Source organism: Macaca thibetana, chromosome 4 (genome assembly GCF_024542745.1).
Source record: "Macaca thibetana thibetana isolate TM-01 chromosome 4, ASM2454274v1, whole genome shotgun sequence".
Lineage (NCBI taxonomy): Eukaryota > Metazoa > Chordata > Mammalia > Primates > Cercopithecidae > Macaca > Macaca thibetana.
In genome coordinates this window covers 50381289-50525467 of record NC_065581.1, presented here as the reverse complement: position 1 = coordinate 50525467, position 144179 = coordinate 50381289, and the positions used below count along the sequence as shown (strand labels likewise).

The window sequence follows — 144179 nt, the reverse complement described above, 5'->3', positions numbered from 1 at the left end:
CGGGGGGAGCTAGGTTTATCATGCAGATGAAGCCTCCAAGTAGCAGGCTTTAGAGAGAATAGACTGCAAATGTTTCTTATCAGACTTAAGGTCTGCATTAATGTTAACGCTAGAGACGTATAATGAGGCATGTTCGATCCCCGCTTCCCACCATGGCCTGACACAGTCATTCAGGTAAAACTTCAGAGTGCCCTAGCCAAGGATAGAATCCCTTCAGATGATTATGGAGAACCTTTGAATTTTACTACTGGTTTACAGTTCACTATTTAAGTTATAACCAATGCAATAAATAAAGGAAAAAAAATAAAGATATAGAGATTAAAAAGGCAGAAACTGCCTTAATTTGAAAATTAAAATGATATTGTAGAAAACCTGAAGGAACCAACAGAAAAGCTACTAGAACTAGTAAGTTTAGTGAGGTCACATGATTTAAAAGGAGACAGTGTATCTTACTGATGGAGAAACAGAATAAGAATTACAGTGGAATTCTCATTAGAAACCATGCAAGCCATGCAAGCAAAAGAAAAAATCAAGATAATGATAAAGAGGATCACAGTTTTTACTACTGTATGCCAGGGGAGGGGGCAACAAATATACATCGGAACTGATTTAAAGATTTGTGACACAGAACACGGCAGGACTCTGTATCTTTAACTCTTACTCTATATCAAGAACCAAACTTCACTCATCACTTTTGTTGATAAGATCTATAATGATGGTATTGTACAGCTGAAACTAAATATGAGAAAATAATGATTTCAAAGAAGCTTTGTGCTACATACGTGGGCATTATCTCAGTAAGAGCCTTCTGATCCAAAGAGCTTTCAATGCACAGAAAACAATATTCATCAAAATAAGAGTATATATCTTTCCACATGCATAAAATATATCTGGTACTGTTCCAGCAGTGAATCCATACAGATCTGCAGCAACCTCAATTCTTGCCTCCTCAGAAGAAATAATTTGGCCAATAGGACATAAGGCAGAAAGAGAGACCAAGGCAAGTTTTAGAGCAGGAATGAAAGTTTATTCAAAATCTTTACAGCAGGAATGAAAGGAAGTAAAGTACACTTGGAAGAAGGTCAAGCAGGCAACTTGAGAGATCAAGTGCAAGGTTTTGTCAGAAGTGTGTGAACCAGAGCAACTCCATCTTAAATAGGGACTATGTAAAATGAGGCTCAGACCTACTGGGCTGCATTCCCAGATGGTTAAGGCATTCTAAGTCACAGGATAAGATAGTAGGTCAGCACAAGACACAGGTCATAAAGATCTTGCTCATAAAACAGGTTGCAGTAAAGAAGTCAGCTAAAACCCACCAAAACCAAGATGGTGACAAGAGTGACCTCTGGTTGTCCTCACCGCTACACTCCCACCAGCACCATGACAGTTTACAAATGCCATGGCAACATCAGGAAGTTACCCTATATGGTCTAAAAAGATGAGGCATGAATAATCAACCCTTTGTTTAGCATATATTCAAGAAATGACCATAAAAATGGGCAACCAGCAGCCCTCATGGCTGCTCTGTCTATGGAGTAGCCATTCTTTTTTCTTTTACTTTCCTAATAAACTTGCTTTCACTTACTCTATAGACTCACCCTGAATTCTTTCTTCTGTGAGATCCAAGAACCCTCTCTTGTGGTCTGGATCAGGACCCCTTTCCTGTAACATCTTTCCAGTGACCATGAAGAGATAATACTGGGGAGACTCCCAACCCAAAGGAAACAGACTGCAGCACTGATTGGCTGACTTTAGGTAAGTGGGGTGCATATACCCAGGTAAAGAATGGGATTGGGTTAGAGGCCCACTTAGGGGAGTTAGAGTCTCTCCTAAGACAAAGTAGGCTAAAAGGCTCCTCTTGATAAAAGTAAGGGTGTTTGACTGAATTTGGGTTCAAGGCCCAACTTAGGAAGGTCAGAGTCATTCCTAAGATGTAAGGGGTTAGAGGCCACTCTCAGTAAAGTCCCTTTTGCTAAAAACAGATTTGGCACTACGGAATGTTAACCGCCATTCTCTTTGGATTAATCTGCCTTGCACTCTTTGGTGACAGCTGTGGGTGGCAGAATTAGGCATGTAAAGGATCACGGGACATGGGGAACATTTTTCCTCCATAAACGGGGAAACTTGATTGCCAATGGGAGTACTCGAAAAGATCCCTTCTTGACTGACAAGCAGCCACCTGAACTTTTGATTCAGTGCCAGCTGCAATGGGTAGGTCTTTCTCTGGCCTCCCTGAGCCCCTCACTTTCCCCACCCTGCTGCAAGCAATGCTTTTCTCCCTTCCCCTTCCTTTCTCTCTCTGTGCAAACCTGTTGAATGAATGGTAAAAATTAGTGTTTATTTTCTCTGTAAAGTTTTGATTAATGGGAAAAAGGATTTGCGAGGCTAGTCTTAAACTATAACAAATCTGGTATGCTTTGTGTGTCTTTTTGCATTGTTCTGTCATAAAAGAGTGGTACCTTAGGATAGAATGTGGGCTTAGGACTCCCATAAGCCCACTGTTCAAGATGACCCAGCAAACCGGTCAGTTACAAACTTTGCTGCAAGTCCGTAAAAAAAACAGAAACCTGGATGAGGTTTCTATCTTGTCTTGTATGTTCTTGGAAGCGTGACCTTGTAATCATGTGGCAGTACTTTCTCTTGGTCTCTGCCATCACAATGGCAGCCTAGGTTCAGGGTTCAATTCCTGGCTTAGGGAATGAGTTATCTTATTCTGTCTATGTATTTATATATGTTGTGTGTGTGATATAAAAGAGCTTTAATTAATTGGTTTAATAATAAGAGCTCAAATAGAATATTTTGTCAGAAAAGTATAAAGTGTAATATATTTTATTTATTTCATGTGACTTAAGTAATCTTTGGGAAATAAAGACAGTTTTAAACATTATTGGTAAAATAAAAATATCTTCAAAATGTAAACATTTGGTCTAAATTATACAAGTTAGATATTAGGTTTTCTTTAAGGTCATGAACTGCTTCTTCAACTCTCAAAAAATTTTCAATTTATTTTGGAGCATTAGATTCTATATAAAGCCTGGGGACATGTGGCCGGGCGCAGGGGCTCATGCCTGTAATCCCAGCACTTTGGGAGGCCGAGGCAGGCAGATCATGACATTGGGAGATCAAGACCATTCCAGCTAACATGATGAAACCCCATCTCTAATAATAATACAAAAAATTAGTTGGGCATGGTGGCAGGTGCCTGTACTCCCTCTACTCGGGAGGCTGAGGCAGGATAATTGCTTGAACCTGTGAGGTGGAGGTTGCAGTGAGCCAAGATCACGCCACTGCATTCCAGTCTGGGCAACAGAGTGAGACTCTGTCTCAAAAAAAAAAAAAAAAAAAAAAAGGCCTGGGCACATGTTAAATTAGCCATGTCTCCTATTTATGTAAACAAGGTTATAAAGAAAAGAGATTTCATATAAGAAAAGATCTTGTATGGTAAATTCTTGTCCTAAAGTAAAATAACTAGTTGTTTAAAAAGACAGATGTTTAGGACAAGTCAGAAAGCCCAAGCACTTCATAGATGGTCTGGGTATGTCATGAAAGAATTTATAAAATGGAATTTGTGCAAGAAATGTGCAATTTAGAGGTGATTAGGCCTCTTAAATGCTTCATAAAATGCCACTATGACACTTAACTGTACAACTTGCCTACTTTACAGCTAGGTAAAGCCTGAGACATGTGGAGTTAGACACTGGAAAAAGTCAGACCTTATCTGCACTTCTATCTGGGTCCTAGGCTCTACACTTAGTACATAATTAAAATCCTGAACTTACCAAGGTTTTCACCAAAAGTAAATGTTGCTAAGAGTTAACATTGTAACATGTAATTGATACTACTGAATAAACAATTTTACATGCAAGGTGTATAAAGAAAGTAAAATGTGTTTTCAGTTTAAAAAAATTATAAGAAGTCATGGGAATGTGACTTTTTTGCCTAAAGGGTAAAAGATTGTTTGAGTTCGGATGAAGCTGAAGTTTTAAGCAAGTTGTGAAAGGTTTGTGAAAAATTAATTGTAAAAGAAATTTTATGTGTGAATATATTGACTAAAGTTAAAGGGGTATCATTTCAGTTTTTCTAAAAATTAAGCATTGGAATAAAAGCACAACAAGCTTTTCTTAGAGCACTGATCTACTATTTAACAAAAATTTGTAAACAGTTATGAAAGGTTTAAGAGACTATTACCTTATGGTCAGACATTAAAATTGGATAGATTTGTCTATAAGCTTTTATTAAAAATTGGATTTAACATTAATAGCACACTAACATAGAAGTGAAATTTGGCTTATTTGATATAAAAGTCATACGGGAAGCACTGTCAAATATGAAATGATGTTGGCTTTCTTTGGGCTGTATTTGTATAAATATGTTACTGGTATGTGTTCCAAAATCATAAAAATCTCCTATAATTTTGATGTGACTTAGTGTATGTTATTAGTAATTGTTACATAAAATCATTGTATACCACAAAGATAACCAAATTTCTTTGTCAATCATGTTTTTGACTGTGGCTGCCCTAAAACATTTTGTCATCCACAGACAATTATTGTCTTGTTTTAACCCTCTTTAAAAGGTGGTTTTATAATCAACTATAGGACTTTCACAGGTGCTAAATGCAGGTTTTCTGATATCTTTGGAAATTGTGACATTAGAGTAGAGGGAAAAACTTTCAGGACTCTCATGAAGAGCTGAAATATTTATGACTATTTTTCAGAACAGGAGTTAACTGCATGGACTAAACCAAAAAAGTCTGAAGTAATCTTTTTGACTGTGCTTAAAATGTTGCTAATCCTTTTTGTTTTTCAGAGTCTAGAAAATTTTATTTTAAGCTATTTACAACTTTTAACAACTAGGTAAAGTATGCTTTTGTAAACAAAATCAGGAACACATTTGTTTCTCTCTATTGATTTATCCAGAATTTGAAAATGGTTTGTGGGTATTCTTAACTTATGGCAATGTAGTTATTTGCGTAAGTGTAGTAAGAATCGGTTTTCTTTTGCAACAGGACACAATTGGAGAAATTATTTTATCAAGGCTTTGACTGGAATGGTGTGCTTTCCTTTAAGGAATCAAACTTGACTAGTAAAGCCAATAAAAGCCCCTTCAGAAAACTGACTTCATACTTTGTCTACACAGTCCCTCTACAGGGTTCCTTGCCTTTGGTCAGTAAACAATGTCACTTCCTGACAGGCCTAAGAGCCCCAGATTGTCTTGAAACCTCAAGAGTAGAGGAACTGTTAGGTATTTGAGGGTAAAAAACACATGGCTGTGCTTGGCTTTGAAAAAGCCTTATCTGAGATTCCGTTTATGAAGCACAGTTCCATTAAAGCCAATTTTTTTAAAAAGCTTATATGAAAAATAATTATTCTTGCTACACTTTAGAGAAAGAATCCAGCCAAGCATAATAAAGCAAATCAGTTTTACCATGATTTGTCCTTTGTAAAAATGAGAAACTGGAGAAAGAATTATATTTCAAGAACTATGGTGTACCTGCTGTGAGATTCTAGTCTCATCAGTTGTTTTGAGTTTTTTTCTGCAATTTAGAGTAACCCTGCTTATTCCTGTGAACCAACCAGCAATCTCTGGCTGCTGCTTAGAAGAAAATGAAGGAATCGATAATGTAAAAATCTGAACCAATATTCTAGTTCTGGACACACTGGAATCAGCTAGTGACCCCATATCAGCTTGGTTTCAACAGTTGCCCAGTTCATGGAAAGTCTTCTAATGTAGTTACCTTAGGACAATTTTGCTTATTTTGCTTTACTGTTTTAAAATATCTCACTGTTGTGCTCTTTGTGTAGGAATAGAGGATAAACTTACTCAACCTTTTTTTAAATCTTCCAGATATCACCTTTTGTTGAAACTCAAGAGTTATGAATGGCCTTCATCATGTTAATGCATTCTGACTGAACTCCTCTGTACCCTGAACACAAGAGACCCTTATAGTTACACAGAAATATCTTTGCCCCATTCAGCCTGGAGAAGTTAAAGAAGATGAATCTTCATCCTGCTGCAGCTGTTAGGATTAAGGGTTCTCTTATAAAAGGGAGAGGAGAAATGTCAGAGGAATGTGAACCAGAGCAACTCCATCTTAAACAGGGGCTGTGTAAAATGAGGCTGAGACCTCCTGGGTTGCATTTCTAGACAGTTAAGGCATTCTAAGTAAAAGGATAAGATAGGAGTTTGGCACAAAATACAGGTCATAAAGACTTTGCTTGTAAAACAGTTTGCAGTAAACGAGTCATCTAAAACTCACCAAAACCGAGATGGCAACAAGAGTGACCTCTGGTCGTCCTCACTGCTACACTTCCACCAGGGCTGTGACAGTTTACAAATGCCATGACAATGTCACGAAGTTACCCTATATGGTCTACAAAGGGGAGGCATGAAAAATCCACTCTTTGTTTAGTATATAATCAAGAAATAACCATAAAAATTGGCAATCAGCAGCCCTTGGGGTTGCTCTGTCTATGGAATAGCTAATCTTTCCTGTAAAAATTTGACCTTTTGACTTGAGGTTTTATATGTTGGCATACTTCCAGGATCTTGCATTATTCTTCCCCGACTCTTCCCCTGGATTAGGCCATCTGCATGTGTAGTAGTCTGCTAGCACTTGGGAGTGGCCTCATACACAGTGTGTTTACTGGAGTCATACACAAGCTCACTTGAGAAATATTTTCCATATCAATACAGTGTTCCTAGAAGAAGTGTTTCCACTTGTTTTAGTCCTAGAAAGTCCTTTGGTTCTCGGCCTCTAGGCCTTATTCTCCTGCTTCATTTCTCCACTGAAAGATGTGATCTCCATAAATCTTTATGGGAGGTGGAGCAATCGATGGTCTTTCTTCCGTAAATGCTTTATTACTGGCGTGGGGATCACAGACCTCTTGCCTTGCTCTATCTAGTGAAGGAAGGATAGCTCCTTGATGGCCAGGGGAGGCATCTTCACCTGGAACTGGCTGGAACCCTTGTCACATGATCATCTAAAGCTTAATGGTCTCTAGGCAAGAGAAAATGAATTGGGTTAAAGATTTAATGTTAACTTCATGGGGTGGATACCTATTCTGTCAGCAATGTTTGTTATGGAAACTTGCAGGAGGAAAAAACAAAACCTGGTCTTTTCTAGGATCTATGTGTTTCCTTAAAGTCTTAGCACAAGCGACTCTGTTTTGGTTTGGTTTGGTCTTTTGGGGCCTAGTGCATGAAATCAGTCCAAAACAATGGCCTCCTATGCTTTTGCATAAAAATTAAATTCCCCCCCTTTTGATCAGGTTCTCACTCAGGTGAGAGTGTGACCAAAACTTAGGGCCTTAGCGCCACTCTTGGTTCCCATTATTTCGGGTTTCTGGTCTCATCACATCATTCATAGGTTATGGAGTCCTCCTGGTCACACATTTCTTTCAGCTCTTGTCATTCAAAAGTTGAAGAGAGACGATTTGACATTCTAGCAATGGCTGCATGCAAGCATTTAAAACCTTTGAGAGAATACAGTGTACCAGGGAAACTAGTATTATGACTATCGGGAGGATAATACCAAGAGTTTGTTCCCCTTCCCGAGTCCAAGTGATCTCATGGGGAACATCACACACTGGGGCCTAACACGGGGAGGGGGGAGGGGGGAGGAATTGCATTGGGAGTTATACCTGATGTAAATGACGAGTTGATGGGTGCTGACGAGTTGATTGGTGCAGCACACCAACATGGCACAAGTATACATATGTAACAAACCTGCACATTATGCACATGTACCCTAGAACTTAAAGTATAATAATAATAATAATAATAATAATAATAAAGAGTTTGGAGTATGCTCTTTACCCAGGTTACCCATAAACCAAACCACCTAAAATTAAATAGATCAAAAAATGAGCTAAAGAGTCTGCTTACTTAACTAAGCAATTTCTTCATTTATCCTCTACAGCTAAATCTCTAAAATCTTCATTGGATGTATTTCTCCATAGGCCACAAGTGCCAGCAGCTGCACAGATACTTCTCTATTCAGCCAATTCTATCATAATTTTCACAAGAGAATTTAAAGTCTGGTATTTAACTGTAGCTTGTACAGTAGAATCGGCTATGGAGCCTACCATGAGGAACACATTTCTAATTATTGCTTCTTTTACTCCAAACCATAGAAAAAGGAACTAACAAATGATGCCCTTGTAGAAAAGTGAAGGACTCCTGGCAATGTTCTTAGAAGTACCTGTACTGTTCCTTTCAGTAATGGAGATCTGCTTTCCATGTGCTCTCCAAGACATGTAGTCACAAAACTTACAATTACTCTATTCCGGATTTGCCCTTCATACAAAATCTATCAACATTTTTAAAAAATCTCTTCATATTCCACCCTTTTGTCCCATTTCTACTACTACAAAATTAATCTGGGGAATTGTCACCACACTTATTTTTCCTGCCATTAATTTGTCAGCTCTGCAAATCACCCCATGAAGTGAGATCAGGTGGCTTTTATGAAATAGTATTTTGATTAAATAATTTCCCAACCCTCCAAAACGTCAATGAAATTACTTTCCTATGTTATACAGAAAAGCAAATCTCCTTAGACTTCTATACAAAGTTTCCCCAACCTTTTCAACAGTCTATCTTCCTGTCTTCAATATGCCTCATGATATAATGATTTATCTGCTTTTGCTCTTCCAACTCTTTCTCCCTTCAAATCAAGCCATATGCATTATTTAACAACAGTTCAGATGTCAAAACTTTCCTAGGTTTTACCCAGATCCTATCAACTCACCGAACTCTCAATTACTGTATATATTTTTGGTTGCCCTACTTAGCATTAAACTACAAATGCCTAATAGTATTCTTTACTTATTCATATACATACTCCTTTCTCTCATAGTACTGAGTCTTAGAAGAAAGAGATTTTATGTCCTTTTTTCTGTATTTTCTAAGAATCTATGTCAGGTCAATATTTAGTCATTTAACAAATATTTACAAACTACCACCTATATTTGGTATTGTGCTAGGTTTTGGAGATACAACAATAATCAAGAGAGACATAGCCAATTTCTGAAATTCCTGTTCACCAACAATATCTGGCACCACAGCACTCAAGTTGCTCTCATTCTGATATCATCAATGTGAAGATGGGAACAAGTAATAATTACAGGAATGACTCTTCTCCAAAAATGAAAAATAAGATATTCATAGTAGACGATAGACTATTATAGAGCTGAGAATGAATTGTTTGGCACTAGAAAGAACAAATAAGTAGGCAGAGATTTTGTGCATATAGGTTTTTGAAATGTCCAATTAATAACTTAGGCAAGATATGGCGAAAACATGAACATACAAGTGAGGGACAGATTGAGGACTAGATTTCATAAATATTTAGAAAGGCAAACTGTCAGGAATGAACTTTGATTGGATGTAGATATAGGAGTTAAGCAGTCTAAATTCCTAATTTTTTTGTCAGTGCTGCATGAACTGAAATAAGCAGCAACAGAAAACTAAAACAATGTCTGTGCTGATCCCTTGAAATTACACTGTAACACTGCCAATGGAAAATGGCACTGAGCACCAAGTCTGTTATAGTTTCAGTTGTGCCCAAGTGAGTCTCCAGAGTTGGTGAAGTCTCAAGCTTCTTATTGTGCGGCTTACAGAGAACCAAGGTATGACGGATATTAATCCTTGGTTTGACATCTTTTGATCCAACCTTCTTCCTCTAGGTCATAAGCTAATTCACTCCTTTTCAGTTTGAAAACAACGGTGAATAGAAGAAAATGCACCTATTACTCATCCGCCTTCTGAGAGACGCAACATGTCTTTAACCAATGCTTGATACATCTGTTAAACTTGGAGCCAGTAGCCTTGGCTCAGGAATTCTGAGTATTTTCATAAGAGTTGTTCCTGTTACTCTTCGTGAATTTTCTCACCATAAAACTGTTGCCAACGGGGGAAGAGGGGCAAGAACATGCAGTGTTTATGAGAGAGCCTGAAACTGACAACCTGTATAACCGGAGTGCGCGATTGGCATGATACTGGCAGCGCATTGCAAACTTAAGCACCTGTGGACTCCTAATTCTCTCTTTAAATTGAATTACATTAATTCAGGCATTCTTGTCTGAATGCGAACACTTCCTTTTTCAAGCCACCCACTGGGCAATCCGAATCCTTATATGACCTCCCTCCTCCTCCTAGTACGGCGCAGGTATGCAAACAGACATTTTCTTTCTTTTTCTTTTTTTTTTTTTTTTATTATTATTATACTTTAAGTTCTAGGGTACATGTGCATAACATGCAGGTTTATTACATATGTATACTTGTGCCATGTTGCTGTGCTTCACCCATCAACTCGTCAGCACCCATCAACTCGTCATTTACATCAGGTATAACTCCCAATGCAATCCCTCCTCCCTCCCCCCTCCCCATAATAGGCCCCGGTGTGTGATGTTCCCCTTCCCGAGTCCAAGTGATCTCATTGTTCAGTTCCCACCTATGAGTGAGAACATGCGGTGTTTGGTTTTCTGTTCTTGTGATAGTTTGCTAAGAATGATGGTTTCCAGCTGCATCCATGTCCCTACAAAGGACACAAACTCATCCTTTTTTATGGCTGCATAGTATTCCATGGTGTATATGTGCCACATTTTCTTAATCCAGTCTGTCACTGATGGACAAAAAGAGAACTCTGCTTTTCCCAAGGGAAAACAGGCAGGGTTTTCTCCGTAGTGGGGGCGGGGAGGCGATAGGAGGAGAGCAGCCCACGTAGGCGGGTAGCCGCGATGAAAGCATAAAGCCCGGAGACGTCGCCCACACGCGGCGCCTGGCAAGTGCACAATCGCGGTGAGAGGGGCGCGCGGCAGCCGCCAACGCTCCGGCCCAACTGCCGGAAGGTCTGTGCTCTGGAGCCAGGGTAAATATAAGACCCAGACTGGAGACTAGAAATGGCTAGGGATGGGGAGGTGTGGTGAAGCACAGGGGAAAGAACCATCGTTAAGGTGAGGGGGCTTCTGATCCTCCTTCGCTCCTCTGCCGGCACCTGGAGGGCACATCGCTGATGTCCGGCAGACTGAGAGTTCAATTTTGTTGCTTAGCACCGACCTGCCATAACTTTCAACATGGTTCTCTATGATTAGTCTATTGAAACTCTTTACCTACCTTAAAAGATAAATCATTCTAAGTACAAAAGACCCATTGAATCATAGTAGAAGCCTGAAGCCATCTCTAAATCTGCTTTTTAGGAAGTCAGATTAAGACTCTTAGTTTCTAATAGATGTTTTGAATGTACAGGTATTAGAAACTGTAATAACAATTAGAATTGGGGTTATTGACTCTGCTGGACTTTATATCATCCATTGGCTTCCAGAATTAAAAAAAAAAAAAAAAAATGAAGAGATAAAGCTGTTACCCCCAAATCCACATAGTTAATACTTACCATGTGGGACACTGCTTATGGAAATGATCTTTTAAAGAATGGATTGAAGTCCTAGATAAGGGGATGGTAGTCTTGAAAATAGGTTGCAATTTTCCAAGCAAGTTAGCCAACTAGTAGTTACTGAACTTCAAGAAGTCCACTTCTTTGTTAGTGTTTGAAGGAAATATCAGGACGTTGAAATACAATCTGACCTCAGAAGGACAATATGGTCTTAACGGTGAGATCAAATAAATACAGTAAAGTATCAGAAACAATACTAAACAATTGAGTCAAAATTTAAGTTTGTGACAAAGATTATAGACACCATCTGTAAGGGTATTTTTCACATCTTTATTTTAAATATTTTGTAAATATTTTGTTTCCTTGTTCTAGGGCTATAAAATTATACATCATGGCCCTCCTAAAGACACTCTAGGAAAACCATGTCATCCTGATCTTAAAACACCTGCAAGAAAGAGCACAGTACTTCACCATTAGTAAGTAGCAAGGAAAAAAAATGGTAGCCAACTTTTCAACTATATATCAATGTGGGTTTAAAGAAATAAAATGTAATTATATGGAATAGAAAAAAATATTTTTACTTGAATGTACTATCACCAACAGTGACATTGCTTTCATTGATGCAATGGAGATGATTATAGGTTAGATGGTTGAGAGTATGGGAGAGAAGAGCAAAGAGAAGAATAGAGCGAAGAGAAGAATATGGCATCATGGCCTATTATACAATTCTGGGTCATCAGATGCAAACAATGGGTGATTGAGCTATACAGAAATCTTCAGGCTTCTGTGTATTGCTTTCAATGAACTGATGAGGACACAGCAACCCAGATGTTAGAGCATTTTCCTAAACTTAGCCAGAAGGTCTCTAATAGAACCAGGCCTTGAACATATGAATCTCGAATTAGATTATACTGATTTTTTTTTTGTCCTATAACACCTGGAAGGAAAAACATGTCTCTTAAACCATTCGAAATTAGCAATTCAATCAAACAGCATATGTTTACAGAAAGATCTTATGTGCTCAGCAATCTAGCAGGCATTGCAAAGGATAATGAAAACATGGATAATTTCCATTTATTTATGTTATATGCATAATGTGTTTATTGTATTAGAGGTGTTACATACATTGTCCCTTCCAGTCTTCAAAGCAAAAACCTGTGATATAAAAATCTACATTTTACTTAAGAAAAAAACTGAAGTTTGGCATAGATTTCCCAGACCTGATGGTTTCCAAAGACTGCACCTGTAACCAATAAGGCACAGGTAGTTGATAACTAGAAAGTAAAAATCATAGACAGCTGAACTATAAGAGTTCAACTATAAGGCAGAATCCTGGTAACCTTCACAGTAATTAACCTGTCTTGGGTTGTCAGTATAGAAATACCAGTCCAAAAAGGCCACATCCAGATTATAGTGTGCCTAAGGAGAAGGGAGGACTGATTAGAAAGGGAGAGCATGATTTACTTACTCATGTTAAAAACTATGTGGGAAACAAATAATGTCAAAAGCATTATCAGACAACTGGCAAGGAAGTTTGAGGCTACTGGTATGAAAAATACTATTTCAGAACTTTGTTGACTTAGATTTATTTAACAAAACCAGAGTTTGCCAAAACAGGAATATGTGTAATATATATGCTGCTCTAAACCTTCCACCTTCTTTCTTTCTAAAGATAAAGCAGATATTTCATCCTGCTCAGAGAACCAACAGTAAGTGATAATTCACTGATTTTAATGTGAATATTTTATCATGCCAATCATTTTTATGTTGTCAAGGGTAAAATGATTAGTGAGTTTGCCCATTATTTTATTTTTTGTTTTTTGTTTGTTTTAGAGACAGGGACTCTTTCTGTCACCCAGGCTGGAATGAAGTGCTGTGATCATAGTTCACGGCTGCATCGAACTCCTGGGCTCAAGTGATCATCCCACCTCAGCCTCCTGAGTAGCTAGGAATACAGGCACTTGCCACCATGCCCAGCTCATTATGTTTTGTTTTTGTTTGTTTGTTTGGTTTTAGTAGATGTGAGGTCTCACTATGTTTTCCAGGCTAATCTTGAAATCCTGGGCTCAAATTATGTGCTGTCACCTCAGTCTCCCAAAATGTTAGGATTGCAGGAATGAGCCACTGTGCCTGGCCTATCCATGATTTTCAAAACTTTGATAAATTTGTATTGAGAATGACCTCAAGTTAATTTTATTCTTTTACAGTTAAGAAGGTAAATTATAGCAGTATCATATCCCCAAAAATTTGATATATAAAAATTTTTTACATTTTTTTCTAAAAATAAGTAATGGAATTAATTCTTATGTTTGTGACTTTAAACAATTATACTAGAACTACCTTTAATAGGAAAATGGAAAAATATGGCTGTTTAATAATATCATATAAGCTGGCATATTAATGATTTTACTATTAACATACACAGTTATGTATTAAGAAGGGAATTATTAAAGTAAAAATAGAGGGTCTCCATTGTGCTGCAACAATGTCTGCCTTTTCCCAATTAAAACTGTGTCTCTTTCAATGAGTCAATGTCTCTTTCAAAGTCATTGACTTTGAAGTCCTAATTGAATGAAGACTAATTTCTGACATTACCTATGCATTGGCATAGGTTAATTAACTGTCCTAAGCCTTAATTACATCATCCATACAATATAAATAGTAATACCCAGTAAGGTATGGGAGTGAAATTGTACATCATTTTCCACAAACCATCAATAAATTGTTCATCCCTCATCCCTTTTTTGCATACCATTGAGGATAAAGGCAATGGATGGAACAAGTATCAATGATACACTATTTACAGTAAGTGAAGCCTCAGAAGTATCACAGATAAATTGTTTGGAATTTTCTTTCCTTCCAAGAATTTGGGAGTGCCAATCCCACACACATGAAACAAATCTAGGGAGCATAACTCTAATTTACAAAGTAAACCATTTATATGTCTAATGACAGAAAGGTGAGTGTTTCTGAAACTAAGTGGTCTTGTTGCTTCATCTGAAGGATGTAGGACTTTTTGACATATTGAGAAAGGACAACATGGGTAACAAAATGCTGAGTATCTTTTTAGGAGATAATGAAAATATGAAACAATCTTCGTACCAAATAATGGATTGAGTAAACTTGAATAAGCTATATTTTCAATGCATTAATTGTATTTTTTCTATACAGAGAAATTTGAAAATATTCACAAGTATAAGGAAGAAAATAGATGTAACTTCTAGTTACTCCATTAGGGAAATAACAACTAATAAAGTATTTGTACAGCCATATCTGTGTAATCACAACCTCGTCATCTTAATTAGAGTCTGGTATAAATAGAAGGACAAACCGTTATACTTTTCATGTAGAATAGCAAATTGAGAGATGGTACATATTAAAAATAAACTTTTCTCCAAAAATTGAGATGAAGAATGAATGTCAGTACTATAATGAACTATTCAGGAATCTGTTTTCTTTTTGATGGCATAAGGGTAGCAGAAGTAGGCAGAACGAAGGGAGTATGCCTCTACCTTTTATAGATGTACCTCAAGGGCATCAGTAGAGTTCTTCAGCTTATTTTTTTATTGTCACCATCAGAGACAAGGTTGGCCTCATTATGATTCTACTGGTACTATACGGCAATTCTTCTTTTGTTCCATTCTTAACGAATCTGGGAATCACAGTTCCTTTGAAATAATCAAGATTATATTGGTATTCTCCCTCTTAGAAGTTTTTAAACTACTTATTTCAATGCAGACTTTTGTTTTTCTTGACTTAGTTTTCAGCAATGGCTTTACTACCGGTGTTGTTTCTGGTTATGGTGCTGCTTCCATCTTTACCTGCACAAGGAAAGGTAAGGTTAAAATGGAAAATCTTTTCAGAGCTATCCAGCAACTTTGTGGTATGGCAGGCTATTTTGAAAGTAAAGGAGGGTGAGAGAGTTTGGTATGTCAGAGTTTCCACTGGTTCTCTCAGAGTTCTCAGACCACTTAACACAATTATTCAGATGAAAGGCCAAGGCTATGCTGTATGTGTTCCGCATGTGTGTGCTAGCCACCAGTCACATGTGACTACTGAACACATGATATGATGTTTGAACAGGCAAGATGTACTCTGATGGTAAGAAACTCACCAGATTTCAAACATTTAGAACAAAGAAAGAAGAAAATATCTCATTTTTTTATATTGCCTCCATGATGAAATGATAATATTTTAGATATTCAGTTAAATAATATATTAGGTTCTTAGGGTGGTTGCAACAAATTACCACAAGCTAAGTGGCTTATAACAGCAAAAACTTTTTCTCTCACAGTTATGGAGGCCAGAAATCTAAAATAAAATTATCTACTGGGCTTAGCTCCCTCTGGAGGATCTAAGAGGGAGGGATCTGTTCCATGCCTTTCCCCAGCTTCTGGTGGCTTCTCCCACTGCTTGGCATTCCTTGGCTTGTGGCTGCATCACTCCAATCTCTGCCTCCATCTTTACATTATCTTATCCTCTCTGTGTGTCTTTTATAGAGGCACTTGTCATTACATTCAGGGACAACTGGATAATCAAGGATTATCTCATCCTGAGATCCTTAACTTAATTACATCTGCAAAGACTTTTTCCAAATAAGATCACATTCACAGTTTCTGAGCATAAGGACATGGGCATATCTTTTTGGAGACTACCACCTAACTCATTACAAATAAAATATATTATTTAAATTAATATCACTTAAAAATTAAAATGGCATATCATGTTGAAATTATTTTTCTAATAAACATCACTGGTCTGTGGGGTTAGAAAGCTGATGATAGTTCTCTTACCCCAATCTATTTTCTGATTTCCTTAATTTTATTTCTTTTTAATGAGATCCCCTTACAAAATTAATAATATACTTATACAATATTAAATTAGCACAACTTCTCCACTATGTTAGCACATTTAATTTTTATAGTTAGGGTATAAGAATAATTAGATTTTTATTTTTAATTAAGAAAACAAAAACATTTAATTTTTATAGTTAGGGTATGAGAATAATTAGATTTATATTTTTAATTAAGAAAACAAAAACGCCGACTCTAAAGATCTTAGTGGTTTGTTTAGTAGTGATAATAGAGTTAGTATGTGAAGGGCCAAGAGGATTTTGAATTCAGATCCTAGAGTTATTTCTAATATGCTACTTTGTTGAATTGACTCTATAATATGGTCAGCAATCTTCAATGATAAAATGTGCAGTGTTCACCTACAGTGTGTATCTCCTAGCCAGGAAGCCTCTGAAACAGCTTTGGCATTGCTGTTTGTTGTCACATCTTCCATTAACTCCGTGCACACTAGACTCACTAGGACTTTTCAGACTGGAGGACTCTGACACTCAGTTCAAACTTCATTTGGCATTCAGAAATATAGTCATTGTATCAATGTGCAGGTAATTTATTCATCACCTACGACCTCATTCAAATAATTTGCTGTTCTTTTCATTTCTTTCGCCGAAAGATTTTCTTTCATACCCCTTTCCAATCCCCTTTAACCTCTCTGGCTCATCTCCTGGTCTTCATTTATAAAATTATTAAAAAGTGAGATGTCATTTTGTTTTGGCACCACTAAATGTTTGAAATCAGATGCTCTGTAAACACTCTGCCCAGTATGATTTTCTGATGTTTTCAAGATGCCTAGAAAACTCTATTCATCTTTCAAAACCCCAGAATCACATTTTATGAAGCTTTCCCTGACTTCAAAGAAGAATTGATCCCTCCTTCTTCTCTATCCTATAGATCCCTAAGATCAGTTTTGTTATCATGTGTATTGTAATTTTTACTTATGTCACGTCACCTATTCAATGTAAACTCTTTAAGGATAGATACCATATTTATTTTATTCTCAATATGTTTAATGTTTCTAGTCAGGTAATAGCTTTATTAACACATTTAAAAATACATCTCTTTTTCAGTACAATTTTATCTACAAAGCAAGAAGGTGTGAGAAGCAGGAAATAATTTAGAAATTAATTTTTTATGTGTTTTGAAATGAAACCACCATAACCAGATTTTTTTAGATCAAGAGGAAATATCCAGGGATGTTATTTTATGCTTTGATGTGATGCAGAAATCTGCTTCTACTGATACTTTATATGCACATCTTTTCTAACTTATGAGTCAGTAACTTTGCCATATTTATTGGTACAATGGCATCCGCTATCAGTCCCTGTTGTTAGGAACATAAAAGCAGGAAAGAGAAATTCACATATAGTAGATAATGGCAATAATGTGCTCAGACCTATGGTATAAGAATTGTGAGAGCCTTAAGGGAACTCAGTATGGGAGGAGAGGAGGATAACTTATTGCAAGGTGTCAGAAAAAATCTATAAGGGGCCCTATTCCTTTTAGAATTATACTTCAAAATCTTGCTCATACCTATATAACATCATACTCCTGTGTAAATCTAGGTCATCAAATTGCTTGGACCTTGATCCAGCAATTTTCAGACCCTATTCCACCTCCAGGCTTAGCAGGCCCCGTACCACACACACAGACAAATATACAACCACAAAGATAAACCAAACATATTAGGGCCCAATTTCATACTTTATCAGTTATGTTTCTGTTACTAAAAGGAACAAAGTCAGCTACAGATAGATTTGATCCCTCCAAATTGCTTTAAATTGATTTTTTAGTATTACAAAGTTATCTTTTATGCAACCCATAAAATTTGCTACATAATAAGTATAATGGTTTTATTATAGTACTGAATGCAGACATGCACTTCAACTGGGCCTAAACATTTTTCCTTAAAGGCAGATACCATGTCAAGGAAAACTGCCCCATAAAATTTAGGATGAATCATGAGCTCCAGCTTTACCCTACCTTGCAGCCTGATCAAATGTGAATGAATATATCTCAAGGTTTTTAATTTGCATGCTTGTAGTTATAAAATATTATTATTCATATGTCTATATAAATCATATTAAAAGTTCCCTTGCTGGGAGAAATGGCAGATAGGAGGCATGACTAACTTGCTGTTGTCACTTGGATAAACAGAACAATATGTGGATAAACAGAACAATATGTGGAGATTCACATCATGAACTTTTGCGTCAAGAACCACTGCAGGGGCATGGCAGGAAAACTGAAAGAACTCACAGACCCTTTGAAAGAAGTGGCTTGCCACTACAAACTCTGTCAGTTCACTGAAACACTGTGAGTGCCCAAAGTGTGAGGGAAGAAAGTCTGCCTCTAAACACACATCCTCACTGAGGAAGCTGAAAATCCAGATCATGGGAGAAGGATTTAACCTTACTTAAAGCTGAAACGAATTTAGAGAGCCATGCAAAATAAAAAAGAAGAAGCAGCAGTGAGAAGAGCCCTGTAGGCAATCCCAGTCCCCACAGAAGCCCAGGGAAGCCATTTCTGACTTTATCTCACAGAGATCCTCAAGGAGGGAAGCCAGTGGAATTAGGGAGGAGACTTCCAGCTGAACTTTGTAATAATTTTGACCAAGTACAAATTTTTCTGGGCAGATCTGGGATTGTGAATGGGAAGTACAGATATGAGTACAGAAGCTGCAGCAGGTGGGAAGTGGGGAAAGGCCTGAAAGCCCTGCTTACTGTCTCCTTGGGGAGGCTTGTAGCCTGGACCAAGATCTCAGCCTTGCACAACAGAGGCCTGGATATAAATTCAGCTCTATTGGCCGTTGAGGGAGCACAGCAGGGGTGAGACTGGCCTTGCTGGCTGAGTAGGAGCTTAGTGAAGCCTGTCACTGCTGGCTTTCCACTCCTTCCCTGGTGACCTGTATGAAGCAGCAGAGGCAGCCATAGCCCCCTTGGAACATAACTCCTTTGGCCTGAGAACCACACACCCATCTTCCACAGTGGGTGCAGGAAGCCCCCACCAAGGAGAGTCGGAGTTCAGGTATGCCTAATCCTGCCCACACATGATGGTCTTTCTCTACCTAACCTGGTAGCCAAAGACAAAAGACATAAACTCATGGGAGCTCTATGGCCCTGTCCATCACCTGAAAAACCTGAATACTTATCCAGGAGACCTTAGGGCAAACTTGTATCCCCCCATACTACCACAGCTTATGCTGTCTTGAAACCAACTCAGGCTGTTACAGCAACTCATAACAGAACAACTCTACTCCAAGGAAGGAGAAAACAACGGTTAATTCCACTGCCTATAACAATCCCGGCTAACCAGAGGTCCTGAAACTGTCCACATGACAACTTCACTATTAGCATAACCAACATTCAAGAAAACCAGTGCACTAAACAAAACTACAACCAAGGACTCTCAGAGTCCACTTCACTCCCCTGCTACCTCCACTGCAGCAGGTGTCAGTGCCTGTGGCTGAGAGACCTGAAGATGGATCACATCACAGGATTCTCTGAGGGCACTCTCCAGTACCAGCCTGGAGTCCAGTAGCTCTGATGGGTGGCTAGACCCAGAAGAACAATAACAATCACTACAGTCTGGCTCTCAGGAAGCCCCATCTCTAGGGGAGGGGGGAGAGTACCACATCAAGGGTTCGAGGCAAGAGTACCTGAACAGCAGCCCTTGAGCCACAGACCCTTCCTTGGACATAGTCTACCTGATGAGAAGGAACCAGAAAAACAATTCTGGTAATATGACAAAACAGTGTTCTATAACATCCCCCAAAAGATCATACTAGCTCACCAGAAATGGATTGAAACCAAGAAGAAATCTCTGAATTGCTGGAAAAAGAATTCAGAAGGTTAATTATTAAGCTTCTCAAGGAGGAACCAGAGAAAGGTGAAAACCAACTCAAAGAAATTTAAAAAGTAATGCAAGTATGAACGAAAAAATTTCCAGAAAAATAAATATCAGAAATAAAAAACAATCACAACTCCTGGAAATGAAACACACTTAGAGAAATGCAAAAAATACTGGAAAGTTTCAACAACAGAATGTAACAAGTGGAAGAAAGAATTTCAGAGCTTCAAGATATGGCTTTTGAATTCTAACAAAGACAAAAAAAATGATAAAAAGAAAATGAACAAAGCCTCCAAGAAGTTTTGGGATTATGTTAAGTGACCAAAGCTAAGAATAATTGATGTTCCTGGGGAAGAAGAGAAATCTAAAAGTTTGGAAAACTTATTTGAGGGAAATAATTGAGGAAAACTTTCCTGGCCTCGCTGGAGACCTACACATTCAAATACAAGAAGCTCAAAGAACTCCTAGGAAATTCGTCATAAAAAGATCATGACCTGCGCACATATTCATCAGGTTATCTGAAGTCAAGATCAAGAAAAGAATATTAAGAGCTGTGAGGCAAAAGCATCAGGTAACCTACAAAGGAAAATCTACCAGATTAACTGCAGATTTCTCTGCAGAAACCCTATAAGCCAGAACAGATTGGGGTCCTATCTTTAGCTATCAATGTACATAAATCAGTGGTACTGCTATACACCAACAGCGACCAAGATGAGCATCAAATCAAGAACTCAATACCTTTTACAACAGCTGAAAAAACAATAAAATACTTAGGAGCATACCTAACCAAGGAGGTGAAAGACCTCTACAAGAAATCTCCGGAACACTGCTGAAAGAAATTATAAATGACACAAACAAATGGAAACACATCCCATGCTCATGGATGGATAAAATCAACATTGTAAAAATGACCATACTGCCAAAAGCAATCTACAAATTCAATGCAATTCCCATCAAAATACCATCATCATTTTTCACAGAACTAGAAAATACAATCCTAAAATTGTTATGGAGCCAAAAAAGAGCCTGCATAGACAAAGCAAAACAAAACAAAAATAACAAGCCTGGAAGGATCACATAACCCCACTTCAAACTATACTACAAGGCTATAGTCACCAAAACAGCATGGTACTGTATAAAAATAGGCACATAAACCAGTGGAACAGAGTAGAGAACTCAGAAATAAGGTCAAATACTTACAGCCAACTGACCTTAAACAAAGCAAACAGAAGCATAAAGTGGGAAAAGGACACCTTATTCAACAAATGGTGGTGGGATAATTGGCAAGATCCATGTAGAAGAATGAAACTGAATCTTCATCTCTCACCTTATACAAAAATCAACTCAAGATGGATCAAATACTTAACAAACCATGTAAACTCTAGAAGATAACATCAGAAAAACTCTTTTAGACATTGACTTAGGCAAATGTCTAAGACCAAGGCAAATGTCTTATGACCAAGAACCCAAAAGCAAATGCAACAAAAACAAAGATAAAAACATGGAACTTAATTAAACTAAAAAGCTTCTGCACGGCAAAACAAATAATCAGCAGAGTAAACAGAAACCCCAGAGAATGGGAGAAAATCTTCGCAAACTATTTATCCAACTAAGGACTAATATCCAGAATCTACAAGGAACTCAAACAAAAAAAAAAAAAAAAAAAAAAAAATCCCATCAAAAAGTGGGCTAAGGGCATGAGTGGACAATTCTCAAAATGAAATAGAAAAATGGCTGACCAACATATGGAAAGCTGCTTACATCATTAATTATATGCTTAACATTATTAATTATTAGAGAAATGCAAATCGAAACCACAATGAGGCTAACACCTTATCTCTAAAAGAATGGCCATAATTTAATTTAAAAAATAATAGATATTGGTGTGGATATGGAAAAGGGAACACTTTTATACTGCTTGTGGGAATGTAAGCTATTACAAGCACTACGGAAAACAGTATAGAAATTCCTTAAAGAACTAAATGTAAATCTACCATTTGGTCCAGCAATTTCACTACTGAGTATCTACTCAGAGGAAAAGAACTCATTATATGAAAAAAAGACACCTGCACACTCATGTTTATAGCAGTACAATTCACAATTGCAAAAATATGGAACCAGCCTGAATGCCCATTAATCAATGAGTGGATAAAGAAAATGTGACATATATGTATATATATTATATATAATATATAATGTATACGTATATACATATCGTGTGTGTGTGTGTGTGTATATATATATACACACCATGTAATACTGCTCAACCATAAAAAGAAATGAAATAATGGCATTTGCAGCAACCTGGATGGAGTTGGAGACCATTATTCTAAGTGACGTAACTCAGGAATGGAAAAACCAAACATGATATGTCCTCGCTAATAAGTGGGAGCTAAGCTATGAGGATGCACAGGCATAAGAATGATACAATGAGGCCAGGCGCGGTGGCTCACACCTGTAACCCCAGCACTTTGGGAGTCCTATACAGGCGGATCATGAGGTCAGGAGATCGAGACCGTCCTGGCTAACATGGTGAAACCCTATCTCTACTAAAAATACAAAAAATTAGCTGGGTGTAGTGGCGGGCACCTGTAGTCCCAGCTACTCGGGAGGCTGAGACTGGAGAATGGCGTGAACCCGGGAGGCGGAGCTTGCAGTGAGCTGAGATGGCGCCATTGCACTCCAGCCTGGGGGACGGAGCAAGACTCCTTCTCAAAAATAATAATAATAATAATGATACAATGGACTTTGGGGACTTGGGAGAAAGGGTGGGAGGGGGGCGTGGAATAAAAGACTACACGTTGGATACAGTGGACACTGCTTGGGTGATGGGTGCACCAAAATCTCAGGAATCACCAGTAAAGAACTTATTCGTGCAACCTTTTACCACCTGTTCCCTCAAAACTGTTTTTTGAAAAGTTCCCTTGAAACAGAAATCGGCATTTGTGGCCTCCGAGGGGTTTTTAGTTTGTCATGCCATGAGTTACTCACAATTCCCAAAGCTTCAATCTACTACTTTCCTATTTAAACATTTCAATCTACTACTTTACTATTTAAAAGTTATATCTTCAACTCAGATTTAGTGACAATGCTTAACAACTAATGTTGACTTTTAATATTTAAATATTTGTAATATTTAATATATGTACATGATAACTAAATATTTTGCACTTTTTAAAGTGACCTTTGTTTTCTTGCATTAACTTATTCACTATTATATGAAATTTACAACATTGTTAAATAATAATTCTAATTTTATTTTCTTTTAGGATCCCGCTTTTACTGCTTTGTTAACCACCCACGGGCAAGTGCAAAGGGAGATTGTAAATAAACACAATGAACTAAGGAAAGGAGTCTCTCCACCTGCCAGTAACATGCTAAAGATGGTAAGAGGCAGTGATGTAACGAGATGGGTGTGAACCAGCTGTGGCAGGAGCAGACGGCTGGCCACTGGCATCTCTTACGAACTTTGTGGTTTACAAAGTTGTGTCTTTTTTTTTTTTTTTTTTTTTTTTTTTACAATGGTTAAAAAAAACCGTCAATTATACAGGGTTATTAAATTTGGAAGGCAGAATTGGAAGTCAAATATTCAGGCATCCACTGTTAAATCATTACACTTTTTGTTCATTTTCTTTTCCGGTTTAAAATCAAGAAATCCCCTTTCCTTCAGGGTGTCAGCTGTTGTGAGTAAAAGCCCACTTCCCAGGGCACAGTCCCTGAAAGACACGTATCTCTGATACGAAAGCAATGGCCTACATGTGAAAACAAATGGAATTGGAAATAACGTTGGCCAGCTTATTACTATTAAAATATAATGAGGATATTTCACCTGCTTATCAGTATTTACACTAGCATCATTAATAAATATCCTAGGTATGGCTGCTTTGCTATCATAAATAATCACATATTATTGTCTTATTTTGCCTTTTAGATATATTACCTATGGACTACCCTTCATGTGTAAACTGGCACCAGAACAGATAAAAACACTTAAATATATTTTAATAACAGTAGTATTAGAGAATACATCTACAGAAATTTTAAACTATTTACAAATCAGATTATAAAGTGTATGTTTCATTGTGGCTGAATCATTAAGTGTATTTTGTTTTCTTGTGACGTTTAGGAATGGAGCAATGAGGTAACAGCGAATGCCCAAAGGTGGGCAAACAAGTGCACTTTACAGCACAGTGATCCAGAGGACCGCAAAACCAGTATGTAAATTAGTAAATATTTGTTGAATAAATAAATGAATAAAACAATAATAGAGCATTGTAGGATGCTCTATAATAAGAAGACTTTGAAAATAAATGTTATTTATACTGCTGTCTTTTTGAAGTCAAAGTATCTGTATAGAGAGGGATATTTACAGTAAGAACAATGTTGTGGTTTTTTATTGTGTACATTATGCAAATAATTTTGCTTCTTGCAACCAGTTCATGAATACAGCAGATTTTATATCATCTTTATTTTTGTAAGTGTAAGGATTAGAAAAGCCAGAATTTGAAAGAAAAGTGACTCACCCAAGAACATAATCTGAAACAGAGTCGTACTAGAAATTTTTAACCAAGCTTTCTGATTTCTAACCCACTGCCCTTTTTGTTAATTTATGTAGCTGTCGGATGTTTTGAAATCTATTCTTTTGTATCCATAAAATATATTGAACTTATGATGAATTATTCCTTTTTTGATCTAAAGTGGATAAAAGTGGATAAAGTGGATTTAAATTTATCATATTCAAAATTTCTATAAAAATGAATATTTTTGAATATGTTATTTAAAAAATTTTTAATATGAGGCAATCAAGTATTTTGTGTGGACTGGATACCTACAATGCACAGAATGCTACATTTGAGTTTTAAAAAGACTTATCAAGGATTATAAAATCTAGTAAATGCCCAAATAACTTACAAAGTGTTTCTGGGCTGTAAGGCACTTCTTGACAAACTCACAAGGATTTCAACTTGTGATATCTGATTTCCTGGTTAAGAGAAAATCCATAAATTTTGAAAACTGTTATCCTTCCTGGTGTCAGTTTTCTCTTTCTTGGGACTCTTAAAAACAGCCTATAAAGTCTTTTTTTCAGATTTCACACAAAGTCATATACATTTATTTAGGGTCCTATATTTGAAAAATCTCTGTTGAGGGTTACTAGAGCAAAAGACAAAATGTAAGAATTGGTCACTGCCTTTAGCAAGCTTACCATATAAAGCTGGGAACACTCAAGGCATACACATGGAAAATTTAGCATGCAAGGAGTTTTAAAGAGCAGAGTGTTAGCCTACTCAAAGTTTTATGTGGTCAGGCCAGCCTCAGTGTGTTAGGCAGTTCAGTGTTCTTATCGGCTTTATAGCTGATAAGGAACTGAAGCACTCCTTTATGTATTAATCAACAGTTAGCATCTGCTGGACCCTGGGTTTGAAAGGCAACATCTTTGTGTTTATGTAGTCAATTTCTTTTACCATTGCATGTTTATTACCTTGCTCATGAATGATCTGCCCCTTAGGTACAAAATGTGGCGAGAATCTCTATATGTCAAGTGACCCTACTTCCTGGTCAGCTGCAATCCAAAGCTGGTATGACGAGAGCCTAGATTTTGTCTATGGTGTAGGACCAAAGAGTCCCAATGCAGTTGTTGGACATTATACTCAGGTAAGAAGAATGCATGAAAATACCTATGTCACAAATGTTCTAATAGGAAAGCTTCTCCAAATTATGACCACTGCAATGTTCAATTTAGGAGAACAGTCCGAGTGGGAAGAATACAGTCTTGGAATTTGGCTGCTGTAGAGCTGTCATTTTTGTCCATTGTCAGCCAAACTCTTAGTAGGAAAGCATACTCTGTATTGCTCCTACATTATAAATTTCAAAGTGATGAATGTACATGAAAATTAAATATTTTTAAAATTTATGACTTTGGTTCAATAATTTAAATATTTGTATGGTATATGTCTATAAACTAAAACTAACATTTTTCAGTTTTATATTTGCTACTATTTCTTTATATATTTTTCCTCTTCTCTAATGTACTTTTGTATATTTATTCCATTGTTAATTTGCAGCTTGTTTGGTACTCGACTTACCAGGTAGGCTGTGGAATTGCCTATTGTCCCAATCAAGATGCTCTAAAATACTTCTATGTTTGCCAATATTGTCCTGCGTAAGTAGACTGTTTAGCATTTAATGGCAATAATTCTACCTGTAATTTATTTTTTAATAGTTCTCATATCTTAAACCAGAATGAAAACGTATCTCAATAAAGGGGAGGGGATAAATGTTTGGAAATGTTTTTTAAGGTTGAGACACTTTCAACTTCCCAGAGGAGAACAACTTCTCAGTTTCAGTTATAAAAACTGAATCATTCCTCATCAACAGAATAATGTCTTTTCTTTCAGTTGGCTTTCCCTCAGCTTAGGGTTACTCTATGAGCATGTGTAATATATATTTCTCTAGAATTAGTATCATCACGTCTTGCTAATTTCATACTTTAGGAGTATAGATGCTTCGGGGTGCTGGTGAGATTGCAAATGGAAGATGGATTGTGATTTTGGCCCTTTCTGCTCCAATATTCCTACTTCTGCTTATGTAAAACACACACACACACACACACTCACTCACAATTACCATTACAAATGGTTCATTTATTTGGATTTCAGTGGCCTTTCAGGACATCTTTATTTCAGAATACAGAAAGGATAACATCTTAAGTCTCTGATTCTCAGAATTGTTCACAGAAAGCTCTTTAACTATCTTGTAAAGTTTGATTTGTAGCAGTAAACGTGCTCCTTCATTAAACAATACGTTTAGAGTTATCCACAATAAATCCTATGGATATTTTAAGGAGATATTCACGATATGTTAATTTAAAATTTAATGTTTGAAATTCTTTACCACTGGAGGCTGCGGTGGGGGACACAACTACAGGATTTGTTTCGAGACTGTAGATAACGAAGATGATATAGGGTTCCGGTTTGAGAAGTATAACCTCCCAAGTCATTTTCCTTCAAGTACCTATTAGGATTTAAGTAGAGAGAATTGAAAGGCCCTAGGAGGATGTATCCACACTCACTGACTGGCCCTCAGAAGGGAGGCATCCGCAGCCAGGTATCAGAAGTGACAGTTGGAATAGATCATGAGGGAAGTCAAGGGAACTAGAACTTTTAAAATCCTTTTGTATCTGTTTCACAATTTTCCAAGAGCTCATACACATACAGCTATATTCTAGGCAAAGAGACTGAGATTTAGCTGCACTTCCTTGGGTCCTTAGCCCACTTGGTCTATTGAGATTTCGACTCCTACATATTTTTTAATGAATTTAATGGCCAATAGAATAATGATCATCATTAACTTATGGTTAGTCATTGCAAAACTATTATATCCTGGATATCAGTATTTATCAAAACTTTTCTGTAATTTTTTTCTTTTTTTTTTTTTTTTTTTTACTTTAAGTTGTGGGATGACAAAAACTAATATTCTGTTTTGGTAAATGTAAAAATCTCATACATGCCACCTCTAGAAACTCACAAACCTTCCTAAGCACACTCCTACAAACACACCACTAACTACTGAAAAATCTCAACCTCCATCTGGAAGAAAAAAATACTCTGGAGGTATATTTTTCATAGTTTCTGTTAGAGACACTATGGGTTTTTTCAAATGGAAAATGCTGTTTTAACATTGCATATTAATTTCCTGCTACAACCTGGTACTCCTAGGATCTTGTCCTTTCCCTCTACAAGATATGTTTTGTCCCTTATTGGCACCTTGGGATACACTGCCTTAGTAATTTGACTAAATATACTGGGAGATAAAGATAGTGTCGCCACACTGAATATACTCTGAAAATTTCAGACCCTTTTCATCAAATTTAGTTACCCAGCCTGTGAAATTATGGTCAAGAAGATATGTCCATGTGTGAAGCGTTTTCTTAATTTGGGTTGTTATCTGAAATACTCATTGGGAATTGTAATTTTTCAGTTTTGTTAACATACTAAAAACACTGAATAATTATTTATGTATATTTGATGATTGATACTGCCCTTAGAGTATAAACAGTAAAGTGAAAAATATTTGACATGTATTTCAAATTTCAGTGGCAATAATGTGAGTAGAAAGAATACCCCTTACCAACAAGGAACACCTTGTGCCAGTTGCCCTGATAACTGTGACCAAGGACTATGCAGTAAGTTTGAAGTGATTAGCTTGCTATTATTTATTATATAATTGATATTTTCTTTTCTTTATATAATTTAACAAAACTCCTAAAGTAATGAATTGAAATAACATATTTATGAAAAAACCCCAAAAATATTCAACAAAGTATGCTTAAAAAAACATTTTACACACTGGAGGAGCTACATATTATTTGTAATGAAAAGCATATTGCCCTATGTAACATAATGGAGTATTTATCATCAATGTGTTTTTGTGGCTCTGCAGAGCCCATTAATATTAACCATACACCGTTTGGTAAATAGTTCAATTATCAAAGTTCATTTAACTGTACCAAAAGTGGTATTTTAAAAGAATCAAAATGTATAAATCTAAGGTGTGAGACCAAATTATGGCTCAGTCTAGACAGGCACGCCAAATATTACTGTTTATTTGTGCTAATGTGTTTGTCATGCTGATTTCCTCACTTCTTTTTTATAGTGTAATTAGGATCATAGTGTTTGCCTTAATAAATGATTACTTGCCCTATAATTTCATAATTGTTTTGTGTATATTTTTATGACAAAACTCTATCTATATACAATATTGGCTCATAGGACCTGTGCACATATTTTTGCAAAAGGAGAAAATGAAATACATATCATATATCTCATTTAATAAATTGCCATGAATAGAAGTAAAAATAGCTGCTGGCTTTCTGTAGTTGGGATACTTTTATTAAAATTATTATGAATGATAAAGTTGACACAATCACTGAAACTTTTACCTCTTCAATGCACTCACCTTTACTAAGTATTTTTTCTGACCCAGTTATATAGCTGTATTTCCGAATATTAATGATACCAAAGCTATAAATCAGGCAGAGGTGGGCAGATAACAAGGTCAGGAGTTCGAGACTAGCCTGGCTAACATGGTGAAACCCCGTCTCTACTAAAAAGACAAAAATTAGCCGGGTGTAGTGGTGGGCGCCTGTAGTCCCAGCTACTTGGGAGGCTGACGCAGGAGAATCGCTTGAACCTGGGAGGTGGAGATTGCAGTGAGCTGAGATCAGCCACTGCACTCCAGCCTGGGCAACAGAGCGAGACTCTGTCTCAATAAATAAATAAATAAAAGAGAAAAATAGTTGAATACTTATACATTTGCTGAATGTAGTTTGCTAACAAGTCTGGAATTCATCTGTCATAGTATCAGCTGGTATCAGCTGCTGTGACCATGGGATTACCTGCATCACCCCTCTCATAAACCCTAGGTAACACAGAGTGGAGAGAGACACTGTCCACTTGGGGGAAGAAGGAAGTGTGTGGGGTACTCTGCCTTGGATTTAGTACTGGGCCTGCCACAACAAAATACATACCAGGAAGAAACCCACAGCTCCTAAATCCAGATTGGTATGCATAGAAAGAGCCTCTAGACCCACCACAGCACCAAAAAGGAATCTGCTGCCCCAGTGGGGCAGTCTCAAGTCTCAGTACCACTGGTCAACTAAAATGGCCTCAGACCCAAAATGAATTGTAGTAGCTGGAAAGTCATAACAGCTGCTGGCCTTGGGCAAGCCCTAGTTCTGTCCTGGTCCGAGAGTCCATGGACTTCAGATGCATCAAAGCACAGTGACAGCTGTGGCATCCAGGGAATTGTCCATGTTACCCTTCTCCTAACCAAGTTTGCAGCAAATCTGGGTTTAGAACATCATCTAATAATGAAATAACTGCCATCTTAGGAGACTCATTAGTCTCCTTTAAATTCTTGGAAGGCCTTCTGAAGAAGAACAGGTACAAACAAGTCCAGACTGAAAAGACTAGAATAATTAATTCTTTAGTGCCTAGATACTGAGATAGTAATCCACAAGTTTCAAGAACATTCAAGAAAATATGACTTCATCAAAAGAACTAAGTAAAGCACCAGTGACCAACCCTCGAAAGATGGAAATGTGTAGTCTTTAAGGTAAGGAATTCAAAATAGCTGTTTGTAGGAAGCCCAATAAACTTCAATAAAACACAGAGAAACAATTTAGAAATTTATCAGAGAAATTTGAAAACGAGATTGACATTAAAAACAAACAAACAAACAAACAAAAAAACCCACAAATCCTGAAGCTGAAAAATATGATAAATAAACTGAAAAAACATTAGATGGTCTCAACAGCAGAATTCATTAAGCAGAAGAATCAGTGAGCTTGAAGACAGGCTATATGAAAATACAGAGGAGAAAAAGAGAAGGAAAAAGAATGAACTTTCTTCACTGATCTACAAGATCAATAAGACAGCATCAAAAGAGCAAATGTAAGAATCATTGGGATTCTAGAGGTAATAAAGAATGAGAAAGGGGTAGCAACCTTATTGAAAGAAACAACAAACAGAAAACATTCCAAACCTGCAGAAAGATAGAAATAGCCAGTAAAGAAAGGCCAAAGTTTATTAATCAGATTCAACCCAAATAAGACTACCCCTTGGCATATAATTATAAAATTCTCAAGGGTCAAGGAAAAAAGAGAATTCTAAAAGCAACAAGAGAAAATAAGCAAATAACATGTAACAGAGTTTCAATACACCTATCAGAAGACTTCTCAGTAGAAACCTTACAGACCAGAAGGAAGAGGGACAATTTACACAAGTGCTAAAAAATGATTTTAAAAAACCTACGTAAAATATTGCACCCAACAAAACTATTCTTCAGACATAAAAGAGAAATAAGGACTCCCAGACAAATTCTGGAGGAATTCATTATTACAAAATCTGTCTTAAAAGAAGTGCTAGGCTGGGTGTGGTGACTCATGCCTGTAATCCCAGCACTTTGGGAGGCTAAGATGGGCGGATCACGAGGTCAGGAGATGAAGACCATCCTGGCTAACACGGTGAAACCCCCTCTCTACTAAAAATATAAAAAATTAGCCAGGTGTGGTGGCAGGCACCTGTAGTCCCAATTACTAGGGAGGCTGAGGCAGGAGAGTGGCGTGAACCTGGGAGGCGGAGCTTGCAGTGAGCTGAGATCGTGCCACTGCACTCCAGCCTGGGCAACAGAGCTAGACTCCATCTAAAAAAAGAAAAAAAAAATGCTGAAGGGAGTTCTTCTATCTAAAAGAAAAGAATGCTAAAGTGTAACATGAAATATCTAAAGATATACAACTCACTAGCTGAAGTAAGCATACAGAAAAATTTAGAGTATTCTAATATTGTAATTGTGGTATTTAAACCACTCATATCTTTACCATGAAGACTAAAACAGCAAAACTGTTAAAATAATAACTATAACTTAAGGTATAAATTGAGACATTCAAAAGTCAAAAAATATCATGGGTATATGAAGTTAAAATGTAAAATTTTTGTTTCTTTTCTTTGTGATCAAAGTTGTCATCATTAGTTTAAAATAATTTGTTATAACTATAAGAACTTTTGTAAGCCTCATGGTAGCCACAAAGAAAAATCCTATAATATACACACTGAATATACACTAAAAATAAAAGGCAATTGATGAAAACATACGACCAGAAAAACTCACTTAACAACAAAGGAAGGCAGCAAGAGAGAAAGAAAAGATTACTAAACAACCAGAGAATGCGTAACGAAATGGAATTAGTAAAATTCTTACCTATCAATAATAACCTTGAATGTAAATGGACTTAATTTTCTAATTAAAAAACACAGAACAGATGAATGGATTAAAAAAAACAAGACCCAGATGTGCTTCATACAATAAAAAACTCATTTCCCCTGTAAAGACATGCATAGAGTGAAAGTAAAGAGATGAAAAAAGATATTCCCTGCAAATAGAAACCAAAAAAGAGAAAGTAGCTATAAGGCCATTATTTAATGATAAAGGGGTCAATGTGTTAGGAAGATATGATAATTATAAACACATATACACCCAACATCAGAACACCTAGCTATATAAAGCAAATATTAATAGACTTAAAGAAAAACACAGATAACCATTTAATAATAATAGGGGAATTCAACACCTCACTTTTAGCAATGGACAGATTATTCAGACAGAAAATCAACAAAGAAACATTTGAGTTAAACAGCTTTCCGGACCAAATGAACCTAACAGACATTTACAGAACTTTCCATTTGGTAGCTACACAATTCACATTGTTTTCATCAGCACACAGGATATTCTCCAGAGAGAACACATAGACCAGGAAACAACTCTTAAATTTTTAAAAAATGGAAATCATGTTAAGTATCTTTTCTAACTACAATGCAATAAAACTAGAAATCAGTAACAAGAGGAACTTTGAAAACAATACAAAAACATGGAAATTAAACAAGATGCTCCTGAATGACCAATGGGTCAATTAAGTAATTTTTAAAAATTAAAAAATTTTCCAAATGAATAAAAATAGAAACACATCATATCAAAAAGTATGGGATACAGCCAAAACAGCATTGAGGGAAAGTTTACAGCATGAAACTACTACATCAAAAAGTAGAAAGGTTTCAAATAAGCACCCTAATAAATGATGCACCTCAAGGAACCAGAAAAGCAAGAGCAATCCACACCCAAACTTAGTAAAAGGAAAGAAATAATAAAGATCAGAGAAGAATAAACAAAATTGAGGCAAAAAATATAAAAATATAAAAGATCAAAGAAACAAAAGGTTAGTTTTTTGAAAAGATAAAGAAAATTGACAGATCATTAGCTGGACTAAGAAAAAGAGAGGAAAAAAACTAAAATATAAAATCAGAAGTGAAAAGCAGACATCACAATCGGTGCTATAGAAATGTAAAAGAAATGTAAAAGACCATTAGAGACTATAATGAACAACCAAGAAATTGGAAAACCTAGAGGAAATGGATAAATTTATGGATACATACAACCTACCCAAGACTGAACCAAGAAGAAACAGAAAACTTGATTAGACCAATAATAAATAATGAAATTGATTCCATAATAAGTCTCACAACAATGAAAAGTTCAGGACAAGATGACTTCGTTGCTGAATTCTACCAAACTTTTAAAGAGCAAACACCAATTCTTCTTGAACTATTCAAAACATTTGATGGGGGTGGGGAAATTCTTCTGAACTCATTTACAATGCCAGCATTATCCTGATACAAAAACCAGACAAGGGCACAACAAAAACGAATGAATATAGATGCAAAAATCCTCAATAAATACTGTACTAGTAAAACAAATTCAACAACACGCAACAAAGATTATATGGCATGATCAAGTGGGATTTATCTCATATATACAAAGATGTTTGGACAAAATACACCACCTTAACAGAATGAAAGACAAAACCTATGATCCTCTCAATAGACACACACACACACACACACACAAAAGCATTTGGTGAAATTTGATAAAATTCAATATCTCTTCATGATAAAAACTAGAAACCAACTAGGCATGGAAGGAACATATCTCACCACAATAAAGGCCATATATGACAAGCCCACAGCTAATATCTTACTAAAAGGTAAAATGTTAAAAACTTTTCTTCTAAGATCAGGAACAAGACAAGGATGCCCACTCTCACCAATCTTATTCAACATAGTATTGAAAGTTCCAGCCAGAGCAATTAGACAAAAGAAAAAAATAAAAGGCATCCAAATTGTAAAGAAGGAAGTCAAATTTTCCCTGTTTGCTAATGACGTAATCTTATATTTAGAAAAACAAAGAACTCCCACCACACAAAAAACAAACAAACAAACAAAACTCTTAGAACTCATAAACTCAGGAAAGTTGCAGGATACAAAACCCAAATAGAAAAACCAGTTATGTTTCTATACACCAACAATGAACTATCTCAAAAAGAAAGCAAGAAAACAACTACATTTACAAATGCTACAAAATGAATAAGTAAATACCTAGGAATAAATTTAACAAAGGAAATAAAATATTTCATAGGAAAAACTATAAAACACTGATGAAAGAAATTGAAGACTACACAGAAAAAAATGAAATACATACTATGTTCATGGACTGGAAGAATCAATATTGTTAATAATGATCAAACTACCCAAAGCAATTTACAGATTGAATTCAATCTCTATCAAAACATTCATGCCATTTTTCACAGAAATAGAGAAAACAATCCTAAAATTCATACAGAATCACAAAAGACCCTGAATAGCCAAAGCAATTTTGAGGAAAAAGACAGAGCTGGAGGCTCTGGCTTCAAAATATACTACAAAGCTATGATAACCAAAACAGCGTAGTATTGGCATAAAAACAATAATGTATACCAATGAAACAGAGAACCTAAAGATAAATTAACACATTTATAACCTATTGATTTTTGACAAAGGCACCAAGAACATACACTGGGGTAAGGACTGTCTCTTCAGTAAATGATGTTGGGAAAACTGGATATCCATATGCAGAAGAATGAAACTAGACCCCTATCTCTCACCATATACAAAAATAAACTCAAAATGGATTCAAGATTTAAATGTACAACCTGTAACCATGAACTACTTGAAGGAAGCAATGGGAAAATCCTTTGGGACATTAATCTGGGCAAAGATTTTATGGAGAAGACCTCCAAAGCACAGGCTGCAAAAGCAAAAATAGACACATTAAATTATTATCAAGCTGAAAAGCTTCTGTGCAACAAAAGAAACAGCTGATAATGTGAAGAGACAATCTGAAAAATGAAAGAAAATATTTACAAACTGTTCATCTGACAAGGGATTAATATCCAGAATATTCAAAGACCTCAGCAACTCAGTAGGAAAAAAACACATTAAAAAGTGAGCAAAGGGCTGGGTGCGGTGGCTCACGCCTGTAATCCCAGCACTTTGGGAGGCCGAGGTGGGCGGATCACGAGGTTGGGAGATCAAGACCATCCTGGCTAACTAAACCCGTCTCTACTAAAAATACAAAAAGAAAAAATAAAAAAATTAGCCTGGCATGGGCAACAGAGCGAGTCTCCATCTCAAAAAAAAAAAAAAAAAAAAAGAAAGAAAGAAAAAAGAAAGAGAGGAAAGTACATGAATAGACATTTCTCAAAATAATACAACAAATGGCCAAAAAGTATTTGAATAAAATGGTCAACATCCCTAATCATCAGCAAAATGCAAAAAACTACAATGAGATTTCATCTCACCTAGGTTAGAATGGCTATTATCAGAAAGACAGAAAATCAAATGCTGGCAAAGATGCAAAGGAACTTTTATCACTGTGGCTGGAAGTGCAAATTAGTACAGTCATTATAAGGAACATTATGGAAATTCCTCAAAAAAAAAAAAAAGAAATTACTATATGACCCAGCAATCCCACTACTGAGATACCTCCAAATGAAAGATCAATGTGGCAAAGAGATGTTTGCACTCCTACAAATACTGCACGATTTCACTAATATGTGGAATCTAAAAAGGTTAATTCAATAGAAGTAGAAAGTAAAATAGTGATTGTCAGTGGCTGGAAAGGGTAGGCGGGGGTGGAAAGGGGTGGAGAGGGGTCAACAAGTGCACAGTTGCAGACAGGAAGAATAAGTTTGGTATTCTATTACATAATAGAGTGACAATAGCTAATAATAATTATGTCTCAAGAGAGCTAGAAGGATTTTGATTGTTATCACCAAGAAATGATAACTAACTTATTAGAAAGAAATGTGTTTAAAGTGATAAATGTGCTAAATACCCTGATTTGCTCATGATGTAATGTATACATGTATCAAAACATCACACTGTACCCAATAAATATATGCAATTATTATGTACCAATTACATATTTTAAAATTAAACTTTTTGACAAACATATGCCTTTACTACAGGACTAGCAAAATGAGTTTAAAAAATGGACAGGTTTGAGAGACAGAAAGTAGAATAGTCAGTCAATGTTTATCCCCTGTGCTGGGTGAGTGCTGGCCAAAAGAAGAAATGAAAGAGTTCAAGTTGATTCCAGTTCCTGGCTTAAATTACTGAGTAATTGGAGTGTCATACCCCTTAGATTGTGGGAGTGATGCCGGGAGATCACTCCTGAGAATTCTCAGCCTTTTAGCAAATACAAGGAGTTTAATTTGAGTTTTATTGAGTTTGAGGTCCCCGGGGAACATCCAAGTAGAAACATCAAAAGGAAAAGGGCATATTGTCCTTGTTTTATACTTTTATCCACCCATAAAGATTATTAACTCAAAAAAAGCATTGGAGTGTAATGCCAGGCTGCCCAATATTATGATATGATGGAAACAGTCCCTATCAACATGTGCTACTAATCACACTTTGAACGCTTGAAATGTGGCTAATAAGATTAAGAAACTAAAATTTTAATTTTAATTTAAATACCTATGTGTAGCTAATGGTTCCCATATTTGGCTATGCAGGCATAGAAAGATTTAGTTACATTCATATTATTTTGCTTGCTGAGGGGGAAAAGTAGGTCAATTTATTTTAGAAACATATCACTAAATGTAGAATTTAAACAGTGATAGATTTATCAGTGAGCTCAACTAAGACACCTCATATGTCCCTTAAGACGTGAAAGACCCATTATAGTGTAAGTGATGCTAACTTGTTTGCTCCCTCCTACCCCCTCCCCACGCACTTTGAATGTATGGTTTTGCTGTTACTGAGGAAAATGATAATGACATAATTAATCTGTTTTTGTTACAGCCAATAGTTGCCAGTATCAAGATCTCCTAAGTAACTGTGATTCCTTGAAGAAAACAGCTGGCTGTGAACATCAGTTGCTCAAGGAAAAGTGCAAGGCTACTTGCCTATGTGAGAACAAAATTTACTGATTTGCCTAGTGAGCGTTGTGCAGGACTACATGGATAAGGGCTGCATCATTTAATTGACACATACCAGGGGAAATTGTATGTATGTTAGTTACAAATTTGATTTCAAAGAGCAATGCATCTTCTCCTAGATTCAAAGAGCAACGCATCTTCTCCCGGATCATCACAGAAATCACTTTCAGGCAATGATTTACAAAAGTAGCATGGTATATGACGACAACTGCGAACTCTGACATAAATTTAGTGCTTTATAATGAACTGAATCAGATTGAGGATTTTGAAAACTGTATAACCGTAGGATTTAGGTCACTAGGCCTTTGGATCAAAATGGTGAGTTACATATAACCTGAAACATGCTGAAGAAGAAGACTGTAACATCATTGCCATTCCTACTACCTGAGTTTTTACCTGCATAAACAATAAATTCAAAGCTTTACATCTGCATTTGTCTTATGACCTTTCTTTTAAACAAAAGTAATCAGCTTTTCAAACAAAGAACTTTTCTAGCAACCATATGATATGATTCTTATGCAATATTTTATACCATTCGTAATTAACTCCAGCTAGATTCATCTGAGATAAATGATAAAACAAGGCAACATTTTCAAAATAGTTGTCTATAAAGTTAAATTTTAACAAAAAACGAATCAGTTCTACTCTTACTTGCTTTCTCCTTTCTGATATTTTGATCTCCCTACTGGTTTAGTTGATTTTTTTTAAGCCAACAAAAAGAGGACATAATTCAACCAAATATACAAATATAGCTTTCCAAGAAAACAAACAAGTGGAATAATCAGTATTAGATTGATAACAACAGGGTAAAGTAAGCCCATTTTATAGATGAGAAAACATATACTAAAACTCTTTTTAAAAGTGAAAAAGTTATTGAAAATCAGAAAGTAGATCTGGCCAGACAGATGGTGAAATAGCATGAGCTACTAATGCCTCCAGGATTAAACAGATTATCGGAATCATCCTATAGCCATTAAGGAAACTGAATTAATAATCTTAAAGCTTCCAAAAAAGGGAATTTCTAGGCCCCCAAATGGTTTCACCACATGATTCTGCCAAATACTTAAAAGAATAATTAATAGCAATTTTACAGTTTCTTCCAGAAAATTAAATGGGAGAAAATACTTCTTAATTCAGTCTTTGAGACCAGTATTATTTTGGTACTAAAGCTAATGACATTTCAACAGAAAAAATACATAGAGATCTATTGCCATCATGTGCATAGATGGAAAAATTTTAAACGAACATTTAGTAAATGTTTCAGCAATATAGTAAAAGGAAAATATACCCTGACCCAGACTTGAAACAAATTACTAGAATCAATCAAAAATTAAACTGTGTCTGGAAGATAAATTGCCTATTACAGAGTATATTCACTGTATATATAGCTCCCCCTGAATTTCTTTGGAAATTGATTTTTCCACAAGGTTAGCATTTCTTCATCCTAATCTTAATAATCCAAGTGTCTCATAAACTATGTTTAAAAATATTTAAGCCTATTTTAGGGGAGAAAAGGAATATTTATTTTTGTAACTGCAAGAGCACTGAGGTACAGTGACAATGTGGGAGATAAGCAAACAGAATATTCCACTTGAGTGGTTCTCATATGAAGCACTCCATTATTGAGGTGGCATTTGAAAACTTTTAAATACAAAGTTTTCTTTAGAATTTTAAGATTAGAGTTAGCTTTGTGGGTGGAAGATCTGATCTGGTCCTTAACAGAAGTGACTAAAAAATAACCTTTATAAATTATTTTGGGTAGTAGGAAAATCTTTGCTAGTCTCATAGCATTCTTAAAATGTATCTAACTCTAGTGACTGGTTAAAACAAAACAAAACAAAACAAAACAAAAAACCCTCCATACTAGAATCTTTAAAATTTAATTGCTAATTAAGAGTTACACTCAAAACACTTTTTCTCCCACTAAACTGAACAGTTGTTTTAGTAACGTGTGTTTTGTCTTACATGATCTAATATGTATCACTGAGCTTACCTTCATTCTACAATAATAATAGCAAATTTTTAGATACTGTATAGTTAATTTTTCAAAATGTTAATGATGATGATTTTAAAATATAGTTTTTTAACCCATGAAAATGTCCAAATCTAAACTAAAATGTCTTCAGAAATACCCCAAATACCCACAAACATTTGACTTTAGAGATTTTGCTGAATCTTTTCCAAAATGAACATTTTCAGGGAACATTATGTTATCATTGCTAACTCAAGTTCCTCCTTCATTTGGTCACATATTAACTATTCATCTGTGCTTCCTTCTACATTCATGCACCCATAATTCAATGATTTCTGACATTTGATCGTGCCTCAGCCTATTTATTTTCATACTTCCTTGCTTTTGTTTATCTTAGTTTTTCTTACTCAATCTGGTCAGAATTGTATTTAATTTTAATTTCAGTCCAATGTTTCATATGAAATTACTCTTTCCTCTTGGATCACACAGGATTTGTTTTGGTTTCTTGTTTTGGTTTCTTTTGTGAAAACCTGCTTTCTCTATTAAATATTATGTTATCCCATACCTGTGACTATTTATACCTATGGCTTGTAGTGCATGCACACTGTGGTGTGCGTGTGGTAGGCTATCATTCAACATTTATCACATGAATACAAATGTCTTTATCATCAATTCTGTTCTCAATCAGGTATTGACTAAATAGGAGACAAGATACATAAGGGTACAGAATATTAAGAATAACTTTTTTGATAAGCAAACAATATAAATTTTACATTAAGAAAATTCATAACTACGTTTCCAAATGCAAATTCTCTTTAAATTGCTGACTAGTATTTATTAATTCCAATAAAGCAGATATAGAAATTTTAAAGATAGAAGATGCTCTTATAAACAGCTGAGAATTTTTTTAATATACTCATTTTTGTCTTCTGCTTTGAACACCCTCACACGGTCCTCTAACTTGGTTTCTCTCTGGAAAGAGTGATGTGGAAGAGGGTGAATTTATCACCTTTTCCTTCTCTTTTTTTTTTAATTAATTAATTAATTAATTATTATTATTATTATACTTATATAAGTTCTAGGGTACATGTGCATAACGTGCAGGTTTGTTACATATGTATACTTGTGCCATGTTGGTGTGCTGCACCCATCAACTCGTCAGCACCCATCAACTTGTCATTCACATCAGGTATAACTCCCAATGCAATCCCTCCCCCCTCCCCCTCCCCATGATAGGCCCCGGTGTGTGATGTCCCCCTTCCCGAGTCCAAGTGATCTCATTGTTCAGTTCCCACCTATGAGTGAGAACATGCGGTGTTTGGTTTTCTGTTCTTGTGATAGTTTGCTGAGAATGATGGTTTCTAGCTGCATCCATGTCCCTACAAAGGACACAAACTCATCCTTTTTTATGGCTGCATAGTATTCCATGGTGTATATGTGCCACATTTTCTTAATCCAGTCTGTCACTGATGGACATTTGGGTTGATTCCAAGTCTTTGCTATTGTGAATAGTGCTGCAATAAACATACGTGTGCATGTGTCTTTATAGCAGCATGATTTAGAATCCTTTGGGTATATACCCAGTAATGGGATGGTTGGGTCATATGGTACTTCTAGTTCTAGATCCTTGAGGAATCGCCATACTGTTTTCCATATTGGTTGAACTAGTTTACAATCCCACCAACAGTGTAAAAGTGTTCCTATTTCTCCACATCCTCTCCAGCACCTGTTGTTTCCTGACTTTTTAATGATCGCCATTCTAACTGGTGTGAGATGGTATCTCATTGTGGTTTTGATTTGCATTTCTCTGATGGCCAGTGATGATGAGCATTTTTTCATGTGTCTGTTGGCTGTATGAATGTCTTCTTTTGAGAAATGTCTGTTCATATCCTTTGCCCACTTTTTGATGGGGCTGTTTGTTTTTTTCTTGTAAATTTGTTTGAGTTCTTTGTAGGTTCTGGATATTAGCCCTTTGTCAGATGAGTAGATTGCAAAAATTTTCTCCCATTCTGTAGGTTGCCTGTTCACTCTCATGGTAGTTTCTTTGGCTGTGCAGAAGCTCTTTAGTTTAATGAGATCCCATTTGTCAATTTTGGCTTTTGCTGCCGTTGCTCTTGGTGTTTTAGACATGAAGTCTTTGCCCATGCCTATGTCCTGAATGGTACTACCTAGGTTTTCCTCTAGGGTTTTTATGGTATTAGGTCTAACATTTAAGTCTCTAATCCACCTTGAATTAATTTTCGTATAAGGAGTAAGGAAAAGATCCAGTTTCAGCTTTCTACTTATGGCTAGCCAATTTTCCCAGCACCATTTATTAAATAGGGAATCCTTTCCCCATTTCTTGTTTCTCTCAGGTTTGTCAAAGATCAGATGGCTGTAGATGTGTGGTATTATTTCTGAGGACTCTGTTCTGTTCCATTGGTCTATATCTCTGTTTTGGTACCAGTACCATGCTGCTTTGGTTACTGTAGCCTTGTAGTATAGTTTGAAGTCAGGTAGTGTGATGCCTCCAGCTTTGTTCTTTTGACTTAGGATTGTCTTGGAGATGCGGGCTCTTTTTTGGTTCCATATGAACTTTAAAGCAGTTTTTTCCAATTCTGTGAAGAAACTCATTGGTAGCTTGAAGGGGACGGCATTGAATCTATAAATTACCTTGGGCATTATGGCCATTTTCATGATATTGATTCTTCCTATCCATGAGCATGGTATGTTCTTCCATTTGTTTGTGTCCTCTTTTATTTCACTGAGCAGTGGTTTGTAGTTCTCCTTGAAGAGGTCCTTTACATCCCTTGTAAGTTGGATTCCTAGGTATTTTATTCTCTTTGAAGCAATTGTGAATGGAAATTCATTCATCATTTGGCTCTCTGTTTGTCTGTTACTGGTGTATACAAATGCTTGTGATTTTTGCACATTAATTTTGTATCCTGAGACTTTGCTGAAGTTGCTTTCCAGCTTAAGGAGACTTTGGGCTGAGACAATGGGGTTTTCTAAATATACAATCATGTCATCTGCAAAGAGGGACAATTTGACTTCTTCTTTTCCTAACTGAATACCCTTGATTTCTTTCTCTTGCCTGATTGCCCTAGCCAGAACTTCCAACACTATGTTGAATAGGAGTGGTAAGAGAGGGCATCCCTGTCTTGTGCCAGTTTTCAAAGGGAATTTTTCCAGTTTTTGCCCATTCAGTATGATATTGGCTGTGGGTTTGTCATAAATAGCTCTTATTATTTTGAGGTACGTTCCATCAATACCGAATTTATTGAGCGTTTTTCGCATGAAGGGCTGTTGAATTTTGTCAAAAGCCTTTTCTGCATTTATTGAGATAATCATGTGGTTCTTGTCTTTGGTTCTGTTTATATGCTGGATTATGTTTATTGATTTGCGAATGTTGAACCAGCGTTGCATCCCAGGGATGAAGCCCACTTGATCATGGTGGATAAGCTTTTTGATGTGCTGCTGAATCCGGTTTGCCAGTATTTTATTGAGGATTTTTGCATCGATGTTCATCAGGGATATTGGTCTAAAATTCTCTTTTTTTGTTGTGTCTCTGCCAGGCTTTGGTATCAAGATGATGTTGGCCTCATAAAATGAGTTAGGGAGGATTCCCTCTTTTTCTATTGATTGGAATAGTTTCAGAAGGAATGGTACCAGCTCCTCCTTGTACCTCTGGTAGAATTCAGCTGTGAATCCATCTGGTCCTGGACTTTTTTTGGTTGGTAGGCTATTAATTATTGCCTCATTTTCAGAGCCTGCTATTGGTCTATTCAGGGATTCAACTTCTTCCTGGTTTAGTCTTGGAAGAGTGTAAGTGTCCAGGAAATTATCCATTTCTTCTAGATTTTCTAGTTTATTTGTGTAGAGTTGTTTATAGTATTCTCTGATGGTAGTTTGTATTTCTGTGGGGTCAGTGGTGATATCCTCTTTATCATTTTTTTATTGCGTCTATTTGATTCTTCTCTCTTTTCTTCTTTATTAATCTTGCTAGCGGTCTGTCAATTTTGTTGATCTTTTCAAAAAACCAACTCCTGGATTCATTGATTTTTTGGAGGGTTTTTTGTGTCTCTATCTCCTTCAGTTCTGCTCTGATCTTAGTTATTTCTTGCCTTCTGCTAGCTTTCGAATGTGTTTCCTCTTGCTTCTCTAGTTCTTTTAATTGTGATGTTAGAGTGTCAATTTTAGATCTTTCCTGCTTTCTCTTGTGGGCATTTAGTGCTATAAATTTCCCTCTACACACTGCTTTAAATGTGTCCCAGAGATTCTGGTATGTTGTATCTTTGTTCTCATTGGTTTCAAAGAACATCTTTATTTCTGCCTTCATTTCGTTCTGTACCCAGTAGTCATTCAGGAGCAGGTTGTTCAGTTTCCATGTAGTTGAGCGGTTTTGATTGAGTTTCTTAGTCCTGAGTTCTAGTTTGATTGCACTGTGGTCTGAGAGACAGTTTGTTACAATTTCTATTCTTGTACATTTGCTGAGGAGTGCTTTACTTCCAATTATGTGGTCAATTTTGGAATAAGTGCGATGTGGTGCTGAGAAGAATGTATATTCTGTTGATTTGGGGTGGAGAGTTCCATAGATGTCTATTAGGTCTGCTTGCTGCAGAGATGAGTTCAATTCCTGGATATCCTTGTTTACTTTCTGTCTCATTGATCTGTCTAATGTCAACAGTGGAGTGTTGAAGTCTCCCATTATTATTGTATGGGAGTCTAAGTCTCTTTGTAAGTCTCTACGGACTTGCTTTGTGAATCTGGGTGCTCCTGTATTGGGTGCATATATATTTAGGATAGTTAGCTCTTCCTGTTGAATTGATCCCTTTACCATTATGTAATGGCCTTCTTTGTCTCTTTTGATCTTTGATGGTTTAAAGTCTGTTTTATCAGAGACTAGTATTGCAACCCCTGCTTTTTTTGTTCTCCATTTTCTTGGTAAATCTTCCTCCATCCCTTTATTTTGAGCCTATGTATGTCTCTGCATGTGAGATGGGTCTCCTGAATACAGCAGACTGATGGGTCTTGACTCTTTATCCAGTTTGCCAGTCTGTGTCTTTTAATTGGAGCATTTAGTCCATTTACATTTAAGGTTAATATTGTTATGTGTGAACTTGATCCTGCCATTATGATATTAACTGGTTATTTTGCTCGTTAGTTGATGCAGTTTCTTCCTAGCCTCGACGGTCTTTACATTTTGGCATGTTTTTGCAATGGCTGGTACCAGTTGTTCCTTTCCATGTTGAGTGCTTCCTTCAGGGTCTCTTGTAAGGCAGGCCTAGTGGTGACAAAATCTCTAAGCATTTGCTTATCTGTAAAGGATTTTATTTCTCCTTCACTTATGAAACTTAGTTTGGCTGGATATGAAATTCTGGGTTTAAAATTCTTTTCTTAAGAATGTTGAATATTGGCCCCCACTCTCTTCTGGCTTGTAGAGTTTCTGCTGAGAGATCTGCTGTTAGTCTGATGGGCTTCCCTTTGTGGGTAACCTGACCTTTCTCTCTGGCTGCCCTTAAGATTTTTTCCTTCATTTCAACTTTGGTGAATCTGGCAATTATGTGTCTTGGAGTTACTCTTCTCGAGGAATACCTTTGTGGTGTTGTCTGTATTTCCTGGATTTGAATGTTGGCCTGCCCTACTAGATTGGGGAAGTTCTCCTGAATGATATCCTGAAGAGTGTTTTCCAACTTGGTTCCATTTTTCCCCCTCACTTTCAGGCACCCCAATCAGACGTAGATTTGGTCTTTTTACATAATCCCATACTTCTTGCAGGCTTTGTTCATTTCTTTTTCTTCTTTTTTCTTTTGGTTTCTCTTCTCGCTTCATTTCATTCATTTGATCCTCAATTGCTGATACTCTTTCTTCCAGTTGATCGAGTTGGTTACTGAAGCTTGTGCATTTGTCACTTATTTCTCGTGTCATGGTTTTCATCTCTTTCATTTCGTTTATGACCTTCTCTGCATTAATTACTCTAGCCATCAATTCTTCCACTTTTTTTTCAAGTTTTTTTAGTTTCTTTGCACTGGGTACGTAATTCCTCCTTTAGCTCTGAGAAGTTTGATGGACTGAAGCCTTCTTCTCTCATCTCGTCAAAGTCATTCTCCGTCCAGCTTTGATCCGTTGCTGGCGATGAGCTGCGCTCCTTTGCTGGGGGAGATGCACTCTTATTTTTTGAATTTCCAGCTTTTCTGCCCTGCTTTTTCCCCATATTTGTGGTTTTATCTGCCTCTGGTCTTTGATGGTGGTGACATACTGATGGGGTTTTGGTGTAGGTGTCCTTCCTGTTTGATAGTTTTCCTTCTAACAGTCAGGACCCTCAGCTGTAGGTCTGTTGGAGATTGCCTGAGGTCCACTCCAGACCCTGTTTGCCTGCGTATCAGCAGCAGAGGCTGCAGAAGATAGAATATTTCTGAACAGCGAGTGTACCTGTCTGATTCTTGCTTTGGAAGCTTCCTCTCAGGGGTGTACTCCACCCTGTGAAGTGTGGGGTGTCAGACTGCCCCTAGTGGGGGATGTCTCCCAGTTAGGCTACTCAGGGGTCAGGGACCCACTTGAGCAGACAGTCTGTCCCTTCTCAGATCTCAACCTCCATGTTGGGAGATCCACTGCTCTCTTCAAAGCTGTCAGACAGAGTCGTTTGCGTCTGCAGAGGTTTCTGCTGCTTTTGTTGTTGTTTAGCTGTGCCCTGTCCCCAGAGGTGGAGTCTACAGAGACAGGCAGGTTTCCTTGAGCTGCTGTGAGCTCCACCCAGTTCGAGGTTCCCAGAGGCTTTGTTTACCTACTTAAGCCTCAGCAATGGCGGGCGCCCCTCCCCCAGCCTCGCTGCTGTCTTGCGGTTAGATCGTAGACTGCTGTGCTAGCAATGAGGGAGGCTCCATGGGCGTGGGACCCTCCCGGCCAGGTGTGGGATATAATCTCCTGGTGTGCCCGTTTGCTTTAAGCACAGTATTGGGGTGGGAGTTACCCGATTTTCCAGATGTTGTGTGTCTCAGTTCCCCTGGCTAGGAAAAGGGATTCCCTTCCCCCTTGCGCTTCCCAGGTGAGGTGATGCCTCACCCTCCTTCAGCTCTTGCTGGTCGGGCTGCAGCAGCTGACCAGCACCAATTGTCTGGCACTCCCTAGTGAGATGAACCCAGTACCTCAGTTGAAAATGCAGAAATCACCGGTCTTCTGTGTCACTCGCGCTGGGAGTTGGAGACTGCAGCTGTTCCTATTCGGCCATCTTGCTCCGCCCCCCATCACCTTTTTCTTAAAAATGATGAGGAAAGGGGGATTCTGATTAGAACTTAGATTGACCCATACTATCTAAGAATGTGATAAGTTCCTCCATTTGCTCAGAGTATACTTCATGTTCTTAGAAAACATTTGACAATATTTTAATGTTTTCCCATGTACATTTTGTTCCTTTTTTTTAAAAATTATTCCTAAATATGTAAAAGTTGTGAAATAAATTTTTAATGATTAAAGGATTATTGCTATTATTTTTTAAAAAGAAAATTTTATACCTATTTTGTATCTAGTCATCTCATTAATTAGTTTTAGTAATATTTTGAGCTGTTTAGATAATCTGTTATTTAAAATACCACTTGGCACATAATGAATGATTAATAAACAATGTTATTATCATCCAAGACTGTGCTATATTCCAGTAAAATAGATTTATAACTCAGTGCCATTTTATAGCATTAAATGCATATAAGCAAGGAAATAATAAAAACATAAGTAATTACAGCCCAATATGATAAATACCATACTAGAGGTATATATTAATTTGATTTTCACTGGGATGTTTTGATGTCTGTAATATAATTTTAAATATTCTAGTATAAAAGGGGCTGTCTAAATACATGTGTTGGTTTTAAATTATGCTTTAGGAATAGTCATTTTCTTTCATAAGAAATTCATAATCCAGGTTGGGCGCAGTGGCTCAGAGCTGTAATCCCAGCACTTTGGGAGTCCAAGGAGGGCAGATCACCTGAGGTCAGGAGTTCAAGACCAGCCTGATCAACATGGTGAATCCTCATCTCTACTATAAATACAAAAATTAGCTGGGCGTCATGACAGGTGCCTGTAGTCCCAGCTACTTGGAAGTAGGCTGAGGCAGGAGAATCGCTTAAACCTGGGAGGTGGAGGTGGCAGTGAGCTGAGACGACGCCATTGCACTCCAGCCTTGGCAACAAGAGTAAAACTCAGTCTCAAAAAAAAAAAGAAAAAGAAAGAAAAAAAGAAAGGAAAAGAAAGAGAAAATCATAATCCAGGGTGTACAGCTAATGTTTACTCAAACTATAAAGCTAATGTAACTGCTACAAATATGTCAACTAATAATACCTTAATCAATATGAGACTTTTTAAATGAAAATAATGAGATTCGAAAATGAATTTTTATGAAAATAATGTAATGTAAAGCAGTCGTTTTGGAAAGGGGCTCTCAACATAGACATTAATGGTATTCAAAATATTCTACAAAATTTAGAGGCAATCCCCACTCAATAGGTAATGTTGACAGAGTAAGATCTGTTTTCATAATATTTTCTCATCACAATATAATGGCTTTTTGGCCTGTTGCTTAAAGCCCAATTAGTTACCAGCTAGGTTGCTAGTAAATGCTCAGTGAATCATTTGTGGCAGATAATGGTTTAATGCATTCTCCTAATTAAAAGTATTTTTATTTTGATTTTATTTGTATTTATATTCTGTATATTTCCCAGTTGATTAGCCTTAAAAAATAAAAATAAAAAAGAAACATCCTTATCTTAAAGCCTTCTAGTATTAACAGAAGAAGCACTGCATAACACAAAAACAAATATGCTTTTCTAAATACAAGGAAAACTGAATCTTGTTCAAGCTTTTCTCCAACTGTAAATATGCATGTCACTTAATTTTTCAGAACCATAGTTTTGTTAATTTGTTTTAAAGATGTAAAATTAAAAGTGAAAAGTAAGACTTTGCTTAAGACTCATCCATTGCAGGTTGACCTCCCAGAAATAGGACTAATCCCTTTCAAAGCTCCATGGCAACAAGCTATGGCCCAGTGATTGAGACAGTTTCTCAAAACTTGAACATCAGTCCCTGAGCATATCAAAGGAAGGACTGGTATTTCCCCAGTCATGAACACAGGTGTGCCTAATACTGTTACTTGTTACGCCATATGACTTTAACCATCTGGCTTAGATCCCAGGCCTCTGCCACATCAGGGGAGGGGTAACTGTCCCCCAAGCCTGCCCCAAACCAGAAAGCAGAGGTACCACAATGGAACTGAAGCAAGGTTCATTTCACTTCTGAATCCCAGCCCCTGAGTACATGAGAGGAGAAATCCATGTTGTGTGATCGTGAAACCAAAAGGCTCCAGGGCTCAAGGATAGAAATCTCAAACAGTCTAATGTCTGAACCTACTGTATCTCTTCACACTGACCTAAATGGTAATGGACAACAGATTAACCATCTGACCCCGCCTCTGTGAATTTTCCCCAGTAATCACTACTCCAGCAGTTCTGGCATGCGTACTGTGTGGTCATTTGCACTTGTTTGCATGACAAGAGTTTTGTACTAGAACACCACCTTTCAAGATTCTAAGAATGAAAAATTTCTGCATAGAAAATTTAGAAGCTCAACGTGATGCTTCCAGTGATGTCAAAGATCAGGAAGATTTAGATCATATTACTCCCGGCAGAAAGTGATGTAAGAAAAAGAAATTATTAGTAGCTTCAGAATGATTCATGCTTTATCAATGTTTATACTAAATATGCTAGTTCACATTTATTTATTGAATATGCTAATACATTAATTCAACGTATTTCACTTAATAGTTTATACATTGCATTTTTTGTTAAGTATAAGATTAAAATTAAAATTTTAGGCTTTAATTTAGACAGTACTGATAATTGTATTTAAAAATTAAAGGTTTTTATTGGTATTCTCATCTGAAACCAGAGAGGGAAATTTGGCAGTATCTAACAAAGCTGCATATGCATTTATCCTTTAATCTACCAGTCCTTTAGAAATGATCATTAATTCACTTCTAGCAATTGCATATTGTTGTTCCAAGAATTTGGAAATATATATGTTCAAGATTATTTATTATAATATTATTTGTATTGGAAATAATCTATACATACACAAAATTTGGTTAAACAAACTATAACGCATCCACACAATTGATTATTGTGCAGCTTTTAAAATTAATAATGATATTTATGAGCTGATCTGGACTTATCTTAAGGATATATTACTAAATGAAAGACAGCAAAGTGCAAAGCATTTTTATAGTATTCTACCTTTTGTATTAAAAAATGATAAATACAAAAAATATGTAGCTTCACATTTTTGCAAAATGTGCATACAACATAGAGTATACTAGAAAGTAATGAGACTAGTATACCGTAGGTGGCTGAGAATGGGGTGGGCTGGATGAAGGATGACAATGGTGTAAGAAAAAATGGTTGGGAGGAGTGATACTTCTCTGGGTATTCCTCTTTGTATAGGTTCAGCTTGTGAATTATATTAATGTCTTACATACTCATTCAAATAAAGTATAATTAATATAATTAAGAGGTGGGGGAAAGTCCGAAAATGGGATAGAAACAAAAAACAAACTATATTTCAAATAAATAATCACAATAGAAAGTGAGGGGAAAAAAGAGCCGACCTAACGAATATTATAATGCCATATTCCTTCTAGGTAAAGATAAAAACTGCAAACAAATGTTTGACTCCAATTAATAAAGTTGTGTTTATTTTTACCATAGACACACGAGTTAATAGTTCTGAAACTGACTATATATTTTATGACTGAACAAATGAATAAATACATTATGAATAATGAGAACCAGGTTTCTCACTTTTGGAGAAGGGATTCAAACATATGAGAAAAGAGAATGTGGGAGTAAACCCTGTGGTGTTCTATTGAAATTGGTGGTATCAGTATGAATTTATGGTTTTTAATATAGAGAGATAAACAGAGCTGTCAGGGAAATACCAATGAACAAAGTGAATCCCTGCCTTCATCAGCTGATAATTTTAGAAGTAGGAAATAAGGACATAGACACTCCCAGTCACTACAGAGGCAACCTTTCCTTATGATCATAAAAACGATTCATAAAATGATACAATGTAACACCAAAGGGCGGAAATGCTGTCAGGACTTTCAAATGGAACACGGTGTGACTTTAAGTTAGAGGAAATTTCAGGAAACACCATTTCATGCTACTCATAAGAAGTGTCCATCTTTATCACTGCAGCATTGGTGGCCGGTGGCAAAGGCAGTGGGGGCTGATGAGGCAATGGCAGCCATTGGAGGCATCTGTGGAGCCCAAAAGAGAAACTCATTTGTGAGACCTGGAACTACTGGCAGTGTGCTCACCAACCACGGATCAAAAATAGTAGGGAAAAAAAAATACTATACAGATGTTTGCATATGTATTGAACATGCACAGACTTTTTTTCTTGTCATTATTCCCTAAAAAATACAATGTAACAACTATTTTTATAGGATTTAAATTGTATCTGGTATTATAAGTAATCTAGAGATGTTTTAAAGTATGTAGGAGGCTGTGTGTAGGTCATAGCAAATGCTACACCATTTTATATAAAGGACTTCAGCTGCAGTGGAGTTTGGTATCTTCAAAGGGTCCTAGAACAAATTCCCCATTGCTACTGAAGGATGATTATATTCATTTTTGCACTTTATCCTCCCAGTATTCCTTTCTCTGCATTTTACAGATGAGGAAACAAGGATAGGAAGATTAAATACTTTGCCCAGATACAATCAGCTGATGAACATCAAAGCATGGACTCAATACAGATATAGTAGCACTCAAAGTCTTACACTTTTAAGCACTACCACAATTCTGTTTCCTGATGAAAACTAAAATTAACTCATAGCTTGAATTAAAATATATTCAAACTGAACATTTAATTTGAAAAGAAATAGTTCCTTTATATAAAGCCTGTAGGTAGATTACTTGTTCTATATTCATGCAAATGTGTTCACTTTTGACAATGTGACATTTAAAACCTTTAGTTCAATGGTAGTCAGGCTTAGAATATGTCTTCATAAATTATATAGTGACTTAGTCCTATTAACTTCTGTGTGTATATATATATGTATATAAAAATATATATATAGAAAAAATATATATATATAGAAAAATATATATATATATTTGGAAACGGAGTCTCACTCTGCCGCCCAGGCTGGAGTGCAGTGGCATGTTCTCGGCTCACTGTAACCTCCACCCACTGAGTTCAAGTGATTCTCCTGCCTCAGCCTCCCGAGTAGTTGGGATTACAGGTGCCTGCCCCTGCACCCGGCTAATTTTTGTATTTTTAATAGAGATGGGGTTTCACCATCTTGGCTATGCTGGTCTTGAACTCCTGACCTCGTGATCCACCCGCCTTGGCCTCCCAAAGTGCTGGGATTACAGGCGTGAGCCACTGTGCCCAACTGTTTCTATTATATTAAAAACCCATAATTATAAAAATGGTGACAAAAAATAGATTAAACCTTGAAGCGTCCTGATTGGAGGGAACATGAAGGAGCCCTTTAGAGTGCTATTTACATAGGTATGTACATGTGTAGAAATTAAATGAGCTATGCAATTAAGATTTTGTGTGCTATATTGTATACACTCAATTTATTTATTTATTTATTTTATTTACTTATTTTGAGATGGAGTTTTGCTCTTGTTGCCCAGACTGGAGGGTAATGGCACGATCTCAGCTCACTACAACCTCTGCCTCCCAGATTCAAGCGATTGTCCCAGCCATTAGGACATCCCACAGAGTCAACTGGGACACCAATTCCGTAGCATACAACAGAAATGAGTAGCTATGATCATTTTGAGGAGTCAGGGACATTCTTACGCTTGCTTTGTTTTTGGCACTGTGGAATATTAAAAGGCCACCTAACCCCTTTTGCAGGTGAAAAACCTTGAAAGGAGGAATTCAAATGAGAAAGTATCAACTTGATGCTGCTCCTGCTTGTTGTACAGTGATAAGAAGCATGTATGCAAAGTCTAGCTTTAATGCTAAAACACATTAGTGCATCAGGCTAGAGATTCTGCTCTTACCTCCTTCAATTTAAATCCTGATGCTATCTTCCCTTTGAAAACTGGCACAGGAAAAGGGAAGCCCTCTCTCACCACTCCTATTCAACATAGTGTTGGAAGTTCTGGCTAGGGCAATCAGGTAGGAGAAAGAAATAGAGTATTCAATTAGGAAAAGAGGAAGTTAAATTGTCCCTGTTTGCAGATGACATGATTGTATATTTAGAAAATCCCATTGTCTCAGCCCAAAATCTCCTTAAGCTGACAAGCAACTTCAGCAAAGTCTCAGGATACAAAGTCAATGTGCAAAAATCACAAGCATTTCTATACATCTATAACAGACAGAGAGCCAAATCTTGAGTGAACTCCCATTCACAATTGCTTCAAAGAGAATAACATACCTAGGAATCCAACTTACAAGGGATGTGAAGGACCTCTTCAAGGAGAACTACAAACCACTGCTCAACGAAATAAAAGAGGACACAAACAAATGGAAGAACATTCCATGCTCATGGATAGGAAGAATCAATATCATGAAAATGGTCATACTGCCCAAGGTAATTTATAGATTCAGTGCCATCCCCATCAAGCTACCAATGATTTTCTTCACAGAATTGGAAAAAACTAAAGTTCATATGGAACCAAAAAGGAGGCTGCATTGCCAAGACAATCCTAAGCCAAAAGAACAAAGCTGGAGGCATCATGCTACCTGACTTCAAACTATACTACAAAGCTACAGTAACCAAAGCAGCATGGTACTGGTACCAAAACAAATATATAGAAAAATGGAACAGATCAGAGCCCTCAGAAATAATACCACAATCTACAATCATCGATCTTTGACAAACCTGCCATAAACAAGAAATGGGGAAAGGATTCCCCATTTAATAAATGGTGCTAGGAAAACCGGCTAGCCATATATAGAAAGTGGAAACTGGATCCCTTCCTTACACCTTATACAAAAATTAATTCAAGATGGATTAAAGACTTAAATGTTAGACCTAAAACCATAAAAACCCTAGAAGAAAACCTAGGCAATACCATTCGGGACATAGGCATTGGCAAGGGCTTCATGTCTAAAACACCAAAAGCAATGGCAACAAAAGCCAAAATTGACAAATGGGATCTAATTAAACTAAAGAACTTCTGCACAGCAAAAGAAACTACCATCAGAGTGAACAGAGAACCTACAGAATGGGAGAAAATTTTTACAATCTACCCATCTGACAAAGAGCTAATATCCAGAATCTACAAAAATGTAAACAAATTTACAAGAAAAAAATCAAACAGCCCCATCAAAAAGTGGGCAAAGGATATGAACAGACACTTCTCAAAAAAAGACATTTATGCAGCCAACAGACACATGAAAAAATGCTCATCACCACTGGCCATCAGAGAAATGCAAATCAAAACCACAATGGGATACCATCTCAAACCAGTTAGAATGGCAATCATTAAAAAGTCAGGAAACAACAGGTGCTGGAGAAGATGTGGAGAAATAGGAACACTTTAACACCATTGGTGGGACTGTAAACTAGTTCAACCATTGTGGAAGACTGTGTGGCGATTCCTCAAGGATCTAGAACTAGAAATACCATTTGAAAAAGCCATCCCATTACTGGGTATATACCCAAATAATTATAAATCATGCTGCTATAAAGACATCTGCACATGTATGTTTATTGTGGCACTATTCACAACAGCAAAGACTTGGAACCAACCCAAATGCCCATCAATGGTAGACTGGATTAAGAAAATGTGGCACATATACACTACGGAATACTATGCAGCCATAAAAAAGGATGAGTTCATGTCCTTTATAGGGAAATGGACGAAGCTGGAAACGATCATTCTGAGCAAACTATCGCAAGGACAGAAAACCAAACACGGCATGTTCTCACTCATAGGTGGGAACTGAACAATGAGAACACTTGGACACGGGGTGGGGAACATCACACACGGGGGCCTGTCATGGGGTGGGGGGGAGGGGTAGCATTAGGAGACATACCTAATGTAAATGATGAGTTAATGGGTATAGCACACCAACATGGCACATGTATATATATATGTAACAAGCCTGCACATTGTGCACATGTACCCTAGAACTTAAAGTATAATAAAAAAAAAAAAGAAGAAGAAGAAGTTCATGTGTGAAAATAAGAACAGTGAGGGCTCGGACTCAGACAAGTGGGAGAAACAACCTACTTGCCCTGAGGATGTAAATGTAATGATGGAGGGAAGGATGACTATTTTGCTTATTCATCTAATTTTACCTAACCTGGACAAATATTAACTCAAATTTTTTAAAATTCTGTATTTCATGTGTTTTAAATAAAAATACAGTGTTTTCAAAAAAAAAAAAAAAATCCTGATGCTATCACATTTACATTCTCTGCAATTACAAATATCCCAATCCCGCAGGAGAAATAGAAAGCCAGGGAGTCGGGGGGAACTAGTTAAGGAATGAGACAGCAAGTTGTGCTGGATGTAAATAACTTTGTTTTGTCTCCACTGTTCAGATTCGAAAATAATAAATCTATCAGAACTCTTTTCTGGGAAAGGGTAATAAGATGGAAATTTTTACTCCCACATTTTTTAGAAAAACCATACGCTGTAGAAAAGCGATTGGAGTTTATTTAAGCCTCTAGAGTTGGAATGGCATTTCTTGGAATCTGGACCCATGCTGAAATGGGGACACAACACTGCTCATGTGAGCTAGGCATGCCTTATCAACGCAATCAGGTTATATAAGCTATTTGGAGTAATGGATGATTTTTCCCTTGTGCCCACTAAAGTGCTTAGCACCCTGTAGATCCATACTGATGTTCAGGAAATACTTGTGTTGAATTGTTTCTGAACACCTCCCTAGTATTCTGTTTTAGGTATTATTTTTGTTTTTTAAATTCTGAATGCAGTGTTTTGGGTGTACTCACCCTGCAAGTATGTTATCTCAGAGCTTAGAAGTCCTTCTGAGGTTCCATGGCCCTTCACTCTGAGAGACAGAAACACTGAAACTCCAACAGAAGAGGTTGCAGAGATCATTAGTAGGAGTTACAAGTCTAACATTGATCCTAAACCCAGTTTCTCTAACTCCAGTTTCAGTGATCATACCAAGAACTTACTATTGAATACCATTATTTCTTACGTATCCACTATAATCATATCTGCCTTCATTACCTATTTCCTTATGAAGTTCCAGTCCTTTAAAAGATTGTCTTTTGGGCTTTCCCTATACTTCCTTAAGTATATATTTATTCATTATTAAGCTTAGTGTGTGTTTAGCCAGTCCTCTGTTTAGTATCCTGCACCCAGTACTCCGCTTGGCATTAGCTATTGAGTAATAATTTAATGAATAGATACATCAGGAAATAAAGAATGAAAACAACAATAATTCCCACAGGACTATATTTTGTAGGACTGACATTAAAAGAAGTTATTCATATTGCCAAAGAAATCCTTAACGTATTTCCTGCTAAAAGTGCTTGTGAAAGAACACTACCTGCTCTTCAATCTACCAAAAACAAAGAAGAGAATAGTTGTCATCTGTGCTCTTTTGGTAAACATGAAACATCAGGTCTATGGGAGGAAGGAATAAGAGCCAACTTCCCTTTGATTTTTTTTTTTTTTTTTTTTTTTTTTTTTTTTTTTTTTTTTTTGAGACGGAGTCTCGCTCTGTCACCCAGGCTGGAGTGCAGTGGCCGGATCTCAGCTCACTGCAAGCTCCGCCTCCCGGGTTCACGCCATTCTCCTGCCTCAGCCTCCCGAGTAGCTGGGACTACAGGCGCCTGCCACCTCGCCCGGCTAAGTTTTTGTATTTTTAGTAGAGACGGGGTTTCACTGTGTTAGCCAGGATGGTCTCGATCTCCTGACCTCGTGATCCGCCCGTCTCGGCCTCCCAAAGTGCTGGGATTACAGGCTTGAGCCACCTCGCCCGGCCCCCCTTTGAAACATAATAATTACAAGGAATCATAAAAGTTTAGTTGAATGCCATGTTCTCACTCAATACAGTGTTTTTTATTTCAATATAGTAAGTTGATATCCTAAATGCTTGGTGCATGTAAATTTGAAAGACAAAGTAGAAATATCTAAAATCTTAATTGAAAGAACATACCACAATACATTTGATCAACAAGAATGAAACCATCCCCAAGATAACTTTGTAAAATTAAGACACTCTTGCATGATACCACTACACCAGTGGTGCTGCCAAAGTTGAATAAGGAAAAAAATAAAGCTCACCTAAGCTTGCAGCACAATCAGCACTAATCATTAAGCCAGTTTGCCCTTTGGTCCTCTTCCTTGTGGCTGGTCACTGCTTACTACCCCAGTATAAGGTAACCCTTGTCACAAGACTCTTTGTTCCTTTTCTGCTCCACAGATAAAATCTAAGGCATTGTGAGATGATAAGCTTTGCTTTTGAATTTATTTTTTAGGTTCCACATACCAACAAAACTAGTGATGCCAGCTGCTCTGAAGGACCTGGCAAGAAGCTGACTCATGGAGGAATGCAGTTTCTACATCCTGATGATTACATCTCCCTTAACCTGACCAATCAACAATCCAAATTTTTCATCTTCTTATCCTCCACAATCCCCTTAAAGGCTTGAGATTTCCTCTCATTTCCTAGGTCAAAGACCTTGTGATTATTAAACTCATTCTCGGCTGTAAACCCTGCTGCTTCAGTGTATTGGTCCATTGCTGCACAATGAGCATACAAACCTGGCAGTCCTGTAACAAAAACACAGAAATTAAAAGGCAACTATGGACATTGATACACAAAATTTATATTTATAATTGAACAGAGACTGGAGAACCAGCAGATTATGCCTAGCTCTGGCAAACAAAATATAGTCTTTCATTTAAAAATATATTGAATATGTATTGACACTCTAATATGTCTTGTAAATGCTGATTAGACTTCATAGAAGATACTGGTCTCAATATATTAAAACAATGTGGGTAGATTTTATGTTATCTTCTAAAATGGAGATCTCCATTTACTGGAGGTGATATTACTAACAGGGATGCAAATTCAGTTTATGATCTTTATTGGCAACTTGAAGTGATGAGCTAGGGTGCTGACTTACCAAATATTCTATTGAACTGCAGCTGTCAGGGATAACAATCTTAAAGTCAAGGTTAACAGGGCAGAGTCAGCAGTTTGGAAGGCCAAACTGGGAGGATCACTTGAGCCCACGATTTCAAGACAAGTCTGGGTAACATAGTGATACCTCATCTCTACTAAGAACAATAATAATAATAAAATTAACCAAGCATGATGGTGGACAGCTACAGCCCCAGCTACTCAGGAGGCTGAGATGGGAGGATCACTTGAGCCTGGAAAGTCAAGGCTGCAGTGAGCCGAGATCATGCCACTGCACTCCAGCCTGGGTAACAAAGCAAGACCCTGTCTCTAAAAAAAAGAAAAAAAGAAAAAGAAAAAGACTTTGATTTTGGTATATTTTCAGGTCACTGAGTCAAGGTGATAAAGTAGGTGAAAAACTAAATTAATTTGTTTTGTTTGTTGGAAAAAAGTAGGCACTAGCCCAGTTCTGCCTCCTGTGATATCACATGAATAAATAAAAAGCTCTAGAGAATAACGATCTATATCTGTTTCCATTATGTGAATTCACACATCATATAATATAATCGCTTAACTCTCTGAGTCGTAGTTTTCTAAGTGAGAAAATAAAAATTCCTGCCCCATTACTTCAGAATCTTGTAATGTCACAACATTATGTTTCTGAACATTTTGTGATGGTAAACACTGTGCAAACATTAGACATCATTATTATACTGCTTAGACTACATGAAGATATTATTTTCTAATGAAGGCATTATTTTCTAATGTATGATTACATTGGAAGTTTTTAATAAAATATGACTTAAGGGAAAATACTTGAAAACCATGACCTATTACAAATTCTTGAAACACCAAGGGAAAAGATTGGTTTTGTAGGAATCTGAGAGCCATCTGCAAATCTCATTAAATTGTAATCCCTGTCTACTCATTATGATTGTGTTATCTCCACAAATTCAGTTCATCATGTACACTGCTACCAAACTATTCTTCCTGGCTCATACTTATTATGTGTTTCTCTTCTGCTTAAAAATCCTCCAAAACATTATCTTTCCTATAGAATAAAGCATTTAACTGGAAATATTATGATCGTTCATAAATTGTCTATAAACCCTATTCCCAACCTTTTCCCCTTCCCAATAGTTCCCAATGCAACAATTTGGGAGTCTATACTAGTCCTTTCTCACACTTTTATAAAGAAGTAACCAAGACTGGGTAATTTACAAAGAAAAGAGATTTAATTGACTCAAAGTTCCTCATGGTTGGAAAGGGCTCAGAAAACGTACAATCATTGCAGAATGGGAGACAGGTTCCTTCTTCACAAAGTGCCAGCGGAGAGTGAGAGCATGCAGGGAAAACTGCCATTTATTAAATCATCAGCTCTCATGGTAATTCACCCACTATCATGTAAACAGCAAAGGGGAAGCTGCTCCATAATCCAATCACTTCCCTTCCTCGACACCTGGGAATTACAGGTTCTCCTCTCAACACAATGGGATTACAATTCTAGATGAGATTTGGGTGGGAGCACAGAACAAAACCATATCAGAGCCCCTGTCAGATAGCATAGTAAGAATAAGTAGTTTCTTCTTGCTGTAGTACTCCAGGTTTTTCTGCTTTATCTCTGAAAGGAACGATATGATGTTCTATTTTCCTTTTGATGTCACCAATACCTAGAACATAACTTGCTTTTAATACATGTCTGCCGAATCCAAGATCTGTAATAGATAGCCTATAAATGTGAATTTTAATCTTACCCATCACAGTGTCCAATTTCAAAATATCTTCTTTAATGTAAGCTCCTAATTAACTACATAGATATATTAATGCTCTTTTGTTGTAAAACTCAGAAAACTTAATTCCAAATGACTTAAACAAAGCAGGAGCTTTTTCTGACTTCATATGACTAAAAAGTCCCAAAGTGGGCACACTGTTGGAGCCAAAAGTTTTCAACATCATCAAGTCACCAGATTCCCTTCCCTGTGGTCCTATTGATTCTGTCTTCCTCCATATATTAGATTTACCTGAACATTATGTTATAATCTTATTTAAAAACATGTAATTTTAAACATGAAACAAAGAGCAAGATATTTGACTTTTCAGTGAGTGGATTTTTACACAACAGCATGGCATGAAAAAAACAGATTTAATATCATCTCCCAGCCTCCGTAGGCCAGACTTCAAAGAAATAAGATCTTTAACTCAAGGGTGAAGCAATATAGCCTTTCAACACTTTAGACAGGGCACGAAACTGACGGCAGAGAACCATATAGGTTAGTGAATATGTTCAACATTCTACTGATTCTGAGAAACTGAGGTGTTCCTGTCTAGTTAAAGGACAAAAAGAAAGGTCACCAATCCATGTTAACTGATCTAAAAGGACAGGCATGGGATTGAGTATCCTACTGCCTCAGACTTCCTAGAAAACACAACCATGGCGCCATGGGAGACAAGAAGCAATGGACTTCTTTCTTCTATGAGACTAATTATTACATATAGTCACAGCTCTTACAAATAATGACCTAGCATTAATAAACCAGGTCATCCATGAAAATGTGATCCCTCCATTTTTAAAATTATATTTTTAGTAATTGCATTACATTTTAAACAGTATTCACCCTTACGTTATTATTATATTCTAATAAGTAGGTCAGCCTTCATTTAATACAAAACCTAATGATTTCAAGTAGTTAAGGGGACACTTTGGTGATCCAAGAGACGGTGTTTTCAACAGAAGTTGTATATACAAGCAAGGCCAAGACACACAAAACGTTTTTGTTTTTTCTTTTTTTTAATTTTATTGCACTTTAAATTCTAGGGTACATGTGCACAACATGCAGCTTTGTTACATAGGTATACATGTGCCATGTTGGTGTGCTGCACCCATCAACTCATCATTTACATAAGGTATTTCTCCTAATGCTATCCCTCCACCACCCCCACCCTCCCAACTGGCCCTAATGTGGAATGTTCCCCTCCCTGTGTCCATGTGTTCCCATTGTTCAACTCCCACCTATGAGTGAGAACATGCAGTATCTGGTTTTCTATCTTTGTGATAGTTTGCTCAGAATGATGGTTTCCAGCTTCATCCATGTCCCTGCAAAGAACATGAACTCATCCTTTTTTATGGTGGCATAGTATTCCATGGTGTATATGTGCCACATTTTCTTAATCCAGTCTATCATTGATGGACATTTGGACTGGTTCCAAGTCTTTGCTACTGTGAACAGTGCCACAATGAACATACATGTACTTGCGTCTTTATTGTAGAATGATTTAGAATCCTTTGGGTATATGCCCAGTAATGGGATTGCTGGGTCGAATGGCATTTCTAGTTCTAGATCCTTGCAGAATCGCCACACTGTCTTCCACAATGGTTGAACTAATTGACACTCCCACCAACAGTGTAAAAGTGTTCCTATTTCTCCACATCCTCTCCAGTACCTGTTGTTTCCTGACTTTTTAATGATCACCATTCTAACTGGTGTGGGATGGTATCTCATTGTGGTTTTGATTTGCATTTCTCTGATGAGCAGTGATGATGAGCATTTTTGCATATGTCTGCTGGCCATGTAAATGTCTGCTTTTGAAAAGTGTCTGTTCATATCCTTTGCCACTTTTTGATGGGGTTGTTTGGTTTTTGTTTTTGTTTTTGTTTTTCTTGTCAACTTGTTTAAGTTCTTTGTAGATTCTGGATATTAGCCATTTGTTAGATGGGTAGATTGCAAAAAGTTTCTCCCATTCTGTAGGTTGCCTGTTCACGCTGATGATAGTTTCTTTGGCTGTGCAGAAGCTCTTTAGTTTAATTAGATCCCACCTGTCAATTTTGGCTTTTGTTGCCATTGCTTTTGGTGTTTTAGTCATGAAGTCTTTGCCCACGCCTATGTCCTGAATGGTATTGCCTAGGTTTTCTTCTTGAGTTTTTATGGTGTTAGGTCTTACATTTAAGTCTTTAATCCATTTGAGTTAATTTTTCTATATGGTGTAAGACAGGGATCCACTTTCAGCATTCTATATATAGCTAGCTGGTTTTCCCAACACCATTTATTAATTAGGGAATCCTTTCCCCATTTCTTGTTTTTGTCAGGTTTGCCAAAGCTCTGATGGTTGTAGATGTGTGGAGTTATTTCTGAGGGCTCTGTTCTATTCCATTGGTCTATATATTTGTTTTGGTATCAGTACCATGCTGTTTTTGTTACTATAGCCTTGTGGTATAGTTTGAAGTCAGATAGCATGATGCCTCCAGCTTTGTTCTTTTTGCTTAGGACTGTCTTGGCAATGTGGGCTCTTTTTTGGTTTCATATGAACTTCAAAGTAGTTTTTCCAATTCTGTGAAGAAAGTCATTGGTACCTTGATGGGGATGGCATTGAATCTATAAATTACCTTGGGCAGTATGGCCATTTTCACGATATTGATTCTTCCTATCCATGAGCATGGAATGTTCTTCCATTTGTTTGTGTCTTCTTTTATTTTGTTGAGCAGTGGTTTGTAGTTCTCCTTGAAGAGGTCCTTCACATCACATCCCTTGTAAGTTGGATTCCTAGGTATTTTATTCTCTTTGAAGCAATTGTGAATGGGAGTTCACTCATGATTTGGCTCTCTGTTTATCTATTATTGATGTATAGGAATGCTTGTGATTTTTGCACATTGATTTTGCATCCTGAGACTTTGCTGAAGTTGCTTATCAGGTTAAGGAGATTTTGGGCTGAGATGATGGGATTTTCTAAATATAAAATCATGTCATCTGTAAACAGGGACAATTTGACTTCTTCTTTTACTAATTGAATACCCTTTATTTCATTCTCTTGCCTGATTGCTCTAGCCAGAACTTCCAACACTATGTTGAACAGGAGTGGTGAGAGGCGGCATCCTTGTCTTGTGCCAGTTCTCAAAGGGAATGCTTCCAGTTTTTGCCCATTCAGTATGATATTGGCTGTGGGTTTGTCATAAATAGCTCTTACTATTTTGAGATACATTCCATCAATACCTAGTTTATTGAGAGTTTTTAACATGAAAAGCTGTTGAATTTTGTTGAAGGCCTTTTCTGCATCTATTGAGATAATCATGTGGTTTTTGTCTTTGGTTCTGTTTATGTGATGGATTACATTTATTAATTTGAGTGTGTTAAACCAGCCTTGCATCCCAGGGATGAAACCAACCTGATCGTGGTGGATAAGCTTTTTGATATGGTGCTAGATTCAGTTTGCCAGTATTTTATTGAGGATTTTTGCATTGATATTCATCAGGGATATTGGCCTAAAATTCTCTTTTTGTTGTTGTTGTGTCTCTACCAGGCTTTGGTATCAGGATGATGCTAGCCTAATAAAATGAGTTAGGGAGGATTCCCTCTTTTTCTGTTGATTGAAATAGTTTCAGAAGGAATGGTACCAGCTCCTCTTTGTACCTTTGGTAGAATTCGACTGTGAATGTTAAGAATTTATAAGTAAACAAAACACACATAAATCCTTGTCCTTGTGGATTTGGAGTTGGAGGGAGATAGACAATTAAGAGGAAAAATTCAGGAAAATACATGATTCATGGTAATAAGCCACAAGGAGAAAAATTGAACAGGTAAGGGAGATAAGGGATACCTGTGGTCTGAGAGGAAGTTACAGTATCAGGATATCCTGGGAAGTCCTCACTGCAAAGATAACATTTGAAGAAAAAGCTGAAGGGGGATAAGGCAATGAGCCACGTGGAACTCCTTGGAAGAAAGCTACAGGGAAAGAACAGCAAGGGCAAAATACTCAGGTAGGAGAGTGTCCACAGTTCAAAGCAAGGAGGCTGGTGTGGCCAGAATAGAGTAAGCAAGGTGGAAAATAGTGGGAGATCAGAGAACTCGAGGGGGGAAGGCAAATCATGTAAAACCTTGAGGGCCATTTGTAAGGACTTTGGCTTGGTTTCACAGTGAAATGGACGCCATTGGAGGGATTCAACAGAGGAATGACATAATATAATTGATGTTTTCATAGGATTATTCTAGTATTATAAGATTGGGCTATGTTCAGGCAAGAGCTGAAATAAGGAGACAAGAAAATATGGTAAATATTATAGACAAGAGATGAAAGTACCTAGGACAAAGTAGTTGCTGTGCAATAATTAGAAAGTGTAAGATTCTGAATATGTCTTGAATGGAGGCTTATCAGGATTTGCAGATGGATCTGATGTAGAATGTAAGAGGAAAAAGAAAAATCAAGGTTACATTTAAGATTTTTGGACCGAGCAACTAGAATCGGGGGATTGCTATTTCATGATGGAGAAGACTAGAGGAGAATTAAAGAATAGGACACAGGGACATTCATAAAAGATTGCAGATCTTGATTTAGTCCAGGTGAGTTGTACAACTTTGCATCCCAATTGAGGGAAATTTAACCTATGAAATCAATTGTGTTAAATTTATTGTTGTATATCCCATGTTAAGGGTTTAGGAATTTGCAATCTTCCCTACAAGGAGATATAAAAGATGATTGGGGTTGGAAGTCTCTAGGCTTTGCACAGAATCAAATTATATTCATAATAAGAAACAGAGACATGCCTCACAACTCCTCTGTGTCTCAGTTTCTTCACACTTAAACAGAGGGGTTTGGGTTTCAGAATTAACGTAATAATCACAGGCTGTTCTGATCATGTGCTAAGGTGAACACAACTGATTTCAAACAATATTATCCAGACTAACCTTTGAAGTAATAATCATTACTGGGCAATATGATGAAGAAGGAGCTGTTTATATACAACTTTTCAAACCAGTATTCTCTGTGCCCTTTTTACAACTGTGTATAAAACCCTTTCTCTCTGGTATTTGACTACTAGGGCTTTTGTGTTGTAAGAGATCAAATACAAAATTTCTTTACTACATAACCTAATATTCTCAATAAAGGATCCAAAAATACTCACAGTAACATTTTAGACACTGTGTTCTCTCCCAGGTTTATTTGCATTTTTCTTCTTCTTTTCCTCCTCCTTTTTTAATGTCACTAAACATTAATTGAACCCATGCTGTAAGGTAGACACTGTGGTGTGTACTGTAGACATGAAGATAAATGAGATAGACATATTAATAGTGCCTGCTCTTAGGCTGTTCCTGTATTATAAAAGAGATGAACATATTGTCAGCTAATAATAACAAAATGTGAGTGAGGGAAAGGGACAGGGAAGAGAGAATTCTTTTTTTTTTTTTAATTTTAAGTTTGAATGTATATTTTGAAATAAAAATGGAACATAAAAAATTTGTACAAAATTGTCACACAGGAACACACTTTAAGATACCATTACATGCTATGTGTATTTAGAAAAGTTACACATCTAGTAAGAAAAAAAACAAACTGTCATTGACAAATGCAAGTTCATTTTTTTAATTATTATTATTATACTTTAAGTTCTAGGGTACATGTGCATAACGTTCAGGTGTGTTACATATGTATACTTGTGCCATGTTGGTGTGCTGCACCCATCAATTCATCAGCACCCATCAAACAAACAACCCCATCAAAAAGTGGGCAAAGGATATGAACAGACATTTCTCAAAAGAAGACATTTTTTGAGCAACAGGAAATCTCCCGTGAAATGTCAGACTGAAAGCCAGTGAGACTCGGTGAGTGACGGCTCAGCACCTTCTGAGGCCTGGAGCTTGCCTCCCAGGCTGGGTGCTCAGCTCTGGTCTGTGGCTGGATGCCATCTAGAGTCCTATATGCCATGGTCTTTTTCTTTCGGTAAACAGTATAAAACATACTATTTTCCTTTGATTGTAAACTTCAACAGAAAATAACACGCTTAAGAATTGTGCTACAAAGAGTATTATGATTTTTATTGTAACTCACCACATTTAGAACATTTCCACTTCACAAGTTTCTGATTTGCTTCACTTTCTTACTTGGCAATGGTGCCCTGGCAGCATCGTCCACACACACCCGTGTGTATGGAGAAGTGGGCTGCAGGCCCTTCCTGAAACCATGGTCCATGGCTCTGCCTTCACGGAACAGGCCGAGTCATGTCTCTGCTCAAGATCAAACCATCTGTTCTCAAATTAGAGGCAGCTCAGCCCATCCATGTATTGCTTTCCTTATATTCCACTTTATATTATTTAAGTTGTATTTTCATATGTTCCTATAGAATTTATTCACATTACCTGGCTAATAATCAATAGTTTGGGCTTTTTATATAACAGCTCTTCAGATATATTGCTGGTATGTGAACCTCAATCGATCTGCGTAGGGACAAATCAGAAGGTATTTATGCTGGTAGATCAGCTGCATTGCAGCACCTTACAGTTAAAAGTCCACCCCTCTACGAATGTTATGTTTTAGCCTTAAAAGAGTTAAGTTTGCTCACACTTCCTCTCACATAAAATACTTAGTTTCTTTCTCAATATTAAATATTATTATAATTTTTTTTACAACAGAAGTGTTCAGGACAGACATCACAAAACCATAATCCCAGATAAATGGTCCAAAAATGCGGTTAGGTCATCTTTGTATATCAATACTAAAAAAAAGGTTTGAGCCTTTGACCATGCCCATAGATGCCTAAGTTCTTCCACATCTTCATTTCTATAGTTTGACAAAACTAGAATACACAGTCTTAAGTGGGGGGAATATCATAAAAATTCATTACTTCAGTGTTTAACTTTTTCACGATTACTTGAAAATTCATAGCACAGCATCACTGTAACTTGCTAATCATGAAAGCTGTAAATTAATAATCATTGCCTCTCATAATGACTGCACCAGTGTCCATTTTTATTTATTCCTAATTTAATTCAATTGCAACTACCTGGCTGTAAGTTTGAGGTAGCTTCACAGTGGTTCCACCTGATGGAAGGAGTATGACTTAAAGTACCCTCTGCGGCATGAGACTAGGTCAAAATGAGAGGGAAATACAGTACCAAATATACCGTCTTCTCACCTGGCATACAAACTAAAAACAACCACCAACCAACCATTTCTTTAGTGATAAAAATACAGTTCTTTTGTGAGCATGGAAACAATACATGGAATCTATTTCTTTGCATGAAAAGTAGCATCAAGGGAAAAGGACTCAAATTCTGTTGCCACCTTTCGGTTAACCCGGGTAAGAATGTGCATAAATTCAAGCTTGTCGGCGTACTGTTTCAGCATGGCATAAAGTGACTGGATGAACCAGGAGTCATCCTTTGAATTTCGCCAAGAATAATAACCAGGTGCTGTGGAGTATGCATACAAGAAGTCGGCCTCCACTGGTATTTTACGGCACGCCATGTCATCTCAACACCACTGTCTGTCTCAATGCCACAGTCCAGTTCTGTACCACAGCAGGCCTGAATAATGAAAAGTTTGGGTTTTCCAGTTAGACTTCTACAACAATCCCCTCTGAAAAAGCTTGTTATTTTTTTCAGGTCAACAGGTCCATTTGTTCCAAAACTTATTCCTTCTTCACTATGGCTCAGAAGCACACAAACAAAACTGCGCCTTTTGCTGTGATCTTCTCTAGAAACATTGCGCATCAATTCCACAATTTCTTCACATGTAAGATCGTTTTTATTCCTGACTTCATATTTCAAGTTTATGAATGTTTCCCTGAGGTTTGCTGCATCAACATCTGTACCAGACCGAGATCCCATTCCAGTGCTTTTATGAAAATTCTTATTATTAATTATTATACATAAACCCATCTCAGGATAATCCATTTTATAACTGTCGTCCAGGGATATTCCAGAGTCCACTGATTTGCTTCCATGTATGATCTTTGGTTCCAAACTTTTAATGGATTTTGAATCCACTGAGTTTTCAGTGTTCTCCGTGGATACCTTTATTAACTTCCACAACCGCCTTGCAGCAGCAGCCACCCGCTACGATCCGCGTCTGCCAAGAGAATTCTTAGAAATACAGAAAGGAGCAACCATGAGAACAGCAAGAATTCACAAAGAAATCAACATTTAATATTGAACGATGTGAGGCAGCTTATTTACCAGGAAATGAAAGATCTATGTGTGTCTTAGAGAGTGAAGGTAACATTACCATAGGAGGGAAAAGCATGAGCAAATATTTGAAGAACGACAAGTATTTTGTTGCAGTCAGACCTTAGATTATGAGGCCAGATATCAAACTTAAAAGATTGTAAGTAGATTTGCATGGCATGCTGAGTAATTTTTGTATGTCTTACAGACAGTAGGGAACAAGTAAAAGTCATTTACATACTGTATTTTTATAAGCATACCAGGAAGTAGAATGGGAGACGAACAGATTTGAAGAAACTGACAGGAAGCTATTGCACAAGTTTAGGTAAGAGGCAGTAGTAAATGGTGCTATTTAAGAAATATCCTTACAGTAGAACAATGTGCTGTGACCTGAGGATGAGGGAGAAAGAAAAAAGACAGAGCAAAGATGATTCAGAATTCTAACTTGGGAGAATAGGCGGAATGGGATGCCATCAGCTGTGACTGGGAATATGCAGAAGAAGCTGGTCTGAGACAGAAAATTGGTGACTTTGATTTTAGATACCCTAGGTTTTAACTGTCTGCAGAATATTCAGTAGTTAATTAGACAAAAGACTCTGGGCCTCAAAAGAAATGGCAGAACAGGAAATTTAGGTTTTTACATTAAAACCACAGAAGTAGATAAAGTGTGCCTGTAGAGAGGAGAAGGGAAAATGTTGAAATGATAAGGAACTACAAGTTTCTCTTTTTCTAAATGGAAAAGAATGCAGTTCTTTGTAAAAATTCACACTACACAAAAGTCATAATCTAACCATCTACCTTTCCATCTCACTCAGATATAATTCCATTCTTCATAAACAACGATGACTCAGTACCCATGTTTAATTAATTTTTTCTCGGATTGTGGAAGAAAAGACCCCTTACTAACAAGAAATTTGAGGTTCTAGAAACTGGAACCAAAAGTAAAGATAAACTCCAGTTTCAAGTGCCCCAGAAGTCTGAGTTTTATAAAATAGGAAGCTATTTCCCCTGCCCACCACTAATACAGAATTATTAATAATAAGTTCTGAGGGGCATCAAAAACAGAAAGAGATCATTTCTCTAACTGCATATGAAAAAAAGAATAACACATAGCTTCCTAGATATAAATATGAATTCAGACATTAGAAAGCTGTATTAATTTTTGCCAAACTTGTGGGAAAACGTTAGGCAGCAAAAATCTTACTTTTCAAGAGTTGTCATAATTGCTTTTACCTCTGAGGCAAACTTGTCTGATAGTGGTCATGCCCTGCAAGGTCCTAGATGATGAAACCCCACCTAAATCTCTGACCTCAGCTCCTAACATCCTTCCTTGGTTACCCTCTGCAGCCTAGTTTGTCCTCTTTGTGTTGCTCTAACATGACAATTTCTTTACTGTTTTAGGACATGTTATTTCCACTACCAGAAATACCTTTCCCCAAATATATGCATGTTAGCCTGCTCAAATGTTAATAATCTCCTCAGACTTTCCTTGATACATTCTCTCTCTCACAGGTACATAACATACACACACATACACACACTCATACACTCCCTCACTCTCTTGCCCCTTACCCTTATGTCACTATTATTGCAAAATTCTGTTATAAAATGTTTGTTTGTTGTGTTTCTTGCCCACAAAACTGTAAGTGGCAATAGCATGAGGATAGCATCTTTGTCTTAATTCACTGTTGTATCCCCAGCCCCTTGGCTCATAACACAGGCTCACTGGAGAAGTTTTTGAAAGAATGAATGAAGAAATGAATGATAATTTATTGCATTTTAAACCTCAAATCTCCCTCCATGACTTTGTATGCACTATGGAAAAAATAGGTTTACATTTGTACAAAAATTAACAAAAACAGTTCTCGCCTCATTTTGCCTCTAACTTGTAGAATTTAGATACGTTCAACAATGAGCCCCAGTCTAAGTGAAGACAGACTTGGATATACAACTTTTGCATATACTCCTATGACAAAATACTTAAAATGCAAACTCACTGAAAAGTGAAATGGAACTCTCATTTGTTTTTTGTTACTGTGTATTTTCTTAATTAATAAATCCTAAAACTACCATATTGTATATAAGTCGGTGAATATTTTTAATATTAAGGAGGTGTCTTTACACTGAAAATGGTGGTGATCAGCTAATGATTAGTACTTTTAGAATCTATACAATGAAACCATACTAATATACACTCAGTTGCTGAGCTAACTTGCCTTTTCACATGATTTGGTTTTCTTGTTTGTATTCTTTCAACATTAATACAGCTAAAAATGCTATGCTGATCAATTTTTGGTTTAGTTGTTTGTTTTCAATAAGAGTAGTCATGACATCTATATATAACTAAATTAATTTAAATACATCTCAGTTTTCATTATTGATACATCAGTCCAATATTAATTCTGGTTCTCCAAGTATATTAATATATATTATAGCCTCATGTGTTTTCTTGAGACCACTAAAAATGTGTAATGGGAAAAGTAATGAAAATTACCATCCCCTGACAACTTATTTTATGACAATCACAATAGAACATCTCCCAAATTTTTTTATTTTTATAATGTAAGTATTTTCAGTTTAAAAAATGATAAAACTCAAAAAAGTTATCTAACTTGTCCAAGTTTTTCAAAACTGGTAAATTCCCAAATTGATATCTTAAGAGTGTTAACTTAAGAAGGCTTGGCCGGGCGCGGTGGCTCAAGCCTGTAATCCCAGCACTTTGGGAGGCCGAGACGGGTGGATCACGAGGTCAGGAGATCGAGACCATCCTGGCGAACACAGTGAAACCCCGTCTCTACTAAAACTACAAAAAAAACTAGCCGGGCGAGGTGGTGGGCGCCTGTAGTCCCAGCTACTTGGGAGGCTGAGGCAGGAGAATGGCGGGAACCCGGGAGGCAGAGCTTGCAGTGAGCTGAGATCCGGCCATTGCACTCCAGCCTGGGCGACAGAGCGAGACTCCGTCTCAAAAAAAAAAAAAAAAAAAAAAAAAAAAAAGAAGGCAAGGCTTACCTCTTTATATAATTATCATGATTTGTCAGGAGAGAAAATTGAGGCACAAATTAGAGAAATTACTTACATGAAATGACAAGAAGGGTCAGTAATAAAACGAACCGACATTTGCTTTTCTCCTGTGGATTTCAAATCTGTATGCATATGTGTTCAAAAATGTCATGCTCATCTTCCTCATATGGGACATAAACTTTAAATAATTTTTCTGATAATCTTCCTGTGTAAATGCTATAACACCACATTTATAAGATGACTGTGTTGAATATGCCTCCTGTGTCACAGGAAGAGTAAAAGGTAACAAGAACTCATAGAATTTAGCTTCATCTGAGTATCATTCTAAAACTCAGAGCTAACCTGCCCCATCAGAAAGCATTCTCGCGCCATCCTCAGAGATTTCAGAAAATAAAAGAGGAAAGTTAACATTTGTAGGGCAGGAGATTTTTTACTTGGACTTTTTTTTTTTTTTTTTTTTTTTAGAATGGTCTACAAAGGGGCAGAATGATTGTCTATTACTTGAATGTTCTTAAACTAAAGTGTCTCCCAGACAATTTTATGTGTTACCACATTAGTCTGCCCCATGTTTATACTCTAAGAAATATTTTTCCAAAAGCAGCCTGAGATAGAAGAGATTAGGAAAAGATAAAACTCTTCCTAGTCCCAGGATGTGCAAAGCCATACCTTTTTACCTCACACGGTCTCAGCAGAGGTTTCAGAACCATCAACTGTTTCTCCCTATCTCCCCAGCCAAATAGGCGGCGACAACAGAAACAGGCATGATGTACCTGCAATCTTTGCTCCTGTGTCATTACTGTTGTAAACAGTAGGAGGACAGAAAGTTCTTGTACATTGGAGTAAAAAAAGATGCAATTACAATTGAGCCAATGTAATCAACTGTGATTTTTAAAAAAACCTAGTAAGGTTTGGAAAGAATTCAATGTTAATTAATTTTTTTTATTCTAAATGCAGTTTCAAATAAAGAATCTCATATGCTATATATACACAATTGCAGAAACAGAAAATGACCAACTCATGCTAACTTTCCAGAGAAGCTCAAGGAATTTTTGCTTCATTCGTAAAGACAACATGAATAGCATTTTTATAAATGATGGACACTAACATCAGAATCAAACCAAGGATGGTATTAGTTGAAAACTTCATAAATTTATTATTTAAATAATCCTGGTGGTAACACATGGAGGTTTGGAGATTAATATAAAATCTATTTTCTTCAAATTGTACATTTAATTTTAAGCACTATTTCATTTTCTCTCCTAGGAAGATAATTAAAAGGCATATTATTCTCAATGGGTAAAATTAAAGTCCTTAACTGACTCTTTAAATTTATAAATAGTAAAATACTCCTTTGGAGTATACATTAAAATTAAAATTTTATAGCCAATCTTATGGCCAAACACAATTCTCTCAACTAAACAAAGAACCTTGGAGAAAAAGAGAAAATAATGTTTTTAAGGCCAAAAAACCCAAAAATATTTTGCTGAGAATGATGGTTTCCAGTTTCATCCATGTCCCTGCAAAGGTCATAAACTCATTCTTTTTTATGGCTGCATAGTATTCCATGGTGTATATGTGCCACATTTTCTTTATCCAGTCTATCATTGATGGGCATTTGGGTTAGTTCCATGTCTTTGCTATTGTGAACAGTGCCGCAATAAACTTACTTGTGCAAGTGTCTTTATAGTAGAATGATTAATAATCCTTTGGGTATATACCCAGTAGTGGGATTGCTGGGTCAAATGGTATTTCTGGTTCTAGATCCTTGAGAATCGCCACACTGTCTTCCACAATGGTTGAACTAATTTACACTCCCGCCAACAGTGTAAAAGCATTTCTATTTCTCCAGATCAGAAAACCAAACACTGCACGTTCTCACTCATAAGTGGGAGTTGAACAGTCAGAACACATGGACACAGGGAGGTAAACATCACACACTGGGGCCTGTTGGTGGTTGGGGGGCTAGGGCAGGGATAGCATTGGGAGAAATACCTAATGTAAATGACAGGTTGACGGGTGCAGTAAACCACCATGGCATGTGTATACCTATGTAACAAACCTGCACGTTCTGCACGTGTATCCCAGAACTTAAAGTACAATTTAAAAAAATTACAGAGAGGCTGATATATTTTAAAGAGTTAATTATAATTTCTATTACTTTTTTAAATAACAAATACACTTGTATGGGTCATGTACAATCTTTAAAATAAAATTAAATGTCATTTTAAAAGAAGTTGCATTTCATATTTTCAGAGCTTAGCAACATTTCTCTCTTAACAGTTCATTGAATGTTTTGATACAGTATTTGTAGAGTAAAATGCACAGTACAGTAATTATATAGAAAAAAAGACTTTTTAAAATGATAATCTACTCCACTTTAAAATTCCATTATTATAATGTCCCAAAACACTTTATTTGGTTAAATGTAATCATTTGCTGTGCAAACTATGCCTCTCTTGTTTTTTAAAGAAAGAAAATTGCAGGCAGGCAGTAAAAAGGGATGGAGGGAGCGAAGGAAGAAAGAGAGGAAATAACTTAAAAAAACACAAACGCAGTGAGAAAATAGCAATACTAGGCACTTCTTTGTACTGGAATGGAAACATGTTCTGAAATGAGTTGTCGGAATTATATGACACGTGTGAGTGATGAATGATAAAAACCATTCCAATAGGATTCTTAAAACTGTCAAGTTTAGAATGCCACCAGAATTTTTTTTTTAAGTATGAAAGCCATCTTGATGCAAAATTCAAATTGCAAGACTTCTTTTTTTATGTTTTTAAGTTTCACAATCCCTTGCTCCACTGCTGGTGACAGTTTTTCCTAATGTGAGACAGTGGTTTGTCGAAAATTTTTATTTTCTTCAGAAAAAAATTCTAAACTGAAGGAACTAAGTGACACCAGCAGCCTGCTTCCGTGGTATTATCTGGACTTTTGAAATAAAGGAGCCATTAATGGAAGCTCTGACAGGTGATAGAAACAGAGCAGTCATTAACAAAAACTTTGTCCAGAGGGTAACAGGGGGTGCTTTATTTTGCAGCCTCAAACAGTACTATTATGAGAAAAATGTACTAAATTAATTATTGATAAAATGCTGTGTTAAGGGAGTATTTTAAGCTCTACTTGTGATCAGAAGATACCTCCAGCTATTTTGAAGGTATGTGGAGCAAATTGCTGGCGGGGGCAGGGGGAGCAGGTTTAAAGTTGTGGTAAATTATACAGAACATGAAATTTGCCATTTTAATCATTCGTAGATGTATGGTTCAGTAGCATCAAGTACATTTGCATTGTTGTGCAGCCACCACCATCATCCATTTCCAGAACTTTCTCGACTCCCCAAACTGAAACATTGTAGTCATTAAACAATAACTCCTCATTCCTCCTTCCCTCCAACTCCTGGCCACCACCCATTTTCTGTCTGTAAGGTTTGACTACTCCAGATACCACATCTAAATGGAATCATATACATACAAAATTGTCCTTTTGCATCTGGCTTATTTCATTCAGCATAGTGTCCTCCAAGTTCATCCACATTGTAGTATGTGTCAGGATTTCATTCCTTTTTAAAGTTATATAATATTCCATTGTATATAATACCACATCTGCTTATCCACTCATCCATCAATAGATATTTGGGTTGTTTCCACTTTTTGGCTGTTGTAAATAGCGCAGCTAGGAACATCTGTGTGAGAATATGTGTTTTAATTCCTGCTTTTATTTCTTTTGAGTACATACTCACAGTGGGATTGCTGCATCATGTTACAATTTCATGTTTAATTTTTAAAGAACTATCATATTAAACATATCAACATTCCATTTTTGATTGTTTATTTTCCAAAGTGGCTGCACCATTTTACATTCCCACCAGTAATGTGCAAGTGTTCTAATTTTCCCACTTCCTTACCCACGCTTCGTATTTTCTGGGTTTTTGTTTGTTTGTTTCATTTTGTTTTGATAAGAGCTACCTTAAAGGGTATGAAGTGGTATCTCATTGTCGTTTTGATCTGCATTTACTTAATCATTAGTGTTGTTGAGCATCTTTTCATGTGCTTATTGGTCATCTGTATGTCTAAAATCCTATTTCTCAACTGGGTTGCTTGGGATTTTTTTGTAGATTTGTAAGAGTTCTTTATATATTCTAGAGATTAACTCTTTATCAGCTATGAGTTGTAAATATTTTTTTCTCATTCCACAGGAAAAAAAATCTGATAGTGTTCTCTGATAGACACAAATTTTTATGAAATACAATTTATCTATGTTTTGTCGTCGTTGCCTGTGCTTTTGGTGCAATCCAAAAATATATATATCATAGCCAAATCTAATGTCATGAAACTTTCCCCTGTTTTCTTTGAAGTTTTACCATTGCAGCTCTTGTATTTAGTTAGTTTGTTTTATATGGTGTTACATTTTAATTTTATATAGGGGTAAGGGTTCAACTTCATTATTTCACATGTGAGTATCTAGTTTTCCCAATATCATTTGTTGAAAGATTGCCCTTATCCCATTAAATGGTCTTGGCACCCTTGTTGGAAATCATTTGCCCATCTGTGTGAGAGCTTATTCCTCAACTCTCTCTTCTTTTCCTTTGGTCTATATGTCTGTCATGATGCCAGTACCACCTTGTTTTGATTACTGTAGCTTTGTAAGTTTTGAATCAGGAAATATGATGCCTTCAACTTTGTTCTTTTTGAAGACTGTTTTGACTATTCAGAGTACCTTGAGATTTTACATGAATTTTAGGATGAATTTTTCTATTTCTGCCACAAACATCATTGAGATTTTCATAGGGATTGTGCTGAATCTATAGATCACTTTGGGTATTATTGACACCTCAAAAATACTGTTGGCCAATCCATAAATACTGATATTGTGAAGTGAATTCACTATGCACTTGTAACCAACTTGTCTGAGTCCAGTGAGACAGAACACTCATACACATAACAAGTTACATAAGGCAGGCTTATTATTACTTACAAATAGGCAGGAAGGGACAACAGAAGCCTAGGATTCATTACAACCCAGCCTCCAAGGCTCAGGAAAGCCACCTAGGGTAAGATGGAATCTTGTCAGAACATAATCCTTTTGTACCACAGCTGAGAGGCCCAGGAGAGTAGTTCATCTCTGGCTTTAAACTCTAAGGGTAATAGAATTTGCGAGGCTAAAACATTGAAGGACATCCTGTTTCTAGAGGAGGCTAGCACAGGGCCTGTACTATTCCAGTCACTTCCTCCTCTATTCGTGTGTTGCATCCCAGTACATTCTACAGTTATTCTTGAGAACTACAAGTGAGAATAGTGGAAGAACTGGGTTGGTTCAAGGCTGCCTGGAGAAGTTTCCTGTGGATATCTTTCCATTTATTTACACCTTCTTTAATTTTTTTCAGAATTGTTTTGTAATTTTCAGTATACAGTCTTTTGACTTCTTGGCTAAGTTTATTCCTGAGTATTCTTTTCGATACCATTGAAATGGAATTGTTTTCTTAATTTCCTTTTGGTATTGTTCCTTTTTGGTGTGTATGAATTTAATTGAATTTTTGCATGTTAATTTTGTGTCTTGAAAGTTTACTGAACTTATTTGTTAGTTCTATCAGGTTTTATTATGTGTGTGTTGTATTTTTAGGGTGCTCCACATGTAAGACGATGTCACCTTATTATATAATTTTATTCTTCCTTCCAATTTAGATGCCTTTTATTTATTTTTCTTGTCTAACTTCTCTGATTAGGTCTTCCAATACTATGTTGAGTAGAAGTGGCAAGGGTGGGCAACTTTGCATTTTTCCTGATGTCAGGAAAAAAGCTTTCATTTTCTCCTCACTGAGTATGATGTTAACTCTAAGCTTTTCATATATAGCCTTTGTTATGCTGAAGTAGTTTCCTTCTATTCTTAGATTTTTAAATTTTTAAATACAAGGGAATTAAATTTTGTCAAATGCTTTTTTAAATGAATAACAATATTTACTTGTTGTCTTCATTTTGGTTATGGTTCATATTACACTGATTAGTTTTAGTATGTTGAACTATTGTTGCAGTCCAGGAATGAATCCCACTTGGTCATGCTGTATAATCCTTTGACGTGAATTTAGTGTGCTAGTATTTTGTGCAGATTTTTGCATCAATATTTATAGATGTGTTGCTCTGTAGTTTGTTTTCCTGATGTGTCTTTTTTTGCTTTAGAATCAGGGTAATTCTTTTTAGATAATTATTTTAGTAGCAGCTCTTTCTTATAATGTTTGTAATAAAATGTTTGAATGTATATAATAATATATATATAAGTAATTATATAAGTAGTTTTCTTCTTTTTTTTTTTTTCCAGACAAGGTCTCACTCTCTCAGCCAGGCTGGAGTCCAGTAGCACTATCTTGGCTCACTGCAAACTCCACCTCCCAGGCTAAAGTCATCCTCCCACCTCAGCCTCCCAAGTAGCTGGGACTACAGGTATGTACCACCACGCCTGGCTAATTCTTGTGTTTTTTCTAGAGATGTGGTCTTGCCATGGTGCCCAGGCTGGTCTTGAACTCCTGAGCTCAAGTGATACGACCACCTCAGCCTTCCAAAGTGTAGGGATTACAGGCATGAACCACTGCACCTAGCAGTGGTATTATTTTCTAAATTTATTTCATTTTATTATATTTAGATAGCTAACACAAACTAACCATGGAAATTGTAAGGGAACTGACAATATGATTTAATGCCCAAAGATGTGGGACCCTTACTGCTGACTTAATTCTCTAGAAATGGCCAAATTTCCAAATGCCTAATCAGATATAGTTGTAGGTAAAACAATTAAATTAATAAAGTTTACTTTATATCTTCTCTCTCTCTCTCTCTCTCTCTCTCTCTCTCATCTCTTAACAAAAAAAAATCCTTCTCCTTTTCAGAGGCTCTCTCATCTGCTTTGTCTCAATCAGTTACCTGGGAGCCTCAGGGTTCCAGTCCCACATCTGCTAGGTCCCTAAGAACTTGTTGGGAAATTGTTGGCTGTATCATCCTTCCCAGAGATATTTTTTACAGTCTTTGTGTTGGCAAAGAACATGAACAGGCACTTCTCAAAAAAAGACATACAAGCAGCCAACAAGCATACGAAAAAATGCTCAACATTACTAGTCATTCTAGAAATGCAAATCAAAACTACAATGAGATACCATCTCACACCAGTCAAAATGACCTTTATTTTAAAAGTCTAAAAATAACAGATATTGTTGAGGTTGCAGAGAAAAGGAAAAGTGTATACATTGTTGGTGGGAATGCAAATTAGTTCAGCCACTATGGATAGCAGTTTAGGATTTCTCAAAGAACTGAAAATAGAATTACCATTCCAGCCAGCAATCCCATTACTGAGTATATATTCTGTATATGTGGGATTGCTGGGTATATACCTAAAGTAAAATAAATTGTTATACCAAAAAGACACCTGCATGCATATGCTTATTGCAGCACTCATCATAATAGCAAAGACACGGAATCAACCCAGGTGTCTATCAATGGTGTTACACATGTGCTATACAATTCTATGCAGACATAAAAAAAGAATGAAATAATGTCCCTTGCACCAACATGGGTGCAGCTAGAGGCCATTATCCAAGGCAAATTAATACAGAGACAAAACCAAATACTGCATGTTTTCACTTATAAGTGGGAGCTAAACATTAGGTACAGGTGAACATAAAGACAGAAACAATAGACAATGTGGGACAATAGATATTCTGGGAAATATTGTAAATAATTCACGGAGTGACAGAAACGAAGAAACAGAAAAAGAATCTTTATAAATCTCAAATGCACAGAAAGTTATTTCCACCTAAAAATACTTTTTGGCAATTCATGAAGATAAGAGAAATATTAAAGGTTTTGTTGTTAATTTCTATCATTAACTTTATTAAATTTTATAGACTTTCTTTTCAACTCTGTTGTATTTTGGATAGCGTCTTTTTGTTTCCTAATCTCTCATTAATTTCATTTTTTCTACTATCATTACCACATGGATATTTATTGAACACATACTATGTCACAATAATGTTGAAGAGTTGTGTGGATTATCTAGTGACAAATAGGTTTGGCATCTTTGGTGAAAAATCTTACAATCAAGTTATGGTATACATTAACACAAGAAGACATGAAGGTTGGGGTGTGCAAGTGACAATTATAGTAATCCTTTTCTGAACCCGTGATTTTTTTATGCATTTAAAATTATAAAAATATGATATTTTGTTGTAAATTATTTTACTATGTCAATTGACTGTCAGTGGGTTAATACCATGTGAAAAATAACATATTGGTAAGTAAAAAGAAAACTATCTTTGTAAAGTTTTATTTCTAAAGAACATGAGCAGAATTTTTTTCATTTGAGAACTGAAATACTGGAAAAAACTTTCCCAAACGCCCACACTATCAAATTTAGTTAAGAATGAACATGTTTAAAATATAATCTGGATGATATTTGCCTTTTCTCATAATCTAGAAGGTAAAAATTGTTCAACAAAGAGAAATGTTTATAAATTTCCTGCAGTTGCCTCCAAAAATTGTGCATGTAAAAATATTTTGCTATACAGCTAAAAGTAAAGGGCTTATCATTTTAACCCAATAAAAGTTCTAGCTGTTTTCAGGGAAATAGTATCATAGGAATGTGAAGAGAGTATTTAGGGTGTCCTCTTGAGACTTTTTGATAATTCTTAAAATTAAAATAACCTGCTAGAGATAGTCTCCAGTTTTTGACATTTTACCACAACCTGTTTCAGAATTATAATAATTCAACCTCTTAATTTGAAAGATAAAAATTTAAAGTTCAGGGTTGCTGACTCTAAAATATCACACAGCCAGACAGTATCAGTGCTGAAACTCAAATCTAAATGTTCCAGTTCAGAACTTTTCTCATTATACCCATCTATCTTCTGCACATTTAGAACTGATATTCATCTTCATTAGTATACAGGCTTAAGGAGGAGAAAATTGCACATTGATAGCAAATTGATAATTGAAATGTACACATTGATAGTATACTTATCATTAATTTTTCAAAAATGTCAAAGATCATAAAGGAAGATTCTGCTTTATACATAATCTATCTCTTTGCTGCTGAGCGTTTGAAGACTCTTTAGAGAAAGTCTTCAGTGCTGTCAACAGAAGATAACGTATTAGCCTGTGATCTGAATGATGTTTAAAATATTCTCTCCAATAGTATGCCATTTGAAGTATCTTTTTAATTTAAGCAGGAAGTGTAGGCAACTACAATTTTTAGAGGAAGTAATTTCTTTTTTAACCTAGTTTACTGTTATTTCAGCTGTTTCAATTCAGCTTAGCAAATATTCATTGAGTGCATATTTTATAAGAATTCCAAAGATGAACATGACACAATTTTAGATCACAAATTTATCAGCAGCTAAGAAACAATTATATATATAAATATATATAATATATATGTGCATACATATGATGACATCAGTCTTTCTGATCTCTTCTGAGAATAATACAAATTTTAATGAGTTTTAAAATATGGAAATAGGTAATAGAATTATTTTAAGCTCTAATAGGGTAAATATTGGCGGCTGTAAGCCACGTAAGCTAAAGCTCTTTGAATCCTCACTAATTTTAAAAAGTATGAAAAGGTTCTGAAACCAAAAAGTTTGAAAACCACTGCCTTAAGGCATTCATCATGCGTAAGAAAGTAACCTCATTTTTATGCATCTAAGATAGGAGAATAGAGAAAATAGTCCCTCTAATTTTCTGTCTTCTTCCAGAAACACAGGCATACAGTGCCATAGTTTGCCAGTATGGAGAATACAATTTATTTCAAAAAACTTTCTAGCACATGGCTAATGTTCAAGAAATATATTCAGGAAAAATATATTGACTTGGAAAACAAATTAAAGTAAGAAAACAAAACCTAGATGAGAAAGAACGAGTACTTCAGAACTTCTAAAAATCCAAAACACATCCAGGTGGATTTATCGCTGCAAATTACATATAAATAAAATAGCTCTTGTGGTTGAGGGAGAAGCCATGGGAGGATGTAGGCATACTGAGATCTGAATGTACTGTTCAAGTAGCTATCAACCTTGAGTACGACTAAAGATTATGTGAGGAATTTGTTTAAAATTCATGTTTGTCATCTTCAGAAATGTTGATTATGTAAGATCTAAGAATCTGTTCAGAAATGTTGATTATGTAAGATCTAGGAATATGTACTTCAACAGGCATCCTGAATGTTGCTGATGTGGGTTCTCTATAGACTATACTTTGGGAAACACTGTACTATACTCAGCAAAATTGAGATAATAGCTTAATAAGCTCATGAGACTCAAATGCTGAAAAAAAAGTTATAAGTTGTGAAGGATTATTACTTTTAGTGTTTGTATCTAAGAAGAGGTAAGTACTAGACTGACATCAAAATGATCATCATCATCATCAGTGTATTTCTCATTAGAGAAGAATAATGAAATGAATTGTTTGTGAGGGCATATGTGGGGTTAAACTGAGTGATGGAGGCTCTGCGTGGAGAAAGGCTACTGTCGCTACTTGTTCCTGGGAGATGACAAATAGGTCATTCTGGGAGAGGTGCAAAATAATTGCAATTATTAAAAACAGGTTTCTTCCCCTCTTTTGAGGATGTCTCTATTCCATCTGCTACTATGTGTGGTCTCTGTTCTTCGTTACTCTATGCAACAGGTAGGATCCAAGAATATAACACAGAAAAACACATTGAAATTGTCTCTTCACAAAGTCCCTTGAAGGGGTGGGAAGCCCCTATAAATGTTTTGTCATCTCCTAATTCTTACAGCACACTTTATTAATCTGTGAGGAGAAATAAGAAGAAAGATATTGAGAAAGAAAGGATGAAAATGTACAAATTTATATTTTAAAATAGCAAGCAAAATACATATGGCGTATATATACACAAAATATATGCAACACATATATATACAGAGTACTATAAATCTAGTTCAATCTAGTAGTATAGATTTAAATCTAGTACCGTACTTTAATACTAGATTTTAAACCGAGAATTCAAAAATTCTGCCTGAAAGGAATAATTTTACATCCCTGGCTTTCTGCCTCCTTTCTAGCAATAATATGCCTATCTAATTATTTGATAACTTAAAATTATCAATTTTATAAAATGTGGAATATATACCAAATGGAATATTATTCAGTTTAAAGTACTCCTGCCATTTGTGACAACATGAATCAATGTGGAGGACATTATGTTAAGTTAAAAAAGTCAGACACAGAAAGAGAATTAGTGGATAATTTCACTTACATGTGGAATCTAAAATAGTCAACGCCACAGAAGCAGACAGTAGAATGGTGGTTGCCAAGGGAAAGAAGGAGGAAAAATCTGGGAGATGTTGTTTTAAGGTACAAAGTATCAGTTAAGCAAAATAAGTAAGTTCTGGAGATCTAATGTATAGCATGGTAACTACAATTGACCACTCTGTGTTGTGTGCTTGAAATTTGCTAAGAGAGTGGACTAAGTATTCTCACTACAAAAGAAAAAGAAGAAGAAGAAAGAGATTGGACGTGGTGAAGAGAGACAGAGAGAAAGAAGAAAGATAGAAAAGAAAAAAGAAAAGAAAAGAGAAAAGGGAAGGGAAAGGAAGTGAAAGAGTTGGAAGGAAGGAAGGAAGGAAGGAAGGAAGGAAGGAAGGAAGGAAGGAAGGAAGGAAGGAAGGAAGGAAGGAAGGAAGGAAAGGAAGGAAGGAAGGAAGGGAGGAAGGAAGAAAGTAAGGAAGATTATTTTTAGAGAATAGATTATCTAAAAATGTATTGAATCATGATAACCTAAACTTATTATTTTGTGAAGATTTAATGGCTCTTGATTTTAAAACCAAAGCTGGGCACAGATATAACTGAGTATCCCAAAATCTTATAATATTTTTAAATACAGCCATTTACCTACTGCTTTACTCTATCAAGAGCTTGGGACTATCTTATAACTTTCAAAGCCTACAAGAATAGTAATATTGAATAAAATACAGAGAATGCTAAATTTAGAGTCAGAAGTCTTTGCTCTTTCAATTATCCATCACAATTTTCCCTTTTGAAGTAAGAGTCAGTAAAATTCCCTGCACAGAACTGCACAAGAGAAAAGGAAAACTACAAAGTGATTTTAAAATGAAAGGCATATTTTGTACTAAAGGGCACTGACAAACTTTCAGGAGTACTGCGATAAGTGCTGGTCTTCTTCCTTCTTTCACGGTAACAAAAAACTCTTTCAGTGTAGGAATGACAGTGCTATTCTATAAATACTGATTAATTTGAGGGCTGTGAATGATTGTAGCTAGAGCTAGATTAAGGACAAAATGTCTTCTGCCTAAACAAATAGAATTGCATTTCATGGTACTCAGGATACAATGGTTATGCAAACATTTCCTGTATATTTGGTTCCAGAATAAAAGATGGTCAAAAGGAAAGGGGTGCATAAAAGAGTGTGCACTTTCTGTCCAAACACATGTTCTCTGAGTGCAGAGCCATTCAAAATCAAAGTGGTAATATAGCATCATGATTATGGGAAGAGGCTCCAGAGACAATTCAATGAGCTCAAATTCTAATTCCAACATTTACTAGCACTGTGACTTAGGTCAAGTTCCTCAGTTTCTTGGGCCTTGAGATTCTTTATTTAAGAAAAGAGAGTAAAATAATGCCTATTGTATCAAGTGGTTATGAGGATTCAGTGAGAGAATACAGGAAGAGTGCTTATCAGCTAACAGAGTTATAAGTGCTCAATAAATTATCATATTATTCTTAAACTTTAATCTCACATGGCACTGGTTGTCATTTCACCTTGAAAAACAGTTTCCTCAGGTAACCTTTTATGAATGGGCAGTGTTCCAAGGCATCTACAGTCTGTAGTTTTGCTACAAGGGGGAGTGTTTTTAATAATCAATGTTATTAAATAATTATTCATCAGTGGTATTTAAAAGTCTCTGAAAACCAGATCTGAGACAATCTTGCATCAAAGCAAGTTCTATGAGTCATATCTGAATAGACAAAATATAGAGAAAATTGTCATATTTGAATAGACAAAATAGAGATAAAATTATGAAGATTATTAAGTCAAGAACTACTTACCCTACATGCTCTGTTTCAGAGGTTTTTATGCCAAAGTTCATGGGAAAGTTACTCTGAAAGATTCATGAATCCTTTGATAGTGTATGCAAAATATTGCAGAAATGAATATTTGACAATTTCTCATGAAAAGCAATAAAACTTTTCATTAGATTCTCAAAAGTCTCTACGGCACAAAAAAAGGTTAAAAAATCTCTGGCCTAGCCTAGTTTTACAAATTTTCCCACCTGTGTCTGGACTGGTGTAAGCAATAGTGTTGAGAAATGTAAAAGTGTTTTAGCATTCCTTGGAATGCTATACTTACTATCTAGTTCAACGTGAGCAAGATAAATGCATAACACATATTCTGCTTCTCAAAGTCTTTAAACTGATTTGGAACACTAAATATATATGCAAAATAATAAACAATATCAAGTGGTTATGATTAAATGTTAAAATTGAAGAAAAATATAAAAGGGGTAAGGGTGTAGTAGGTCATTGAAGGGAATGGGGAATGGAGCACAGCCATCCCTTGGTGTCTATGGGGATTTGTTCCAGGACCCCCTCAGACACCAAAGTTTGCAGATGCTCAAGTTCTTATGTAAAATAACCTAGTATTTGTATATAACCTGTACACATCCTCCCGTAAACTTTAAATGATTGCTAGATTGCTTGTAATATCTAATACAATGCTTACACCTCATTTCATTTGCATAGATTCAATATGGAATTGTTTTCTTAATATTTTCAAATCCACAAATGCCGAACCCACAGATACAGAGAACAGACTGTAATTAGAAAAGATATTGCAGAGGATAAAAATTGAGTGGGGACAATGATAAATGGATGGAAGATAGTTTTTTAAGAGGACAGTGATGGCCCTCTTAGACAGTAAAAGTAAAGATTTAAATCCAAAACAAAAGTCACGGAAAAAAGAAGTGGCTCTGGCCTAGCTTTATTGTGAACAGCATACTTAAGAAGGTATGTGTAATGATTTGACTAGGTAGAGAAGATCTAGATTTTGAGGAGCTCATTGTTACACTTAATAATTTTTGGCTTAAAGTGTTAAGGAGCAGAAGATGCTGAACACAAGACTTGTAAAGGGAAAAAATAGTATTTAAAAGAATAGAACATGGTTGGACTGTGAAGAACAAACAATTATTCCTGAGAGAGGGGAAGTCTGGAGTAAGTTAAGAGAGTAGCAGTTTTCAGGAGTGTTCATAATTTATACAGTATATAATGTATAATGCAATACATTTCTGTATTTCTGTAAGGGTTGGACATCTCAAGCTGCTACATCAGCTCAGAATATAGTAGATACATATAGCATGGCAAACAGTTCACCAGATGAAAGACAAGTTGATTGTAAGTCATAGCAGTCTCCAAGGCACTGTATGTTGCAGATCACTAGCAATACCTTGAAAAAAGGCCTTTTTGGAGGAGGATGTGTAACTCTCCATTGATTTCACACACATCCAGGAGTCAAGCAATACCAAAAAAGCCTTGTCCCAACATTTGATATCATTCAGAGTAGTAAAAGAACATTACTGTTTTGTCTATGAATATTATGTGACATTATCCAAAAGTCGCCTTGCCTTCCCTCTTAAGTCCCCCGCCTTGACAGAAATCAGCTTTCAGAAGATAAAGTTATCATGTATTCAAAAGTTTAAAAACAACGATGAAACTAAGGCTTTAAACCATCTCTTTTTTTCCTCAACTTCAAATGTTTTAATAACTTCATTCATCTCTTTCTCCTACCTTGCTTACTTTGAGTAATAGACCACTGTCTTGCACCTTTTCAAAGATTATTCTCTACTTTTATTTCTTGACCAATCAGTATTTTGGCATGACTCTTAATGCACACAAAAGTTTAAATTGGGAAGTAGAATTACCCAAGTAGAGAAAAATTTAATTCATGTTTTAAGCAATTAAGGCACAGTTATTAATTCGTTAAATAGTCTTACTGGGCTTTATATTAAATTAAGACCTTGCTTTCCATTTCACTATAAAAGATGGGGGGCAGTAGGCAGGAAAGATATTACCATAACTTTTCTGTATGTGTATGTGTGTGTGTATATATGGAGATATATATATATATATACTCTTAATAATAGCACATTCTGAAAGGCCTTACTATGTGCTAGGTTCTGTGCTAAGAACTTTAAATGCATTTTCTTGTGTGCACAATGCTAGATGCATCAGTCACATGCACTGTCTCACATGTAATAGCCTTTTAACGGCACAATAAGTTGAAAACTATTATTATTTTCATTTCAGAGATGAGGACAGATTAAATATTGTGCCCATAGATACTGAGCTAATAAGAGACGTAATCTAGATTTGAACCTGGAGTCCAACACCAATGGCTAACTGATATGCAAATCTCTCCTTACAATTCTTGTCTTTTAACAGGGTGATTCACCTTCTGTTCAAAGTTAACCTGTGTTCTGAGCCCCAACCCTCCTCTCTCCTGGAGTTTACTTCATCCATTATCTATCCTTTCTCCACTCTCTTTGATATCTCCAACTTTACTGGTTTCTTTCCAACAGAATAAAGGTAATAACTGTCCATTAAGTTAAAAATGAAAGATCTAATTCACTGATTTCCATAAAGCTCCATTATAGGTAGCACCTTGGGAACACTTGTATTACAAAGCAATACAGAGGATAGAGGAATCATTCTGTGCCCACCCTGACATCTGCTCCTCTGCTTTCATCACTAACAGTGGCATGGGCTGAGCAAAGCACCTAGTGGGAATTGCTATACCTGGTGAAGCAGCACTGGTGCTGCCATGCCTGGAGGAAGATGCTGGCATCAGGAAAGACAACAGGGCTTGGTAGAGAAAAGCAAAGTAGTAACATGATGGAAGACCAACAGAAACTATTAGGGACTTCTGTACTCAGCAGGGGATTGGGAACCACCAGGTAGAAACTGTTGTCCTAGAAGAACAGCAAGAAAGGTGACAGTATTCAGGGGAGTATCCCTTAATAGCTGTAACTAACAAGAGTCATGGGTTTGCAATATCCCCTGGGGCACTATAACCACAGCAGAAACTACAAGGTGATTACAAAGGAAGAAAATTATTGCGTCTGAGCGAGAACACAGGTGAAGTAACAGCAACACTCAGAAACTACAGGACCCAGTAGAGCCACTACCATTCTATCATGTGAAGCAGAATAGTGACTACTGCTGGCAAAATTTTCTTCATCACTGTAGGTGAGACACCACCCAGAAGGTCCTCAAAATTCTTGGGAGAGAATGTATAATATAAAAAAAATTACTGTTTTTATAAAATAACAAAACATTAATCCTTAATAAAATAGTTCATGATAGAGAAACTTTTCAAGGAAGCTGATACACTAGAAGAATTTATTTCCTAGTATGACTCTACATGTCTTAATTTAAAATTGTGTCTGATTTGTACAGTAAATCCTAAGATGAAAAAAGTTTTGTTGTAGGATTTCCCAAATTGTAGATGCTTCTTCTGTCTGGAAAAGACCCATTTCAGCAAGGGAGCCCTGAGAAGTATTCCATGCTCTTTATTTTGAAGACGAGGACAGGAAAACTATGAAACTGGGTAGCTGCCATGTTAATTTCCTAGGGCTGCTGTAACAAAGTACCACAAACTGAGTGGCTTAAAACGACAGAATTTACTCTCTCACAAGTCTAAAGACCAGAATCCAAAACCGAAGTATAGCAGGATAGTTTCTTCTGGAGGCTGTGGGGAGAGAAACCATTCATGCTTATCTCCTAACTTCTGGTGACGGCTCTTCTTGGCATTCCTTGGTTTGTAGCTGCTTCACTCTGGTTTCTGCCTGCATACTTCACCTTGCTGTCTGTCTACCCTCTGTGTGTGTTTCCTCTGTTTCTTCGAATCTCTCTCTTTTTAGAAGGACACCAGTTATTGGATTTAGGCCTACCCCAATTCAATATTACCTTATCTTAATTTGATTACATCTGCAAAAACCCTATTTCCAAATGAGGTCATTCTCACAGGTACTGGGGGTTAGGACTTCAACCTATCTTAAGGGGTGGAGACAGAGGCACAATGTAACCCACAACAGCTGGTTTTCCTTCTTCTTTTCCTCCCTCTCTCTCTCTTTTTCCCCTGTCTTTTTCTCTTTTTTTTTTTCTTTCTTTCTTTCTTACTTGTTACTGAAACCAATTTTTCTCCCATAATCCCTGCCTCCCAATGCCGCTATCTCTCTGTTAGCTGGGCTTGTGGGTAAAAACAGTAAGTCACAGATTATAATTATGTTGATCCTTTCAACTGGTTCAGTAAATTGAGTTAGGTGGAGTAAATTTTGAGTAAATTGCTGGTTTGTTTAATTAGCCAATTTAGGCAAAAAGGTCAATACAGTTGTAGATATAAACAAATATAATTTTAAAGTAATAATGTATTTACTTTTTTAATAGTTATCTAAAACAATAAATTTGATGTTCTTTAACTTTTAAGTTTTCTGATAGCTTGGATGAATTAACTAAACTGGGTAGGAACCAGACACAATCAGAGGATGAAGAATCTTGATGTTTCCATTCTAATTTTCTCTTATTGTTGTTGTTAGGAAACAAAACAATATATTTAGCCTCTTATTTTCAACTTAAATTGAGGATAACTGTAGACCTTGATGGGGAAAAGGTAAACTCATAAATAACTATTTGCTAGTTATAGATCTGATAAATGGACTTTTAAGATATTAATCAATGGTACATATAAGCAAGAGCAGTCTTTCTTTAGTAAATCTATGCTCACTGATTTTTATTTAACTTACAAATTGTCCAGAAACATTTCATTTTTCCACGTGGCCCTTGTATTTCTTTTCCAAGTAGTTGGCCCTCTCTTTCATAGTAGCTAAAAGCCAGATATAGAGATTTATTTGCTTAAAATTAAAAAAAATGCCTTATATTTTGCTGATATCCCATTTGCCTAAATAACAGCCAAATTCATTGTTGTATTAGTGATGATTCAGTCACATTGTGACTTGTAACTGAAGGGGTCTGTCATAAATGTATTCATTAACTTAAAACAATCTGTTTTCTCCAAGTTCAAGAAACACAATATGTTGTGTATCCACAAGCCTAAATATGAAAGAGTAACTTCCTGTGTTTGCCTATGGGGATAATAGGTACACTGTTAAATGAGATGATGAATCAAGGTGTACTGCAAGCCATGGAGCTGTTCCAAAGTTAGGCACATTCCTGGGCTAAAGAAGGCACATAAAGATCTTTAAGTATTTTTATGTGACTTCACAATTTTGGTTCCAAGGCCTTTCATTTTTGCCACGAATGAGAAATAAAACGTCCTTTTGAGTTAGAGTTTGCAAAAATTTTAGCTTATTTTTATATCCCTACTGGTTCCTCTAACATATCAATGTTTTTAAATGTTTATAGTGTCTTCATTACTATAAAAATAATGCATATAAGTTTAAGAAAATTTGAAAATATAAAAATATAAGAATCACATTTATGATTATCCATAATCCTGCCACCCAGAAATTATAATCAAATTGATCACTGGTACGATTTTCACCCTATGATTAGACCCCATCCTACAGATTGTGGGAACCAGAGCAAATCAACCAGCGTGTTGACTTCTTTCATTCAAATATTTGGATAAAATCTGGTTTATAATAACAGTACAAGGAAGCATTAAATGGACCACAAAAACTCTAAAGGAAGTGATCTTTCCAAGCAAAAGGTAGAGGAAGCATAATGGACAAATTAATATCAGTTTTTCACATAAAATCTGAGGTTTCCTTTCTGTAGTTGAGAAGTTGGGTTTGAGTCAGATAAAAGGGAAAGAGTCTTAAGCTGATGCATTGTGTCGGCAGAAGCCACTGTAAATTGACAGACTGTTCTAGCCATAAGAATAATCCAATGCCAATTTGAAAGGGAGTCTGTAGAAATTCAATCAAAACCAGAAATTACAGTTATTACACCTGGATAATACCTACTAATTTGCTTTTCCTACATGCAAAATGATTGCAAAACAAAATTACTGAATTAAAAAAACTTTTTAAAAACATTAATAGACAAAATTTTTTATTTAGCTTAACATGACTTCTTTTCTCCAGAAATGTGTGTTTATAGATAAACAATCTCTTGATTCTGACTTGCAAAAACACCCTAAATTCAACCTCTCTGAATTTGTTATGGAGAGGCAATATCATATACTGTAGATTTTTTTTTTCCAATACAGAGGAAGTCCTCAATAAATGTTTTGAGTGAATAGTGAGATTACAGAGGGTACAGAGACGATACTGAATCACCAATATTCTTAGTTACAAACTACAGAAACCAAATCTCTGTGGAGAAAATGGCGTTTGTTGGGAGGGTACCAGGAAGCTCACAAAATCAACTTCAGCCTTGAAACCCAAAGTCACGAAACAAGTCCCACCAAAGCAAGCTGATGTCACAGGCTAATAATACCATAAGAATATTCTAGTTTACAAAAATGCCACTACTGCTGTCACAAACATCCCCCAAGTTTTCAATTCCCATGCATTCTTCATTAACTGCCTTTGAAATTCTCTAAGTTCTAGACATGAGAATCCAACTAACCAAGCTAAAGTCATAGATTTTAACCTGGCAAATGGCTGGAGGCGAGGATTGGAAATATCTGCCCCAATGAGAGACTCAACAGTAGGAAACAAGGCTCTTATTTTAAAATTCCTTCAAAATAGAAAGAGTCTTGAATGTGGGTAGCCAAAAATGACAAAATAAAAGTAATATTGCACTTACTGTGTCCCTACTGTGTCTCAGGCTTTCTTTGTAATTTTGTACTCAGTAACATTATGATCCTTATTGTGACTTCATTATGACTCTGCAAAGTCATTATTATTCGCATGTTTTAGAGAACGAAACCAATTACAGAATTTGTGACTTGCACAGATTCACACATCAAGTCAACACTGTAGTTAGGATAGGGAAATAGGAAGTCTGGGTTCGAGGTCTGAGGCTCTAAGCATTGATTTATACTGAAGGCTCCAAAATACTCCTAAACGTCTCCCTTCCCTGCTTGTTATAATCCCTGAAGTTTCAGCATGCAATTTCTATTTAGGTTGTAATCCTCTAATAAAAACCTTTATTGATGTTCTATCAAAATATCAATACATGTGACCCATCTATGCCATGAAATATGTTTACCATCTTTAAAACTAAAAAGGTAAAACTGATATACCAAGACATGTGGTGAAGTTTTTAAAGTATTATATTATAATGTTGATATTATAAAATCAGAAATATGTATATGAGAACATATTTATGTATAAATGTATAGAAGGAGATCAGAAAGATGAATATCAAACTCTTGCCAGCAGCGTAAGAGTGAATGAGTGGACATTCATACTTTACGTTGTTCTGTATGGTATGAATAATTAAAAAAAAACTTTAGATTTTATCATCTAAAAACTATAAATATATGTAAATATAGATCTATAGATCTATGTAATTATTTATATTTCTATTAAGAGAAGCACTTTTTCTAGGATATAAGTAATATCTGAAAGACAGTAGAAGAGCATTAAAACCAATTTAGTCGAAGAAAAAGAATGACACAGTTTTAGAGTCAGACTGACTGACTTTCATTTTAATGTGGATACTGGAATTTTCTAAATGGCATTAGACTTCAACAGTCATTTCATGTCTTAGTTTTCTCATTTGTATAATGACAATAGGAGAAAAAAATTAAAAACCCTATTTTGCTGCACTGTTTTAAGGATTGTAGTTAGCATGGGTAAAGAGCCTTGCAGGTATAAGGTGCCAGTAGATGTTAAAAATGCCACCAAATGCTTACTCTGAAGACACATCTGTGTCTAAGGCTCAGCAAGCTGAGGCATGCTGATAAAATACAGTGGGGAATGAGACCAAGTTCTGGAAGAAAAAAAAAGAAATAAAGATCTGTCATATTTTCTGGGAAGTCCTTCCATTCTAACCTTATCTTTGAAAAGCAGCTTGCTCAAGGCCGTGTCTGGTTTATGTGACTTCCCCTTCACTTAAGCTGTGTACTCCCATGGGCCCAACTGCCAGGACACTAATCAGGCGGGATCTCTCTGGAACCCACACGTAGGTTTCTGTCCCCTTGCTCTCCTTCTCTACCACTTTCTCTTTCTCTAGCTCCTCTTTCTCTTTTGTTCTTTATTTTATTTTGTGTAGTGGTTACCACAGTCATTTATTATTAGTAAAATTAGGAATATATGTTTGGGACATAATCCTCTCTTGCCAAGGCTGTGGAGAGAGAATATTTCAAAATTAAAACTCTTCTCTACCTTGACCAAGTAATCAAGATTTATGTCACCAATGGTAATGCATATTTATATCAAGTACCCCCTGATATGATGTGATGACAAGGGCATTCCACCTCTGTAATTGTCAACCCAAAAATGTATAACCCCAGTCCAATTATGAGAAAATATCAGCAAACCCCACCTGAAGAATATTCTACAATATATCTGACTAGTATTCTTCAAAAGAGTCAAGATTATGAAAGACAAGGAAAGACTGAGGAACTGTCATAAAATATAGGAGACTAAGAAATTGTGGTGACTAAATGCAGTGTAGGACCCAGGATTGGACTCTGGAACAGAAAAATTATTCTAGTGAAAAGTCTGGTGTTTAGTTAATAGTATTATAACAATGTTAATATCTTGATTTTTGTCATTATACTATGATTATGTTAGATGTTAACATAGAGGAAAGTGAACATAGGGCAATAAGAGACTCTCTGTTATCTTTGCAACTCATCTGTAAATCTAAAATTATTCAAAATAAAACATTTAAAAATGTTGTCTGATTGCTAATGTTTTGTTTCTTTGTTGGTTTTGTTGTTGTTCGTGTTGTTTATTTGGTTGGCTTTTGAGACAGAGTCTCATTCTGTTGCCCAGGTTGGAGTGCAGTGGCATAATCACAGCTGACTGCAGCCTCCACCTCCCATGCCCAAGTGGTCCTCACCTCAGCCTCCTAAGTAACTGAGACCACAAGTGTGTGCCACCACTCTTTTGTTTTATTCTGTATTTTTGTAGAGATAGGGTCTCAACTATGTCGCCCAGTCTGGTCTTGAACTCCTGGGCTCAAGCAATCTTCTCACCTCATCCTCTCAAAGCGTTTGGATTATGGAGTGAGCCACCGTGCCTGGCTTGATTCCTAATGTTGATGAGCTATAACCATTTTGATGACTTTATTGCCTAAATAGTATTTCTTCATTTTCACAGTTCATTGTACTTATACAATGGCTTTAATTTTAATCCAAAACACTGTCCCATCTATTATCACCATATTTCTCTTTAATAACTTAGATTTTTCATCTCTTTAAAGTATATAAATTGCCTTTATATACACTCTCTCACCAAATCTTACAACAATTGCTTCAGGTGGACAAAGCAAGAATCCTCACTGCCACATTAAGGATGAGAAAAACAGTGACAAAGACAGTTTCAGAGATTCACTTTATGGTATATGAGTTAGTGACAATCTTAAGGAGAATGTGGTTTGGTGCAATTCAACAATTCTTTTTTTAAAAAGAGCAAAGAATCTGAACAGACAGTTCATCAAGAAAGATATACTATACAAATGGACAAAAGCACACAAAAGATGCTTGACATCATTAGTTTGTCAGGGAAATGAAGATCAAAAGCACAAGAACACATCACTTTACACCCACCAGGATAACTAGAATTAAAATAAAAACTCAATAATATTGGTGAGGATGTGAAGAAATCAGAACAGTCATACACTTCTGGTGAGAAGATAAAGAGAAAAGTTACTTTTGAAAATTGTTGGCAATTCTTCAAATGATAAATTGTCAAGTTACCATAGGATCCAGCAATTCTACTTAATATATATTCAAGAAAAATGAAGACACATGTCTACAACAAAAACTTATACATTAATGTTTCTATCAGCGTTATTTATAATAGCCAAAAGTTGAAAATAATCCTAATGTTTGCCGAGAAAATGATGAATAGACAAATGTGTTATAGCCATATAATGAAATATTATTTGGCCGTGAAAAGTAATGAAGTACTGATAGGTGCTACAAATGGATAGACCTTGAAAACATTATGCTAAGTAAAACACACCTATCACAAAAGACCTCATACTATATGATTCCACTCATATGATAGTCCAGAATAGGGGACTCCATAGAGAAAGGGTAGATTTGTGGTGGCTTAGGGCTAGGAAAAGGGTGTAGGAATTGCTAAAGAATATGGTGTTTTTTGAGGTGACGAAAATGTCTAAAATTGACTGTGGTAATAGCAAAGACATGGAATCAACCTAGATGCCCATAAATGGTGGACTGCATAAAGAAAATGTGGTACATATACACCATGAAATACCACACAGCCATAAAAAGAAATAAAATCATGTCCTTTGCAGCAACATGGATGCAGTTGGAGGCCATTATCCTAAGTGAACTAATACAGGAACCAAAAACCAAATACCACATGTTCTCACTTGTTAAGTGGAAGCTAAATATTGAGTACACATGGATACAAGGAAGGGAACAATAGACGCCAAGATCTGTTTGAGGGTGGAGTGTGGGAGGAGGGTGAGGACTGAAAACCTACCTATCAAGTACTTTGCTGATTACCTGGGTGACAAAAGTATCTGTACACCAAACCCCCGTGACATGCAATTTATCCATGTAAAAAACCTGAACATGTACCCCTTGAACCTAAAACAAATGTTGGAAAAAAAAATAAGATGACAAATGGGCAAAATCTACAAACACATAATTCATAAAAGAAATACGGATGCCTAATAAATACATGAGAATTTTTTTAAATGTACTGTGGTGATGGTTAAACATATCTGTGGATGTACCAAAAACCATTGAATTGTATGCTTCAAATGGGTGAAATGTATGATGTGTGAATTATATCTCAATAAAATTGTTTTGAAAAATGTAAAATTATAACATTATTTTCCACAATGAGTCAAATCAGAAATAAAAATAAGTGAATAAAACAGTTGGCTTTCCTCATGATGCTCAAATCTAATGGATGAAATAATAAATAATTGTGTGAAAACTGTGGTCTAGACATTCTAATTCTTAAACCAGGAATTTTTTTTACATGTAATATAAATCATCCAGCTAAGAAGTCAGGCAATTATCCCCATTTTCAAAGCAGGAAAGCAACACATATGCTCCATAGAAGATCCATTTCTTTTTTTTTCTTTTCTTTTTTTTTTTTTTTTTTTTTGAGACGGAGTCTGGCTCTGTCACCCAGGCTGGAATGCAGTGGCGCGATCTCGATTCACTGAAATCTCCACCTCCTGAGTTCAAGCAATTCTCCTGCCTCAGCCTCCCGAGTAGCTGGGATTACAGGCGTGAGCCAACACACCCAGTTAATTTGTGTATTTTTAGTAGAGACAGGGTTTCACCATGTTGGCCAGAATGGTCTTGATCTCGTCGCCATCTCCTGACCACGTGATCCGCCCACCTCGGCCTCCCAAAGTGCTGGGATTACTGCATTGACCCACCACGCCCGGCCCATTTCTTCAGTTCAACAATACCAGACCAAGATGAAAGAAGAGAGAAGGAAATATTAGCCATGTACTTAATGAAACATTACCTTCAGCCACAATCCTGACACTTTCAAGGCTCTGTTCATCCCTGCTACAGATAAGATGTCTCGTTCTGAAAATTCTGGAAGTGTCAATAGTGAAGAGTAACCCACAAAAAAGGGGACGCCTTTATAGAATGTAAACTCTAGCTCAACACTTACACATGGTGAAGATCATATTTGAAAACACTTTGTGCCTGATCTTTGGTTGATGACATTTGTCCATTTAATATGCATGTGGAGGTAGAGTGAATCGCTTTCCCTCGGAAAAACTACATATATATGTACATACAATTATATATAATCATATATAATTACATTTAAATATGTAACATATGTTATATGTAATATACATAAGTTATTGTAACATATGTTACATATATAAATATGTAACATATGTTATATATAATATACATATGTATATATAACAGTCCCCAACAGAAAAGAGATGTAGTTTCAATATTCTCAATTTTAAAAGCACATACATATATTTTTTCTTAGTCTGCAAAGTTTGAAATTCATATCAATTTTAGGATTCTGTAATTAAGCCTAAGTTTGGGAATATCTATTGAATATCTAAATGGAGATACACAAAGGTTTTCTGTGATCTAGATCTCTCCTAGTTGAGAAAAAAGTGTTCCAAGTAGAAAAGTTGATATCGTCATTTGATAGCACATTTCAAGCTAAAGTAAAATAAAAAACTGCAAACAGAAAATAGTTCTAAAATTTTTTATTCCCTTTTTATGTTTCAGAAGTTTCTTTGATATTGTCAGCACCTTGAGACCAGTGTGAGCATGTTATCTCACATAGAAAAACAGTATGGAGTATATGAGATATCTTGGTGCAAGCAATTATGTAGCCATATAAATAAATAATAAATGGTTATAAAAAGAAAAACAATATGGTATAGCAGAAAGAAGTACAATTTAGGAAATTGGGCAAACCTGTATTCATTCTGGCTCTGCTATCTACCTGCTGTGCAACTTTGAACAAGTTGCTGAAACTCTCTGAGCCTTAAGTTTATCATCCGTCCGTAGAGTTCTCTTTTAACTTGGAGAAGTTAGTTTTGTTGTCTTTGCTAAAGATCATTTCAGAGGCGCTGTAGCTCTTCTTCTGCAAAGTTAATCACAGGAAAGGTGAAAAATCAACTTGTCTAAAGAATACAGGGGCCTCCTAGGAAGATTTTGACTGATATTCTTCAACGTCTCCCTGGAATTCAGAAGTAACACAATTCATTGACATAAACTGATATGTCCGTGAGAATTACCAGGGGCAAGAAATGATAGGAAGCCTCCTGAGACCGAAGAAAAAGCGAAATAAAGCTGTTGGCTATAGTTAAAACAGGTGTGTTTAAACTGGGGTTCTATAAATGTAATTCAGATGGTCCATATATTTAAATAGGGAAACAAGAATACATTTAACTGAAATTTAATATTTTTTCTATTGTGAATATAGAAAATAAACAACAGCATCATTAATAATATTGATAACTGTCACTAATAGACATCACAGATATCTCAAAATATTATTTATACTCATTACTCCAACTTGGAAACTATTAGACATGCCACTAGATGTTATTTCATTCATTACAGAGAAGCACCTATATCAGATAGTTGGCTATTGGTTCTTCTTTTACATTACAGTATTTGGTCAGTGTATTTCACTATGACTGGCTTCCTTGGTAATCCTATGTATTTTATTTTGTGCATTTAAAATATATTTTGATATGAGATTCAGAGGCTTGTGCCAAAAGTGTCCATAGCACAAAAATGTTAAACATTCCTAGTTTAAGACAAGTTCCAAAGCCTTGGGCAGCTGCTTTGGAAATGCTGGTGCTGATTTGTCTGGTCCTGTAACCCTGCTCAGTTCCAGTGTTCTGTGAAATAATGCTGAGTGCCACCAGGTAGCTGGAAAGAAAGCCCTTCGTGAGGGCACAGGGCCATCCACCATAGACCCAAGAAAGTGCAAAGAGCCTTTGTGGAAAGAAAGACCTTTTTTGCACCACATACCCTATGGCAGCAAGAAATGTTTGTGTCTGCTCCCCACTTGGGAAGGAAGACAAGTTAGACTGGCCATCCTGTTAGACTAAATAAAACCCAAGGTCTCTTTTTAGAAGGAAAACATGAAAGAAGCACCAAAAGAGAGTCACTGGACCTCATACCAGTACGGCAGTTGGGTGCTTGGGTAGCTACATATGTAAACCAATGGAGCAAGTTATGCATGCAAAGAATAAAAATATATCAAATTGCAGGCCAGGCGCAGTGTCTCATGCCTGTAATCCCAGCACTTTGGGAGGCCAAGGTGGGCGAATCACCTGAGATCAGGAGTTTGAGACCAGACTGACTCACATGGTGAAACCCCGCCTCTGCTAAAAATACAGATATTAGCTGGGCATGGTGGTGCACACCTGTAATCCCAGCTACTTGGGAGGCTGAGGCAGAAGAATCGCTTGAACCCGGTAGGTGGAGGTTGCAGTGAGCTGAGATCGTGCCATTGCACTCCAGCCTGGGTAACAGAGCAAGACTCCGTCTCAAAATAATAATAATAATATATGCGTGTGTGTGTGTGTGTGTGTAAAAATGCAGTGGGACTAAACAAGGTGGGTAAATAGCCACCTACCACAGTGTCCAGAACAGAAAATGCTAAAAATATTTTAGTACCTTCATCTTCCTAAATACTTCCCACCCTCCCACCACTATTACAGATACACAAAGGTAGAGACAAAGAGACAATTTAAAACAGTGGTGGTCCTCTTTCAATTATTCTTTGCTATTAAAAATAAGCAAACTCAAATTAAAATTCCCAACAATAACAATTAGCTACATTTTACATATATTCAGAAAATAAGATAAAGGAATTATGTTTATTTCCTAAAGTCGCACAGCAAGTTGAAGATCAGTCTGAGATCCCACTGGCTCCTGCATTAACCCAAGAATACTTCATTTGTATCTGTGTATTTAGCTGGGAACTTGAAGGTTCATTGGCATGGTGTGTGTTTTATTTTGTTTGGTTTGGTTTGTACAAAAACATGGCTTATCTATTCATGATTCTTTCCGATTTTACCTCATTTACTGAAGGCACTAGAAGAAAGCCATCCTGCAGTTTCATAGGCAGACAAGGCAACAGATAAACCATTTCCACTTTAGGACACCCACACCCTCAGCCTATTGCCTTTGTGATTCAGAACTGTCAGGAGAGAGATTTCTAAAATGCTGTTGAAATCTTCAGGTTCACACTACCATGTGTTGGTCTGCCAGGAATTTGACCCTCCCAAGTTTTATGACTTGAGCTTGATCCTCCTTTTTGTTCCAGGCACAGAGAACCTGATGATAAGCCCTCATCGATGGAAGTAATGAGACAGTAGACAGCAGTATGAAAGCTACTGTCAGGATTCTACATATTTACAATTTAAAATGAAATGTATTAAAGTTATTCCTCTCTCCCTTCCTCACACCGCTGACCTGCCTGCTGAGTGTTTCTCCCTTCAAGTCTGCCTTTAATTCAATTCACTCAAATGATGTTTATCAATTATATATTGTGCTAGACATGGTATTATTCACTCTAGATAACAAATGAGGTGCAAAAGAGACACAGCCCCTGTCCTGGAGCTAACAGGCCAGTAAGGGAAACGGCCATTCTTAAAAATTATATGTAAATACAAACACTACATAAATATAGCACACACAGCCAACTGTACTAAATGCAAAGACCACAATTCAATGAGAGATAATAGTGGAAACCTGGTTTAAGGTAGGAGATCAAGGAAAGTTTTTCTGAGGAAGTATCATTTTATCTGAAAACTGAAGAATGATGGATGATGTATACAGGATAGGGGGCAGAGAATATGTGCAAAGATTTCCAATCAGAAAGAGAAGCTTATGTGAAGAGCTGAACAAGAGAAATATTTTCCCGATGGTACATGATGCAGCTTATTTCAATGCAAATGTCTACATTCAGAAGAAGGCAACAAATCTGAATTCCTCAGAGTTAAACAGACTGAAGTCAAATCCTAGCACAGTCCCATTACCTACATGAGTAGAATCGTCTACTCCCCATGTGTTGAGTGGTTGCTGAGCTGCTGCAAATGTCCCAGAGAAAGAGAGTTGCCATCGGTCTTGGGTTAATATATTGTGTCACTTTTTGTTAAAGAGTTTAAAACAACTGATTTATGATATTGTTTAGATGTTCTTGCAATTTATAATTTGATACTTGGTTTTCACAAGTTTATGTATAGTTTATTAACATATATACTTTTCATTTAGGGTTTGTTGGAGTTCTCATGAACACTTTTTAGGCTACTGCAAAACCAAAAATTAAAGTGTGAGATGTACACAAGTATTTTCATAGCTAAGAATGTGAACCCACTCCTCTTGTACTATCCTGTAAGGAACAACGGAAATAGTCATTTTTCAAAGTATTTGTATATTTATCAAATTTCAGAGATCATTTAGTCCTAATATATCATGTTCTACTGTGAAAAATCATACCAGAAATACCAAAAAAATATTGCTGCTTTGTTTTACACACATTTGTTATAATGTAGACTTTGTCTTGGCAGTCATTTGCACTCTCTCTTCAAATTCTACATAGAATCTTTTGGAAATTGTATTTCATGAAAGAAATTTCATTTAACTGGTAGCTCTTAGTTCTCAAAAATAGGTTTATTCTGCTATGAGAACAATTCCAAAGTGGAGACAAGAATTCTTCCACCCATATGGTAGTTTTGAAATGCTTAGCATCTTATTTACAATTGACTATCTATCAGTATGCTAGATTAGTTATGTTCCTGTTTAAGTTTACTCTCTTCCTATTTAAGACTAAAACATATATCACAACTCATTTGTTTACTTCTATATTTACACTTGTGTAAACCAGAGTAAGGAGTCAAGAAAAACTTCATAAATACACAAAACTGCTCCTTACAGTCCTATATATTCCCCATTGCTCATGGATAATATTTAACATCTAGCATCCTTAGTATTGAATGTGAGGGTCTTTACAACACAGCCCCCTCCATTACAACATTATCTCTGCCACTTCCTCATTTTCTCCTCATCTCTTTTATATTCCAGCTTTGCCTGACTAATTGCCATTTCCAAAACATGCCACGTTCTTCCAAGCTTTGTACCATTCTCTCTATCTGTTTTACTTGCAAACCCCTATTTATTTTTTAGTTCTCATATCCGTATTATTTTATATACTACTGTTCTTGGGCTAAGGCAAAAAATGTCACTGCCTTATTTATGTTTTATAATACTTTTATAACCACTATTATATCACATATTTGTTTTTATATAATCATTCACTTATGTTTATGTTTTCCCAGCTAGATTCTTAATTTTCTCAAGAATAGACCAATTCTATATTTTGCTTTAGATTCGTGCCTTCTACAAAGCCTTCCACGATGTTTGGCATACAATAAGCCCTCAAAAAATGTCTACTGAATTAAGTTAAACATGATTCTAGAGGCCTGTGCAATAGATCATTGGCATCATCCAGCTTCTCACAATTTCATTGCATATTCTTCAAATCAACACTTAGAATGACAATTAGATTACACAGCATAATTTTCCCCAATGGGTGGGGCATTTTAACCAGTCTTGCCCATTTTTTTTTCTTGTGATGTCATGGGGGTGCCTTGAACATGCAGTCGAATTCCACACACAGAGCAGTCCTTTGTTCTTATCAACATCTCACAGCCTGTGAAGCTCTCAGTGTGCCTCTGTCCTTTGCCACAAACATGAGGCTCAAATTCCCTCTCATGGCCATAGTCCTGGAAATTGCCATGATTGTTTTATTTGCATTATTTGTTGAGTATGAAATGGACCAGACTACTCCCCAGCAGCTCAACATCACCACCTCAACAGACATGGGCAAATTCCTTGAGTTATATCCTCGTGAGTAGGCAATTTACTACTTACTATACATTTTTGGGTTCTTCAGTTTCTCAGAATGTGAAACAATTGACTACTATAAACCCTTGAGCTCCTTGTAGAATTACATGATGGTTATGAGTGCTAAGATATTACATGCTTGTGCTGTGACATCTGGTCTTCTTCTCTGTGATTAAGGTGTTTGGTTAGAACTTTTTCCTATGAAAATATCAGAACAAGAAGCTGAAAATTAAAATAACTTATTCTTTTTGTATTGCTTATTTACTGCTAACTGACCTTTTTTCCTTCAGTTGGTCACTAGTTCTGCAAAGAAAAGTATCACACTTCCTTTGCATTCCCCACTGAAAGCGCCAAGGGTAACTTTCGAGGAGAGAGAGTGCTAAGAAAATGAAATTATAAGAAGGGAACCCTAGATTTCATGTGAAGACCCTAAGGAATAAGAAGGGGTATTTAGCATGATGTAGGAAGTTAATGGAGTTTTAATCAAAAAGGTGTACTCAGAGTTTTACAATATTCTGAAAGGAAGTCGGTTTGTTCCTTTGAGATGAAAAGAAATGTGTGAATACTTAACATATTTTAAAAACAACATCCTTCCTTTGGAATGATGACTAAGCAAAGAGAGAAATTTAGTTTCAAGTTTGGAAGGGTAGGCTGTAAAATAGGTAATATAACAATGATAACTACCATTTACTGAGTCCTTATTATAAACCAACACATCCATTACCTCATTAACCAAGAAGGGAGACAGTAGTAGGTAACTATCATATAGACTATTTACTTTTCTTAAGTAAGGTTAAAACAATCTAAAAAAAATAAAAATTATTTAAAATGGTATAATGTTTATTAGACTTCATAGCATACGTCTAAGCTTTTTAAAAAAACAATTTGACACTCTTTTTTTTATTCCTACTTTTTATAGGGAATTAATGTAATGGGGGTATTCCCATGTAGAAATAATGGCCTAGAGTTGCTAAGTGACATAACAAAAATATAAAATTGAAAGTTAAGGACAGAATTAGGATAATAAGACAGAGAAAACTAGACTCCAAGTCTAGTTGTCTTTACACTGCATAGATGTCCAAGAGGGTTCTTGATTAAATTAAGTTTTATAATTTGCAAGTTAGAGAATAAAACAGAAAAATATTCTGTTCAACTATGTATGCTTTTGTATATTTCATTCATTCATCCATTTATTCATTTAGTAAATATTTTATTAAGCACTAAGCATGTGCTACAGCAAATTTATTCAAAAATAAAACAAATATGATTATTTTATTCTAAGACTCCACTATCTAATACACTTGTAAACAAAGAGATGAAATACAATGTTAAAAATGCCAAAAATATGATCTAAGATTAATATAGTTTAAAAAAAGTTATCTTAAGACTTTAAGAGCTTAATAATTGCGTCATTGAAGCTGAACTTTCTGAGTTTCAGCATCAAATCTCCTAGGTAAAACTTCAGTTCACAACTTGAGATCAAGACCAGGTTGAAGGAAAGTCACTAAACATGGTCATTTTTCAGTAACCTAGCAATAGATGAGTAAATTTTGGACATCTGGTGTGCAGCATAATTGATGATAGTTAACAATACTGTATGGATACTTGTAATTTCCTGAGAGGATATAGCTTCAATTCAATCTGATCATCCCCCGTCCCCCCCACACACACAGGTATACACACACACACACACACACACAAACACATACAGGTATACACACACAATGGTAACAACGTAGAGGTGATAAATGTGTTAACTAGCTTGACTGTAGTGATCATTTCACAAAGTATACGGATATCAAAATATCAAGTTGTATGCCTCAAATGTATATAATTTTATATGTCAATTATATCTCAATAAATCTTTTTAAAAATATAGTTTAGTAGTCATATCACTCTTCTACACCACTTGTAAAAACATGAAAATTTTTTGATTTTATGATTCATGAAGAAAATGTTTATTAAACTACCAATTCTTGCAAGCAATCTTCAGTCTCTTAAGTTTGTAGGCACTAGGTAGTGAATAAAACAAACAAAATGGGATTCCATTGTGTATATATGCCACATTATTTATAATCTATTCATCAACTGATGGATACTTAGGTTGATTCCGTATCTTGGCTATTGTGAATCGTGCTGCAATAAACATAAGAGTGCAAACATATCTTTCATTTTCTTTGGAAATATCCCTAGTAGTGAAATTGCTGGTTCATGTGATAGTTCTATTTTTAGTTTTTTGAGAAACTTCCATATTGTTTACATTATAATATACATTCCCACCAACAGTGTGTAAGAATTTCCTTTTCTCTGCATGGAGGTAGAGAGTAGAATGATGATTACTATAGATTGGGAAGGGCGTTGGAACAGGGAAAATGATGAAGAAAGTTTGGTTAATGGTTACAAATATAAAGTTAGATAAAAGGAATAAGTTCTAGTGTATATAGTACATTAAGGTGACTGTAGTTAACAATAATATATTGTATATTTTGAGATAACTAGAAGAGAAGATTTGAAATGTTTCCTATACAAAGAAATGATACATGTTCAAGGTGATGGATATCCTGAATAACATGACTTGCTTATTACAATTCATACGCATTTATCAAAATACCATCCACATATATCACACAGATGTGTATAAATATTATGTATCAATTTTAAATAGAAAAGAAAATGAAAAAAAAGACAAAATGGGCAAAGTACATGTCCTCAGGAAGTTTACATTCCATGGGGGAAGGCAGACAAGGAGATGTGCGACCAGACACATCTGAATGTCTAAATGTATACCATATATTTAGATGGTTAAAAAAAAAAATGTCATGGCTGTAAATGAAGCAAGATTAGAGACATAAATGCATTTGGACAAGAGATGTTTTTTTAGCCTCTCTCCACCAGGGTTATGTGAGAGAACAAAATCCTAATAACTCAAGGCATCCACTGCCTGCAATTAATTAACTTGTCTCCTATGCACCTAGAATGCCACAAAGTGGAATTTTACATGAAAGGTAGCCTTCATTCATTCAAAATGCTGTCCATAGCCCAGTCTATACACAATTAAAAGTTCTCTCTTCAGTAAGGGTGGGTCTCAAGACTCAAAATTCTGGAAAGTTCTCATCTTCCAGTTCAGTTATATTATTCCTGCTTAAAATCGTTTGTAGAGTAGACTGAGAAAGTACATGACTGAGGTGTTATATACATATATATAATATATATTTTATATATATATATGTATTTCCCTACATTTCAAACAATTGACTTACACAAAGTTTATGTAATGGTATAAGTTAATGGAGAACAGATTGTTTATATTCATTAATAGAAAATAATGTTCAAGTCAAATGAGTATTTTGGGTGCCTACCTAGTTCCATGCCCAGTGCCAGTGCAGGGATTCAAGCATAGAAAAGGTTCGTTTCCTCCCCCAAGAAGTTCACAGTACGTTATGATAGTTCTCAATTGCAGTGTGGTAAAAGATTTGAGTATTTCAAAAATAAATGAAGTTGTATATTAATCTACATTTTAAGTAAACTACAGAAAATACAAATTTATTCTCATCACTTGTATTCTGTTATGCTTTTTGAATGGGAGAGAAGGGAATTATGTTACAGAACCCTTGGATTTGCACACAGCCCTAAGCACTCTGAAACTATGTTATGTACCTGAATATCATGTTTCATGCCGTGAATAACCTCTGAGATACTCATCTGATAAACTAGCTATACTCCATGGTTTTTGGCTTCCATAGCACCTATCAAAGTGCTGGTCACCCTGTTGAGTCAAATAATTTAAAAAGCACTGAAGTTTGACTGTGTCTGTCAGCTACTCCTTGCTAACATGTAGATGGACTAGAGAAAATTAAGGTTAAAGAGAAAGCTCTCTGGGGACTGTTTACTTTTTTTTTAGAATTCCACAGATGCTAGGTATTTAATATCTAGGGGACATTAAAATCATGTTAATGATCGTTTTATACTCCGTGGCATTAAAAATCCTTTAGTTTATCTTATACTTTGATTGACTCATTTACTCATGTGTCACTCTGTAATACTGTTATATTGTTCATTTGAAAAATATTGATTCACTGACTTATACATATCTTCCAAATGTTGACATATTTCCATATATAACATTAAAAAAAGAATATCTGTTAATATCATCAACAATCTCTCTAGAAAAGTCTTGCCAAGTATCAGGAAGTTGATAAGCTTGTCATAGCAGAAACACATTTTCTGAAATTCTAATTGTTTAAAAATTGAGAATATATCACAGCTATAAATACTGTCAGTTCTTTAAATTGGGATGATAGCCTCATTTCATGCATTTTTCAGAAAATATCTGCCAGATACTCAAGTCTGAGAAGCAGCAATGTATGTGTCAGTCTTTCTTTCAAGAAACAATGGAATCTTATTAAAATGTTTCTTGTTCAATTAGCAACTCATCAATCACAAAAGTGCTTTTTTTCTGAGATACCATCACATTTCAGTAGTGCTTTACATATATTTGTATTTCACCAGGCTGATTCATACGTATTAAAAAGTCATGTCATACACAAAAGGCAAATATGATCCTGGAATTGTAATGAAAATAGTTTTAACTTCTCAGACTCCCTGGAAGTTAGTCTGCAGGACACCCAGATATCTGTGGATCACACTTTGGGAACCACCGAAGACAGAGGTGAACTGGCAAAGGATCTACATATCACTTGAAATCACCAAAAAATTCAGCAAATCTTCATGTTACAAATGAAGGTAGCTGATTTGTGCTGTGTAAACCATTCCTAGGAAATGGTTTGCTGCTGTTTTGTTACCTGGAATTGTCATGAAAACTGAATTAATATACTGTCCATAATATATGACCTAACATAAAATACTAGTCTCTAGCAAAACCGATATGGTGCCTTTGAATTGAACAGTTTTGCCTATTTAAAAGACCTGGAAGCCATGGGCACAAATAGTACTAAGACCTTGGATTTGAAATATCGTTCCCCACTCCGAGACTCATTGGAGAAATTGCTGGTTCCAGGTTGGGGCAAAGAAAGCACAAGGTAACCCATGTGCTTAAAGATTAACAGGGCCATGTGAAAAGGACGCAGGATCCTGCTTGAAGGGGCATCAACAGGCCAAATTAGGAATACATAGAGTGTTAAAATAATAACGACATAATGGTAATAGAAATTCAAAGAAGGAAAAAGGGATTCCATAAGCCCATAGAAATAGTGCACAAAAAGGAAAAAGAGGAGAAGGAGGAAGCTCTTCTTTTTTTTTTTTTTTTTTTTTTTTTTTTGAGATGGAGTCTCGCTCTGTCGCCCAGGCTGGAGTGCAGTGGCGCGATCTCGGCTCACTGCAAGCTCCGCCTCCCGGGTTCACACCATTCTCCTGCCTCAGCCTCCCGAGTAGCTGGGACTACAGGCGCCCACAACCGCGCCCGGCTAATTTTTTGTATTTTTAGTAGAGACGGGGTTTCACCGTGGTCTCGATCTCCTGACCTTGTGATCCGCCCGCCTCGGCCTCCCAAAGTGCTGGGATTACAGGCGTGAGCCACCGCGCCCGGCCAAGAAGCTCTTCTTTACGGAAGAAAACTAATTAATACAAAAGGAGAATAGACATAGAAAATTGCAATTTTGAAGTTACCAGTGTAATAATCCATTTCAGCAATGTTCATCATGGAATCTAAAATCACTGGGTGAAAAGTTATTGGACAGCATGGCAATCACATGGTCTGAAAGCATCACCCAGAGATTACTTGATATTTACAGGGTTAAAGTTACATTTATAATGGAGAGATCTGGCAACACAGTCTTAACCAAGTGGTCAAACCTACCATTATCAGTAATAGGAAAAACAAATTATGTGCTTCCTGGTGTGATCTAGTGGGAAGTACACAATACCATCTGTATAATATCTCGCCAAAAATGTTTAGTCTGATTCTCATCATGGTGAAACAATCAAACAAATCCAAATTGTAGGGCATTCTACATAAAAAATGAAATAATACCAGCAATGAAAAGCACGTAAGAGAACTGCTCTAAATCAAAGGCATCTAAAGACATATGACAAAGAAAATGTATGAAACTTGAGTGAATAATTAATCCAGAAATTTTATAAAAAGACAGTCTGGGGATAGTTGGAGTAATCTGAATATAATTTTATATTAGATCATGTTATTATATCGATGTTGGCATTTTTTGGATGTGATGCTGATATTATGGTATTTAGAATGTCCTTTTACTTAGGAGATGTACACACACACAAACACAGAAAGCAAGTGTGAAAATATTAACTGATAAATCTGAGTGAATAGTATATAAGTGTTTATTGTATTCTCTTTTCTAAATATTTGAAATATGTAAAAATAACATATTTAGAGGGAGGAAGGAAGATACTGCCCTAAGGATACTATTCTCTCAAAAAAAGATGAGTTTAGAATACAACCCACTGGTTCAAAAGACTGGAACTCACTAAGGCCAAAAAGCTATATGTATAGCAAACTACCTTGCCAGCCTTGAGCCACTAAAAAGCAGAACAGAATGAAACAAGAAAGCTAACCAAACTTTAAATGGAAAATGAACTTTGTGATTTTCACCAGTTAGTCTATAAGCAAAATTTTTCTGAATAAGACCAATATAGTGCCAATTAGATGAATTTGCAATGGCCCTCACTGGTAATCTATTTATTTATGAATAACTGAGGCAATTCCTAAAAAGTTACAAGTGGCAGACTTTCTGTTGAGTTCTCTGAGACAAGCCACCCAATGACTCCTATCTTAAGGGTTGCATTCACTTTCTCCTGCAAAAGTGTCTAACTGGCAGTGGTCCATCAAGTCTATTTAAATAACTGATAAATGAGGACACAGAGCAACAAAGCAGACAAACAAATGAAATAAAACAAGAGGGATATGCACAACGTGGCAACTGTGTCCAGTAACACTCAGAGAATGATTCTTAAAAGGTATCTAGAAGATTTTCAGGTAAAGGAGTATTGGGGCTGGGCTCATGCCTGCACTTTGGGAGGCTGAAGCAAGAAGATCACTTGGGCCCAGGAGTTTGAGATCAGCATGGAAAACATAGTGAGATCCTGTCGCTACAAAACATAAAATAAAAAATTAGCTGAGTCAGGTAGCGTGCACCTGTAATCCCAGACACTCAGGAGGCTGAGGCAGGAGGAGGTCAAGGCTTCAGTGAGTTATGTTCACATCACTGCACTCCAGCCTGGGCAACAGAGCAAGACTCTCCCTCTCTCTCTCTCTCTCTCTCTCACACACACACACACACACACACACACACACAAAGTGTTGGGTGTGGGATGGAGTGGACATCATTCCAAGCAGCTGGCATATATACATACATACATACATACATACATATATATACACACACACACACACATACATATATATATATATATATATGAAATAGAAAGAAGGGAGAGTTTTGTTTCATTTGGGTGGTAGAGAGTGAGTTAGAATAATCAGTTATATTTTAACATGTTGAGTTATTAAGTGATATAGTTTGGCTGTGTCCCCAACCAAATTTCATCTTGAATTGTAGTTCCCAAAATTCCCACATATTGTGGGAGGGACCCAGTGGGAGGTAATTGAATCATGAGGGCAAGTCTTTTCTGTGCTGTTCTTGTGATAGTAAGTCTCACAAGATCTGATGGTTTTATAAATGGGAGTTCTCCTACACTAGCTCTCTCACCTATCACTATGTAAGACATGAGTTTGCTCTTCATTCACCTTCCACCATGATTGTGAGGCCTCCCCAGTCATGTGGAACTGTGAGTCAATTAAACCTCTTTCCTTTATAAATTACCCAGTCTCAGGTATATTTTTATTAGCAGTGTGAGAACAGATTAATGCAGTAAATTGGTACGGGTAGAGTGGGATGCTGCTGTAAAGATACCCAAAAATGTGAAAGCAACTTTGGAACTGGGTAACAAGCAGAGGTTGAAACAATTTGGAGGGGTCAGAGGAAGACAGGAAGATGTGGGAAAGTTTGGAACTTCCTTGAGACTTGTTAAACGGCTTAGACCAAAATGATGATAGTGAGATGGGGAACTTGTTGGGAACTGGAGTAAAGGTCACTCTTGCTATACAAAGAGGCTGGCATAGTTTTGCCCCTGCCCTAAAGATCTGTGGAACGTGAGAAAGATGATTTAGGGTATCTGGTGGAAGAAATTTCTTAGCAGTAAAGCATTTGAGAGATGACAGAGCATAAAAGTTTAGAAAATTTTCAGCTTGCTGATGCAGTAGAAAAGAAAAACCCATTTTCTGGGAAGAAATTTAATCCAGCTGCAGAAATTTACATTAAGTAATCAGGAGTCAAACGTTCCCTCATCACCGAGATGAGGGGAAAATGTCTCCAGGGCATGTTAGAGACCTTCACGGCCATCCCTTCCATCACAGGCCAGGAGGACTAGGAGGGAAAAATGGTTTCATGGGCCAGGCCCAGGGCTTCCCTGCTCTATGCAACCTCAGGACATGGTGCTCTGTATCTCAGCTGCTTCAGCTCTAGTCATGGCTAAAAGGGGTCAATGTACAGCTCTGGTTGTTTCTTCAGAGGCTACAAGCCCCAAGCCTTGGCAGTTTACCTGTGGTATTGGGACTATGGAAGCACAGAAGTGAAGAATTGAGGTTTGGGAACTTCTGCCTAGATTTCACAGGATGTATGGAAGTGCCTGGATGTCCAGACAGAAACTTGCTGCAGGAGAAGAGCCATCATAGAGAACCTCTGCTAGGGCAGTGCAGAAGAGAAATGTGGGGTGCAAGCCCAAACACAGAGTCCCTACTAAAGCACTGTGTAGTGGAGCTGAGAAAAGGGCCACCATCCTCCAGAACCCAGAATGGTAGATCCACTGACAGCTTGCACCATGCACCTGGAAAAGTCACAGACACTCAACTCTAGCTGTGAAAGTAGCCTGGAGAGGGGGCTGTACCCTGCAAAGCTACAGGGGCAGAGCTGCCCAAGGTCTTGAGAGCCCACTTCTTGCATCAGCATGACCTGGATGTGAAACATGGAGTCAAAGGAGATCATTTTGGAAATTTAAGATTTAAGGACTGCCCATTGGATTTCAGGTTTGCATGGGGCCTGTAGCTGCTTTGTTTTTGCCAATTTCTCCCATTTTGGATGGGAGTATTTACCCAATGCCTATACCCTCACCGTGTCTAGGAAGTAACTAACTTGCTTTTTATTTTACAGTCTCACAGGTGGAAGTGACTTGCCTTGTCTCACATGAAACTGTGGACTTTTGAGTTAATTCTGAAATGAGTTAAGACTTTGGAGGACTGTTGGGAAGGCATGGTTGGTTTTGAAATGCAAGAACATGAGATTTGGGAGGGGCTGGAGTGAAATGAGGTGGTTTGTCTGTGTTCCCACTCAAATCTCATCTTGAATTGTAGTTCCCATAATTCCCACGTGTTGTGGGAAGTAACTGGTGGGAAGTAATTGAATCATGGGGGCCAGTCTTTCCTGTGCTGTTCTCGTGATAGTGAATAAATCTCATGAGAGTTGATGGTTTTATAAAGGAGAGTTGTCCTACACAAGCTCTCTTGCCTACTACTATGTAAAACATGACTTTGCTCCTCCTTTACCTTTCACCATGATTGTGAGGCCTCCCCAACCTTGGGGAACTGTGAGCCAATTAAACCTTTTTCTTTTACAGATTACCCAGTCCTGGGTATGTCTTTATTAGAACTGTGAGAACAGGCTAATACATTAGGGCTTGCAAGATATCCTATTGCGAGACATAAAAGTAGAATAGAACAAAATTAACAACATAAATTAAACTCTACTAATGAATGAGATGATGCTAAGGATGCTGACGCTGCTGATGGTTGTGGTGATGGCAATGATGATGGTGAAATTGTATCCTGTCAGGTTCTGGTTACCAACCTCCAACCCAAATTTATTTTTAGCAGAAAAGTAGGACAAATTTTAAATTATAATAAAACCACTGATTATAATGATGCTTAATTTGTCATAGGCACTGTGTGAACTTACTGTGTATTTTCTAATCCTCAAAACAACCCTTGGAATACACATGTTAAGAAGCAATACCTATGATAAAATTGGGGTTTAGAAAGATTAAACAATTTGTCCAAGGTCAAATGTTTAGTAAATGAAAGTGCTTACCCAGATTGTCTGCCTCCAAAACCTGTGTTTTAACCACTACGTTCTATAGGCAGCATTGTTTATCAGGTAGGAATTTAGGCCATATTTGTCTACATGGATCTATTGTCTCCAACAGATTTGCCAAAATATTTCTTGGTCTTCACTAACATCAGTCGACTTTTAAAGGGTGAGAATATATTATTTGTGGGGAAAATGAGTTTACTCAGTGAAAATATCAAGTTGAGTGATCTTATATCCTTGTATTCTAAACAAAAATTGTAGAATTCAAAGCAATTGATGTTTTCCAAGATAAGGCACTGTGAGCTTAAAATATATAAAGATATATACAGACAAACACATATTTACACATAGAAAGAGATGAAATTGTGTTTTACACAGCTGATAATATGGGGGGTTTTATGCATGTCATCAACTAATAGCAAAGAAACAGGTTTGGCTATTTGAAAACAGCTAAATATAGTGGTCTCCTCTAAGATTGAGCCTAAATGTGATAGTCCTTAATATACACCAATATCAAAACATAAAAGTTTGTTAGATGTTAGATGTACACCAGAGTTTACATGTTTATTCTGGATATATTTCACATGCACACTGTACCAGATACTGGAGACATGAGGAGGTAAATAAAACACATGCCCTCATGGAGCCTTATGAAGTATTAGTCCCATTTTACAGATGAGGAAACTGAGGCTCAGAGCAATTCACTGGTTATCCAAAGACACACAGCTAGTAAACAATTAGAATGGAATATAAATTACTAGCTAGCGTTGAGCTGACACAGTGTTTTTGATCAGTGTGATGCCTCTCTAAATGTGAAAGATGCCAGGCACAGTGGCTCATGCCTGTAATCCCAGCACTTTGGGAGGCCAAGGCTGATGGATCACCTGAGGTCAGGAGTTCGAAACCAACCTGGCCAACATGGTGAAATCCCACCTGTACCGAAAATACAAAATTAACCAGGTGTGGTGGCACATGCCTGTAGTCCCAGCTAATGGGGAGGCTGAGACAGGAGAATCGCTTGAACCCAGGAGGCAGAGGTTGCAGTGAGCCGAGATCGTGCCATTGCACTCTAGCCTAGACAAGACAGAGCGAGACTCTGTCTCAGTAAATAAATAAATAAATAAATAAATAAATAAATAAATAAAATAATAAATAAATAAATGTGAAAGACACAACTTATCACAGCCAGGGAGATGGGAATGCTAAGAACAGTGTAGGATTCTAATGCCTTGAGATTTCTTCGCTTTTATAGTTTTCACTATCCTCTTTTATTTTCTGTTAACAACTTTCAGGAAAATGCTTGAAATAAAAAACACTGAGTTGCTATGATCTCAGGGGGCAGCAAGGAATGGGAGAAGAGAGCAAGGAAAACGTAGGCACCTGGTTCCCTCCACCCTGCTATCTTGGCCCAAAACAGAGTGCAAAATTTGCTGTGCTACTGGGCAGAAATTTGTAAGTAAATCAAGCCAGCATTTTCTGTTTTGGTATAAAACGTTTAAAGAAAATGAAAGTTTTACACTACTTACTATTAATCCTTAAAAGCATAGTTGATTTAGATGAGGATTTCTCCACAGCAGCATCCTTAACACTTTGAGCCCAATACTTCCTTGTGGGAAGCTGTCCTATTCACCACAGGATGTTTGGCAGCATCCCTCAGGACATCAGTGGCACCACTCTACCTACTCGAGTTGCAACAACCACAAATGTCTCCAGACATTGTCAAATGTACTCTGGGGGCTAATATTACCTCTTGTTGAGAATCACTTATTTAGACAAGACTTGACAATCCTTAAAACCTGTTGGAAGTCTTCTCCAAAGTGCAAACCCCTAAAGGAGTTCCTTTTCTTCTATAAAATGGACACTATTCCTTCAGTGACAGAGCCTTGTACCACACAACTATAGTTGTGGCCCTCTCCCTGGTTCCCACCCACAAACTCTTAAAGCAGGATAAATGATAACGCAATAATCCTAGTTGTTTATAAACCTTTTTATTCATATCTTTCATACCGAATCATTATCTGTCAAGAGCCTCCACAACTTTTTAAGCTTACTAATTTAAATAATAAATGAGGTTCTTAAGCCCCCTTGTGGCGAAAAGCAGTAACAAGAATTACATCAGAAGAGGGAAAAATATTGAAGCACAGTCAATATATGAAATTTCTTTACCCCAATATAAAATATCTGGTTTTCCATCAAAGGGGAAGAGGGGTGAATGCTGCAGAACAATTGTTCCACTAAGGGAAATTATGAAATTAGATAAAACAATTTCTTAAATTAGTTGGTGTATTAGTTCATTTTCACACTGCTGATAAACACATACCCAAGACTGGTAATTTATGAAAGAAAGAGGTTTATTTGACTTACAGTTCCACATGTCTGAGGAGGCCTCACAATCATGGTGGAAGGCAAGGAGGAGCAAGTCACGTCTTACATGGGTGGCAGCAGGCAAAGAGAGAGCTTGTGCAGAGAAACTCCTGTTTTTAAAACCATCAGACTGCCGGACGTGGTGGCTCACACCTATAATCCAGCACTTTGGGAGGCCAAGGAGGGTGGATCACAAGGTCGGGAGTTTGAGACCAGCCTGACCAACATGGTGAAACCCTGTCCCCACTAAAAATATCAAAATTAGTCATCCATGGTGGCCCATGCCTGTAACCCCAGCTATTTGGGAGGCTGAGACAGGAGAATCACTTGAGCCTGGGAGGTGGAGGTTGCAGTGAGCCAAGATTGCACCACTGCACTCCAGCCCACTCACTATCACAAGAACAACACGGGAAGGACCTGCCTCCATTATTCAGTCATCTCCCACCGGGTCCATCCCACAACACATGGGATTATGGGAGCTACAAGATGAGATTTGGGTGAAGACACAGAGCCAAACCATATCAGCTGGTAACTGCGCAGTTTAAAATCAATAGATTACAGGGAGAACCAGAGTGCTCTAAGGAAAAAAAAAAAAAAAAAGTTAGAAAAACTTTGTGTAATTAAAAAAAATGAACAAAATGAAAAAAAACTGAGTCCTTATTTTTATTATACTTTGTGACTATAAACAAGTCACCTAACTTCTGTGTGTCTTAGAGTCCTGACCTAAATGCAAAATAAAATAAATTGTAGAGCTAAGACACTTTAGACATCATGTAATCCGAGTATTCCTTAAAAAAAAAAACAACTGAGTACCATAAAGGTTTAGTAAAACCATAGTAAGAATCATGCATATACTCTAAGTTCCCCTCCAACTTATTCTATGATCTAGATCAAATTTTTACATATAAAAATTAAATGGCTCAAGCCTGTAATCCCAGCACTTTGGGAGGCTGAGACGGGCGGATCACGAGGTCAGGAGATCGAGACCATCCTGGCTAACATGGTGAAATCCCGTCTCTACTAAAAAAATACAAAAAACTAGCCGGGCGAGGTGGCGGGCACCTATAGTCCCAGCTACTCAGGAGGCTGAGGCAGGAGAATGGCATAAACCTGGGAGGCAGAGCTTGCAGTGAGCTGAGATCCAGCCACTGCACTCCAGCCTGGGCGACAGAGCTACACTCTGTCTCAAAAAAAAAAAAAAAAAAAAAAAAAAATTAAATGGTGGCAAATCAATGTGTAAAGAAAAATGAATGATGTGGTTATCTATACTTCAAAAAGCAGAAAGGGAAACAGGTTGATATTAACTGACATGACAAGTGCCCGTCAGCGAGTCAGGTAAAATCTCAGTTCCAGGGTACCCTGGGTAGGTATGGGGTGGGAATCAACACCTTAAGGATCAACACCTGAGGGAAAAGGATTTGAGGAGAGAAGTAGAAGTCCTCAGCTGACCCTGCAGGAGGCTCTGAAGCTAGGATTGTCCAGGTTTAGGTGGTCATTTTCTGAAACAAGGGGTTGCTCATGTGAATCGGTTATTGTGTCCAGACTACCCTGGAGAAGAGCTATGACCTTGAGCAAAACAGCAGCATTTTCCAGAGAGAATTGAGACCTTAGGGCTTCATCTGGCAGCACTCCTGACAGTCAGGGAAAATGGGAGGAATAAGTCTTTTGATCTGAAGGGAGCATCTGGGTAGCGCATCTCAGCATCCACTGCAGTAGACAAGCCTGAGTAGTGTACCATAGTCTCTTACCCTCAACACACTACCCTGAGCCTGATGGCAGAACAGAAGTAGAGAGGAGCCAAGAAGTAGTAACATCTCTGTGTGCCTCGGAAGCCAGAGCTCTGCTTTGGTCATTTTATACCCCTGCAGTGCTCAATGAACAGAGAAATCAGGAAAGTCAGGTTGGAGTTCAAATCCTGAGTTCACCCTTTGGGCAAATTAATTGACCTTTAATGTCGGTTTCTTCTGGGACATATTTTCAAGGCATATCCTTCCTCATACCTATTTCCACTTAAACCTCTGGCCACAGTGGTGATGTTTAATTAAAAAGAGACTATGGGGCCAGGCATGGTGGGTCATGCCTGTAATCCCAGCACTTTGGGAGGCCGAGGAGAGCAGATCACCTGAGGTCAGGAGTTCAAGACCAGCCTGACCAACATGGTGAAACCTTGTCGCTACTAAAATACAAAACTCAGCCAGACATGGTGGCATGCACCTGTAATTCCAGCTACTTGGGACGCTGAGGCAGGAGAATTTCTTGAACCTGGGAGGCGGAGGTTGCAGTGAGCCGGGCTCATGCCACTGCACTCCATCCCGGACAACAGAGCGAGACTCCATCTCCTCCCCACTCCCCGCCCCACCACAAAAGGAGAGAGAGAGAGACTATGGTACCCCACTCAGGTTTGTCCACTGTAGTGGATGCTGTTATGTACTGTCCAGATCCTCCCTTCAGATCAAAGGACTATTTCCAGTCAAAAATGTCAATTTCATATATGGCTTATCCATATATATGTCTTACCAACTTAGTTGTCAGTTTCTTGAAGAGTTCATGTTTTCACTATCTTGCATTTGATCCTATGTTTTATTGGTATAATACTTTATTGTATGCAAATCCTCCTACACAGGTGATCCCACTTGGATTATTCTGTGAAATAGGGCCTATACAATGTTGCAGATGAAAACACTGAAGCCCATAGAGAGTAAGTGACTTGCCCAGGGTCACACAATCATATGATTGAATTCAGGTGCCTGAGCCCATATCCCCAGACACCAAGTTGAATATTTGTTACTGAAGAGGATACACCCTTTATGTTTATTAATGCTTCATGGTTCATAAAGTGCTAACAGAGATTATCCCATTTGACTCAAATAATGATCTGGTAAGATTTTTGTGGCTGGTGCTATTATACACATTTGGTGAATGGAGACTCATCCATCAAAGAAACATACTGCTTCCTATCTGATATGCAAGCTACTAGGCCAAGTTAAAGAGAGCCAAGTATGAATGTGTCCAAACCCCTTCAATCAACAAATTCACAATCTAGTGCAGGAGATGGACACCTTATTGACTATTATCGTTTGACAAATGCTAAATAAATGCTAATATAGCATGACAAATGATAAAGCTGAAGTATATACACAAAGCTATGTAAATGAAAAGATAAAATATTCTGTTTCCTGGGAGTTTTGGTAAAGTGCAAGAAAGGGTGATGCTTGCTCTGTGCTTTGTAAGGCTATCTTCATGTGGAAAACAATGTAAAATTCCTCAGGAACAGGATGAAAGGCACACTGTTGTAATAGTGCATAGTCTTCCCAATAAAAAGCTCCAACGCTGAATAACTTGCCAAAGTCTCTTGGTTGGTAAGTAGTCAAGCTGGCGTTGGAACCAAACTTTTGCTTCCCAGCTAATGCTCTCTTTTCCCAGTGTGTTATACAAAGGTGGTAGCACTTAATACGTGGGATATACTATGATGCAATACTTTCTTCATGCTCTCCTAATGCAGATTTTTTTTCCTTTACTCTTTTCCAGTGTTCCAAGATGTACATGTTATGATATTTGTTGGGTTTGGCTTCCTCATGACCTTCCTGAAGAAATACGGCTTCAGCAGTGTGGGTATCAACCTACTCATTGCTGCTTTGGGCCTCCAGTGGGGCACTGTTGTACAGGGAATCCTGCATAGCCAGGGACAGAAAATTACCATTGGAATCAAAAAGTGAGCATCCTTACTATGGGCTGAATGTTTGTATCCTCCAGAATTCATATATTACACTCTTAACCTGCAACATGATGATATTAAGAGGTGGGGGATTTGGGAGGTGACCAGGTCATGAAGGCAGAGTGCTTATGAACGGGGTCAGCATCCTTGTGAAAGAGGTCCACAGGAGACTCCTCACCCCTCCCACTATGTGAGAACATAGCTGGAAGGCACCACCTACCAATCAGAAAGGGAGCCCTCATCAGACACCAAGTCTGTCAGCATCTTGATCTTGGGCTTCTCAGCCTCCAGAACCGTAAGAAATAAATTTATGTTTTTTATAAACAACCCAGTTTATGGTATTTTGTTATAGCAGTCCAAACAGACTAAACAATTCTTTATTTTTCAGCCATTGCATTTTCAGATCAATCGTTTCTCTGGTAGTCCACTATCATTTACTGTGCTGGCTGGCAAACTGCCTTCCTTATGTAACAGAAAATTGTTGAAATTCAAAAATCTGAATCAATGCCTTGCTCTACTGAGCTGGATAATACATTCATGTCTGTAATATCTCTGGTTTGACTTTGAGGGTATGAGAAACCCTCTTCCATAAAAGTATTATTCCTTCCACCTCAGCTACAGGGAGCAAAAGTTTCCCATTCATTATTTTTCAGATTGTTTCTAAAGTGTAAACATGTATTCTTGTTGTGCAATAGTAAACACATACTCCAGAAATAATTCACTGATTAAATCAACGAATATAAAGTAAAACCCTAAATGAGATAAAAGGTAAGTTAAAATATATACATTAGAGCAACTAAAGAAACTCTTTAGTTGGAGGAGGAGTAAGGAAGTGGGAGATGATGAGTAAGTCTGGGAAGCACCGGATGGGCCTGGTGGGAGATGGGATTGCACTTTGGTCAGTTTTATGTTAGGTGTGCATTACTCTTCAATTTATTCTTGTTTCCCCTCAGCATGATAAATGCAGACTTCAGTACAGCCACGGTTCTGATATCTTTTGGAGCTGTCCTGGGAAAAACGAGCCCCACCCAAATGCTGATCATGACAATTATAGAAATTGCTGTATTTGCTGGCAATGAATATCTGGTTGGTGAAATATTTAAGGTAAGAGTTAGAAAATTTATACTTACCTAGCTTTGGACATCAGTTCTGGCTACAAAAAAACAATGGGTGTTTATGGTATATGGGAGCAAATCTTGGTGAGAGTGATACCATAGCAAATACTAACAATAACCATCATTTACTGAGTGCCTACTGTTAAGTAGGAGTTTTGTAAACATTATCTCATTTCATCTTCACAACAACACTGCATGGTAGGTATTATTTTTATTATCTCATATATACACCATAAAAACTGATTATCACAGATACTGAATGACTTGCCAGAGTCTGAATTCACCTCCAGATTGTTCTAATTCCTCAACTCTTCTTTTGCCTATCAATGATCAATTCCTTTTTATATTTTTACTACTAGGTGAATAGCCCTATATAAAGCCTTATAGTGGTTTTTGTTAAGGCCTCAATGAAACTTTTTTCTCCACAAATATTTCATTGATTCCTCCCAGGAATAATAAATAAATAAAGAACACTTTGGGGCACTCTCTAGTACTTTGTGATTTTGTTTATATTTCTATTAACATCAATTCAACTGCAAATATTTTTGACAACTTTCTAGATGTTGGGGACTCAATGACAAACAAAACATGAAAGTTCCTGCTTTTATAGAGCTTACACTCTAGTGGGAGAGACAGAAAACAAATAAAGAATTGCACATTCATCTACCCACCCAAAGACACAAACACACAAATGTTATTATAAATTGCAATACATGCTATGAAAAATATGTATGGTGGGACATTGAGAAAGTGTAACTGGAAGATTAGTTTAGATTGTAGAATCAAGGAGGGGTTCCCTGAGGAAGTGACAGTTACACTGGACCTAAAAGATACCTAGAAGTTTTCAAGTAACTAGTGGAGAGAAACGTTCTTCAAGCCAAAGTAACAACAACCACAGTCTTGAATTGGTGATGAAGAACTAAAAGAAAACTTTTTTAGAGTAAGGTGAAAGGACTTGACCAATACCAGATGAAACCACCAAGGTAAGTGGGTCCGATTAATAAAGACTCTGTCAACTCTGTGTGCTAGCTGAATGAAGACTTATTCGATGATTCCAAAGGGAAAAATAGAAGGTTATTTTGCTTACAAATATGTGAGCATTTCAAGAGAGGCACAGGCTCACATGGTATTTGGAAAGTCCAAGCATGATTAATCACCACCTCCCATCTTCCTGAAGCCACCTGGTGAAGCAAAGCAAGGTTTCCCAGCTGGGAGGGGACTAAGTGTTGCTGGGAGGGTAAAGATTGCTAGATAGCTCATATATGCTGGGAAGATATTTGACTCATTCCAACCAAGTGTGGATCTTCAAGGGGACTGGGTCTGTCTGTCTAGCAAACAAAGGAACAACAACTAGGAGACCATTTTTACTTAAATTTGAAAATCTTTCATAAATAGATGTGTGTCATCTTACTGTCTATAAGTACAGATGAATGTCTAGAATTTGACCCTCTGAGTATTCCCTCTAGGGGATGGAAATGTAGAAAACTGGGTCAAATCCACACCATATCCTAAAGAGGAATCTAAATCTCTTCAAATGAATCTGGGACCTCAACTGGTTTTCAGGTCATCATAGAGCCAAATAAAAAAACAAATATGGGTAAAAATTCTGGTTTTTTGAAATTTCAAGTCTTGAATTACAATTAAGTGAGCTTTAACTGCAATTTCAAGTGGACATATTATCTTGGTTTTTTATCACAAGCAATATCTTTTTATTTATTTATTTATTTATTTTGAGATAAGTTCTTGCTTTGTCACCTAGGTTGGAGTGCAATGTGACAATCATAGCTCACTGTAACCTCAAACTCCTAGGCTCAAGTCATTCTCCTGCCTCAGCCTCCCCAGTAGCTGGGACTACAAGGCAGGCACCACCATGCCAGGCTGTGCAATACATATTTCACTCAAAATCTCCATCACCTAGAGAAGTAAACTTGCATGTCTTGTGTGCCCACTAGGGAACCAGTGCTTTAGAAATATGAGGTCTTATCTAAGTCTCACCACAAACTCTGTTGAGTGTGGGTAATATTTCCCCATTTTACAGAACCCTTAGATCAGAGATGTTTAATAATTTGTCTAAAGTCACATTGCAAGGAAGTAACTGACCTAGGATTGAAAGTCAGTGGTGTGTGGCCTCAAATTCTGTGCTATTTCTATTTTACTCCCTGTTTTACCCCTCTTTCTCTGACACAATCTTTCTGTCCCTCTTTAATTTTTTTAAGTTGTTTAACCAACAATGCAATTCTTTCATTGACTTTCCTCCCATAAATGAGTCTCAGGTTCACCTCTATTTATATGAATGTTATTTTGTCCCTTCAGGCCTCTGACATCGGAGCATCAATGACGATCCATGCCTTTGGGGCCTACTTTGGCTTGGCTGTAGCAGGCATCTTGTATCGATCTGCACTGAGAAGGGGGCATAAAAATGAAGAGTCCACTTACTACTCAGACTTGTTTGCAATGATTGGTGAGTGTGGATAAACTTGCTTGAATCTTATCTATTTGAAAAGGGGCCAGGGAAGGTTAACTTCAACACAGGTGTGAGATGCTCAAAAAAAACATCCAAGCCAAGCATGGTAGTGAACGACAGTAGCCTCAGCTACTCAGGAGACTGAGGTGGGATTGCTTGAGCCCAGGAGTTTGAGTCTAGCCTGGGTAACACAGTGAGACTCCATCTCTAAAAATTAATAATAGTAAATTTAATTAAACTTTGAAAAAAGGAGCATCTTTTGCATACTACTTTATGCTGGCTCAATTCTCCTCTTTTCTCCTAACAGTAGATAATCAAGCCTAAAGAGAGACATTGTCAGTGGCCAAAGGAAACTACATCCTCCAGGCTGGGTGCAGTGGCTCACACCTGTAATCCCAGCACTTTGGGAGGCCAAGGCGGGTGGATCACAAGGTCAGGAGTTCGAGACCAGCCTGACCAACATGCTGAAACCCCATCTCTACTAAAAATACAAAAAAAAAAAAATTAGGTGGGCATGGTAGCCCGCACCTGTAATCCCAGATACTCAGGAGGCTGAGGCAGGAGAATTGCTTGAACCCAGGAGGTGGAAGTTGCAGTGAGCAGAGATCGAGCCACTGCACTCCAGCCTGGGTGACAGAGGGATACTCTGTCTCAAAAATAAATAAGTAAATAAAGCAAGCTGCATCTTTTGGACTGTCTTCCATATTCAGAACTAATATCCCCTCTTTGGGTTCACTACAGGGACTCTCTTTCTATGGATGTTTTGGCCCAGCTTTAACTCGGCCATTGCTGAACCTGGAGACAAACAGTCCAGGGCCATTGTAAACACATACTTCTCTCTCGTTGCCTGTGTGGTCACAGCCTTTGCCTTCTCCAGCCTAGTGGAGCGCCGAGGCAAGCTCAACATGGTAAGTGCCGCCTTAGCCCTCATGGAAATTTCACTTCACGACACTGACATTTGCTCAGATAAGTAGTAGGTAATTTCCACATCACTGCTGAACTCCCAAGACAACTCAGAAGCACACCTTGTAGAATGTTTAAAAATAGCAACATTTATTCATTAATTCACTTATTCATCAAATCTGTACCCTAGGCTGGGTGCGGTGGCTCATGCCTGTAATCCCAGCACTTTGGAAGGCCTAAGCAGGAGGATTACCTGAGGTCAGGAGTTCGAGACCAGACTGGCCAACATGGTGAAACCCTGTCTCTAATAAAAATACAAAAAAAAAAAAAAAAAAAAAAGTTAACCAGACGTGGTGGCGGGCACCTGTAATCCCAGCCACTTAGGAGGCTGAGGCAGGAGAATCGCTTGAACCTGGGAGGCGGAGGTTGCAGTGTGCCATTGCACTCCAGACTAGGCAACAAGAGTAAAACTCCGTCTCTCACACACACACAAAACAATAATAATAATAAAAATTACCCTGGAAAATTAAAAAATGTTCTCAAGGAATTTACGGTCTAGTAGAGAATGAAGGTAGTCTTGTAAAAATCTTTGATTTGAGGTATATTTCTTTAATAATAGAGTTAACTGCTCCCAAGTTCTGAGAAAAGATTTCTTAGAAACAAGATTTATCAAACAGCAGAAAAAGAGGGTGGGATGATGCACACTGATTCTATTTTCCCAACTGCAAACATTCTTCTCAAAGAAATAACAACCAAATGCAATGTGGGATCTTCAATAAGATACTGGAAAAAATTTCAGTGGGAATAATGGTGAAATTCAAATAAGGTCTTTATTAGTATTTTATCAATGCTAATTTCCTTTCCATGGTTATATAAGATTAACATCTTATTTGAGAAAATGGACGAGGGATATATGGAAACATTCTGTAGTATTTTTACAACTTTTATGTGTCTGCGATTAGTTCAAAATAAAATATTTTAAAAATTTCCCCAGATTAGTCTCTTGAGTTTCTTGCCTATGAGCTAGAGAAATACCAGTAAAGGAGTAACCCGTCAGATCAGCCAGTCTACCTTTCTAGCTGGGTGGGGCAGGTGGGGTGGAGTGGGGAGGAAAAGGCTATTGTAATTTATTTTTTAAGCATAGCTGAGGACATGTATCTTAATTCTCCACAAATTGTCTCATGAGAGGTCATTAAAAACAAGAAAATAAAAAATTGCACAGTTCAGTGTTTCTCTTTTAAAAGTACGATGACCTCTGCTTCTCAGACAGAACAGCCAGACTGTAATTTTTCTGAGAAATTCTGCTAAACAAAAATTGATTCCTGGCCGGACACGGTGGCTCATGCCTGTAATCCCAGTGCTTTGGGAGGCCAAGGCAGGTGGATCACCTCAGGTCAGGAATTCCAGAATAGCCTGGCCAATATGGCGAAACCCCATCTCTACTAAAAATACAAAAATTAGCTGGACATGGTGGCGTGCACCTGTAATTCCAGCTACTAGGGAGGCTGAGGCAGCAGAATCACTTGAACCCGGGAGGTGGAGGTCACAGTAAGCCAAAATCAGGCCACTTCTCTCCAGCCTAGGAGACAGAGCAAGACTCCATCTCAAAAAAAAAAAAAAAAAAATGAATTCCTCTTTCCTTCATCCTCAAACGTCCTCAATCCAGTGACATTTGCAAAAACTATTGTCTTTCATATGTAATGTGTACATTTCAACGTCTCTACATTTCCCCTTTGAATATTGGAATATCATAGACTACAAAACACACGGTGGCCATAGTCATCTTTTGGCTCATGATAACCACAAATGTGTTCCCAAAACTGCACAAATAGACAAAACATTGCGAGAATATTTACTCTAAACACTCCTACCCTCCCACTACAACATCTTTTGATTTTCTCAAATGCCTTCCACCACTGGCCTTAATGAGTTAAACTGATGACTCATTCACTACCAAGGGACTGGCAAGAAAGATACCAAATGTCACCTTCTTGAAAAAAAGGCCTTCTATAAATCCAAACAACCCTCTTTTAAAAAAGAACCAATAGCCCTTTCAGCTGAAGAATGTGATATGGGTCTCTTGTACTCTAGAATCCTCTGATCCTTCTGAATTCTTCGTCATCCAGCTTGCCTCATTTATGTTTCTGCTGCTCACACAGGTTCACATTCAGAATGCCACCCTTGCTGGAGGAGTTGCCGTGGGCACTTGTGCGGATATGGCAATTCACCCATTCGGTTCTATGACCCTTGGGAGCATTGCAGGAGCAGTCTCTGTGATTGGATACAAGTTCCTGACTGTAAGTACAGCAGATATTCTCAGTCAAACTCTGAATATGCACCATTTTTCTCACATGTCCCACCAGCAGAAAAAAGCTATAAAGTTTTATTTTAAAAACATTTTTATTTTGGAGGCCACTTGCCTTCTTTTAGGAAATACTACTCCCATTTCAGTGGTTCAGTGATTCTACACTGCCCTAACTTCTGTGTAACAGGAAAGAATCTGATATCAATTATTTACAATTTAGTTTGAATTAAATGTTAAGTACATGGACATTACTTTCCTTTGGGGTTGTTCCATTGAAGTTGTTGTTGTTATTTGTCTTATGCAATTAAGGAGTCTGCTCTTTTAAGAGATTTAGGATGTCGGCCAAGCATGGTGGCTCACACCTGTAATCCCAGCACTTTGGGAGGCTGAGGCGGGCGGGTCACCTGAGGTCAGGAGTTCAAGATCAGCCTGGCCAACATGGTGAAACCCTTGTCTCTACTAAAAAAAAAAAAAAAAAAAAAAAAAAAAAAAAAAACCTACAAAAATTAGCCAGGCATGGTGGCAGGCGCCTGTAATCCCAGCTACTGGGGAGGCTGAGGCAGGAGAATCGCTTGAACTCGGGAGGCAGAGGTTGCCGTGAGCTGAGATGGCACCATTGGCCTCCATCCTGGGCGACAGAGTGAGACTCCATCTCAAAGAAAAAAGAAAGAGAGAGAGATTTAGGATGTCATCAGTAGGTGAGAAGGAGTAGGATGTGAAATGACTCCCTTCAAAGCCATCCACTAAAGACTGAAATGGGCAGTTTTGCCACAAATATCTACTCAAATCCTTTAACTTAAGTGGACTTCAGATGTGGATGGAGATCTGTACTATACACAAAGTTTCTTCTGGGTGGAGAAGAAAATGGGGAGATGTAGGTCAGAGAATGCAAAGTAGCAGAAATACAGAATGAACACTTCTCAATGCACAGCATGAGGATTATAGTAGTAAAGTTGTATTATATATCTGTATACAAGATTTATTCTAAATGAGGAGATTTTTAGCTGCTTTTACCATAAAAAAAAGAAACTATATAAGGTGATGGAGACGTTAATATTCTTCACTATAGTGACCTTTTCTTACTATCTATGTGTACCTCATAACATCATGTTGTATACCTTAAATATACATAAAAATACTTATAAAATAATTCTGAATGGAAGAATAGAGCTCAGCTATAGCTCTGTTTCAGTTCTATACATTTAACAAAATAATAAACTTTCCTCCTTTTACAATTTTAGCCACTTTTTACTACTAAACTGGGGATCCATGATACATGTGGGGTCCATAACCTCCACGGCTTACCTGGTGTAGTGGGAGGCCTTGCAGGCATTGCGGCAGTAGCATTGGGCGCCTCCAACACGTGAGTAAAAGAATGGGTTTTCCATCCCCTGTGGTCCCATGATGTTTTCTCTCACTTTGAGAAATTAGTGATGGGAGAGTTTTCATTTTAGCAGTTCTGACCATGGTCTGTATTGTCTTTACTGGAGCCAAAGAGATGCACCTGAGAGAGAAGATCATTAGAATAAAATTACATTGGAAGAGGCATCTTAACTGAAATTGTTAATTTAAAAAATTAATAATTGTATTTTAAATGTCTTTACTAGAAACAACTGTCTCCTAGCAGATGGGGAAATTTGATAATCACAGTTAGATTATAGAAGGCTTAGTCTTTTTCTTGATCCCTCCAAAATGGAGGAGGAGGCACATATGATGAACTGAACAGTCAGTTCCATCCCATCCATACAAGGAAGAATGAGTTGAAATAATACAGAAAGCAGTTAGTTCTACAGAATCAACAACACTGGTATATGGCCCCAACTCTGCTACTAACTAGTTACGTCACCTCTGAGGTATCACTCAGCATTTCTGGTTTTCAGTCTTCTCCTCTGTAAAATAAGAAGATTGGAATATTTATTCTCCAAAATCCCTTCTAGCTCTATCAGACGTAGATTCTTCCCTGAGTTGGGTATACATGTTTACTTAAATGACCAGAGGAAGAACAACTATCAAGCAAACGCCGGAGAATGGAAGGGATGCCACAATATTGGAACGACTTGGTATGAATGTCATCCATGTGAAAAAGCTAGGAAGATCGTAGAGTCCAGATCCCTCAGAGTAAATAAAGAGGAATCAGAATGCTCAATTTTTTAAAATTGTGCATACTTTAAGGTCTGGGATACATGTGCAGAACTTGCAGGTTTATTACATAGGTATACATGTGCCATAGTGGTTTGCTGCACCCATCAACCAGTCATCTAGGTTTTAAGCCCTGTGTGCATTAAGTATTTGTCCTAATGCTCTCCCTCCCCTTGTACCCCACCTCCCAACAGGTCCGGTTGTGTGATGTTCCCCTCCCTATGTCCATGTGTTCTCATTGTTCAACTCCCACTTATAAGTGAGAACATGTGGTGTTTGGTTTTCTGTTCCTGTGTTAGTTTGCTGAGAATGATGGTTTCCAGCCTCATCCGTGTCCCTGCAAAGGACATGAACTCATTTTTTTTATGGCTGCATAGTAGAACACTCAATTTTTAAATCCCATTGAAAGCATGAAGAAGAGGGAAATGTATGTCTAGAAATGTCTGAATGACCACTAATTTAAAAAGAAAAATCTTATCTTCAATTTTAGCAGATTAAAATTTAACCCTGTTGAGATCAATAATAGTACATACTTGAAAAACTCATTTAATCATATCTCCTACTACGTAGTTTGCTTCCTTCTTCATGTGTACAGTTGACACATTTCTTCTATATGTTTTTTAACCCTTTTTGCAAATTTAGAAGACAACTCCAGAATATGCACATCTTTTTCAGTTCCTGAGACTGCAGAAATCAAACACGAAAATATTTTAATGCAAATTAAGCATGATAAAAGCATGTGTGAATGAGCTCAACTGCTCAGTGTTGCAGTGTGCATACACTGTGCAAACACACTAGGAGGTGCCTATGGTTAAGAATTCTTGAGCATCATGCCTAGACCAGTTTCACAGATGCAATAAAACTAGTCTATTTGGCTCTCAAAGGGCAGGCCTCGCTGGGTGGTCAGACATTGGGTAAGTCTCAGAGTTGTGGGTCTAGTCCTTGGAAATGCAGATTTAGAAACATCTTCTCAGTTTATTCGTTGGTGGGGCCAGGAGGTAGAGGAATATCAGAGGGGAAGGGGGGCAAGCCTTGAAGGTCCATTCACTTGGGTAAAATTTACATATCTCACACCAAATAAAATACCACCTGAGAGCCAGGACTACTTACATGTATCTCTTCAGAATATTAAAATGCAAATCAGGTTTTTGATAAGCATAGAACAAGGGAAAGTTAATATTCTTAAGGGACATTTTTGCAAATTATGGCAGCATAACTTTAGTAATGCTGTTAATTTTGTATAAGTCATTGTTTTCCAAGTTTATTTGATCACAGAACACTTGTTATCAAAAATATCTTTTAAAACCTTGTAAAAGATCTTGGCAAATTCCTGTAAAAATAACAGGAAATTTACAAAAGAAGAAAATCAAATAAATAAGTATATATAAAATACTCAACTTCATTCATAATCAAAGAAATGCAAATTAAAACAAGCTACCAGTTTTTCTCTTATCAAAGTGATAAAGCATGAATGAATAATAATAATACTGAATAGTGGCTAAAGTAAAAAATTGGAATCGAAATTGTACAATTTTCTATTTGGAAAAGTTCTTAAGAAGTATACAGGCCGGGCGCAGTGGCTCAAACCTGTAATCCTAGCACTCTGGGAGGCCGAGGCAGGTGGATCATCTGAGGTCAGGAGTTTGAGACCAGTCTGGCCAATATGGAGCAACCCCGTCTCTACTAAAACTACAAAAAGTACCCAGGCATGGTGGAGGGTGCCTATAATCCCAGCTACTTGGGAGGCTGAGTCAGGAGAATTGCTTGAATGTGAAGGGAGGAGATTGCAGTGAGCTGAGATCACCTCACTTCACTCCAGTCTGGCAACACAGCGAGACTCCGTCTCAAAAAAAGAGGTATATGTAGCCTTTTACTAACATTCTCATTTCTAGATAGGTTTTATATTAGGAAAATAATCAGACAAGTTCATAAGCTTGTTCAGAAGAGATGTTCTCACAGCATTTTTTAAAATATGAAACACTGGAAGCAACCAGTACTTTGCACAGTGTAATACCCTGTAGCAATTCAAACTGTGGTCCAGATCTACATTGACTCACATAAACAGACCCCTAAAACATATTTAATGGGAAAATAAGTAATATAGCATGATTGCATTTTTATAAAAATACGTGTTTTTATTTTACATTTTTATTCTGATACAATCTGAGGAATATTAAACTTTTCTGCTTCTTTTTGTTCTCTGCAGTTTCTAATGTTTTCACAATTATATGTTACTTGTGCAGTTTTTTATATATATTAAAATATTTAAACCTTTCAAATAAGGAGAAAAAAAAAGGAATCTGAGTTTAGTGCATCCTCTCCCTTGGATGATGAGACTGGAAGACTAACAAAACTCTCATTTTCCTAGTGTTCTATTCATTGGAGTCACTCATTCAATCTTTAAACAGCTCTTTATTAACTGCCTGCTATGAGTAAGCCACTTTGCTAAGAAGATTCCCACATTCCCAGGTCATTTGTCATTCATACAACACCTTTATGCACTTCAATGGCCTTTTATCACATTCTTTCATTATCAAAATTACAAACAATCCTTTACTAATTTCAGTTTAAAGCAATGACTTCTAATATGACATATAGAGATATACTTAAATATCTTCAATGAGGTATCTCTACAATATATGTGGAAATTAGCTTTTCTGAACTTATTGATAGATTTTTCTAATTTTGTCATAACTATTTCATTAAAATGGAGTGAGGATAGATAGTAGCTCATGTGGTTTTATTTATTACTCTATCCTCAATGCCTAGGAAAGAAACTGACAGAGAGTGGATACTCAATATTTATTAAATAAATCAGATCAGGGATCAATTTTTTGAGAGTGCTAAACCCTTTCTAAGGAAAGTCTTATTTCCAAAGATTACATTAAAAGATGATTCTCTTCTTTTAGGTGTATCTCAGAATTTTCTAACACTGCTCAAGAGTTTCAAAGAAAAGAAGAATATGAAAGAAAAATTGTAACAAATGCTTAATTTGCTGGTGTGTAATGTTACACTCCGGCCTGAAGATGGCAGTCATCCACACCTTCAGTGGGTGAGACTTTCTTTGGTTGAGGTCCAGGAAAGACACTGATTCTTTTTTGTTTGCTTCCTTAGGTCTGTGGCCATGCAGGCAGCTGCACTGTGTTCCTCTATCGGAACAGCAGTTGTTGGAGGTCTGATTACAGGTCAGCATAAAAAGTGAACACTTCCCTGTATCTTATGCTCTCAGATTATTTACAATAGATAATTAGTGAGCAAGACAATTGCTAAATTCAAAAATGTTCTAATCTTCTGGCAGTAAAGTAATTATGCTAGCTAAAGGGGATGATTTTATAATAGGATATTAACTACTATGCAAATAGATTTTCCTCTTCAGCATCACGACATGACTCATTTTCCCTCTACCATCACAGGTTTAATTCTAAAGTTGCCTTTTTGGGGACAGCCATCTGACCAGGACTGCTATGATGATTCTGTTTATTGGGAGGTACTGTACAGTATTCTAAACAAGAATGTGAATGATGGCTTCATTAGTGAAAGCTTTACTCACTTCAAGCCTAGATATCTGTGTGGCATATGTGTGATGAAATTGAATTAGCCTGGCATGGTAGCTCACACGTGTAATCTCAGCGCTTTGGGTGGCCAAAGCTGGAGGATTGTTTGATGCCAGGAGTTCAGGACCAGCCTGGGCAACTCTCTACAAAAATAATAAATAATAAATTTTAAAATTTTCTTTCCATGGGATGTCAAGTGTAAAAGAAAAATCAATAAATAAAAAGGAACTGAATGAACTACCTATATAGAGAGAGAAATTGAGATGATGTGCCCAGCCAGATAAAATCAGAAGTTATGGTATTTTCTAAAGCAGAGGTTAGATAAAGAAAAGAAAGAATTTAGTTAGCAAATGTTGTTTCACTCCTCTGAGAGCCATAAAAAAGCTATTCATAAAAATAATATGAATTATCAGAAATAGTGTGAGATTTTATACCATATATGGTCCACAGGTTTATTTGGTTAAAAAAAAAGAAATTTAACATAATTATAAACTATGCCATAGGTAAAAGTAGTCAAAAGCAAGTGAAATACATAAGGTTGAAGAATTTGAGTGAGTACACATCAAAAGTGAGTACACATCAAAATGAATAACAAAATATCAGCCTCTTTCTATCCTCCAGTTTCTCTTTACTCTATTGATACTTTTCCCCAAATTATTTCCTGCAAAGCTTGAGAAGGATAGATGTTTGGGTGTTCTCAGCAAAATTTCAGGGAGAATTAGTTTGCAAAAGCAGGAATGTAGTCAGGGTGGGTGAGATAAATATTTTATTCTTTTATTTTTCTTCAACTCAAACAATTTTTATTCCCAGTTCTTTCCAAGCTTGAATAATAATTACCAAAAATATTTTTATTTCAATACTAACTTCTGACAAGCACAGTGAAATAAACTATTAAGTGCCCCCAAACTTGTTTTTTTAAAGGTACCTATATTGAGAGAACCTGACCATCACTTGCATGGACATGGTGACCACAGCCAGCTGGAACCTGAAGTCTAAACACCATTCCTGCTCTCCAGCTTCCTTTCCCATTATCAAGAATCAAGTCAAAAAAAAAAAAAAAAAGGCAGTAACCAAAGAGAGTATGGACCAGAGTGAATAGATCTTAAGTCTCAAATGGCCAGTGTAAAGAGGTCCTTATGTCTGATGCTGTCTCTTGCTCTTCAATGACTAATTGAGGGGATGTGACTCATAAAACAGATAATCGAATAGATCTTCTCCAGGATTCCCAAAATGCTTTTGGCAGTGAGTAAATACAGAGTAAACATGTCAGTTTCTTAATGTAGACACTATGTCTTCAATTCCCAAAATTATAAAACTGAAACCCGTGAAGCAAGAATAGATGTGAGAAATCTATGTAAAAAACAAATTAAAGAAATGCATGTGTGTAAAGTAGTAATATGATGATTTTAGGTAGTGCTTTTTATTTTAAAAATGGTCTAGTTAGTAATGTTGTATCCTTGCCTGAATATTATTCTGAATTCCTTTTGCATGTTTACTATTTGCAATGAGCTCAAATGCTATCTGATCAAAGTCTATTTTGTATAAAATGTCCAATAATTAAATATTGTTATAAAATAAAACATTAGTCTTTGACTCTCCTTTCTTTGGTAGTTGGAATTCATGTCAGTAACAAGCACATGTGCGCACACCACACACACACACACTTCATATTTAGTGCACACTCAATTTAAATATATTATTTATCATGTATTTGCTATTTTTAAAAACTCAAGTTAATGACTCATAGAATGTTGTAAAAAGTTAAGTTTTAGAAAAGATAACTGACATAGTCAAAAGATCATTTTTAAGAAAAATCAAGTAACTTATTTTTTCTAACTGGAAGCTTTTAAGATTTTTCTTTTAGCCTTGGAGTCCTGAAATTTTCCCAAGATATATCTAGGTACCAACAAGGCAATCAGTCCTCCCATAATTAACAGAACGCCAGCTTCTGAATGAACTTAAAAATTATAACTAAGAGTGGATTATTTAATATTTTATTCCTTGAAAAAAATACATCATGTATATTTTATTCACGTATCTTACTTGACCTTGTTGACTTCTTTTAAACACACATCAGAACTTCTTTCAAATAGGTGTTTTGGAGTGTGCTCACTTATAAAGTCCACTGTTCTCTCCCTTCTGATCCTTACAAAGAATCATTTCATTACCAGGGTAATGAGACCTCCTCCCCGCTCTGCTGGTCATAAAGCAAATCTTGGAGGGCCTTGGGTATACTCAGTAACATGTAAGTAAGTCTGTCATTTTTATGTGCTAAGGAACTGGCTCATGATCATCTTCACTCCCTGGCTTGTAAACATTCTCTCCTGCCTTTCTACAGGGCAGTTCTTGTCAGTAAAAAAGCCTTATTTTTCCAATTCTGTGTTAGTGGTCTTCTTTTCACAGTAGAATAATATCTTTTTTATCTATCTTGCCTGGAATTTGGTGAAACATTTCAATTATAATACTTGAGTCTTCTGTTCAGATACATTTTGTTCTACTATTTAGTAACTTTGTCCTCTTCAACTGTTAATTTTTTCTTTTTCTGGCGCTCTTGTTATTCATATGGAAAGTCTGCTTGGACTCTTATCCAAGATCTTCCCGATCTTTATTTCATTGGTTCTATTCATCCATTTCATCAATTTATTTTTGTTTCATTGTTTGCAAATCATGGTCCGTTTTTGTAGGTCCAGCAAATCTGTGTGTGTGTGTGCGTGTGCATGCGCGCATGCATGTATATATGCCATGCTTGAATTTCCTTACTTTTATAATTTTGTTTATTGGAGAGGGGTGCTACTTTTGTTCAAGTTCAAAATCTGTCTGCAAAACTTACATAACATTATACTTTATCTGTTCACACACACACACAAAAGAACATTTAGGATGTTAACTAATACTCTATTTATGATAATAGAAATCTCAAGCTGTACTTAACATGATCAATTTCAGGAAGTTTTTGTTTTTGTTTTTTTCTTATCTAAATCGAGGCGGGCGGATCACAAGGTCAGGAGATCGAGACCACAGTGAAACCCCGTCTCTACTAAAAATACAAAAAATTAGCCGGGCGCGGTGGCGGGCGCCTGTAGTCCCAACTACTCAGGAGGCTGAGGCAGGAGAATGGCGTGAACCCAGGAGGCGGAGCTTGCAGTGAGCCGATATCGCGCCACTGCACTCCAGTCTGGGCAACAGCGTGAGACTCCGTCTCAAAAAAAAAAAGAAAGATTGACTCATGATTACTAACTGCAATTTCAGACCCTTTGGTGAAAGCTACAATCTTCAAGCTTCCCCAACCCTTTTTTCCATAGTCTGTAATCTGTTTCTTGCACAAGACAAGAACACTCTGCTGAACAGGGGTGAAGGGGGACTTCTCTAGTAGCTGTGTTTTGTTAGGAGCCACTTACTTTGTGTGTTTTCTTGATTATCTTCACTTTGAGTGCTGGAACCATTAGGTGGATTGTCCGTTTTCTTTTTGTCTATTCACTGAGGGTTAAATTCCAGCTGCTGAGTTACCTTGGGTGACAAAAATCTTAAAAATGAAGGAAGGAACAGTAATCTCTGGCTGAATGGATTAAAGTTTTGCCAGATGCCAAAACAGAACTCCCCTGGATTGGCACCTAAAGGAAATCTCTTTTTCTTTAGTTTTTTCAGCTGCCAAAGCTTCCTGTTATCTTAGAATCAGGGCCAAAAGAAGCTCAATGTATCTGCCAAGCCCTCCTGCCACCTATGGGGGACCAGAAAGACCACTGTCATTTCAGGAACACTCAATTGAGAAGCTATATCACCATCCATTGGGAATTCACAAATCTCTGCAAACCAGCAGAACATTACCCCATGACTCTCTACAACTGCCTCCAGACTTTCCTCCAACACAGAGGAGGGAAGTTCTCTGTAGGTTTTGTCATTGGTGTATTCCCAGAATCTAAAGGTTTCACATCCTTCAGGCCAGGTTAATGCTTAGCTCAGGAGAGGTCCTATAGTTTAATTGTGGACAAGGTAAGAAGGACACATTGAAGCTCCCATCTCCCCAATTAAATAAGGTTTAAAGATGTCACTCCATGTATTTTACAACTCGATAATGTTCCATGTTCCATTTAAAGTCTGCTCTTTTAAGACTTTATTCAGACTTTATTCAGAAAAATTTTTTAAATGACATAAAAAAAGCATACAGCTAAGCAGAGACTGGATTAAGGACCAATTCTACTGAAAGTAAAACTGATACTCTTTTCTCTGGAGACCACCCTGCTCATGAAATGAAAGATTGGAAGTCTGCTCAATCAATATCTTCTTCTGTTTTTGAAGATAGAAGTTATTTGTGTAAGAGTGTGAGTGCTAACATGGAGTAGGTCGGCGGGGGAGATTAGCAAATGGGAGGAGTTAACAAACCCATGAACTATCGGATCTCTCCACTCTTCCCTTTACTTCCTGAGCCACCTTCCTCTATCCCCGTCCAACTCCAGACCTAAGTTCCCTTCTATTTTAGGAGTATAAAATCGAGTCTTTTCTAACTAATAATTTGGGGTTTTATCTTGGCCTTATTTTGATGGGTGTTCATTGAAAATCTCTCAGAATAGTATCTATTCCAGCTTCATCTAACTGAAATGACAGCAGTTATAGTGCACCCTGGTTTTGTTAACCAGACAGACACTTCCAAGAATTAATTTGATAGAAAGTATAATTCCATCAGGCTGGGCGCAGTGGCTCACACCTGTAATCCCAGCACTTTGGGAGACTGAGGCGGGCAGATCACCTGAGGTCAGCAGTTCGAGATCAGCCTGGCCATGGTAATATCCCCCCCTACTAAAAATACAAAAATTAGCCAGGCATGGTGGCATGCACTTGTAATCCCAGCTACTCAGGAGGCTGAGGCAGGAGAATCACTTGAATCCAGGAGGCAGAGATTGCAGTGAGCCAAGATCATGCCATAGCACCCCAGCCTGGGCAACAGAGCAAGACACCATCTGCAAAAAATATATATATATAAAATACATAATTATATATATATAATTATATATATTCTATATAAATATGTATTATATGTAAATATATAATAATATACAATATATGATATAATGTATGATATATTATATGTTATATGATATAATGTATGATATATTATATATCATATATATGATATCATATATTATATATAAAAATATATTATATTATATATTATATAATATATATAAATTATATGAGACCTTCTTTTGAACAAAGTCCTTCTCCCTTCTTTTGGCCTTGAATTTAATCCTTTCTTAGTGTTTTACTATTTAAGTATCTTTAGACAAAATACTTTCTCTCTGAGCCTCTTTATTCAGTTATAAGAAGAGATAATACCTACTCTGCAGAGGTATATTGAGGACGGGGTGGGACACACAATTCAGGCTGTAACAACCACGGGATCCTGATACCCCATTCAAGTTTTACCAAACATTTTAATGATGTCCATTATACCAAAAGGATCTAGTTCAAGGTCCCATTTTATACCTAGTTGCTTGCCTCTTTAGTCCTTCAATCTGGAACAGTTCCTTGGTGTTTCTCTGACTTTCATGACCTTGACACTTTTGAAGATCGTAGGCTAGTTATTTCATAGAATGTCCTCAATCTGGGTTTTTCCGATGTTTCCCCATGATTAGATTTAGGTTATACAACTTTAAGAGCAATATCACAAAAGCGAGCCTATATACTGAATTGCATCCTACCAGGTGGAATTCTTTTTGAACTTGTTCCATTATTAATGATTATTCACTTCCATCATGATGAAGAGCATGTTTTTCCGCTATAAAGCTTCTTGTTTTGTTTTATAGTTCATTTTATTTTCTGTGAAAGCAATATGAAATGTCCCACATCCCTATGTCAATGTCCCGTTCCTCCTTAATCTTTCAATGCATTCATTTATTAACTTTTATCACAATAGATTCATTACTTTTTTATTTTATTAAATTATTTACAATACATTATAAAAACATTTGTTGTGATGGTGAGATTGTCCCAGATTTGCTAGTGTAAGTCTATTCATGCTGGTTCCTATGTCTCTCTAAGATGTGTTCATCTTATCCTTTTCCTATTGTAGCTCTTTTTCTCAATTCCTAATTTCTTTGTTTTTGTCTCTTTTTGTTTGTTTGTTTGTTTTTTGTTTGTTTGTTTTTGAGACAAAATTTTGGTCTTGTTTCCAAGGCTAGAATGCAATGGTGCAATCTCGGCTCACTGCAAACTCCACCTCCCAAGTTCAAGAGATTCTCCTGTCTCAGCCTCCTGAGCTCAGCTCCTGAGCTGCGATTACAGGAGCCCACCACCAAGCCTGGTTAATTTTTTGTATTTAGTAGAGACAGGGTTGGTCAGACTGGTCCTGAACTCCTGACCTCAGATGATCCACCCGCCTCAGCCTCCCAAAGTGCTGGGATTACAGACATGAGCCACCGCACCTGGCCTCTGATTTCTTTTAGTTGTATTTAGAGTCTGAGATCTGCAAGTTAGGTGTGCTCATTGCTACTGGGATGTTGCCTTTTTCCAGCCCTCTCAGTTGTAGAGATAGGGAATATAAATGTCTCTGAAGGCATATATTTTCATCTACAATTATTTCTATATCTATATATATTTTTAATATTCAATGAGTTCTGCTATAATGCTCGTTTTGAAAATGAGAATCTGTTTCAGTACAGTTGACATACGAAGGAACAAATTGAGCATAGTATATATTTTGTGTTTGCTTATGCATTATTTTGTTTATAAGAAACACAAGATGAAACCAGAAAACTGCATCCAGCTGAAACAAGCCTGGACATAAAGTATGCACACATGCACAAATCTCTATATTACCTCAGTTCATCTCATGTGCTATGAGCTATACCCAGCTCATCTAATGTCACAGCTTTCTGTCTGATTTCAAGTAAACCTCTTCCGCCATTTCATAAGTTGTAATTCTTCTGTTTCCCACTTCCACAAGCAAACTTCAGGTCCTTTTCAAGGTAAAGTGACATATTTAGTATAATATTTATGTACTTCTTACCCACTTACCATATGTAAACTCTACTATCATTTTTAAGTTTCAATCTTTTGTGTGTGTGTCAGTAAGGAAGTATTTGAGTTTTGTGCTCCATAAGCCTTGTGAGTTTTACTGTGTAATTCTGCGTGGCACAATTTTAAGTAATCAGCATGTCATGTCATAAAATAACTGATTCTATCCAAAACCATAGGTTTGTTGCTGTGCATGGTGGCTCACACCTGTAATCCTAATACTTTGGGAGTCCAAGACAGGAGACTCCCTTCTCCAACAGCAACAAATCAGATTCCTATCATCCTTACTATAATTACTTAATTGATCAAGCTCCTGTATGTAGCCAGTCTTTCATCACTATTGTTGCCCCATTCTCCATGCACATGGCTTCCACACCACTCACAATCAGGCTCCATAACCAGGGTTTCCCCTGTGTGTATGCCACTTCACCCTGCACAAGGCTATGACAACGCACACCAGACCACTCTTCCCTGTGGTCACTCTTCTCACGCCTCCTGGCTCTTATTCTCTCCAGGGAGCAGCCCTCTTACAGGCACACACTCCTCACACTGCTCAGGCTGCAACATGTCGTGATCTCAACCATCACATCCCTTCATCACCAGGTGTGGACACCTACCTTGTTCTACCCAACTCAATGGCTATGTAACTGAATTGTTCATTAAAAGAAAAAATGAGAGAGGAAGAGCGAGAAAGAGAGTTGCCATTTTGGGCAGAGGAATAAAGAGTAGTGAACCATAACCCTGGGAGATTTCTATTTCCTGGACTTGCGTTACAGAAGTAGCTCTATTTTACTTCGGAAAAGTCTTTTATTCTTATTGAAGGAGTGAGCTGGGGACAAATTCCTAGCCATCCTTCTTCCAAAATTCTAGTGGAATATACACAAAATGGGGCATAAAATGACTAAAAAGTACTGCTCCATAAACTGGTGGTTTAATAATTGTGGATGTTTAATGTGTTGTGCATTAAGGAAATTCATTTTATCCTTGATTTCAACCAGAAAGTGATTTTTTAGTTCAAAGTGAGTTCTACATGTCCATGATAAAAACATATAGAACATACTTCTTTTACAGATAAAATGCTGCCAAGGAGGGAGGAAGGGTACGCAGGGACCAGAGCACACAAGCAGTGAGCTGTTACGATACTCCACTATATCCTGGTTATCTGTTTGTTGATTTCACCAGCAAACAGACAGCCAGGATTTAGTTTGTAATCGAGAAAAACAAAACACACATTCATTGATGCACACCTCTCCATTATTCTTTGAATAAGTGAATTACATTATTTAATTAATGAAGGCTAAATTTAAAATCTCAGGGCAAAGTATCCTAAAGCAAAATAGTGTAAGAAGAAACAATTGGGAGACATAGGAGTATCTTTAGGATCTGACCTATAAAGAATCTAGTTCAATCCAAAACTAGTCTCCTAGAAACATTATTGTTTGTTTGCTTGTTTGTTTGTTTGCTTAAAATCACTAGTTTTTTAGTGAGCTAGGAATGAGAACTTAGGTAGGGCCCAGCGGCTCACACCTGTAATCCCAACACTTTGGGAGGCCTAGGTGGGTGGATCATGAGGTCAGGAGTTAGAGACCAGCCTGCCCAACATGGTGAAACCCTGTCTCTACTAAAAATACAAAAATTAGCCAGGCCTGTAATCCCAGCTACTCAGGAGGCTGAGGCAGGATAATTGCTTAAACCCAGGGGGCGGAGGTTGCAGTGACCTGAGATTGCGCCATTGCACTCTAGCCTGAGTGACATAGCAAGACTCTATCCACAGCCCACCCACCACCAAAAAAAAAATAAAAATAAAAAATAAATGAGAATTTATATCAGATCGCAAAATGCATTCCTTTTAATGTATTGACCATTCATGCATGTAGTGAATTGTACAATTTTGCACTATGATTTGTAGGTTCAGTCACTCTGTGCGAGACCTTTAGACATCTTCAAAAGTCCAGGGTAATATATTCCTTTCCGATATCATTATATATTTATACACAATGATATTAAAAAGTCACATGTCTGAAGTGAGCAAAATCAGGCAAAATGATCTTCTCATCATTTTTTTAACCAGCACACAGAAGTTTTTTGTTTTTCTTTTTACTGACATGCATTTTACTCAACTCGTGGAATTAAGCCAAGCTGTCTATCCCGTGGTAAAATACACCACGATGTCTTGTAATACAAGGTTTTCGAATAAATGCATATATGTGGATCTTTGTTCTCTAAATCTTTTTTCTCATTTTAAACAAGTTTTTCAATTAACGTGGCAAATATTAAACAGTGGAGATTTGATGATATTTAATTTTACCTGAGCCTGGTGCTCTTAGAAAATGGTGAAGGTTAAAGGGATTGCCTCCGCCACCATACACACACTGTTTTGTGTTCCAGAATGACTTACTGCAAGAAAGCACCCTTACCTATACGACTTAGACAAGACTCACAGATACTCCCTTGTTTACCTATGACAAGGCCAAGCACAGACCCTCCAAATTCCTATACTTTACCGCATAAATGCTTAGCTGAACTACTTGTTTTTACTAATCAATTGAAACAAAAATGCACATTAACCAAGTTGGTTAAGCTTCTCTCCTCCTCATAGGCTGCTGAACTGTGGCTCACCCTCAGCCTAACTAGCTTAGAACCTCTCCTGAGAATATACTGCCCCATAGTGAAATACTCTCTGATCTTGTCTCCAGTCATGCCACTCTTTTAGGCTGCTTCTCCAACCAGTTCTTTCTGGCCTTGTTTATATCTCTCCAAACCCTTAAGACAGTAATAGACCTATGGTCTCAGCATTCTCCATATTTCAAGAGTCCCTCCTACTCTGTCACAATAGTCCGTTTTCCTCCCTGCCAATAATCCTTTGGAATTAAAGCCGCTCCTTACTGTGTTGGATTTGTTTTTTATCTGACAGATTCTACTGAATATTGAGGCTATATAGATTATGGGGTACATTTACATATAAATTAATTCAAGTTAATATTCACACTAAAGAAGAATGTGGCAAGAAAAATAAGGTAAAGTTCAATAGTGAATGTGAAGATCCAGACTTACTCCCACTCATTTGCTTGAAAGACTCTGGGGTGATTTTAGGATGAGTGTGTGTATGTATGTGTGGCGAATATTCATGAACCAAAAGATATTATATATGTGTGTGGATGCCGAGGCCCTTGGCTCTCTAAAAGCCTGCTAAAAAATAAATCAGTGACATGGGACAGATTAATTAATAGGAGAAAAGGCATACAAATTTTTCGAACATGTGTACACTGGAGCCCTCAGAATGAAGACCCAACATTCTAAAAGAATGCGGCCTTTGACACCAAAAAGATCTGAATTTGAATTCAAGTTCACTCCTTTTATGATGATGCTTGCGGCAGGCTACAGGGGAAATTTCCATTTTTATGCTTAGGTTTAACAAAGTATTGACAGTCATGAAGAAATGATTGGACAGAAAAGGCATGACCTAATGCTTACAGACTAAGTGGGAAAACTCAGTGTGTTCGTCTGTCCTTGCATCACTCTGAAGAAATATCTGAGACTGGGTCATTTATAAATAAAGGAGGTTTAATTGATTTGTGGTTCTGCAGGCTGCACAATCATGGCACCAGCATCTGCTCAGCTTCTTGTGAGGCCTGGGGGAGCTTTTACTCATGGCAGAAGGTGAAAGGGGAGCAGGCGCAACATATGGTGAGAACAGGAGCAAGAGGGAGAGGGGGGAGGTGCCACACACTTTTAAACAACCAGATCTCACAAGTATCATAAGGACAGCACCGAGCTATTCATGAGGGATCTGCCCCCGTGACCCAAACACCTCTCACCAGGCCTCATCTCCAACATTGGGGATTACATTTCAACATGAGACCTGGGGAGCAAACACCCAAACTATATCACCCAGCGAGGCCTGTCTGTCTAGATTTTTCTTGGTTTCGCTGTGTAGCGTTCCTTTCTTCTGAGTATGAGGCAGGACCCTTTCTGAAATGGACGTCTTATGACCTACAGTCAAACAAGGTAGGTCAAATGATTTCATTATGGCCAGTTTTTATACGGAATAATTTTAGGTTTTATGGCTGGCATTCGGGAAAAGACATTCTTGTTTCTATGACATGCCTTGGGGAAGAGAGTTTCTTGTTTCTATAGTGTCAGGGGAGAATGGGACTGAGAGAAAGGAGGCCTGGAGAACATCAGAGAAAAGCTATTGTTTTTGAGGCTGCTGCTGTAGTCTTCATTTTGTTTTCTGAGCCCCGTATTTGTTTTCTGAGCCCCGACATATGGTATGGCTATCTGTGAATCTAGAATTGTTTTTATGTCTTTTCTCATTTTTTCCTTTTTTTTCTATTTATTTATTTATTTATTTATTTATTTATTTATTTATTTAAGACAGGATCTCCTTCTGTCACCCAGGCTGAAGTGCAGTGGCGCAAGCATGGCTCACTGCAGCCTCCACCTCCCAGTCTCAAGCCATGCTCCCACCTCAACCTCCCGAGTAGCTAGGACTACAGACACCACCAAGCCTGGCTAATTTGTAAAGTTGCTTTTTTTTGTTGTTTGTTTGTTTGTTTAATCAGGTCTCACCATGTTGTACAGTCTGGTCTCAAACACCTGCGCTTAAGTGATCCTCCTGCCTCAATCTCACAAAGTGCTGGAATTACAGGCATGAGCCATCACACTCGACCTCATATATATTTTTTTTAACATTCTTCCTTTCTTTGCCATCTCCACAAAAAAAAAATAAATAAAAAATTGGCCAGATGTGGTGGTGTGCGCTTGTAGTCCCAGCTACTCAGGAGGCTGAGGCAGGAGGATCACTTGAGCCCAGCAGGTTGAGGTTGCAGTGGGCCATGATTGCCTGGACAATAGAGCAAGACCCTGTCTCAAAAACAAAAAACAAACAAACAGCCCAGTTCATTTCTGGTTTTATGCAAGCTTCATTAAATAGGCAAAATTGATTAAGTACTGGCCATTCGTGATCAACTTAACCTTCAGCCCCTCTCCTTCCATAGGGGTTGTGAGGTGGAGTTGAAAGTTCCAACCCTTTAGTCATAGCCTTGGTCTTTCCTGTGACCATACCTCACTCTGAAGCTACCCAGGGACTGCCAGCCACCAGTCAACTTATTAACATACAAAAGGACACTGATTACTTTGGAAATTCCAAGGAATTTAGGAGTTGTATACCAGGAGATGGGGATGAAGACCAAATAAATATTTCACAAAATCACATCTGCCTATGCAGGAGATAATGTGAGACTCTGGGTTAAATAATATATACAGGAGTCCAATTTACTGACAAGGTCACCAATTTGGGGAATAATGGGCATATTTTTCTGTATTTACAGATTACTATGTAACCCAGATTCCAATTATATGTAACCCCCAATAAATATTTTGAGAAAGTTTGTTATTCTGGTGTCCAATAGATACTGAAGTTACTTCTTAAGTGAAACAATTATAGAATCACGGCTGATAGTCTTGGCTGTAGTGAGAAAGACTTTAATAATAATAATAGCACATTTTATAAAGAACCAAATATTGCGTGGAGGTTCATGTCTGTATTCTCAGCACTTTGGGACGCTGAGGTGGGCAGATCACTTGAGGTCAGAAGTTCAAGACCAGCCTGACCAACACGGTGAAACCCCACCTCTACTAAAACCCCACCTCTACTAAAAACACTAAAATTAGCCAGGCATGGTGGCGAGCACCTATAATCCTAGCTACTTGGGAAGCTGAGACAGGAGAATCACTTGAACCTGGGAGGCAGAGGTTTCAGTGAGCTGAGATGGCACCACTGCACTCCAGCCTGGGTGACGGAATGAGACTCTGATTTTAAAAAAGAGAGAGAGAGAGAGAAAGAGAGAGAGAGAACCAACTATTTACCTAATAATTTCTATCTACAAATCTACCTAAGTGGATCAAATTTTGGCGATCAAATTGCCCAGCTTTTAAGTTGGAACTGTGGTCATCTAATGCCCTATAATTACAGAAAACATGCCCATTCATTAACAAATATGGACAACTGGCCAAGAAATCAGGGTACAAACATGTATTTACATATGTATTGATAAATTCCCTAGATGAGTAATACTACATATTGAGTCATACAGTTTAAGTAGCTTACCACAAGCAACATAATAAAAGGGGCAAAATTGAATTAAAATTCAGATCTTTTTGGTGCCAAAGGCCACATTGTTTTAGTTATGATGCTGAATCAGGCCCTTCCTAGGTGTAATATTTTGGGATTAAGGGGAAAACATTTTGGATCATACTTCAAGAATCCAGGCAGTAGGTTATGTTTGTAACATCTAAGGTTGTAAAAGCAGTTGTGATTGATATATGTCTATAATCAAGCCCTGCATATATTAATACAAATCAAAATTGTATAATTAGTATTAAGGCAGAGTTTTAAAATATGAAAAGAAAGTACAAACAGAATTTTGAGATCACTTTCACATACCTTTTTACAAGGAAAAAAGTATGAAAAGGGCCAATTAGAATAATAAACCATCTTCTTTCTCATCAACTTCAGCCCAAAAAATTTTGGCTTAGTGGTTGGTGCCCAAACAGGTTTGTGACTTCCATAATTCTCTACCTGCCTGTGCCTTAATTTTCAGTAACCTCTTATGAGCTGAATTGCATTCCCCAAAATTCATACATTGACGTCTTAACACCCAGTACTCAGAATGTTCTTGTATTTGTATTTGGATACAGAGTCTTTAAAAGGTAATTAAGGTTATATGTGGTCATATGTCTGGGTCCTAACCTAATATGACTGATATCCCTATAAGAAGAGACAACTAGGATACAAGCACACACAGAGAAATGATCCGTTTGATGACATGGAAAAGGGGACCATGGATAAGCCAAGAAGAGAGGTCTTCGGAAGAATCCAGCAATGTGGACATTTCAATCTTGAACTTCTCGCCTGCAGACTTAAGATAAAACAAATTTCTGTTGTTTAAGCCAATCAGTTTGTGGTACTTTGTTTCGACAGACTCAGTAAACTAATGTGTATGCTGTCTGGCTTAAAGAATTCTCCAGGCACTCCCAACTGCCTCCTGTTTCCAATCTTGCGTGTTACCAGGTTTATGTATATTTAGCCTGTTGCTTCTTGCTTTAATTTCCCCTGCCTACTTAGAAACTTATATAATGGTGCCATGGTTACCAGGCCCTAGAATAGTTTTAAAATGCATTTTTGCCTGCAGAATCAGCCTCTTGGTTTGGACCTTCAGACACTGAAGCTCATGGCCAGTTGCTGCTCATTTTACATCCTGATATTGCAGCCAATTCTAGTCATAGCACCTTAAGTGATTATCACTTAAATTCAAGATAAAATGGTTGTCATGAAGGACACTTAAATAACTATGAAAAGAGTAAAATGTTGTGATTGAAGTGTAGATTCTGGAGCCAGTCTGCCTAGACTGGATCCCAACTCTGTCTTTTACTTGTTACGTAACCTTAGAAAGTTTACTTATTTCTATTTTCTCACCAAGGATGACGGTAACAATGCCTAATCTCATAGGCTTATTGTGTTTATTCTGTACATACACATAAGTATTTATAATAAGCAAGTATGTTATAAACTCATAGGTATTATCATGTTAATATAAACAATTAAATTGCATGTTATCAAAACTATATGTCTCAAGGATGACTCTCCATGCTCCATTAATTTTCAGACATGACAAATTAAACATCTCCCCAGAATTAACACCCCACCCCTGACTTGCCGTATCACACAGTCACACACACATACACACACACAAACACAAGCAAAGTCTTAACTTATTATGAATTAGGAAGAAAAAACAAACAAGTTTTCTTCACAGCTTCCTTAATTCTGAGACAATTTTTTAAATTACGAAAATAATACACATTTATGGCAAGTATATGGCAAAAAATCTAACAGTACTAATTATTTTTCAAAATGACAAGTGATAGCTTCCCTTTCCTTTACCACCACACTGATGCCCTTTTCTTCCTAACAGATGCTGCTACGACT

The 144179-nt window shown here is 36.9% G+C and overlaps 2 protein-coding genes and 1 pseudogene across 5 annotated transcripts; 2 read left to right on the top strand and 1 right to left on the bottom strand.

Moving 5' to 3' along the window:
• Positions 1-10769: 10769 nt before the first annotated feature.
• CRISP2 (cysteine rich secretory protein 2) lies at positions 10770-37393 on the top strand. Of its 4 annotated transcripts, none has more exons than XM_050786214.1 (10): positions 10770-10873; positions 11768-11871; positions 13068-13104; positions 15156-15230; positions 23361-23477; positions 24218-24305; positions 25598-25743; positions 26154-26251; positions 28185-28273; positions 36825-37393. In XM_050786214.1, exons 4-10 carry the CDS (start codon positions 15165-15167, stop codon positions 36950-36952), a joined length of 732 nt encoding a protein of 243 aa, XP_050642171.1. In that variant the 5' UTR covers positions 10770-10873; positions 11768-11871; positions 13068-13104; positions 15156-15164; the 3' UTR covers positions 36953-37393. The 4 variants fall into 4 exon arrangements, with proteins under 4 accessions (XP_050642171.1, XP_050642174.1, XP_050642173.1 ...); XM_050786216.1 differs by having other exon boundaries at positions 10789-10853; XM_050786215.1 differs by having other exon boundaries at positions 10862-10958.
• Positions 37394-65984: 28591 nt separating this feature from the next.
• Positions 65985-95622, bottom strand: LOC126953381 (caspase-3-like; annotated as a pseudogene).
• A 4638-nt stretch (positions 95623-100260) lies between these two features.
• RHAG (Rh associated glycoprotein) lies at positions 100261-130755 on the top strand. Its single transcript, XM_050786269.1, has 10 exons — positions 100261-100495; positions 116509-116692; positions 117649-117799; positions 120124-120271; positions 121016-121182; positions 123337-123474; positions 124724-124845; positions 128736-128806; positions 129035-129108; positions 130097-130755. The coding sequence occupies exons 1-10, from the start codon at positions 100339-100341 to the stop codon at positions 130169-130171; spliced, it is 1287 nt and encodes a 428-aa protein (XP_050642226.1). The 5' UTR covers positions 100261-100338; the 3' UTR covers positions 130172-130755.
• Positions 130756-144179: the final 13424 nt, after the last annotated feature.

Bases quoted from the DNA above. Each gene is read 5' to 3' on its own strand.
- CRISP2 (XM_050786217.1), top strand. From the start codon at position 15,165: ATGGCTTTACTACCGGTGTTGTTTCTGGTTATGGTGCTGCTTCCATCT. The intron at 25,744-26,153 runs GTAAGAAGAATG...GTTAATTTGCAG, and splicing joins TTGTTGGACATTATACTCAG to CTTGTTTGGTACTCGACTTA. The intron at 28,274-36,824 runs GTAAGTTTGAAG...TTTTTGTTACAG, and splicing joins CTGTGACCAAGGACTATGCA to CCAATAGTTGCCAGTATCAA.
- RHAG (XM_050786269.1), top strand. From the start codon at position 100,339: ATGAGGCTCAAATTCCCTCTCATGGCCATAGTCCTGGAAATTGCCATG. The intron at 121,183-123,336 runs GTAAGTGCCGCC...CTGCTCACACAG, and splicing joins GCCGAGGCAAGCTCAACATG to GTTCACATTCAGAATGCCAC. The intron at 128,807-129,034 runs GTCAGCATAAAA...CTACCATCACAG, and splicing joins TGTTGGAGGTCTGATTACAG to GTTTAATTCTAAAGTTGCCT.